General features: G+C 46.7%; 5 protein-coding genes, 1 long non-coding RNA gene and 1 pseudogene across 7 annotated transcripts in view; 1 reads left to right on the top strand and 6 right to left on the bottom strand.

The window, feature by feature from the left end:
- Positions 1-8,129, top strand: part of LOC106543914 (uncharacterized) — a gene marked incomplete in the record, with an annotated part of 54,149 nt that extends 46,020 nt beyond the window's left edge. Inside the window, 2 exon segments of the mRNA XM_087712222.1 lie at positions 5,331-5,501; positions 6,928-8,129. Coding sequence (XP_087568348.1) covers positions 5,331-5,501; positions 6,928-7,739 — 983 coding nt within the window.
- Positions 8,130-28,724: 20,595 nt separating this feature from the next.
- LOC148045739 (stonustoxin subunit alpha-like) lies at positions 28,725-61,918 on the bottom strand (annotated as a pseudogene). The gene is made up of 5 exons (XR_015696298.1): positions 61,833-61,918; positions 44,311-44,443; positions 40,719-42,562; positions 36,926-36,936; positions 28,725-29,273 (listed from the first exon to the last, which is right to left on the bottom strand). The product of XR_015696298.1 is annotated as a stonustoxin subunit alpha-like (transcript).
- Positions 29,655-31,058, bottom strand: LOC148045740 (verrucotoxin subunit beta-like). Its single transcript, XM_087712142.1, is given in 3 exon segments — positions 29,655-30,018; positions 30,020-30,619; positions 30,960-31,058. Coding segments are annotated over 3 exon segments (765 nt in total). The 3' UTR covers positions 29,655-29,952.
- On the bottom strand, positions 50,418-61,939 carry LOC148045738 (verrucotoxin subunit beta-like). Its single transcript, XM_087712335.1, has 3 exons — positions 61,833-61,939; positions 55,480-55,612; positions 50,418-53,014 (listed from the first exon to the last, which is right to left on the bottom strand). Exons 2-3 carry the CDS (start codon positions 55,568-55,570, stop codon positions 50,991-50,993), a joined length of 2,115 nt encoding a protein of 704 aa, XP_087568461.1. The 5' UTR covers positions 55,571-55,612; positions 61,833-61,939; the 3' UTR covers positions 50,418-50,990.
- Positions 61,940-74,516: 12,577 nt separating this feature from the next.
- Positions 74,517-79,504, bottom strand: LOC148045737 (uncharacterized). Its single transcript, XM_087712334.1, has 4 exons — positions 79,352-79,504; positions 77,471-77,526; positions 76,795-76,859; positions 74,517-75,039 (listed from the first exon to the last, which is right to left on the bottom strand). The coding sequence occupies exons 1-4, from the start codon at positions 79,487-79,489 to the stop codon at positions 74,978-74,980; spliced, it is 321 nt and encodes a 106-aa protein (XP_087568460.1). The 5' UTR covers positions 79,490-79,504; the 3' UTR covers positions 74,517-74,977.
- Positions 79,505-109,138: 29,634 nt separating this feature from the next.
- Positions 109,139-114,075, bottom strand: LOC148045736 (uncharacterized). The gene is made up of 4 exons (XR_015696305.1): positions 113,953-114,075; positions 112,068-112,124; positions 111,402-111,466; positions 109,139-109,690 (listed from the first exon to the last, which is right to left on the bottom strand). It is a non-coding gene; the product is annotated as an uncharacterized LOC148045736 (long non-coding RNA).
- A 13,470-nt stretch (positions 114,076-127,545) lies between these two features.
- LOC148045735 (uncharacterized) lies at positions 127,546-130,927 on the bottom strand. Its single transcript, XM_087712333.1, has 4 exons — positions 130,763-130,927; positions 129,626-129,694; positions 128,678-128,752; positions 127,546-127,790 (listed from the first exon to the last, which is right to left on the bottom strand). Exons 1-4 carry the CDS (start codon positions 130,829-130,831, stop codon positions 127,590-127,592), a joined length of 414 nt encoding a protein of 137 aa, XP_087568459.1. The 5' UTR covers positions 130,832-130,927; the 3' UTR covers positions 127,546-127,589.
- Between the last annotated feature and the right edge of the window lie 11,406 nt (positions 130,928-142,333).

Genomic DNA, 142,333 nt, shown 5'->3' with positions numbered 1-142,333 from the left:
AGCAATTTAACCGATGGAGTCTTTTCGGTAGGCAGAGCAGCAATGTGTCGGTCCCAACCTACGAGGTCTTGCTGTCTCAAGACCAGTAGACCAGGAGCCTTGACTAGGCAGAGGGGCTGACGCTCCTTTTGAGGTGAGCTTGCGGCAGTAGGAAGGCTCGGCCACTGGTGCTTCTAACACCAGAGGAACCAAATCACCAGGCATCTGTGACTCGCCAACATCCTTTGTAGGTACTGTTGTTTGTGGTGACGCTGAGCTGCGTGTCCTTAGCCGGGGTTGTCTCTGGCAGAGTCCATTCTGGCTGGCGGCAGATGGAGGTTCCAAGGTGGCGATGCAATTGGTCGATTGTGGTGGCATCACAACCTGCCATCTTCTAGCACCACCCTGGAGGAATGTGTCCCAGTAACATCCACTACCCAGGCAGGAATCCAGGAAGGGCCCCCAGCGTAGTTGTGGGCGTAGACACGGTTGCCCGGTGGGAATGACCAGAAATGGCTGTCGAGTCTATAGGGACCCCCGAGGAGTAGTCCGGGTGCAGCCGGTTCAAGTCGGTCTGCAGGCGGTGACCTATTAAGAGTTCAGCCGGACTTCTGTTGGTGGTGGAGCTTGGTGTGACGTGCTGGACCAGGAGTACTCGGCTATCCATGTTTGCCAGTCCCCCGGGCCCATCCTTGTCTGTGCTTCCTTTGCTGATCGGACCATCCACTTAGCCTTCCCATAGCTAGCAAGATGGAATGGTGCAACCAGTGCATGACGAATACTGTGACCCACCAGGAATAGCTTGAACTGGCTTGATTTGAGCTGTGGTCTGAAACGAGGACATCTGACAATCCGTGGGTCACAAGTAGCCTTTTAAGGGCCTTGATCATGGTGTCCGAGGTGGTCGATGTCATGAGTACTACCTCAAGCCATTTTAAGTAGGCATCCACAGCCACCATAAAGGTCTGTCCATGGGAAGGCCCCGCAAAGTCAATATGCACCCTTGACCAAGGTGTCTTGGGTGCTTCCCACTCATGTGCTGTAGTGGATGTGTGGGGGGTGGCCTTGACTATTGACAAGGCTGACGATGCGGCCCAATGAGCGATGGCCTTGTCTAAGTTGGGTTACCAGACATAGCCTTCATTCGCACGATGCTTGGGTGGCCTATAACGAAGAGCATCCGAAACTGGCCATAGCAGCCTCTGGGGTACCACCACATGACTCCCCCAGAGTAGGCAGCCTCATTGAGCAGACAGCTCATGTTGCCAGGTGTGGAAGGGAAGGAACTCTGTGCTGACTGGCCCTTTGGCCACCCCCTCCACACCCAGTGGAGCACTTGGGTGATGACATGGTCCTTAGTGGAGTGTGCAGCTATCTCTGACACCATAACGGGGCCAGATGACAGGTCTTCAGTTAATAAAACAGAGGAAGCTGGAGCCAGATCCTCCACAACATTGAGGAACGGACACCAGCTGAGGGTGTCAGCATGGCTAAGTGTCTTACCTGGATAATGCAGGAGGCAGTAGTTGTATGCAGCTACGAACACAATCCAGTGCAGCATTTGGGGGGACAAAACTTGTGGTGTTTTGGGGTCCCCGGCAAGCAGGCCCAGTAGCGGCTTGTGATCAGTCACAAGGTCAAATGGTTTGCCATAGAGGTATTCATGGAAACGCTTGACTCCTGCGACCGCAGCCAAAGCTTCCTTGTCTAGCTGGCTGTAGTTTTGTTCAGCTGATGACAAAGTCCATGAAAAAAAAAGCAATTGGGGCCTCTCTTCCATTAGCGAATCGGTGGCTTGAAACGGCGCCGACGCCGAATGGAGAAGTGTCGCAGGTGAGGACCAAGGGGAGATTCTCATTGTACTGCACCAGGACGCTGTTTGAAGATATTAGCTTCTTGACAGCAGAGAAGGAAGCAGCTTCTTTTCGGGACCAAGACATCTTGTCAAGCAAGCAATGAAAAGGCTCAGCTGCAGATGTTGTGTGGCAAAAGGATGCTGTAGAAATTTAGGAGTCCAAAAATGTCTGGAGTTCAAGCTTGTCATTGGGTGTGGCAACTTCCTGGATGGCTTGCACCTTTGCCCGTGTAGGGTGTAACCCAGAAGCATTGATAAGGTAGCCAAGGAACTCTACCTTTGGAATAGTGATCTTGCACTTTTCTTTTTTAACTTTGAGGCCAACTTCCTGAAAATAGGTGAGTACCGCTCATAGACGGTCAAGGAGTTTACCATTGTTGGCCGCTGACATAAAGACATCATTGAAATAGGGGACTTCCCCTGGGAAGCCTTGCAAGAGATGCTCCATCAGGCTTTGGAAAAGTTCTGGTGCCATGCTCACTCCAAATTGCAGCCGGCAACATCTAAAAGCTCCTCGATGTCTTACAATTGTCTGAGCCTTAGCTATGGCATTGTCAAATGGTAGCTGTTGATAGGCTTGGCAAGGTCCAGTTTAGTGAAGACCTTACCCTCACCCAGAGAGTGCCAGAAATGTTAGGCCACAGGGACAGGGAATGCATTTTGCTGTACCACTTTATTTAATGTACATTTATAGTCTGCGCAGATGCGGACAGAACCATCCAGTTTCACAAGGGTCACAATTGGAGCCTCCCATTTTACGTGGTCGACAGGTTCCAGGATTCCTTGGCTGATGAGCTTGTCGAGTTGCTCATCAATCTTTGAGCGCAAGGCAAACGATACTCTTTGCAGCTTCATCTGGATCGGAGCAACTTGGGGGTCAAGGTTCAGTGAGATGGGTGTGCCTGTACATCTGCCCAGGTTTCCGTCAAAGACATCTGCAAAATATAGGCCTCAATATCAGAGTCACTGATGGAGTTGATGCCAGTGATTCCCAGACCCAAGGAGGAGAACTAGTCCAGTTCTAGGAGACCTAGGTAGGGAGTCGTCCACTACGAGTAGTCGCAGTGGGCCTGAGAAGATACTCTAAAGGTGCCAGTTCTGAACAGGAATGCTGTTCCCCTGATAGTCTCGGGGATGAATATGGTGGAAGTCCAATTATCTTTTTGAGATTTTTTGGCACCAATCTCTTTAGTGTACTCCAAGAGACAATGGTCCTTGAAGATCCCATGTCCACCTCCATGCAGCAAGGGGACACCTCAGTCAGGACAGTGACATGGACCTTATTGCAATAGTAGAGGTTGGCGTGACCAATGACTGCTTCTGCCTCTGCCTTGCAGATGCCTCTTGAGATCATGAAGCAGTCCTCTCCGTCACACTGTTGTCTTTTCTGCATTAGAGCCAAGGTGGCGCAGTGGTTAAATGCAGCACTGCAGGCTACTGCTAGATCAGCAGGTCAGCGGTTCAAATCTCACCGGCTCAGGGTTGACTCAGCCTTCCATCCTTCCGAGGTGGGTAAAATGAGGATCCAGATTGTTGGGGGCAATATGCTGACTCTCTGTAAACTGCTTAGAGAGGCCTGAAAGGCCTATGAAGCGGTATATAAGTCTACTGCTATTGCTATTGCTATTCTTTTGTGGCAAGTTTCTGGGCTCGCAAAAGTAGCTGTTGGTTGGTTTGCACAACAGACTCTAGCCAAATATCCTTTCATTTCACATCTTTGACAGATGGCATTCTTGAACTTACGTGCCGTTTGTGGGTGCCGCTACAACCAACACATGCTGGTTGCCTTTTCTGTGGATTTGAGATGATAGACATCATCGTCTGCATCTGCTGATTCACCATGGTTAGCATCTTCTTGGAGCACAATGACTGTTTTCCGTGATGCTGGTGGGCTGTTTGATTTTTGAATCTCACCCATTGACTGATCGGACATCGCGGATGCTTGTGCCTTGTCGAGCGCCATCTGCAGGGGAGGTTCTGTTTTTGCAAGGAGGCGCTGTTGTATCTTGATGTCTCTCACACCATAGACCACTCTGTCCAAGAGAGCATCATCTAAGTCCTTGAACTCACAATACAGGGCTGACTGTCGAAGGGCGGCAGCGTATTTGTTGATGGATTTACCTTCAGCCTGATTCCGAGGATAGAAGAATCATCATCATTCCGATGATGATTCCAACGTCCGATTCATGAAGGTTTGGGCGCATAGTGAGTCCATAGCTTGCTCTGCACCACATCCCACGGCGCAGATTGAATGGCTAGTGGAGCGAGGAGAGCCCTGGACATCTCAAAGATCTCTGGGCTGCAGAAGTTTAGGAAAAGTGCCCTTTTCCTGTTGTCCGTGATCTCAGAAAAATCATTGGCTTTGAGGAAGCCATCAAAACGAGCAAAGTAGGGGTCCCATGTCTCAGAGTCTGGCTTGTATGGAGCAAAAGGCAGTAGTGCAGCTATTTTGCAAGTGATCGGTGTGGACTGAGGAATTTATGGTCAATGAAGTGGCAGCCACTGTGGATCAGCTCCAGTGATTTCTCTCTGAGTGGATCAGCTCACAGTGATCAGCTCTTTGCAGGCTCAGCTTCCATTCGATCCCATCCTCGTCACCAATGTTAAGTTCTAGGCGAAGAATGGAGGTGAGGCCAGAGTGATTCCTAACAGCTCTTTATTCAATATACTGCCTGTGAGGCAGCTGAACTCCCTGGCTGACACTGCTCCTTTTATAGGAAACTGATCCGCCAAACAACCAATCAGGACAGAGTATTTTCCCGCTCCAACAGGGGACCAAAATGAGGACTTCAACTGACAACTACACACTATATACAATACATAACAGAGTCCACCCCCTTAAAGCATACCAGCTGGGGGATTCTGGGAGTTGAAGTCCACCTCTCTTAAAACATGGGGAATTCTGGGAGTTGAAGTTCACCCCTCTTAAAGCATACCGGCTGGGGGATTCTGGGAGTTGAAGTCCAGTCCAGTTCAGTTCAGTTTATTGTATTTGTATGCTGCCCTTTTCCCCCGAAGGGGGACTCAGGGCGGCTCACAACTCGAACCGGGGAAGGGGGGGGATACAGACAAAAAATTTAAAAAAACAAACATAACAATATACAATTTAAAACTCACAACAGTCATACCATTCGAGATGGGGGCAACAGCTCTTTAGCCCCAGGCCTGTTGGAACAGCCAGGTTTTGAGGGCTTTGCGGAAGGCCTGGAGGGTGGTGAGGGTTCGAATCTCCACGGGGAGTTCGTTCCAGAGGGTTGGAGCAGCCACAGAGAAGGCTCTCCTCCAGGTAGTCGCCAGTCGACACAGGCCGGCGGATGGAATTCGGAGGAGGCCTAATCTGTGGGATCTAATCGGTCTAGTGGAGGTAATTGGCAGCAGGCGGTCTCTCAAGTACCCAAGTCCATCCCTCTTAAAACACGGGGGAGTCTGGGAGTTGAAGTCCACCCCTGTTAAATCCCACCATCTAACTAGACTGAGTTTCTTGGTTTCTCTATAGGTGCTGTCCCCTCCAGCTCTCCCATCTCTGACATGGAAACACAGGAGACCCAAGTGAAGAGCCACTCCTGTTCTCCGAACACCAGGACCTCTGCACATACGCAGAACGACCCTCCCAGGTGGAGTCCCTTGGTTTCATTTCGAATGGGTGCCAGAAGAGCCTCTGCGACAGGTGAGGAGGGTAGAGACTGAATAAAAACTAGGAAGCGTAGAGGGGGGGGTTTGGAGTCCCTGGCAAAGCTGAATCCCTGCCACCTGCCTGGGAGAAGTGGGGAGGGTGGGTGGGTGGGAAATTGGGAGAGAAATGGCATTTTGCACTTGTAAGATTGCCTCTTTTGGGGGGAGAAACAGAGGTTCAGGATGGGAACCCCTGGATTGTCAGGTGAGACTTCTGGGCCACTAATATGGTGGGCTGAGAGGGACGTCCAGTTGGGGGATTCCAGCTCAAATCTTGACTCCAAAACTGAAACTGCAAGAGGGACCTTGGAGTCCTAGTGGACGATCCCTTAAACATGAGCCAGCTATGTGCAGCGGCAGCCGAAAAAGCTAACACAATCCTTGGTTGAATAAACAGAGGCATAGAATCAAAATCAGGTGAAGTGTTAGCACCGCTTTATAAATCCTTAGTAAGGCCACACCTGGAATAACTGCATCCAGTTTTGGTCCCCACATTACAAAAAAGAGGTTGAGATTTTGGAAAAAAAAGTGCAGAGAAGAGCAACTGAGATGATTAAAGGCCTGGAGACCAAAACATAGGAAGAATTGTTGCAGGATTTGGGTTTGGCTAATCTAGAGAAGAGAAGGAGTAGGGGAGACAGGAGAGCAGCATCCCAGTGTTTGAGGGCTGCCCCAAAGAAGAGGGCTCCACCTATTCTTCAAGGTACCAGGAGGTAGGACAAGAAACAATGGATGGAAACTAATCCGGGAGAGGAGCAACCTGGAATTAAGAGGAAACTTCTTAAAAGTGAGAACAATTAACCAATGGAGCTGCTTGACGACAGATGTTCTGGGTGCCCCATCAGTTTTTAAAGAAAAGACTGGACAGCCGCTTGTCTGAACTGGCATAAGGTCTCTTGCTTGAGGAGGGGGTTGGACTAGAAGACCTCAAAGGTCCCTCCCAACTTTGTGATTCGGTAAGGGCTTCCTGCTTGAGCAGGGGGTTGGACTAGATGACCTTCGAGGCCCCTTCCATCCCTGTTTTAAGGGTCTCCTACTTGAGCAGGGGGTTGGGCTAGAAGACCTCCGAGGTCTCTTCCAACTCTATTGCAATTGATTGATTGATTGATTGATTGATTGATGAAGTCTCACTAGAGAGAAGGGGAGGGTCTCACACTGATTCTCTTAGCAATAGCAATAGCAGCTAGACTTATATACCGCTTCATAGGGCTTTCAGCCCTCTCTAAGCGGTTTATAGAGTCAGCATATTGCCCCCACAGTCTGGGTCCTCATTTCACCCACCTCGGAAGGTTGGAAGGCTGAGTCAACCTTGAGCTGGTGAGATTTGAACCGCTGAACTGCAGATAGCAGTCAGCTGAAGTGGCCTACAGTACTGCACCCTAACCACTGCGCCACCTCGGCTCTTCCCTTTCCTTTCGCAGCCAGAGACAAGGGAATCCTCCCGGCTCCAAATCCAGGAACAGAGGCAAAGAAGAGGCAACCTGAAGCGGCCCGACTCTGCCACTGCACCCAGGGGGCTGAGTCGGGGGTCACGCAGCCCCTCCTCTCCAAACAGCTGGGCCGCCTGGCCACTGACGTGAGTAGCCTCTGCCGGGACCTGTCCGGTCTTCAGAGCCACGTCTGGCGGCTGGAGCAGGAGGCGCGGGGCTGGGCGCTGGAGCTGGCTGCGCTACACCTGGAGAACCGGCGCCTGGCGAAGTATACACGGCGCCTGGAGAGCCGTTGCCGGGTTCTGGAGACCCGCTCCCGACGTCTCAACCTACGCCTCTTGGGTTTGCCCGAGGGAATCGAAGGAAGCGATGCAGTGTCTTTCCTCCGACGGACCCTGCCGGAGGTGTTGGGCTGGCCGCCGGGAGTGCCAGTGTTGGAGATCGAGAGCGCCCGGAGAGTCTGTGGCCAGGATTCAACCGCCAAGCCACGACCACTGCTGTTCCGCCTGCTACGCTTGGCCGACAAAGCTGCTGTGCTCGAGGCGGCTCGCGCCCGACCGCTGCGCTTTGCCGAGGCGCAACTTGCGATCCTACCTGACCTTGGTGCCCCACGGAGGAGACCCCCACCTGGCCCATTCCGGAGAAACCGTTGGGTGGTTGACCTGCTTTTTGGAGGGCAGCCCCCTTCCCCATGGGGTTTGGGTAGGGGTCCAATGTGGCAGGAGCCCCCTGCCTCTTGTGCTCCCCTGGCAGCCAAACCCCCTTCGGGGATGCCTGGGTCTCAGAAGCAACACAATCCATGAGGCACTGCCAAGGGAGGGTCCCAAAAAGTGACTTTCCTCTCTCCCACTGGGCAGGGGTGGGTGGGCTAAGTCAGGGGTCTGCAACCTTAAACACTCAAAAAGCCATTTGGACCCATTTCCCACAGAAAAAAAAAACCACTGGGAGCTCCGAAACGTGGGTGGGCATGGCCAACTCTATGTCACTCACTCCCACCCAGTCACATGATCCCTAGCCACGCCTACCCAGTCACAAAATCATTCTCTCTGTGTCTCTCTGCCCCTATCCTCTCTCCCCCTTCTCTCTGTATCTCTTTCCCCCTCTCCCCTCTTTCTGTATCTCTCTGTATCTCTCTCTGTGTCTCTCTCCCCGCCTTCTCTCCACCTCTCTCTGTATCTCTCTCCCCCTCTCTCCCCCCTTTCTGTATCTCTATATCTCTCTCTATGTCTCTCTCACCTCCTCTCTCCCCCTTTCTCTGTATCTTTCCCCCTCTCCCCTCTTTCTGTATCTCTTTGTATCTCTGTGTCTCTCTCCCTGCCTTCTCTCCACCTCTCTGTATCTCTCTCTCACCCTCTCTCCTCCCCTCTTTCTGTATCTCTCTGTATCTCTCTCTATGTCTCTCCCCCTCCTCTCTCCCCCTCTCTGTATCTCTCCCCCTCTCCCCCTCTCTCCTCCCCCTTTCTGTATCTCTCTGTCTCTCTCTCACCTCCTCTCTCCCCCTCTCTGTATCTCTCTCCCTCCCCTTTCTGTATCTCTCTGTATCTCTATCTGTGTCTCTCTTTCTGCCTTCTCTCCACCTCTCTCTGTATCTCTCTCCCCCTCTCTCCCCCCTTTCTGTATCTCTGTATTTCAGTCTGTGTCGCTCTCACCTCCTCTCTCCCCCTCTCTCTATATCTTTCTCCCTCCCCTTTCTGTATCTCTCTGTATCTCTGTCTGTGTCTCTCTCCCTGCCTTCTCTCCACCTCTCTCTGTATCTCTCTCACCTTCTCTCCTCTCCTCTTTCTGTATCTCTCTGTATCTCTCTCTGTGTCTCTCTCCCCTCCTCTCTCCCCTCTCTGTATCTCTCCCCCCTCTCCCCCTCTCTCCTCCCCCTTTCTGTATCTCTCTCTGTCTCTCTCTCACCTCCTCTCTCCCCCTCTCTGTATCTCTCTCCCTCCCCTTTCTGTATCTCTCTGTATCTCTGTCTGTGTCTCTCTCCCTGCCTTCTCTCCACCTCTCTCTGTATCTCTCTCCCCATCTCTCCTCCCCTCTTTCTGTATCTCTCTGTATCTCTCTCTGTATCTCTCTCTGTGTCTCTCTCCCCTTCTCTCTCCCCCTCTCTGTATCTCTCCCCTCCTCTCTCCCCCTCTCTGTATCTCTCTCCCTCTCTCTCCCCCTCTCTCCTCCCCCTTTTCTGTATCTCTCTGTATCTCTCTCTGGGTCTCTCTCACCTCCTCTCTCCCCCTCTCTGTATCTCTCTCCCCCTCTCCCCTCCCCTTTTTCTGTATCTCTCTGTATCTCTCTCTGTGTCTCCCTCACTTCCTCCCCCTCTCTCCCCCTCTCTCCCCCTCTCTCTATATCTCTCTCCTCTCCCCTCCCTCTTTCTGTATTTCTCTGTATCTCTCTGTGTCTCTCTCCCACTCTCTCTCTTCTTTCTATTTCTCTCCCCCCCTCTCTCCTCCCCTCTTTCTGTATCTCTTTGTATTTCTCTCTGTATCTCTCTCTGTGTCTCTCTCCCCCTCTCTGTATCTCTCCCCCTCCTCTCTCCCACTCTCTGTATCTCTCTCCCCCTCTCTCTCCCTCTCTCCTCCCCCTTTTCTGTATCTCTCTGTATCTCTCTCTGTGTCCCTCTCACCTCCTCTCTCCCCTCTCTGTATCTCTCTCCCCCTCTCCCCTCCCCTTTTTCTGTATCTCTCTCTGTGTCTCCCTCACCTCCTCCCCCTCTCTCCCCCTCTCTCTATATCTCTCTCTCCTCTCCCCTCCCCTCTTTCTGTATTTCTCTGTATCTCTCTGTGTCTCTTCCCTCTCTCTCTCTTCTTTCTATTTCTCTCTCCCCCTCTCCTCCCCTCTTTCTGTATCTCTTTTGTATTTCTCTCTGTGTCCCTCTACCCACTCTCTCTGTATCTCTCCCCCCTCTCCCTTCTCTCTATTTCTCCCTCTCCTCCCCTTTCTCTGTATGTCTCTCCTCTCCCCCTTCTCTCTCCCTATTAGCCCCCCCTCTCCCCCTTCTCTCTGTAAGTAGAGGCCACCCGCCTCTCCTTACAGAGCGCCCCCCCCTCCCCGCACATTTGCTGCACTTTGGCGTTTGTTTGAGGAGTGTCTCCCCGCATGTGTGCATCCTCCCAGCCCTGCCACAGCTGGCCAGGGGTCGTGAGAGGAGGAAAAGGAGGGTTGCCCAAAGGGCAGCTTCCACTGCAGCTGATGATTGTTCCTCAGCCAGCCCGGATTTCCAAAAAGAAGAATAAAAGGAGTGTTGAAGTGCCCCAAGGAGAGCTTGCTGGCTTGGCCCAGCCGCGGCTTTCAGAGAGACAGAGAAGAAATGCAGAGAGAGGGGGAGATTGGCTGACGGGCAAGTGTCTTTGGCAAGGGCTTTCCCAGGGTGGGCATGCGAGGGTTGGCGGGGCCAGCTTCCTTTCCCCGCTGCCCTGAACCTCTTAAAGCCGTGGTTGGGCACTGCTTGCCCATCCCCTTTTCCATTGTCCCATCCTCCTGGATCCCATTCCCATCCCACCAGCCCTCGTGGTCACGTTGGTCGCAGCTGGGCCAGGCCAATATCTTGGGGCAGAGAGCAGGTTGTGCATCTCCCCAAGCGACCGAGGCGTACCCAGCACCAACAAGGGCAGGAAGAAGCTCCATAAGAGTGAGATACCAGAGAATCAGCATTGGCCACTTTTCCATCCTCCACTGTCTTCTCAGGCCAGGCAAAGGAGGGGAGGGCAAAGGGTGGGGCCAGCCAGTGATGGGACAGGGAGCCGCAGCAGAGGGCACAAGAGCTGCATATGGCTCTGGAGCCACAGGTTGCCGACACCCAGGCTAAGTGAACCCTCTGACTGCTTTTCCATAGCTTCTTTGCAAGGGCGGGGAGGGGGGGGTTAACAATTGGGTGGAGGGCGGTTGCATCTTGTCCCACTCCCTTCCACTGCTGTGTAGGAGATCCTACAAGATATTGGCAGAATTGGAGCCTGGGTCTCCAAACTCTCCCCGACGTCCATTCCCCCCCCCATCAAGACCCTTTCCATGTGAGCAGATCAAGGGTACAGGAGAAGGAGGAGTCAAACAGGTGTTTCTCAAGGTCAGCCACTTTAAGAGAGGTGGGCTTCAACTCCCAGAATCCCCCAGCCAGCAAGCGGATTTAAAGTCCACCCCTCTTAAAACACACTGCTTGGGGGATTCTGGGAATTGAAGTCTATCCTTCTTAAATCATGCTGGCTGGGGAATTATGGACCCATCTTAAAGCAGCCAAGATTGAAAACTATTGTCTAACCCAAAATAGAAGTGTGGAACCGAGAACCTCCATAGTCACAATTTTTGTTGGGGATGGGAGGCAGCCTTTGGGGAGAATCATTTTAGCATCCCAGTGGAGATGTTTCAGGTTAGAGCAGATGAGGTTGGACTAGATGGCCTCAGGGAAGCCTTGGAATGTTAGTACTGTACGAGTTGAAACTCTTTTAGGTTGGCTGGCATTGGCTGGTCTGGGAAAATTCAGGGTCGAAGGATATTCCTGGTTTGGTTTTGGATGTTTTAATCTATTTTGCTTTCAGCTTCTAGTTGTGAGGCTAAATTGAGCTTTTTGAGATTGGGCAGCACAGAAGTCTCAAAAGAAAAAGAAATCGGAGGAGGGACTGCTGGGTGCCAAGCTAGGGCACTGGTGCATTCCACCAGTTCTTCCAAACCAGTAGTGGTTTGGTGGCCTGGGTCGCTGGAACCAGCAGTGACTCAGGCTTGCCACGCCCCTGAACCGGTTCCCCTCTCAGTGCTGTAGGTGCCGCCATCTTGTTTTTCAGTTCTGCGCATGCACAAAGCAATTTTAATAGCACTGCACACGGCATACACACAAGCAAACCAGCAGTAGTGCCTGCCGGAACCCACCCCTGATCCTAGCCTAGAATGCAGGAAGTTGGGAGTTCTAGTTCCCTGAAAGGCAGGAAAGCGATCTGCGTGACTTCGGGCCAATCACCGGGCGATGGTGAGTTCTAATCCTGCTTTAACGGTATCTTTGAACCAATCACCAGGAGATTATGAGTTCTAGTTTCACTTGAGGCATGAAAGCTGGCTGGTCACTTTGGGTCAATCACCAGGTGGCTGTGAGTTCGAGTCCTACCCCAGGCCCACAAGCCAGCTGGGGGGAGGTAACATTGGCCACTTAATCTCTCTCAGCCTAACCCACCTCACAGGGTTGTTGTTGTGAGTGAAATAGGAGGAGGAAGGAATGTTATGTATATCCACCACCTTTGAGTTCCTTGTAAAGTAATAAAGTTGAGATTAAATATATATATAAATATATATAATAAATTATCTAAGAAATTAAAGAATGTGTTTTGCAAGATGGTTTTGGGTACAATCCTGGGGCTATCATTTGCCACAAAGATTCCACCGCACCACTTCCACTTCTGTTGGGTAGACATCTATCCAGACAGACACAATCAAGTTTCTAGTCCTCAGTATGTCCCTGTGATGTTAACTGACCACATTTGAGCTGCTGTCGAATTCTTCCCTTGAACTGATAAATGCCTTGAGGGTTCCTCAAGATATAAGCATTGGGGAGGCTGTTAATTTTTCTTTTCTTTTTATTTTTTTCCAATTTTCTTTCATTTATTTTCCTAAAACAGAGCATCCCAACCCCAATTTCTTTTTTGAGGGGGGGGGCAGACTTTGATGTAATTCTTGACAGCTTTGAACAGGGGAAACTCTTTTGGGGTGACCATAGGGCCTGGAATGACTGATGCGCTAATTTTTGTAAAGAAAATCCGGTGGGAAGACATCACCCATCATCCACAGCGGAGACATGGGGAGCTGGATTTACTGGAAATGAGCCAGGAGGTTCCCAAGTTCCCTGTATCAATCATTCCCTGAAAGCCCACTCCCCAAATGGAAGAAACAGAAAACCAACGGCAAAAGACTCTAATGGTCCATCATTTTGATTCGTCGTTTTCTTTTTTAGCTTATTTCATTATTTATAATTTTTTTCCCCTTTTTGTCAGATGATCATCATTTATCCCCAGTGAGTTTTAAGCTCAGGGAGGATTGAGCCGTGACGGGCGTTAGAAGTTGGTTCTACGCTTCCGTTGTTCCGTCAGCCAATTTGTCAGTGTATAAGAGTTCATGAATTGGAATAGACATGGTAATAGGTCAGCCAATGGGAATTGTTTGGTGACATAGACAGTTCAGAGCCTGGGCGTGGCTTAGCTTGACTGATTTGTATATAAGAATTGCTTTGTCCTTGCAATATAGCCTCTGTGTATATAGCTTCTGTGATTATATTGATTCTGTGCTTCTGGATTCTGCTGCATGGGTATTGTATACATGCATCATGCTTTATATTATTGTATATAACGAAGTTTCTTATATAAATGAATCCTGCTGATTGTGTGCTGGTTGGATTGCTGCAAACTAAGAGGTTATGGGCCCAGAGCACACCAAGCACACAGTAAGACTGAACTATAATTAAGCTGAAGGACACCCCGTGTTATAAGTAAAAGAGAAGAAGGCTGAGAAAGCTTGCAGAATGGCTGTTGATTTCAAGGAGAACTCTGCCTCGATTGGGGCAGAAGAATTATATTATTTGGGCTGCAAAATTGGAATGCTTCCTGAAGGCTAAGAAGCTTTGGGATATTGTTATTAATCCACTCCAGGCAACATTAGCAGCATCAGATCAAAGGCAGCATGATAAGGCACTGGCCTGCATCATCTTAAGTTTAGAAGGTGAACAATTCTTGAATGGAGCTGATTTAAAAACTGCAAAGGAGGTTTGGGTGAAATTAAGAAGTGTGCATGTGAGTACGTCAGCATATAATATTGCAGAATTATTGAGGCAATTGTACAGAGCTAGACTGTTACCGCAAGAGAATGTGGAGAAGCATTTGCTATGAACACAAACTTTATTTATTAAGTTGGAACAGTGTGGCCTGCAGATTCCTGTGAATCTCAGAAAGTGCTATTGGTGTTAAAGAGTCTTGATGAAATCTGGGACATCGTTTCCGCTATTTTTGAGTGCAAACCAGAACCGGACTTACAAATGGAAAGCCCATAAAGCCCGCTTGATTTCAGAAGAAAGCAAACACCGTTTTAGAAAAAGCCACGAGGAAAAATTCCTGAGGTGGTGGCCCAAGGAGCAGAGAGAGAAAAGCAACAGAACAGGATGTCTGCATAGACGAGATTAACAGAAGAGACCAGATTACGGCCCATCAAAGTTTTTCTACAAAGAAAGAAACAGAAAAGAAGACAATAGCAGTGTTTCATCTGTGATGACAAGACTCATTTGAAGAAAGACAAAGAACAGATGGAAAGGCTGCTTTTTCAAAAGCTATTGTAACAGCAGAGGTAAATGATTAATAGACATTGGGGCTAGTCAAACAATTGTTAATAATTCTAAATTGTTTTTTTTAGAATGGATCCAGCTGGAGGAGATGCAGTAGCCTTAGTAAATGGCCAGAAAACTGGGAAGGGCAGTGTGGTGATTCCATGTCTGAAGAAAAAGTTTACCAATGTATTGTGTGTGCCTGAAATGGAGCACACTGTATTTTTTGGAGTGTAAGATGCACCGGAGTATAAGACGCACCAAGGTTTTGAAGAGGCAAATTAAAAAAAAAGTTTTTGCACTCTGCAAACCTCCCAAAAATGGTGGATTTTTCGTGAAAATGGGCTCATTCCCCCCCCCAAAGGGCATGAATAGCCTTTAGGAGGCTTATAGAATGCCCCTGGGGGCTGGGGAGGCAAAAAATGGTCTGTTTTTTGCTCATTTCTGCCCTCCCGAGGCTCCGGGAGCTCTTTGAAAGCCTCCTAAAAGCTATGCATGGCCATTTTGGTAAAGGGGGTAGGGTTTTGGGAGGCAAAAATACTGTATTCATTGTATAAGACGCACCCAGATTTTCAGCCTCTTTTTTGAGGCAAGAAAGTGTGTCTTATACTCTGAAAAATACGGTAATTTGCTGAGTCTCTCCAGTCTAGACCAAAAAAGGATTTGAGACTACATTTGCAAATGGGAGGTGTCTCATAAAGAGAAATGGGAATATGTGTGCATAGGGCATAAAAGATGATAATCTTTACGTGTTGCAGGGACAAAAGGTTCAATGTGCCCAAACATTTGGAAATGTGGCACAACGTGATTCACGTGTTCATCTGTTGCGCAGAAAGCTTGGCCAAGCCGGCTTCAGAGTTTTGCAAAAGATGCGGCAGTTTGGAGAAGGGTTAAATTTAAAAGGGTGTAAGGCACACTTGGACTGTGCAGTGTAAGCAAGAGTAGCACAAGGCAGACAACAAGATCACTGGAGTTGGTACGTGCAGATTTGGTTGGGACAATGCAAGTCAGTTTGAAAGGAGCAAAGTATGTGCTAGTCATTGTAGATGACTACAGTGGATTTGGGCTCTGCTATTTACTAAAGAGTAAAACAGAGGTGTTACAAAAATTTAAGCAATGGGTAAGCTTCAAAGAAAGGAGATATAAAAAACAGGTACGTCAGCTACAAACGGGTTCGGAATTCATGTCAGCAAGTTTTCAACAGTGGTTGGGAGAGTTAGGTTTAAAACACAGATGCACAAATCCATACACAGCAGCTGAGAATGGCGTGGCTGAGAGAAGGAAAGTTTGTCTTACAAACAACGAACTACTCGCTGCTGGAGGACTCTGGCCTGAGCAGATCATATTGGGGTGAAGCCACGTTGACTGCTAATTATTTAGTCAATAGGCTGAGGCATTCCTCTATTAATGATACTCCATATGCTGTGCTATATGGGAGAAAGCCTCTCTGGCACTTTTAAGGGTATTTGGAAGCAATGCAGAGGTGCATATTCCAAAAGTTGAACCAAAAAGCTAGAAAGCTCAGGTTTACGGGCTATGAGACTGGCTTAAAGAGCTGTCGCTTTAGCAATGGAATGATCCACTTAGTGACGGTGACCCACTTAGTGATGGTGTTTAGGACGTAGATACTGAAAAAGAGCAAGAAAAGGACTCGGGAGAAGACGATGATTCCGATATGAAGCAAGAGAGGGTTGAAACACAAGGGCAGTCAATGCCACGCAGGTCAGAGTGATGGAACAAGGGGATTCTACTACAGTGTTTCTCAACCTTGGCTACTTGAAGATGTCTGGACTTCAACTCCCAGAATTCCCCAGCCAGCATTCGCTGGCTGGGGAATTCTGGGAGTTGAAGTCCAGACATCTTCAAGTAGCCAAGGTTGAGGAACACTGTTCTACTAGTAAAGTAATGGTGTTAAAATGAGTGAAGAAACTATCAGGAAATGTTGGCACTACCCCAAATCAAGCAAATGAAACGGAAAGAAGCCATGGACAAAAAAAAATGCAATCCATGGGTGAACATGATAGCAATAGCAGTAGACTTATATACCGCTTCATAGGGCTTTCAGCCCTCTCTAAGCGGTTTACAGAGAGTCAGCATATTGCCCCCAACAATCTGGGTCCTCATTTTACCCACCTCGGAAGGATGGAAGGCTGAGTCAACCCTGAGCCGGTGAGATTTGAACCGCTCAACTGCTGATCTAGCAGTAGCCTGCAGTGCTGCATTTAACCACTGCGCCACCTTGACTCATGATCACATCTATGACTTTGCCACAGGGTTGCAAAGCTGTAGAAAGTAAGTGGGTATACAAAAATGCTATCCGATAATGCGGTCCAGTCTAAGGCAAGGTTAGTGGCACAAGGTTTTTCACAAAGGAAAAACGTGCACTAGGATGAGGTATTCGCACCAACTAAAGAGTATAAGTTCGGCACCAGCGCTAGCAGCAGCACGTGATCATAAAATTTAGCATTTTGATGTAACCACAGCATTCCCGGGTGCAGAATTAGAGGAAGAAATTTTACACGGTTCAAGCACCAGGGTACGAAAGCAAAAGGCCTAACACTGTGTATAAGTTGAACAAGGCCATTTATGGGCTGAAGCAGTCAGCCAGGAATTGGAATGTCTGTTTAGGCAACAGCACAGGGTCTTGGGTTCAAGAGTTGCATATACACTGGAAAGTTACAAGGTGGGGGGGAGTTGTCAATTATTCGCATTTGTAGATGGTCTTTGTTTCATGGAAAAAGATTTGTCACAGGTAAAAGAATTTGCTAACCCATTAGAGAGAGAGAAAAATTGAATTAAAAGATCTGGGAGAAATAAAAAACTATCTTGGTGAGATAGAAAAGTGGATATGTTCTCAGTCAACGAAAGAAAATTGAACAGCTGTTGGAGAGATATAACATGAAGGATTGTAATTCTTCTCCAACACCTATGAGCACAGATTTTCATAACAATTCGGGTGAGGGCAAAAGTGAAGCCTGTGATCGAGAGATATATCTGTCACAGGTGGTCCAGACCAGAACACAGCTTGTGCAGTAAGCATCTTAAGTTGGTTTACTGCTGCACCAACACAATTGCATTGGACGAGTATAAAAAGGGATCATCGGGTATTTGAAGGGAACTATGAACTTGAGTCTTCAAATACAGGTCTGTGAAGAATTGAAATGTTATGTTGACAGTGATTATGCTAAATATGTAAAAACCAGAAAGTCCAATTTTGGAATTGTTGTATTATTTGGATGGGCTTTAATTGGTTGGAAGTCCAGAAAACAAAGAACTGTAGCATATTTCTACGGCAGACACAGAATTTACTGCTCTGTCTGAATTGTGTTCAGAGGTTAACGGATTTAAACATAAAAGAAACTGAAGCTGTAACGGTGTATGAGAATAATGCCGCTTGTATTAAAATGACAACAGGTGACAGAGGAAAGAATAAAAGCAAGCATGTGGATATTAAATATTGTAATGTAAGAGAAGCCATCAAATGCAAATTAATTAGCTTGCTTCACTGTTCTTCAAAGGATAATCTGGCAGGTATAATGACCAAGCCATTGGGTGGAGTGCACCATGGGAAGAATATTAAGTTATTCGGTTTTATGTCTATTCCAGTCAGTGTATGAGAGTTCATGAATTGGAATAGACATGGTAACAGGTCAGCCAATGGGGACGGCTCAGAGCCTGGGCATGGCTTAGCTTGACTGATTTGTATATAAGAGTTGCTTTGTCATTTGCAATATAGCCTCTGTATTATACAGCTTCTGTGATTATATTGATTCTGTGCTTCTGGATTCTGTGATTTCTGATTCTGGCTTCTGCTGCATGGGTATTGTATACATGCATTATGCTTTATATTATTGTACATAAAGAAGTTTCTTATATAAATGGATCCTGCTGAATTATTTACTTGTGTGCTGGTTAGATTGCTGCCAACTCTAACAAAATTTTTAGGCAGTCCTCGATTTACGTCCATCAATGAGCCCCCAAGCTTCCATTAAGTGAGATGGTTGAGGGTTGCCTCATTTGCTACCATTCTTGGCCAGGGGGGTTAAGTGAATTGGGCTTCCCCATTGCTAGATGTTTGCAAAAGAGGATCGCATGGCCCCAGGACACCGAGACTGTCATAAATCTGATTCCTTTGCTGAGCATCGGAAATTCTATCAGGTGACCGTGGGAATGCTGCAATGGTCGTTAAGTGTGATAAATGGTCATAATAATCCAGGTCTTCATTTTAACAATCTCAGAAGGATGGAAGGCTGAGTCAACCTTGAGCCAGTCAGGATCGGACTCCTCACTGTGGGCAGAGTTAGCCTGAAATAGAGGATGTCCTTGACTTGTCACCACAATTGAGCCCAACATTTCTGTTCCTAAGTCGGACATTGGTTAAGTGAGTTTCCCCCCATTTTATTTTACTTTCTTCCCCCAGTTGTTAAGTGAATCACTGCTGTTGACTAGTTAGCAGCCCCGTTGTTAAGCTAATCTGGCTTCCCGCTTGAATTTGCTCGTCAAAAAGTGGCAAAAATGGATCATGTGAGTTTGGGACACAGCAAGTCTGAAACAGTGGCTGAGCAGTTGAGCATTTTGATCACTTGATCATAGTGATCCTACAAAGGTCATAACCATGAAAAACGGCTCTAAGTCGCTTTTTTCAGTGCTTTTGTAATGTTGAACAGTCACTAAATGGACAGTCATAAGTCAAGGACTGCCTGTAATTAAATTTAAAATTTGGAGCTGTGCGATTGGGCTGTGCACCAGAAGTGCACCATTATAGTTGATCAGTTTATGAGTGCTGGCTCCTGCCTGAGGCAATCTGCGCTCTGATTGGTCGTTTTGAGCGTGGAGGGGGAGTTCCCCTTTCCCCCCACCTTTTTTCTTCTATCTCCCCTGTGTGCTCTGTGATTTACCTCACAATGTACCTCACAATTTACCTCATGATTTACCTCACAATGCTCCTGTTTGCCTGACTATCTTGTTTGTGGTAAACATAGATGTCAAATAATTTATTTATACAAAATGGCAAGTTCATGTCAGCTTCTCTTGAGGCAGGTGGGTGCTGCTACACTCTAACTCTGTTTGGACACTGGCTGCACAATTCCTTTACACCGATGTGCCAATGATCTGCTCCTTGGCTGCCTGAATGGGAAACAGATTTCACCTTGTCCACATTCCTTTGAAAGGTATTTCTTCTCATGGGCAATATGCCTCCCCACCGCCCTATATAGTTGACCGGTTGGTGAGTGCTGGTTCCTGCCTGAGACAACCTGTGCTGTGATTGGTTGCTTTCGGGGTGGAAGGGAAGTTCCTCTTTTTTCCTGCCTTTTTTCTTCTGTTCTGCCCTGTGCACTCTGTTGTTTACCTCATGATTTACCTCATGATGCTCCTGTTTGACTGACTATCTTAGCAATAGCAGTTAGACTTATATATCGCTTCATAGGGCTTTCAGCCCTCTCTAAGCGGTTTAGCATATCGCCCCCACAGTCTGGGTCCTCATTTTACCCACCTCGGAAGGATGGAAGGCTGAGTCAACCCCCCAATCTTGCTTGCAGTAAACATAGATGTCAAATACATTTATTGATCATAAAACAATAAATTCATGCCAGCATCTCTGACTGCATTTGGACGCCGGCTGCGCAATTTCCCCACACTGATCTTCCAAATTATCCGTTCCCTAGCTGCCTCAATGGGCAATGGATTTCATCACATTCATGTTCCTTCGCAAAAATTTTCTTCACACGAGCAATATGCCTCCCAGGCGCCCTATGAAACCTGTGAAGACAGCCACACCCTCTTCAAAGATGGTGGAGATCTCTGGTGCTTCTTCCTACCCTGCATTAAGCCGTGGTTCATTTGAACCATGGGTTCTGATCTTTAATGTTCAAATGTTTTATTTCATTTTTCATTTTCATTTCATGCATTCACATATATACTGTTCATGATTGAGGCCATATAACATTGAGCAATAAACAAAACCCTCCTTGTATTCCCCAAAATACAAAACCAATATAGCGCTTCAACCTTCCACACACCCTTTCTTTCTCCCCCCTCCAACTTTCCTTTCTCCCCTCCAACATTCCCCTCTCCTACTTCCCCTCCCCCTCTAACGCTCCTTTCTCCCCCTCCCTTCCATCTCACCCTCCTTCCATTCCTCTCTCGCTCCCTCTCTGCCCCTCCCTCTTCTTTCCCTCTGCTCCTCACTTCGGTGTATTTCTACTATTCATCGATATATTCAGCTTCTAATTTTATACTAAAATTTTTTAAAAAGGCAACAGTATACAAGTGCATTCATGTTGTTTTAAAAACTGGCACAAACTATATTTCTCCCCTCCCTCCTATGACCCCACCTCCCTTCTCCCCTTCCGACTTCCCAGAGCCTGTACCCGGTATAGCTTTTTATCAAACACAGTCTAGAATGTATTAAAACCAAGTAAGTTAAGAAAAAAAAAGAAAGAAGAAGTGATAAAGAAAAAACAGGGAAAAGAAAAAAGAATAAGAAAGAAAAAGTCAGTAAAATCTCTGCATTGAATTCAGCTTCTTACCATTACACAAACTTGAGCAGTTTACATTGTTCCTAATCTTAATTAATTAATTACCTGCAGGATTTCAAAATGTATTAAAACCAAATAAATTAACCAAGTAGAACTCTTCTCTAGCTAGGGGCCTTATCCCTTTATCTAAATATCTATCTGTTTCCAAACCCTTAATTTGTCCCCTTTATGCCTCCTTCCTCTATAACACAATTTAGATACATTTCAAATTTTTCTTTTGGTTTCCTCTTCCAACTCTTTTTGTTTTTGCCTTTGTTTGTGTCTACACACACACACACACACACACACACACACACACACACACATTTTATATTCATCAGTACTCCTCTCATATATGCTTTACTTAGATCTCCTACAAATTCCCTGGATATGCCCTTATTCATGTTCCGAACAGTGTATTCAGATAACAATTTTTACAATCATTAATATGCTTTCCGTATCAAAATAAGCTCCCATTCGACCTCCAAGACCTTCTTGCCTACACTACACTTCCCAATTGCGTCCAAACTGGGTTGTGATCCAAGAGAACCCTCACCGCAATCTTTGTCTTCTTCACCCTAGAAAATAAATCATTAGTGATTTGTATAAAAATTCAAAGTTGTCCATCAAGTCTTTTTAGATCCAATGCAATATATCTTCCAAAGAGATCTGCATCAGTTCGTTCAGCCTTAATGTCTCTTCTTCAGTATACAACTATACAATTTTTCTTTTGCGTAGCAAAAGTCACAAAATATTGACCAAATTCGAGATTGAGCAAATATTTTAGATCAGCTAGTTTAATATAATTTTCTTACCGACAAGTTATATCGTTTTTGAGCTGTTTGAAATAGCAAAATATAACTCCTTAATCAATGGCCGATGATTATTGAGGTTGTTGCAATCTGCCTTGTTTTCCCATTCGTTTGGTAGTCGTACGGCTAGGTCCTTGTTCTCTGGTCTCCTGCCCTTCTGGAAGGGGAAAATGATGCTTTCTGTCTTGTAGTTGTGTGATTTGTTGTTTATCTTGTCCTTCTTGTTGTCTTTCTCCAGGTCCAGATGATTCAGGGTGTCCCACCTTCAGGGTCTTATGATAGAAATCTCGGGCTTCCCATACAGAGTTGAGACGATATTTTTGCTCACCGAATGTAATTATAATACCAAATGGCACATCCCATCTATACTGTATCTGACGGTTTTTGAGTTCTTTGACTAGAAAGGCGTAATCTCTCCTGGCTCTTAACATTTGGGGTGGTATTTTTTTGAAGACAATCAAGTCCTGTCCGCCAATTTGTAGCCTGGTATTATAAGACTCTTGTAGTATCGCATTTCTAGACTCTCTTGTAGCAAAGTATATAATTACATCTCTAGGAAGCTGTCTCTGTTTTGCCGCCCACGAGTTATGACGGTAAATTTTTTCGATCTGCCAGTCAAAGTTGATTCTCGGTCTTCCCACCAGATGACTGAAGGCCTCTGAAAAAATCTGTTTCAAGTTCTCCTGTTCGTTTTCACGCAGTCCCCTAACTCTTAATGCAAGCTCCATCTGTTTATAATTTATCATGACAATTTGTTTTTCTGCATTTTCAACTTTTTGTTGCATCACTTCAATTTTGGATGTCAGGTTGGTGTTGGCTTCCTCCAGAAGCTCAAGCTTATCTTCCATTCCAGCAACATACTCTGTCAGTACAATTACAAGTCCTACCATATCATCCTTTGTTTTAGCAATCCTGGTATCAAGCTTATCACATAAGTCTGTAATAAGTTGCTTCATCTCCTCTCTAAATTCTCTAAGAGTCTCAAAAAGAAATTCTTTCGTTAGCAAATCTCCAGTAGGGGGCGTAGAAGGTGAAATCTGCGGCTTTGTGCCAAATGCATGAGGTGTATTGCTAAAAGGACGTCTCCCCGACTTTGATTTTGGTGCCATTATTTCTTTTCTTCAAACAATTATTCAACAGTTATTCAAACTCGGCTGGCCCGTTATTTAGCTTACAAGGGAAGAAAGTATTATGTCCCCCCTAATTTGTTCATAAAAGTTTTTCAAAAGATGTCAGAAAAAAGCGTTATAACAAGGCAAGTTTCAAAAGATTAGCATTATAATGAAACAGTTCATATTCGTCTGTGTTTAGAGTGTCCCTTTATTGACAAGGAGGCTTTGGAGCTTTTAAAAATTGATAAGAGAGAAAAAGAAATTCTTGGTAGGTCTTCAAGGAAACAAATCTAATTAGTCAGAGAATGCTATCTGGCTGTTCCTTTGATCTTTCTCTCTGTCAGTCGTGCCAGGGAATTAGAGATATACCATTATAACAAATGCAGAAGCTACAAAATCGCCATCTTGAAAACAATTACACAAAGGAGCTTTTATAGTGTTGAAGCTAGGATTTTCCCTAGAAAAAGCGAATAAAGTTCTCAGGTCCGGGCTCTGCTTGTATTAATTTCGGATAAAATAGTTTCAAAAATTGTCCTAAGGGGGGGGGGTTCCCTTGCCTTGTGCTGCAAAAAACAGCTGAGATTTTCTGGCCGGAGGTATGACTCAGCTTTGGCTGTCTCTCCCCTTCTGTTCGCAGCAAAAAAAAAAAAAAAACTGCAAACTTCAAAGAAAGCTCTTACCAACTGGGTCTCTCACTGTTATCTTCTTGCCCGAAGGAACAGATATCTACTGGATATTAAGTAGATAACGAACCAGAAATCTGGGGGCAGCTCAATTGAGCTGCCGGCGACGGCAAGGTCCCTCCCCGGAAGTCCATGGGTTCTGATCTTGACTTGGAGGTCGCCTGGTTCCTATGAGCCTCCGTTTCAAACTAAGGGAGTTGGAAGATTCTAAACAGGTTCAAGAGCTGAGGTGGCACAGTGGTTAAATGCAGCACTGCAGGCTACTTCAGCTAGTTCTGCAGTTCGGCTGTTCAAATCTCACCGGCTCAGGGTTGACTCAGCCTTCCATCTTTCCGAGGTGGGTAAAATGAGGACCCGGATTGTTGTTGGGGGCAATATACTGACTCTGTAAACCGCTTAGAGAGGGCTGAAAGCCCTATGAAGCAGTATATAAGTCTAACTGCTATTGCTATTGCTATTCAATGATTTACAGTTGTGTTTCTCAGCCTTGGCAGCTTAGGAGGGGAGGGAGAAGAAAGGGAAGGGAAAGGAAGGAATCAAATCAATCACAATAGAGCTGGAAGGGACCTTGCGGGTCTTCTAATCTGTTATTCTGTATATGGGATTCCTGCTTGAGCAGAGGGTTGGACTAGATGATCCCCAGGCACTTTCAACTTGCCAAGAATGACTATCAGCTGGATGGACACCTGGATGGATGGATTGAAAAAATGGATGGATGAATGGGAGAAAGGGAGGGAGGGAGGAAAATGAAAACCCAGTGCTTTTCAACATGCTGGCTGGGGAATTCTAGGCGTTGAAGTCTACCCACCTTCAAGATACAAAGGATGAGAAACAGATAGATGGGCAGATAGACGAATGGATGGATGGAGAGAAAGAGACCACAGCTTCTCAACATCATGACTGAGGCATGCTGGGAGTTGAAGTCCACCCATCTTCAGGTTGCCAAGCTTAAGAAAACACCCTCCTGGAGACCGTGAAGATCTGGATTAGGAGCAGAGGTGGGTTCCTACCAGTTCGCACCTATTCAGTAGAACCGGTTTGTCAAATCTACCAAACCGGTTAGAAGAGGTTCCACCAATGGACCCGGAAAGCAGGCCACACCTACAAAAGAGGTTCCAAATTTTTTTTGAAACCCACCACTGATCCTTGGATATGATTATTCTACACTATCATGCTTATATTTATAAAACTCAGTGCCTCTGTGAAAGGTAAGGATGACTCCTGCGTTTGTGGTGCAATCAGAACATTCCGTGTCTTGAAGTTGTTTTAACGCAAACCAAAGATGCCTTTTAAAAAACAAGTTTACATCATATTCTTATGCATGCCAGTGCTGTGTATGAGGTAATTTAAGGTGGTTCTGACAAGTGTCGTTGGCATCTTCATATCTGGTCACATGGGTGGCAAGCCACTCCCATCCGGTCACATGGGTGGCAAGCCACTCCCACAAAGGAGGCCACACCCACAGAATAGGTTCGAACAATTTTTGAAACCCACCACTGATTGGGAGGGGGGACCATTTCCATTAAATCTTGGCTGCGGGGTGTTTGTCTTCCCCCCTGCCTCCCCCCCAAAATCTGGGTGCTCTTTCCCCCAAACACCCCAGGAGCCTCCCTCCCGCTTGATGAAAACAGAGAGCTGGTGATCAGCCAGAACGTGGAGCCGCCTTCAACCCCTCTCTGAAGTTAGATAGGGATACTCCCAATCCTGGAAGCTGAACTGAAACAAGCAGGAGACCCTTACAGAATGATAGAGTTGGAAGGGACCTTGGAGGTCTTCTAGTCCAGCTCCCTGCTCAAGCAGGAGACCCTTTGCTATTCAGAGAAGGAGAACAGTTTCCTAGTTGAGCAAGGGGTTGGACTAGAAGACCTCCAAGATCTCTTCCATTTCAGTTATTACGTAACTCCACTCAACCCCAACCCAACGATGCCTCTGCCCCACAGATCTGTCCAGAGGCCCCTTGTTTAGCCGACCTAGGGATGGGCAATTCTTCCTAGCCAGAAATGTGGTGGCCTGTGCCCATTGCATGCCCCCTGGGTGTCCTGATTCCCCCCCTTGTCTCACAGGCCTCGTAGCAGGAGTAGAGGCAGCCTACAGCCTTTACGGGGTCTGTGAGAGACACCGGATGAAGGAATCCCTTCCCTTCTTTCCCCCTTCCGTCCTTCCTTCCTTCCTTCCTTCCTTCCTTCCTTCCTTCCTTCCTTCCTTCTGTTCTTCCTTCCTTCTTTGTCACATGACCTTCTTTTCTCTTCCCTTCCCTTCCCCTCCCCTCCCATATTGTAGAGTCAGAGCTCCGAATTGTCCTTGTTGGAAAAAGAAGCGAAGAAGTTGGGGGGGGGGGGAAATCTTGGGAAATCAAGATTTTGCATATAGACTTTGTGAAAGAGGAGAGATGCTATGGGAGGGGAGGAAGATTGTCATCGTGGATACACTTTCATGTGGGATACAACCTTTATGGGTGGGCGCTGTTAGGAAACTTACGAGTGGTGTGGATGTCTGCCCGCCAGGCCCTCATGCCATTATCCATGTTTTTCGATCCAGGGTTATCAAATGGTTCGAGGACACAGAGGCCAGGGAGTTTATTGACTGTATTTCCAAGGGAAATATTTCCTAGGCCTCCTCCGGATTCCATCTGCCGGTCAATGTTGGCTGGCGACTCCCCGGGGGAGGGCCTTCTCTGTAGCTGCTCCGGCCCTATGGAACGATCTCCCCGTGCAGATCCGGACCCTTCCTACCCTCTCGGCCTTCCGAAAAGCCACTAAAACCTGGCTATTCCGGCAGGCCTGGGGCTGTTTCGGCAGGCCTGGGGCTGTTGATTTATCCAGCCCTATCCTAAGCTATGAAAGTTGTGGAATTTTTAATGTTGTTTTTTATTTTTTTGTATGTTCCCCCTTCCTTTTTATCTGTAAGCCGCCCTGAGTCTCTCGAGAGTGGGTGGCATACAAACCCTACAAATAAATAAATAAATAAATAAATAAATAAATAAATAAATAAATAAATAAAATAAGGGAAACGCCAAGCCCTACTTTATTCTCTTGTTCGCTGACAAAGAGGAGCTCAACGGGGGACCTCTTGAAAACTTCCTAGCTACCCAATCTGAAGAGGTGAAGGAATATATCGCCGAATGTGAGAACCGGTGCCTGGCTTTTGGCATCGACGCCGAAGGGGAGGAACAAGAGGCTCAGATGGAGCAGCTCATTTGGATGATCGAAGACCTGGTTGAAACAAACTATCATGTCTCCGTATTTTTCTGGGTAAACCCATGGAGAAATCCCCCGGAAGTCTTCCCGGAAGTCTGTGAACCCCAGTAAAGTCTCCGCCAATCCAAATGTCCCACTGTATTTCGTTGATTCACTTCTATCCCAAATTGATCTCGGTTCATCCTTGGCTCACAACTGCCATCTTTATTATTCAGGGAGAATTTGCGAAGGGGCGTTTGGTCCTCCTGTTTCATGACTTTTCTGGTCCCGTGGCCCGACAAAACCGCGCTCGTCAAAATAGCGGCGACAAAACCGCGTTGCTAAAACCACAACGTCATCACCGCGACATCATCAACGCGGCGACAACAGCGCGGCGACAGAAAGCCGATTTAAATTAAGGTAAGGGTTAGGATTAGGTTTAGGGGTTTGGTTTAGGGTTAGGGTTAGGGTTAGGGTTAGGGTTAGGGTTAGGGTTAGGATTAGGGTTAGGGTTAGGTTTACGGTTAGGTTAGGGTTAGGTTTAGGGTTAGGGTTAGGGTGCTGAGCGCTTCGGAAGGCGCGGATTTGCCCTCCGTGGTTATGTTGGCACGGATAGGGGCTTCGCGGTTTTGTCGGTGAACCTTCTGGTCCCTGTCGTTCCGTGAAACCCTGCAGTTCATCAAGTTAATAGCCTGGTTATTAAGTGAGTTGGGCTTCCCCATTGACTTAGTCTGTCAGAAGGTCGCAAAAGGAGATCACGTGACCCCCAACCCTTGAATGCTGCAACGGTCATCAGCATGAACCAGATGCCAAGAGTCTGAATTTTGGCCGCACAACCACGGGGATGCTGTGAAAGTTGTAACTATGAAACAGGTTCTGGACTCCCATTCTTCTACTTCAAAGTTGTAACTTTGAACGGTCACTGAGTGAACTGTTATAAGTCAAGGACTATCTGTACTTTTTCAAAATAGCTCAATATTCATTTACTTACCAATATACCAATATTTCCAATATATTTCATTTTTTCTTTCTTCTGTTCAATCGTGTCCGATTCTCAGAGACTGTCTTGACAAAAAAAAAAATGTTTTCCCTTGCCTCCTTCCAGAGAGAGAGGGACTGGCCCAGTGTCACCCAGCTGGCTTCGGGTTGTTGTATTAAAGTCAACCTTCCCTTCTTTCTCAGGTCCCAATCTCACAACTGTTTCCTGAACAAAAGAAGAGAAATAATACCACAAAGCAGCTGACAAAGGGATTGTAATAATTGGAGATTATTTAATTGGAGGAACTGGCCCATTGCATTTTCTAAGGGTTTCTAAAGGGCAGCTCGGCCACCAACAGGTACACGCAGAAAAGCAACGTTTACACATCTTTCCAAAGAGAACCAAAGCAACATAGATTTATGGAGATTCTCAATCATCCAAGTCATGGTCGTCCTAAAGTTGCTTTCTTTTTCTGAGAGGCAACTGAACTTTCTGGTTTTTCTTTTAATAAATGTTTCGCTTCTCATCCAAGAAGCTTCCTCAGCTTTTGACTGGATGATGGGGAATAGGTGAGATTCGTACTCTTTGCAGACAGCTGGTCCTTTGCATTCTTTTAGAGAGTCATTGAGGCCCCTTGGAAGTGTATCCCACCACATCCAAAAGGACCCTTCCCAGCTGCTCTCCTGAGAAGTTAAGCAAGGTGCCTGTGGCGTCTTCTCTCATTTCTAGGGAGGGAGGGAAAGGAAATGAAGGGGAAAGAAGGAATGGAGGGGAGAAGGAGAGAGAGAAAGAGGGGAAAGAAGTGGAGAGGAAGGGAGAGGGAGGGAGAAGTGGGAAGGGTGATAGGAAGGAAGAGGGAATGGGTAGGGGGAGGCATAAGAGAGACGTAGAGCAAATGGAGAAACAAGTGAGAGGGGATGGAATGGGAGGCAGAAGGAAGGGAGAGAAGAGGGAAAGTACAGGCAGAAGGGAGAGAGAAAGGAGATGAAGTGAGAGGTAGAAAGGAGCAGGAGAAGGAAGGGAGAGAGGGGGAAGGAGAGAGAGGGACAGGGATAGCAGAGGGAAAGGAGAGGGAGAAGGGAGATGGAAGGGAGAGGGAAAGGGGAGAGAGAAGGAAAGGAGAGGGAGACAGAAGATAGGGGATTTATCTATGTCCTCTGGGTCACCTGAGGTGTGCCAATGGGTGTGGGGCTCCACACCCAGTTTTACGTCTGAAGTGAAGCTGAGTCACCTCAATTAATTGTGAGAGAATAGGGAATTTGGAAACCCTTCTGATGGTTCACCACGTAGGCTATGACTTCAGACCTCCTGATTTCACTTTCGCTTCTCTGGATGGTTTCATGAATGAGTTTGAATCTGAAATTATCGTCCCACCTGACACCCAGAATATAATTGATCATCCCGTTGATCAGAGTGGTTTTCCCACACCCTGTTACTCCCATTTGTTGGGCACTTCCAGCTGCTTCATTTCAAGTTGGTACACGAGACAGAAGGTGGAGGCATCTGAGGAGACTTTTCCCAGAGGAAGGGTGAACACTAATGACTCTCTATCCTTCACCAGGGAGCTTTTCTGAAGGAACTGGTGAGTTACACTGCCTGCATTTTCTCCCTCCTGTCATGTGGAGATCTCCCCCTCGGCACTGGGGACACTCAGAACTCCATTATCACACACAGCCGTCACCGGTATGCCGTACTCCGTCTGAGGCATCAGACGTTTGATGGAATAAAATTCTGTTTTTCTCCCGGTCCTTTTTTCAGTCTACTGGTCCTTCCCAGATCCACTATTCTGTACTCCAACTTGTTACTCCTTGACCACAACTCCTGAGGCAACGATGCTGGGACTCATCCAGGCTACAGAGATGGCAGACGAAGATGCAATGACCTCTCTTAATTCCTCAGGAGGGCTGGTGGGAAGGGTCTTTATAGGTGGGCTCAGGTCACTGGTTTTACCAGGTCCAAACTTGCAACAAGCAGCGTACTTGAACTGGTACTCTGTGTTTGGAGGAAGATCTTTCAGCAGGAAAATCTCTCTGGTGTCCTCTGTCCTCACCAATTTCCAGTTTTCATCTCCTGTAATCTTGTACCATACCAGATAGCTGGAGATGGTTACTCTCCCATATTCCACTGGCTGAAACTTCATCCGAATGTTGTCGTGTCTCAGTTCACTGATCAGGAGAGGAAGAGGTTTTGAGGGCAACTCAAAGTTCTTGCTGACCAGCTCTCCATCTTCATAAAGGTATATTGAGGCTACAGGGTTGTCCACATCTTGGAGAGAGGCCACAACAAAGCGGACATTCTTGCTGGATTTATTGATACTGAGAAAGTCTTGGATGGACTTGGCAGCTTGGTGAGCATTGGGGGTCCTCTCCTTGTCCTCAAACCAGGCCATGCCTTTCTTCACCTCAGGAATAGCGCTAGAAGATTGTTGCAAGAACCGCTCCTGAAGCCAGTCCTGTAAGCTCAACAGAAATGGCTCCTCTTTGTGTAAAGAAGTGAATACAAAGGAGACCACATGTAAATTTTTAGGGTCAAGAACAATTTCTTCCAGCATGTTCTGAGATGAGATCACTTCCATATCATCTAGAATAGACAGAGAAGATTTGACAAAGTTCATTTCTCTTTTCTTGGTGTCCAGAAATTCACGGAGCCTTTGGCTATTGAAGGGCATCTGGTTGACAGACCTCAAGATGTCCACCAGGGTCCCTTCCTCCAGCTCTCCTCCCCGGATGGAAGGCAACTCTCTGGCCAGCTGTTTCTGGAAAGTCTGCCTGTGTTGCCTGCACAGATCCTTGAAGTTCTGGATCTTCCTCTCGATCTCAGGGAAGGTCTCAGCAATGGGATCATTGGCTAGATCATTGCTTTGCATCTCTATTTCACTGAGTTCCTCCAAGATCTTTTCAACATCAAAGACCAACCCTACACTGATCTCACGGACCATCTTAGCTGCTCTCGTGTCCAGCTTGATCAGCTGGTACAGCCAGACCCGCACAGGAACAGCCTTTTCCCCATGTTCCCCTAACATTTTTGGTAGACTTGTATAAATTTTGATCACATCTTGGAAAGTGACTGGATTTCTTTCCAGAGAAAAATCTCCATGGAACTTGCATCTGAACTTCTGACTCTTAAACTGTTAAAAGAAAACCCCCTGCTCAAGCAGGAGATCCTATACATTTGAGGCAAATGGCTGTCCAATCTCTTCTTTGAGACTTCCAGTATTGGAGCAGCTACAAGTTCCAGTGGCAAGCAGTTCCACTGGTTAATTGTTCTCGCTGTCAGGAACTTTCTCCTTAGTTCTAGGTTGCTTCCCTCCTTGATTAGTTTCCATCCGTTGCTTCTTGTCCAGATTAAGGTGCTTTGGAGGATAGGTTCTTCTTTCCTCCCTTGGCAATGCAATTACAGTGGGTTCTGGCACTTAGATCATTAGATATGAGTACCCCAAGGTCCTTGACAGAGTGAGGGTCGTCTACAAGGTTGTGTCCACCCAGCGTGTATTTTGTGTTCTGATTTTCTTTGCCATTTGTTGGTTGAGATTCGAAGTTGTCAATTGTTTGACCATTCTGACCCATAGTCAAGATCTTTTTGAAGGGTAGCAGCATTGTCGGTGGTGTTAAATAGTTTTACATTGTCAGCTAAGAGAACGCAGTTGCTTATAATATGATCGCAACCCCCAATCACCGTAATCAATAGATTAATCAATTACACTAATCAGTAGATCAGTAATCAGTGAATCAATGTCAGTTAACCAATTAATTAATTGTTACATTAATCAGTTAATTGATAAATCAATTGTCGTAGACAAACTATTAATTCATCTATTTATCTAGTCCAACCTCCTTCTCAAGCAGGAGACCCTTACAGAATGTCAGAGTTGGAAGGGACCTTGGAGGCCATCTAGTCCAGCCCCCTCCTCAAGCAGGAGACCCTATACCATTCCAGGCAGATGACTATCCAGGCCCTTCCAAACAATATGCTGCTCAGACGGCAAAACTCTTTGCTCCTTCTTTAGTTTGCTGTGTCCATGTTTAACTTTTCAGCAAATGTTCCAATGGGACCGAAACAGACACACCTCAAAGAGGAAGGAGCTTCAGAAAGAGTGAGAAAGCTCCCTGCAGCTTAAGGTCACCAAGGATGGGAAATCCCCCCCCCTGAATGTTACCAAAATGGGGAGGTGTCCCAAGCGAAAAGAACCCTTTCCAAAATCAACACTGAACCAATGCCAAGTTCAGGGAATCTCAAGAAACCAAGGCCATAAATCCTTCCCGCTAGTTGGAAGGATTCCCAGTCTCCAAATGCAGTTAAACACTTCCAGAAAAGAGGAAGGTCCCATTGCACCGAAGATCTTATAGTGGAATAGAGCTGGAAGGGACCTTGGAGGTCTTTTTTTTTTTTTTTTACTATTTGGCCTTATACACATTTTATTTATTTCATTTTCATTTTCATTTTATACAATCACTTATATACTGTGCGTAACAAAAAAACAAAAAAAAAAAAGGAAAAAATCCACCATAAAAAAACCCAACATAACACTTCAATCCCCCATACACCCTTTCTTCTCCCCCTCCAACTTTCATTTCTCCCCTCCAGCATTCCCCTCTTCTACTTCCCTTCCCCCTCAGACATCTCCCCCTCCCTCCATCTCACCCTCCTTACATTCCCCTCTCACTCCCTCTTTACTTCTTCCTCTTCTTTCCCTCTACTCCTCACTTTGGTGTATCCCTACAATTAATCTATTCAGTTTATTTTTTTGAAAATGAAAGAGAAAAAGAAAAAAAAGAAAAACGAGCAGCAGTATACAAGTGAATTCTTATTGTTCTAAGAATTGAAACTGTATTTCCACCCTCCCCCCTCCCCCCTATAATCCCCCCTCCCTAACCCCCTTACGGCTTCCCAGGTCCCATACCCGGCATAGTTCTTTAACAAGCACTGGAGTATAATAAAACCAACTAACTTTAAAGTTAAAAGATAAAAAAAAAAGAAAAAAAAAAGGGAATAGTAAAAAATAGAAAAAGAAAAAGACACACACAAAAAAAGAAAAACAAGAAAGATCAATAAACCCACTACATTAACACAGCTTCCCATCATCTGTAAATCTTAAACAATGTAGCTCATTCCAAATTTCGGTTATTTTACTACTTGCAGGGTTTCAAACTATATTAGAACCAGGTAAGTTAATCAATTGGGATTCCCCAACTAAAAGTCTCATTGCTTTATCTATCTATTCAAACCTTTAATTTATCTCTTTTTTATCCAAATATCCAAACCTTTCTATAAAACCATTAAACTCAAGTACTTCTTTCATTTTTCATTTCCAACACCTCCCATTCTGTCCTTACCCACATCCACGTGTAAATTTTTTACCTTCCACCCTGCCTTTACCCATGTCCAGATATATATTTTATCCGCGTCCATTGCTCCTCACATATTTACTCCACCTTCCTGGAGACTCTCTGACTAATCTTTCTTAACCTTATATTGAAATAGCAATTCATACAAACATCAGCTTGCATTCTAGCCCCAAGTAGTCTAGTTAAGCTTTCGCTACCCTTCCATCTCCCACGCACCTCCCAACTCCGTTCGTCCCAGACCACAACTCAAAAAGATCGCGATCTCCGCTCTCCTCGCCTAGGAAAATAAATTGCGCAATTTGAGTTAGAGTTCAAACAAATCTTATATACAATATGTGTCCACAATCAGCAGCGCTTCTTTCAGCCTCCATGTCTCATCATCGATATACAACTTTTCCATTTTATACCAGGCAGAAATCATGAAGTTTTAAAAGCATCGCTAAGTCTTTATTCTTTACTCTTCTGCCCTTCCGGAAGAGGAAAGCAACACCCTCCGCCTTGTAGCCACGTATCCCGCTGCTTGTCTTCTCCTTCTCCTTGTCTCTCTCCAGGTCCGGATGAATCAGGAAGTCCCGCCTTCAGAGTCTTGTAATAAAATTCTCGGGCTTCACAGACAGAATTAAAGCGATGTTTTTGATTCTCAAATGTAACTGTAATGCCAGCTGGGACTTCCCATTTGTATGGAATCTGAGAATTTCTGAGTTCTTCAGTTAAGAAAATGTAGTCTCTCCTTGCTCTTAATATTTGAGATGGTATTTCTTTAAAAACAATCAAGTCCTGTCCATCAATTCTCAGCCTCTTGTTGTAAAGCCTCTGTATTATCACATTTCTGGATTCCCTTGTGGTAAAATATATAATTATGTCCCTCGGAAGCTGTCGCTGTTTTGCTACCCACGAATTCTGGCGGTAAATTTTTTGAATCTGCCAATCAAAGTTAAGTCCCGGACTTCCCACCGAGCGGCTAAGAGCCTCAAAGAAGATCTGTTTCAAATTCTCCTGTTCGTTTTCGCGCAGTCCTCTAACTCTTATTGCAAACGCACTTATTATAATTTATCATGACAAGTTGTTTTTGAGCATTTTCAATTTCCTGTTGTAACGTTTGGATTTTGGATGTCAAATTAGAGTTGGTTTCTTCCAAAAGTTCCAATTTATCCTCCGTTTCAGCAATATAATCTGTCATGACTGTCATTACTCCGATCATATCCTCCTTTGCTTGAGCAATTTTAGCATCAAATTGATCATATAAATCCGATATCAGTTGATTAATTTCCTGTCTGAAATTATTAAGCGTTTTGAGAAGAAATTCTTGTGTTAACAAATCTCCAGTGGAGGGCGTAGGAGGCAAGGGCAGCGACTTCATAGCAATTTTTTGAGATATGTTATTAAGGAAGCGCTTCTGCTTAGATTTGGGAGCCATTCCAAAAAAAATAAAAATAAAAAACAAGCAATCAAGCAAGCCAACAATCAAAGTCTCTGCTCCCCTCAGTTAATCTTTTAACAGTTAATACGGAGAAGCCTTCAGGAGAGTAGAGCTGACTAAGTACATCACATCAAACACAAAAGCTATAAGATCGCCATCTTGTGACGCAGCTAGAAAAGGGAGCCTTTTACAAAGTTGAAGCTGGTATTTTGGATAATAATAGAAGAAATTCCTCAGGAATGGTCCCCGCCCGGATTAATTTTTAAATAGCTTAGCTTTGTCCTGGGGGGGGGGGCAATCTGCCTAGGGCTGCAAAAAAGCAGCTGCGAAGAACTGGCTGGAGTAAAAGCTCAGCTAATGTTGAACCTCTTCTCCATTCACAGCGGAAAAAAAAAAGGGGCTTCGGGGGGAGGAACCTGCCGCAGTCGGGAGCTCAACAGAGCTCCTCTCAGGGTTCTGGTCTGTATATCTTATAAGATCTATAGATATCTCCCCTTTCTGGCAGAAAGGGGCAGGGAGAAGGTCAGTCGTTAGGATCTCTGTAATTCACAGCCTTTTTTTTTTTCGACCTTGGAGGTCTTCTAGTCCAGCCCCACTCTTTTATTACTGGGCAGGAGAGATATTTCCTATTTCCCGGCCGAGGAGACCAGATTCGTCCCATGGCTGAATCTCCAGGTTCCTCAATTGGGCAAAGCCATCTGCCCTTGTTGGTCAAGCTGCTCTGTTTTCCTCTGGGAAGGTTACTTAGCAATTCTCACCCAAGTCGGGGAATAGAGGGAACATCACGAGAAGGGTTAGTATCGCTTTGTAAAGCCTTAGTAAGGCCACACCTGGAATGCTGTGCCCAGTTTTGGTCCCGCATTACAAAACATAGGTAGAGACTGGGAAAAGTGCAAAGAAGAGCAACTACTAGGATGATTAAAGGCCTTGGAGGCTAAAACATCTGAAGAACGGTTGCAGGATTTGGGGTTGTCTGGAGAAAAGAAGGACCAAGGGGGACATGATAGCAGTGTTCCAGTATTGGGGGGGGCTTCCCCAAAGATGTGGGGGTTCACTTATTTTCCAAAGTACCTGAGGGCTGGACAAGAAACAACGGATGGAAACTAATCCAGGAGAGAAGCAACTTAGCATTGAGAAGCCTCCTAACAGGAAGGACAATGAACCAGTGGAACTGACAGTTGTGGGTGCTTCATCATTGGAGGTTTTTAAGAAGAGACTGGACAGTCAATTGTCTGAACTGATACAGGATCTCCTGTTTGAGGACAGGGGTGGACTAGAAGACCTCCAAGGTCCCTGCTGGCTCTATTCTAATTCTGATTCGCACCCCGACCATCCTGCATTCTAGGTTCAGGCACCCCCACTGAGCTGCAGTTCCCCCCATTCTTTCCTGCCGGCTTCTCATAGGTAGAAGTGGCCATTTCCGGAAGAGAAGGATCTTTGGTTTATTCATAATTGGAATCTCCACCTTCCTGGAAGGAAGATTTACCTGGATGGGCTGCTACCTTTGGACAGCTTCAACCTCTTTGCCAACTTTGTTAGCTTTTTTTTGTGTGTGGCATTATTTCATGTCTTTTGTCCAGCAAATGGTTGTGAGGTTGGTACCTGGGAACAAGGGAAGTTTGAATGGCTGGGTGTTGCAGAAGATTGAGGTTTGTAATCTACTTACGAAAGACCAGGACTCGAGACCCCGAAGGTGCGAGAGAAACAGGTTTATTGGATGCATCGAGTTCAGCGTGTTCACACACCAAAACCTGAACTGCCTGGGCTCTGCCCAGGATGCTACTTTTATGCCGTGTTCCACACTGTGCGTTCTCAAGGCGTTTCCATACACGAGACAAACATGACATTTCGAAAAGGGGAAGTTCATTTTGGAATGTTACAGTGAAGTACATAGGAGAAATACAAAAAAGAGAAGTTCCTATAATGTCTTAAGCTGTCGGCAGTTTTTACCTCTGTTCTATCTCTCACCCACGCCTGGCTTCCTGTGCCCCTCCTTTACAGGGTCTTGCCACACTGTTCAGCCCTATTTTTAATACTTATGAGGAAGCTGGAGAGAAAGTTCACTCCAGCTAAAAGTCAACTTTGGGACTCCGGGGCACTAGAATGAAAAGCCAAGCTAATATGAATTTATAAGGTCCATTCTAGCAAGACCACCTAACCTGGCCAGCCACTGGTGGGTTTACCTGTGCACCCCCTCCTGCATCAGGGAAAGTTGGATTTACTTCTTGTAGCACAAAGCTTACCTGGCTGACCTTGGGTCAGTCCTCTCTCTGCCTGAGGACGACAGAGAGAAAATGGCAAACATTTTGAAAAAACAACCTTGTCAAGAAAACTACAGGGATTTGTCCCGTGCGTTACAAGGGAAATGAATATAACAAAAAGGCCAAGGAGTTTGCTTGCATTGGCAGCAAAAGCGAAAGTTGTTCGTAGTGGGAGGAGCTCGCAGCCCGGGGGCTGCTGATATCTTGCGCAGAAGGGGTGGGGGAGACGGGGGAACCCGATCCAAGCTGTCAGCCTGACAAAATGCAAAATGCAACCCCTTCTTTTTCCTTCCTCCTTCCATCCTTCCTTCTTCCTTCCTCTTGCTTATCTACCTTCACCTTATCTGTCTTTCTGCTCTTTCCCTCTCTTCCTTCCTTTCTCCTTCCATCCTCTCTTCTTTCCTCACTCACTCCCTTCCTCCTTTTCTCTTCCTTCCTCCTTCCATTCTTTCAGCTTCCTTACTTTTGCCTATCTACCTTCTCTGTCTTTCTGCTCTTTCCATCTCTCTCTTCCCCTTCGCTTCTATTCCTTCCTCCTTCCATCCTTTCACCTTCCCTCCTTCCTATTTCTTCCTTCTTCCTTCCTTCTGCCTATCTATCTTCACCTTCTCTGTCTTTCTGCTCTTTCCCTGTCTTCCCCTTTCCTCCCTCCCTCCTTCCCTTCTTTCCTTTCTAATTCCATCTTTTCTTCTTTCCTCTCTCCCTCCCTTTTTCTTCCTTCCTTCCTCCTTCCTCTTGCCTATCAACTTCATCCTCTTTGTCTTTCTGCTCTTTCCCTCTCTTCCCCTTCTCTTCCTACCTCCTTCCCTCTTTTCTCCCTCCCTTCTTTTTCTTCCTTTCTTCTTCCATCTTCCTCCTTCTCCTTCCTCCTTCTTCCTTCTATTCTTTCTCCTTCCTTCCATCTTTTCTCCTTCCATTTTCTCCCCCCTCCCTTCTTTTTTTCCTTCCCCCTCCCCCTTCCTTCCTCTACTTCCCACTCTCTCCTTGGGAGGGGGTGGGGGTGGGGGGGCAGCAGAGACCAAATAAAGTCAGAAACTTTTATTAAAACTTTCCTATTTGTTGGATCGCATTGCTGCGAACTTATAAACCAAATCAGGAGAACATTTTGCAACCGATGGTGCTGCAAGGAAAGCGGGGAGGGAGGCAAGGAATGAGAAAACGGTGCTTTAATCCGAAGTAACTACAATCGGAACCGCAGACAGGGAAAGAAAGAAAGATCCTTGTAGCACCACCTTTGCATGGTTGTGAGAACATAGGTTAAAAAAAAAGCACAGCGTCCCTCCGCCCTCTGAATGGGACTCAGCCTGACTCCGATTTGAATACAAGGACACGGAGCTGGGCGGGGAGATAAGCACCTTCATTTACATTCTCTGCGACCATGATGCTTTGCAAGGAACATTCCCCGGGCTCCCTGTGACTTTTTGCAGATTTTTCCTTTCGTGCTTAAAAAAATAGAACAGGACTTTTTAAAAACGCCACAGAATGAGCTTTCAGCCTGACAAAAATGCAACCCCTTCCTTCGTCCTCCTCCTCCTCCGTCACTAACAGCTGGGGGCTCAGAAATCGGAGTGAAAAGCCAGTCCTCCATCTCTTCCCTCTTCCTGGATTCACTCCAAAGTTTTAAATCCCCCTTCTGTGCATAAACACTCCCTCCCCAACTCTCTTTCTGTATCTGTTTGTCTCTCACTCTCTGTGTGGCTCTTTGCCTCTATCTCCCTCCCTCCCTCTGTCTCTCTCTCTCTGTCATTCTCTGTGTGTGTCTGTCTGTCTCTCTCTCTGACTCTCCTCCCTCCCTGTGTGTGTGTGTGTGTGTGTGTGTGTATCCCCCTGCCCCCGTGGATGGGCTCCGGACTAGCGGAGCCTCCTCTTCCTCCTTTTTAACCAGGCGATCTTCGGCTGCTGCACAATCCCAAGGCCACGCGCTGCCCGGTTTGCTAAATCCGGCGCGGCTTCAGAGAAAGAAGGCGTGTGAGAAAGCCCCCCCCCCATTCCCGCTGCCTGAACGTTTGAATGAAGGAGGCTGCAGGCTCCTTTGTCCTCGGCTATACGATTTTCTTTCGTTCTCTGCTGCCCGAACGAGTGAATGAGGCAGAGGGAGAATGAAAGGAGATTGCGTCCCTTCTGTCTCCCCGTTGCTTAGAAAAGCAACTCCGGGAAGGTCCTTTGGTGATGGCAGGCGTCCTACAAACTGCCTGCTAGCAAAGGACCTTCCCAGAGTTGCTTTTCTGAGCAACGGGGAGACAGAAGGGACAAAATACTGGCCGGCTGGGATGGGTATACAGGGCTGGGGGCGGGGCAGGCTTACTTCCGGGTCTGGTCATAAAAATCGGGACTTTTTAAGAACACCCTGGGACACGGGACAAATTGTGCGAAATCGTGACTGTCCCACGAAAATCGGGACGTCTGGTCACCTTACATAAAGGGAGCAGCAGCTTCAATGTGAATGGAGGGAGAAAAGTTGGGCTTCTCTCTGCCACAGCATTCACTGTGAGTCCTTCTTGTAATCATAAACACTTTTTTTTTCCTATCGGGTACTGTGGGTGTGGTTTTGTGGGGGGTCCTGTGACTGAATGGGCATGGCTGTTGGTTACATTGAGTTGGCCATGCCCACTCAATCATAGGACACCCCCCCCAAGCCACACCCACAGAACCTGAGGTGGAGGCAACTAAAGGGATTTCCTCCAGAGGAAATGGGGGGGACACTAATGGCTGTCCATTAGGGAGTTTATCTGAACCAACCGGTGGGCTACATTGCCTGCATCTTTATCAGGTTCCAACTAATGCATCCATCACAAACTGAACATTCTGATTTCTCCAATTATAAATTAATTTGGACACACCATATTGGCACTAACTGGTGAAAAGCACCGATCTGCCTCATCCACGGATCCCTCCCTCTATCTGTCCATCCATCCGGGTATTTCTCATCTTTTGTGACTTGAATACTGCAACTCCCAGAATTCTCAAGTCAGCATGTTGGGAATCCTTGATCTTTTTCTCTCCATCTCTCCCTCCATCCCTCTCTCCTTCCTGACCTCCTAACCTCCACCCATCCATCTTTCCAATCCATCCATCCATCCATCCATCCATCCATCCATCCATCCATCCATCATCCCTCCCTCCTTCTTTCTAATCCATTCATCCATCTTTCCAATCCACCCACTCATCCATCCATGATGCAACTATCCATCCCCCTTTCCAATGCATCCACCCACCCATCCATCCATCTTTCCAATCCAACCATCCATTCGAGGTCTGGATTCCTTTTTCTGAGCACACGCAGCCCCCCCTTCCCGAGAAAGATCTCAGGCTCCCCCCCCCAATCAGGGTTTTTTGTTCCTCTGGAGCCTGGCTTAGGCTCACAACTGGAAGAGGAAGGACAGTGATGATGGTGCGGGGGGGGGGAGAGGGAAGATGGCCACTTCTCTCCTCCTCTTCCTCCAGTCAGTTAGCCAATGGAATGTGTATGACTCATCAGCTGTGACTTATGCTGTGGTTGCTGGAGGTTCCTAGCTGTGTTCCTGCTACCGAAGAGGTAATGTCAGATGTGCCTCCTTCAAATCCCAGGAAAGGAAACCGCCAACTCCATGGTTTTAGAGAAAAAGTACTTTTACTGGATATGAACTGATAGCAACGAAAGTAAAGCAAGGTCTGAGGCTAAAGGTGTGCAATTTTGCATATCAAAAGTTTACCCAAATCCCTCCCCCACCAACAACCCCAAGCTGAATGTCCAATCTCCAGCGCCCAATGGTGTCACGTGGGGTGCATCTCCAGGGGGCTTCACCCATCTGGTACGCAGAGACGGTTGACCTTGACCAGGCCTAAACAAGCCCATTCAGCATGCGCAGAGAGCGAAACTCCCTTTTCATTTAGAGACATCTCCACCAGCACGTTTCCCCTCCCAAATACCGAAACCCCTCCCCCCGTTACTATGGCAGCCGATAGCAAGCTAGCGATAGAGAGGCTGACAGGAGATGAAGAAAATAGGATACCATTACCGCATCACACGATACAACAACCCGACAGCCAATGTGATGTGGAGATCGTCACCTCCTCACTGGGGACGCTCAGAACTCCATTATAACACACGGCTGACACCCGTATTCTATATGCCGTCTGGTACGTCAGACCTTTAAGCTGACACCTAAGATGATGGGCCCTTACTTCTCTCCACTGGTCCCTTTCAATATCAGCCTCCACCATTCTGTACTCCACCTTGTACTCCTTTACTAATGAAGCGATGATTCTGGGAAACCGCCAGTCCACAGAGATGGTAGAAGATGTTGCCTCAATTATTCTTAATTCCCTAGGAGGGCTGGTGGGAAGGGTCTTTATGGGTGGGCTCAGGTCACTGGGTTTACTAAGGCCTACCTTGCAACAAGCAGTGTACTTGAACTGGTACTCTGTGTTTGGAGGCAGATCTTTCAGTAGGAAAGTTTCCCTAGTGCCTTCTGCCCTCACTGATTTCCAGTTTCCTTCCCCTGTAATCTTGTACCATACCAGATAGCTGGAGATGGCAGCCCTCCCATATTCCGCTGGCTGAAACTTCAGCCGAAGGCTGTCATGTCTCCGTTCACTGATCCGGAGAGGAAGAGGTTTTGAGGGCAACTCAAAGTTCTTGCTGACCAGCTCTCCATTTTCATAAAGGTATATGGAGGCTCCTGGGTTGTCCACATCTGGGAGTGAGACCACAACAAAGCGGATATTGTCATTGGGTTGGTTGATACTGAAATATTCCTTGATGGATTTGACAGCTTGGCGAGCATTACGGGTTGTCTCCTTGTTTTCAAACCAGGTCAGGCCTTTCTTCACCTCAGGAGGGGACCTTGTGGACTTATTTGATTCTGGCAAGAATCGCTCCTGAAGCCAGTCCTGTAAGCTCAACAGAAATGGCTCCTCTTTGTGTAAAGAAGTGAATACAAAGGAGACCACATATGATTTTTTAGGGTCAAGAACAATTTCTTCCAGCATGTTCTGAGATGAGATCACTTCCATATCTTCTAGAATAGACAGATAAGATTTGACAAAGTTCATTTCTCTTTTCTTGGTGTCCAGAAATTCACGGAACCTTTGGCTGTTAAAGGGTATCTGGTTGACAGACCTCAAGATGTTCACCAGGGTCCCTTCCTCCTGCCTTCCTCCCCGGATGGAAGGCAACACTATGGCCAGCTGTTTCTGGAAAGTCTGCCTGTGTTGCCTGCACAGATCCTTGAAGTTCTGGATCTTCCTCTTGATCTCAGGGAAGGTCTCAGCAATGGGATCGTTGGCTAGATCATTGCTTTGCATCTCAATGTCATTGAGTTCCTCCAAGATCTTTTCAGCATCAGAGATCAACATTAGGCTGATCTCACGGACCATCTTAGCTGCTCTGGGGTCCAGCTTGCTCAGTGGGTAGAGCCAGACCCGCACTGGCACAGCCTTCTCTCCATCTTTCCCTAACATTTTTGGTAGAGTTGTGTAAATCTGCATGGCATCTTGGAAAGTCACTGGATTTTTGTCCAAAGAAAAGTCTCCATGGACCTTGCAGTTGAAATTGAGAACATTCTCTTTCTCCTCCTCATTTAGCTTCATATCTGCTTGTCCTGTGATTGATATTCCCTTCTTGATTGTAAGCTGGAGACTTCCTTGTATATCTTTCACCGTCTCCATTGAGGAAGCTTCTCGGTCGAACACAAAGAAGGCCTGGGCTCCATAGAGGATGGCAGTGACCACATGGGTGGCTGTGCCCTGCTCAAAGACTGCTGGGTAAGAGATATTCTGGATTCCCAGGTGGCTCATTGTCAGCTGTTCATACTTGGTGGTGGTTTTGTACTGAAGGGTGACTCTGGCCTGTTTCTTGGACTTCTTGGTGTCCTGGAGATATTCGGCTGACCCTCCCACTTCAACCAGGCCTCCCAGGAAACTGGCCTTGAGGGGGGCTGAGATGTCCAGGGCGGAGGCCTTATCCTCTATGCTGTCAGATGCAATGATTTCAGTGGCTGTCTTGGGCTGAAGCTTGATGGTCAGGTCCTTCTGAAGAGAGCTGCGGTCCCAAAGGGTGACGCCTGCATGGAACAGAAGAAAACAGAGACATGAATTGAACATCATCTTCCAAAACACCTGCAACTGGATAGAGGAGCTCCAGAGAAGTGGGACAATAAAGATCATTTCCACTGGAGGGAAATGAACAAGAGAACCTCTTGTCTGTTCTGCAAACTCTCTCAAACTCCAAAGGCTTTTGACTGAGTAGAGAGGAATGAGAATTGCTCTGCATACATTGATCTCAAGAGAGATTTCAGACTCCATGGAGAAACTATGTGTTTATTAGGGGTTAAAAAGGGACTTCTGTGTTCAGACCAGGGACGTGCAGTCAGGGGAGGCAGCGGAGGCAGGGCCTCACTACGGTCATCATGAAAAGAAAAGAAAAATTAAAAGGAAAAAGGCTGAGCTAGTTGCTGCCAGAGTCACAGTGGATGACTCTGCTTAGTGCTTAAATGTTAAATGTTCTCTACAGGAGGAGGCGAGAGAACCACATGTCTCCTTTAGTCTGACTTTATGATCACTCGAGCAGAGTTAAGCAAGGGTTAAAAGCTAAAAAATTCCTTATGTAGATGAGGCACGTGGTTCTCTTGCCTCCTCCTGTAGGGGGCATTTTTTTAAGAGGCTTTTTTAAACAGTTAAGCAGAGTCATCCATTGGGGACTCTGGCAGCAGCTAACCCAGCCTGACCTCAGCAGCTCTTGCCTTTTTCTTTTGACATTTTTTACATTTTCATCATGGCAGGCAAGAGCCTCCCAGGTGTGAGCTCATCTTTACGTTCCTGCCCTCCCTCCAAGAGAGAGCACTGCTGGGCTTTTTGGACCCACGCCCCAGTACCCGGAGGCCGTTGATGGTAGCTGGGATGTCAGCATTGCTGGCCTGCTGCCAGCTGCCCACACATTTCCGTTGGACACAGCGGCGGGGACGCTGCTTCTCGCCGCCTCCGTGCTCTGCCGCCTTGCCCCCCCGACAAACAATCCTCCGCTTTCTTCAGCTCGGACAGAGCTGGGATACCCAAGCTGCTGGCGGCAGCGGCGGGGGCCACCTAAGGGGCCATGATCCCTCCTCCCCAGCCAGCCAGCCCACCCCCCCGCGCAACCTAGTCCCCGCGTCTTGCGTCTATGGCGGACCCAGTACCGGGGTGTCCGAATGCCCTGCCCTGTGTCCGACACAGGGCGGCTTTTGACGAGGTGGTGCAGTGGTTAGAGTGCAGCACTGCAGGCTACTTCAGCTGACTACAGTTCTGCAGTTCGGCTGTTCAAATCTCACCGGCTCAGGGTTGACTCAGCCTTCCATCCTTCCGAGGTGGGTGAAATGAGGACCCGGATTGTTGTTGGGGGCGATATGCTGACTCTGTAAACCGCTTAGAGAGGGCTGAGAGCCCTATGAAGCGGTATATAAGTCTAACTGCTATTGCTATTGCTTGCCTCACCAACCATAAACTTCACCCCATGTCACTGGTTCAGACCTTCCCCCCCCCACTGGGAAGCAGCAGCCTCACAACTTCAGAATTAATGTGCCTTGCATCGCCATCTTGGCTGGGAGCTCACTTCCATTTGTAATCATTTTCCGAAACTTTTCACCGACTTGTTTGGAATGAGGAGACCTGTCTGTGCCTGTCCGGGGAGTTCCTATCCAGGTAGCTGCTACCAGCAGCCTGTAGGTCCAGGAGCCAAGCCCCAACGTGACCCTGTGCTGATCCTGTGCATCTATGGCAGGCCCATCTCCCTCCCTCCCTCCTTCCCGAGACCTATCAGCCTCTCTCCAGTTCCTACCTGGGATGAGCAAATCCTTGCGACAGTCGTACAGCATCCCCAGCTGGAATGGGCGGCCCAGGGCAGGGGTCTCAACGATGTCTTCTGCCATGACTATGCTCAGCTCCTATGCGTCGGTGATGCTTCTGCTGTCCTGCAAGAGAGAAGATTCACCTGGAGGAGGCAAAGACTGACCAATGGCTCTGCGAGATGCGTGGAGGACAGTGCATGCCCCTGACTGAACCACGGGTGTCCCCCTCTCCAACAGCTCGTAGGAAGGTGTTCCAAGAATGCACCACTGTAGACCACAGGTGGTCACCTACCTTGGCAACTTTTTGTGGACTTCAATTCCCAGAATTCCTCAACCAGCCCCACTTACCGGGGCATTCTGGGAGTTGAAGGGAAATGCTGTGGATAGAGTATAATTATATATATATTATATAAATATATATAAAAGCCGAGGTGGTGCAGTGGTTAGGGTGCAGTACTGCAGGCCACTTCAGCTGACTGCTATCTGCAATTCGGCGGTTCAAATCTCACCGGCTCAGGGTCGACTCAGCCTTCCATCCTTCCGAGGTGGGTGAAATGAGGACCCGGATTGTTGTTGGGGGCGATATGCTGACTCTGTAAACCGCTTAGAGAGGGCTGAAAGCCCTATGAAGCGGTATATAAATCTAACTGCTATTGCTATTGCTATTTATATGTGTATGTGTATGTGTGTTTGTGTGTGTGTGTATGTGTGTATGTGTGTATGTATGTATATATATATGTGTGTATGTATGTATGTATGTATGTATGTATGTATGTATGTATGTATATATATATAGATCTATTAGATTTTTACAACCCCTGGTAAGCCCCAATTATGGGAGGAAGATCACTACTTCCACAAATAAAAACAAACACACACACACACACACACACACAAACACACACACACATCAAGGGTGTGGCTAGCTGATGAGAGCTAAATAGCTTGAAATAGATCTATACTAGTCTCCCTTTATTTATTTATCAGCAGAAATATAACATATATATATATATATATATATATATGTGTGTGTGTGTGTGTGTGTGTGTGTGTGTGTGTGTGTGTGCGTGCGTGCGTGCGTGCGTGCGTGCGTGCGTACGTACGTACGTACATACATACATACATACATACATACATACATATATATATATATATATATATATATATATATATGTATGTATGTATGTGTGTGTATATATATATATTACAACCCCCGGTGTGCCCAAATATGGGAGGAAGATCACTACTTCCATTCTCTGTCCAAGAGACCATCCAGACAGAACCCTTTTTTTTTTACTGTTGCCTTTTTGTTACATTTGTTATATTTCTGCTGATAAATAAATAAAGGGAGACTAGTATAGATCTATTTCAAGCTATTTAGCTCTCATCAGCTAGCCACACCCTTGTTGGGAATCGACCCTGTGCTGTATTGCCTCTAAGGCAGATGTGTTAACCATTGAGCCACAGAGCTCGACTCCTTATCAGCCAGCCATGGTGAAAGGTATCTATTTAGATTTTACAACCCCTGGTAAGCCCCAATTATGGGAGGAAGCTAACTGCTTCCATCATCTGTCAATCAGCTCGTCACAAGAGTCCATCACGATAGAAACCCAATATTTTTACTGTTGCCTTTGTTATATTTGTGTTTTTTTATTTTTTATTTGTGCTGATAAATAAATAAAGGGAGACTAGTATAGATCTATTTCAAGCACAAATAAAAACACACACACAGACACACACACACACACACACACACATACATACACACACATACATACACACACATACATACACACACACATACAGATTATACACACACACACACACACACACACACACACACACACACACACACCACTCAGTGACGGTCCTGGGATCCTAAATAATCAATCAACATAAATCCTACGAGGAAACTAAATAAAATAATACAAATCGTAAAGACACCAGCAACCAAGGGACCGTCCTAAGGAGAAAAGGAGGCGGGGAACAGGAAAGGCGAGGAGAATAAGGGTATCACAGCTTTAATAAAGAGTTCAAGAGTGTTGTGGGAATTAGTTTTTAGCAGAGGGCGGGGGGGGGAAAGCTGTCCCTGAGTCTTCCCCCTCCTTTGTGTCTGTGGCTTCAGCTGTGCCCAGCGGTTGCCCAATTCGGCTACCCGGGGAATCTTCCTGACAGGGAGGGAGATCTTGCTCTCTTCGACTTTCACTTTCGCTCAAGGAGGAAAGGGTGGGGCATTTGAAGGAAGCTCAGACTTGCAGGAAAGGCCAGAACTACTCTTTCTTTTGGTGGGGGGGGGGAGTTGTCTTTCGATCCATAAAGAACAGAACAAAAGTCAAGCAAAGGCTAGAATAATAGTTGGAAGGAACCTTGGAGATGGAGAATCAACCTAGAAATAAGATTTCCTCTTTTAAAAGATTTTTTTAAAATTTTTTTAGTTCTCTGTGTACAATTATAGGTATACATTCACACAATTGTTATTCTTTTTTTACATTCGTCATTCTTATACCTTTGTCATTCCATTTTCAGCAGACTCTGTTAAACTATTACAAGAAAAATTGTCGGTGGTGTTAAATAGTTTTACATTGTCAGCTAAGAGAACGCAGTTGCTTATAATATGATCGCAACCCTCAATTACACTAATCAATAGATTAATCAGTTAAACTAATCAATAGATCAGTAATCAGTGAATCAATGTCAGTTAACCAATTAATTAATTGTTACGTTAATCAGTTAATTGATAAATCAATTGTCGTAGACAAACTATTAATTCATCTCTTTATCTAGTCCAACCTCCTTCTCAAGCAGGACACCCTTCGTACCCTCACCACCTCACCACCCTCACCCTCACCACCATCCAGGCCTTCCGCACAGCCCTCAAGAACTGGCTAACCAGTCAGGCCTGGGGATAATCTTATTTCGCCCCTCCCGAATGCTGAGTGAATGTTGAGTTTTATTGTCTAATTTACTTTGTGCACATTTCTTTTTTCGTATTGTCCTACACTCCCCTTCCTTTTTGATTGTAAGCCGCCCTGAGTCCCCTCAGGGAAAAGGGCGGCCTATAAATAAATAAAACAAACAAACAAACAAACCCTTGCAGAATGTCAGAGTTGGAAGGGACCTTGGAGGCCATCTAGTCCAGCCCCCTTCTCAAGCAGGAGACCGGATACCATTCCAGGCAGATGCCTATCCAGGCCCTTCCAAACAATATGCTGCTCAGACGGCAAAACTCTTTGCTCCTTCTTTAGTTTGCTGTGTCCATGTTTAACTTTTCAGCAAATGTTCCGATGGGACCGAAACAGACACACCTCAAAGAGGATGGAGCTTCAGAAAGAGTGAGAAAGCTCCCTGCAGCTTAAGGTCACCAAGGATGGGAAATTCCCTCCCCCCCTGAAGGTTACCCAAATGAGGAAGTGTCACAAGCGAAAAGAGCCCTTTCCAAAATCAACACTGAACCAATGCCAAGTTCAGGGAATCTCAAGAAACCAAAGCCACAAATCCTTCCCGCTAGTTGGAAGGATTCCCAGTCTCCAAATGCAGTTAAACACACCAAGAAAAGAGGAAGGTCCCATTGCACCGAAGATCTTATAGTGGAATAGAGCTGGAAGGGACCTTGGAGGTCTTCTAGTCCAGCCCCCACTCTTTTATTACTAGGCAGGAGAGATATTTCCTATTTCCCGGCCGAGGAGACCAGATTCGTCCCATGGCTGAATCTCCAGGTTCCTCAATTGGGCAAAGCCATCTGCCCTTGTTGGTCAAGCTGCTCTGTTTTCCTCTGGGAAGGTCACTTACCAATTCTCACCTGAGTCGGGGAAACTGCAACCTGTACAGCTCAAGAGGCTCTGATGTCAGAACTGAGAACTTCCAACCTTACAAAGGAGCAACGACACTTGGAGAGACACTTTTCTGCGACGTGACGAGCCAAGGCGTGTAATCACAAGCCAGCCCTCGCAGGAAGCCACAGAGTCGCCACACCCCTGTGCGGTCCTGACTTCCAGTCCTTCAAATATTTATCTGCCAACGAGAGAAAGGAAATCCGAATCCCCACTATTTGGAACAGGGAGAGGGGCCAGCCTGGTTGGCTGTTCTGTCCCAGGGAACAGATTTTCACATCTTTGCGACCACAGGAGTTCTGCCATGGTGGGATGAGAGCTCGACCACACAAAACTCTCCCCCCACCCTCCTGAGAAGCTGGCCTTCTTCCTCCCTCCCCACTCCCACCGGCCCCTCTCCCCCCCCCCACCTGGGTCCAGTGGTGGGATTGAAATAATTTACCAACCGGTTCTCTGCCCTAATGACCTTTAGGGTCAGCAGGGCTCGGTGGTCATGTGATCATGTGGGCGCGGCCAAGTCTATGTCACTCAGGTTGATGGGCGCTTCACCTTAGTTATTACAATGGTAATAAGGATGAACCAGAGAGGCAGTTTCTGTAAGCAGGGCAATCAAGATGAGGCTAGAAACAACACCAGAATGTTTCCTTCCTGCCTTCCTTACAGGATTAGCCCTGTAAAGTGGGAAAAAACAAAATGAGATTTCTTCCAACAACCGGTTCTCTGAACCTCTTAGAAAGTTACCAACCGGTTCTCCCAAATCGGTGCGAACCGGCTGAATCCCACCACTGCCTGGGTCCCCTTACCTTCCCCTTCTTCTGCAGCTGCCGCCACCTGTTGGCTGAATCCAGGCTGGACTAGAAAAGCTCCCTGCCAAAGACTGAACTCTCACTAACCTCCACTTTTGCTTTCACTCAAGAGGAGCCAGGCGGTGAAGGGAGCTCCAAGTTCTGTCACCAGCTCTCCATCTTCATAAAGGGGGTGGGGAGGAGGGTCCTGGTGGAAAGACGCCCACAGATGTAGGGAGGCAAGAACCCCACAGATTCACAGCCCCCAGGACAGAGTTTCTCCAGCTTGGAAGTTGGTGGACTTCAACTCCCAGTGTGCCCCAGCCGGGACGTTGAGAAGCACCGATCTGCCTCATCCACGCATCCCTCCCTCTATCTGTCCATCCATCCGGGTGTTTCTCATCTTTTGTGACTTGAAGATTGCAACTCCCAGAATTCTCCAGCCAGCATGTTGGGACTCCCTGATCTTTTTCTCTCCATCTCTCCCTCCATCCCTCTCTCCTTCCTGACCTCCACCCATCCATCTTTCCAATCCATCCATCATCCCTCCCTCCCTCCTTCTTTCTAATCCATTCATTCATCTTTCCAGTCCACCCACTCAACCATCTATCATCCCTCCCTCCCTCGTTCTTTCTAATCCATTCATCCATCTTTTCAATATACCCTCATCCATCCATCCATCATCTCTCCCTCCCTCCTTCTTTCTAATCCATTCATCCATCTTTTCAATATACCCTCATCCATCCATCCATCATCCCTCCCTCCCTCCTTCTTTCTAATCCATTCATTCATCTTTCCAATCCACCCAGCCTCTATCATCCCTCCCTCCCTTCTTCTTTCTAATCCATTCATCCATCTTTTCAATATACCCTCATCCATCCATCCATCATCTCTCCCTCCCTCCTTCTTTCTAATCCATTCATCCATCTTTTCAATATACCCTCATCCATCCATCCATCATCCCTCCCTCCCTTCTTCTTTCTAATCCATTCATCCATCTTTTCAATCTACCCTCATCCATCCATTCATCATCTCTCCCTCCCTTTCTTTCTAATCCATCCATCCATCTTTCCAATCCACCCAGCCTCTATCATCCCTCCCTCCCTTCTTCTTTCTAATCCATTCATCCATCTTTTCAATCTACCCTCATCCATCCATCATCTCTCCCTCCCTCTTTCTTTCTAATCCATTCATCCATCTTTCCAATCCACCCACTCATCCATCCATACAACTATCCATCCATCTTTCCAATCCAACCATCCATTTGAGGTCTGGATTCCTTTTTCTGAGTACACACAGCCCCCCTTCCTGAGAAAGGAGAGGTCTCAGGCTCCCCCCACCCAATCAGGGTTTTTTGTTCCTCTGGAGCCTGGCTTTGGCTCACAACTGGAAGAGGAAGGGCAGTGATGATGGTGCGGGGGGGGGGGAGAGGGAAGATGGCCACTTCTCTCCTCCTCTTCCTCCAGTCAGTTAGCCAATGGAATGTGTATGACTCATCAGCTGTGACTTATGCTGTGGTTGCTGGAGGTTCCTAGCTGTGTTCCTGCTACCGAAGCGGTAATGTCAGATGTGCCTCCTTCAAAACCCAAGAAAGGAAACCACCAACTCCATGGTTTTAGAGAAAAAAGTACTTTTACTGGATATGAACTGATAGCAACGAAAGTAAAGCAAGGTCTGAGGCTAAAGGCGTGCAATTTTACATATCAAAAGTTTACCCAAATCCCTCCCCCACCAACAACCCCAAGCTGAATGTCCAATCTCCAACGCCCAATGGTGTCACGTGGGGTGCATCTCCAGGTGGCTTCACCCATCTGGTACGCAGAGACGGTTGACCTTGACCAGGCCTAAACAAGCCCATTCAGCATGCGCAGAGAGCGAAACCCCCTTTTCATTTAGAGACATCTCCACCAGCACGTTTCCCCTCCCAAATACCGAAACCCCTCCCCCCGTTACAGCCGATAGCAAGCTAGCGATAGAGAGGCTGACAGGTACTGAAGAAAATAGGATACCGTTACCGCATCCCAGGACGCAAACAATCCCACAGCCGCTAAAAATTCAACGTGATGTGGAGACCGTCACCTCCTCACTGGGAATGCTCAGAACTCCATTATTACACACGGCTGACACCCGTATTCTATATGCCGTCTGGTACGTCAGACCTTCAAGCTGATACCTAGGAATCTGGGTCTTTACTTCACTCCACGGGCACTTTTTAATATCAGCCTCCACCGTTCTGTACTCCAACTTGTACTCCTTGACCACAACTCCTGAAGCGACGATGCTGGGACTCTTCCAGTCCACAGAGATGGTAGAAGATGTTGCCTCAATTTTTCTTAATTCCTTAGGAGGGCTGGTGGGAAGGGTCTTTATGGGTGGGCTCAGGTCACTGGTTTCACTACGGCCCACCTTGCAACAAGCACTGTACTTGAACTGGTACTCTGTGTTTGGAGCCATATTTTTCAGTAGGGAAGTTTCCCTAGTGCCTTCTACCCTCACTGATTTCCAGTTTTCTTCCCCTGTAATCTTGTACCATACCAGATAGCTGGAGATGGCAGCCCTCCCATATTCCGCTGGCTGAAACTTCAGCTGAAGGCTGTCGTGTCTCAGTTCACTGACCAGGAAAGGGAGAGGTTTTGAGGGCAACTCAAAGTTCTTGCTGACCAGCTCTCCATCTTCATAAAGGTATACTGAGGCTCCTGGGGTGTCCACATCTGGGAGTGAGGCCACAATAAAGCGGACCTTCTCATTTGGTTGATTGATACTGAAAAAGCCTCTGATGGACTTGGCAGCTTGGCGAGCATTGCGGGTCCTCTCCTTGTCCTCAAACCAGGCCAGGCCTTTCTTGACCTCGGGTGTGGACTTTGTGGACTTAATCGATACTTGTGAGAATCGCTCCTGAAGCCATTCCTGTAAACTCAAGAGAAATGGCTCCTCCTCATGTAAAGAAGTGAATACAAAGGAGACCACATATTCATTCTGTGGGTCAAGAACTAGTTTTTCCAGCTTGTTCTGAGATGAGATAACGTCCATATCATCTAGGATAGTCAGACAAGAGTTGACATGGTTAATTTCTCTTTCCTTGGTGTCCAGAAATTCACGGAGCCTTTGGCTGTTGAAGGGTGACAGTTTGACAGACGTCAAGAGGTCCACTAGGGTCCCTTCCCCCTGCCACCATTCCCGGATGGAAGGCAACTCTCTGGCCAGCTGTTTTTGGAAAGTCTGCCTGTGTTGCTTGCACAGATCGTTGAACTGCAAGATCTTCCTCTTGATCTCAGGGAAGATCTCAGCAATGGGATCATTGGCTAGATCATTGCTTTGCATCTCAATGTCATTGAGTTCCTCCAAGATCTTTTCAGCATCAGAGATCAACATTAGGCTGATCTCATGGACCATCTTAGCTGCTCTGGGGTCCAGCTTGCTCAGTGGGTAGAGCCAGACCCGCACTGGCACAGCCTTCTCTCCATCTTTCCCTAACATTTTTGGTAGAGTTGTGTAAACCTGCATGGCATCTTGGAAAGTCACTGGATTTTTGTCCAAAGAAAAGTCTCCATGGAACTTGCAATTGAAATTGAGAACATTCTCTTTCTCCTCCTCATTTAGCTTCATATCTGCTTGTCCTGTGATTGATATTTCCTTCTTGATTGTAAGCTGGAGACTTTCTTGTATATCTCTCACTGTCTCCATTGAGGAAGCTTCTCGGTCGAACACAAAGAAGGCCTGGGCTCCATAGAGGATGGCGGTGACCACATGGGTGGCTGTGCCATGCTTAAAGACTGCTGGGTAAGAGATATTCTGGATTCCCAGGTGGCTCATTGTCAGCTGTTCATACTTGGTGGTGGCTTTGTACTGAACGGTGACTCTGGCCTGTTTCTTGGACTTCTTGGTGTCCTGAAGATACTTGGCTGACCCTCCCACTTCAACCAGCCCTCCCAGGAAACTGGCCTTGAGGGATGCTGAGATTTCCAGGGCAGAGGCCTTATCCTCTATTCTGTCAGATGCAATGATTTCAGTGGCTGTCTTGGGCTGAGGCTTGATGGTCAGGTCCTTCTGAATAGAGCTGTGGTCCCAAAGGGTGACCCCTGCACGGAGCACAAGAAAACAGAGACATGAATTGAACACCATCTTCCAAAACACCTGCAACTGGATAGAGGAGCTCCAGAGAAGTGGGACAATAAAGATCATTTCCCCTGGAGGGAAATGAACAAGAGAACCTCTTGTCTGTTCTGCAAACTCTCTCAAACTCCAAAGGCTTTTGACTGAGTAGAGAGGAATGAGAATTGCTCTGCATACATTGATCTCAAGAGAGATTTCAGACTCCCTGGAGAAACTATGTTTTTATTAGGGGTTAAAAAGGGACTTCTGTGTTCAGACCAGGGACTTGCAGTCAGGGGAGGCAGGGGAGGCAGGGCCTCACCACGGTCATCATGAAAAGAAAAGAAATTGTAAAAGGAAAAAGGCTGAGATAGTTGCTGCCAGAGTCACAATGGATGACTCTGCTAAGTGCTTGACTGTTTTAAAAAGCCTCTTTAAAAACTGCCCTCTGCAGGAGGAGGCGAGAGAACCAAGGGCCTCATTTAGTCTGACTTTATGATCACTCGAGCAGAGTTAAGCAAGGGTTAAAAGCCGAAAAGTTCCTTATGTAGATGAGGCAGGTGGTTCTCTCGCCTCCTCCTGTAGAGGGCGTTTCTTTAGAGGCTTTTTTTAAACAGTTAAGCAGAGTCATCCATTGGGGGCTCTGGCAGCAGCTAACCCAGCCTGACCTCAGCAGCTCTTGCCTTTTTCCTTTTACATTTTTACATTTTCATCATGGCAGACAAGAGGAGAGTTGAAATCCTCTGTGATTGTGAAGCAGCTGGAAAAGGTATGTGGGTCGGAGGGAGGGGGAGGAGGTCAAAATTCATGTAATTTGTAAGTAATTTTTTATTGTAAGTAATTTGTGTGTGTGCATGTGTGTGTGTGTTTGTTTCTTCACTCAAACAAACTCTCTCTCAATTTGAGAGTTTGTTTGAGAAGAGAGGGGCAGCCTTGTTTGAGAAGAGAGGGGCAGCCCGCCAGCAGAGGTGGGTCTTTTACCTGCCTCTGCTGGCGGGCTGGCTCTTTCTTTCTTTTGCCCACTGTGCCCCCCCTTCCCTTTCTCCTCACCCCCCAACGGGAGCCCTGTCTTGCTCCCCTCCCCCTTTCCTCCTCCTCCTCCTCCTCTCCCCTTTTTTCGCCAGCTGCAACTTAGCGAGGAGGCACAGCGGGGCCAGCTCGCTGGACCTTGCCACGCCGGGGGAGGAATGAGACCCCATTGTCCTGCGGAGCCCACCGCCGCTTGAGCGGGGAGGACGAGGAGGAGGAGAAGAGCGGTCAGGCCTTGTGCCGGCCAGGCGGCCAGGCAGGGAGTAGATTGGGTGGGAGGTGGGTGGGCTGGCTGGCTGGGAAGGGGGGATCATGGCCGCTCAGGTGGCCCCCGCCGCCACTACCAGCAGCTTGGGTGTCCCGGCTCCGTCCGAGTGAAGAAAGCGGAAGATTGTTCACCAGAGGAGGCGGGGGGGGAGCAAGGTGGTGGAGTGCAGCGACAGCGAGAAGCAGCGTCCCCGCTGCTGTGTCCAACTATTCTAAAAAGGGAAGGGATTTTTCAGTAGCAAAATCCAGGGGCACGGGTGGCTCCCTCCCTCTACTCCCAAGAATGACAGTAACTCTTCGTCCCCCCTCCCCATGTGAGGAGACCACAGTGAGAAGTCGGTGCCTTTGCTGTTCCTCCCAGGTGTGAGCTCATCTTTACGTTCCTGCCCTCCCTCCAAGAGAGAGCACTGCTGGGATTTTTGGACCCACGCCCCAGTACCCGGAGGCCCTTGATGGTAGCTGGGATGTCAGCATTGCTGGCCTGCTGCCAGCTGCCCACACATTTCCGTTGGACACAGCGGCGGGGACACTGCTTCTCGCTGCCTCCATGCTCTGCTGCCTCGCCCCCCTCTCCGATGAACAATCCTCCGCTTTCTTCAGCTCGGACAGAGCTGGGACACACAAGCTGCTGGCGGCAGTGGCGGGGGCCACCTGAGGGGCCATGATCCCCCCTCCCCAGCCAGCCAGACCACCACCCCCGTCTAACCTACTCCCCGCGTCTCGTGTCTATGGCGGACACAGCACCGGGGTGTCCGAACGCCCTGCCCTGTGTCCGACATAGGGCAGCTTTTGCCCGCTTGCCTCACCAACCATAAACTTAACCCACGTCACTAATTCAGACCTTCCCCCAGTGGGAAGCAGCAGCCGCACAACTTCAGAATTAATGTCCCTTGCATCGCCATCTTGGCTGGGAGCTCACTTCCATTTGTAATCATTTTCCAAAACTTTTCACTGACTTGTTTGGAATGAGGAGACCTATCTGTGTGCATGGCCAAAGGTTGGATTGGCATTCTGGGCAGTTCCTATCCAAGTAGGTGCCTGTAGGTCCAGGAGCCAAGACCCAAAGTGACCCTGTGCTGATCCTGTGCATCTATGGTAGGCCCATCTCCCTCCCTCCCTCCTTCCCGAGACCTATCAGCCTCTCTCCAGTTCCTACCTGGGATGAGCAAATCCTTGCGACAGTCGTACAGCATCCCCAGCTGGAATGGGCGGCCCAGGGCAGGGATCTCAACGATGTCTTCTGCCATGACTATGCTCAGCTTCTATGCGTCGGTGATGCTTCTGCTGTCCTGCAAGAGAGAAGATTCACCTGGAGGAGGCAAAGACTGACCAATGGCTCTGCGAGATGTGTGGAGGACAGTACATGCCCCTGACTGAACCACGGGTGTCCCCCTCTCCAACAGCTCGTAGGAAGGTGTTCCAAGAATGCACCACTGGGTGCACTGCAGACCACATCGCGAAAGAGTTTGGGGTCCCAAAGGTGCCTTTTCAGGAGGCAAGTGGAATTTTTTGTCTGTTTCTTTTGAAGATGTTTCACTTTCATCCAAAAAACTTTATCAGCTCTGACTGGATGGTGGACAATGGAAGGATTTATACTCCTTGCAGACAGCTGGAGTATACGATACTTTGCAAGCCATAGACAACAAACCACACAGTGTTCGCACCCCTGTAGACCACAGGTGATCACCCACCTTGGAAACTTTTTGTGGACTTCAATTCCCAGAATTCCTCAACCAGCCCCACTTACCGGGGCATTCTGGGAGTTGAAGGGAAATGCTGTGGATAGAGTATAATTTAGACTTCATCAAGGCATTCGACAGAGTAGACCACAAACGAATTCTTGGTAAGTAGAAAACTGTGGGGTGGATTGAAGATGGATTTGTAACTGTTGGACTCAATGGTTAATGGTACTACATCTACATGGAGAGGAGTAAGCAGTGGAGTCCAACAGCAGCCAAAAGAGTTAACATATTCCTTGGTTGTATAAACCGAGGGACAGAATCAAAATCATGTGAAGTGTTAGCACTCCTTTAGAAATCCTTAGTAAGGCTACCCCTGGAATAACTGCATCTAGTTTTGGTCCCCACATTAGAAAAAAAGACGTTGAGACTTTGGAAATAGTCATCCTAGAGCAACTAAGACGATTAAAGGCCTGGAGGCTAAAATATATGAAGAACGTTGCAGGAATTGTTTATGGCTAGTCTAGAGAAAAGAAGGATTAGGGACTACATGGTAGCAGCGTTCCAGTATTTGAGGAGTTAAAATTTATTTAGATATGAAAAAATGTTAATGAATGTAAAAAATTGTTGAGAGAATATTTTGTCTTTAATATGAATAAGGGCACATCTATGGAAATGGTTTGGGATGCAAGTAAAGCGTACATGCGAGGAGTCCTAATAAATTTAAATAGGTTACATAGACGTAAACAGGGGGAAAAAGAAATGAGCTAGAGGAAGAGATTAGGAAGAGAGAACAGGAGCTAATATTAAACCCAGGAGATAAGAAGATTAAAGAAGCAATTGCCTTATTACGAGCGCAATTTAATATGCTGATGTCAGACCAGGTAGCTACTAATTTGTTATATGCAAAACATAATACTTTCTGTAATGCAAATAAACCTGGTAGATGGTTAGCATACTTGACTAGGAAGAAACAGAAATCTCACAACATATCGAAAATACATTATAAACAGAAGGAAGTGTATCAACAGGATGAGATTCAAAAGGCCTTTCGTGAATTTTTTACAGGATTGTACACAAGTGACAAAATACAAGGTTCAGATATAGATAGATACCTGGACAAAGAAAAAATACCTATAGTTAAGGACGAGCAGAGGGAAAGATTGAATCAACCAATAACCTCGGGGGAAATCCTCCAGGTAATTAAACAGCTAAACAGCTAAATGTAGGGAAAGCACCGGGTACAGATGGTTTGACAGTGGCTTATTACAAAAATCTACAATTAGAAATGGTAGAACCCCCTTAAGGAATTATTTAATAAAATCCAAATGGAATGGAAGGTACCCCCATCTTGGAAGACAGCTTTCATACTCCTGATACCTAAAGAAGACCAAGATCTTAGTCAACCAAAAAATTACAGACCTATATCATTACTTAATATAGATTATAAAATTTTTACAAAAATATTAGCGAATAGGTTAATGTTGGTTATTCTGCAATTGATTCATAATGACCAAACCGGTTTTATACAAGGGAGACAAATGAGAAGTAATGTAAGACAAATTGTTAATATACTGGAATACTTGGGAAAGAATAATCAAATCCCTGCAACACTTATATTCTTAGATGCTGAGAAAGCCTTTGATCGAGTGAATTGGCAATTTTTATTGAAAATAATGCAAAAGATGCAAATAGGAGAGTATTTTTTACAATCAATTAAAGCAATATATCAGGAACAAACAGCACAAATTATAGTCAATGGAAGTTTAACAGACCTATTTAAAATAGAGAAAGATACGAGACAGGGTTGCCCCCTATCAAGGTTCAAGGTTCAAGGTTTATTAAACTTGTATGCCACCCTATTCCTGGAAGGACTCAGGACGGCTAACAAACCAAGGGGAGGGAATAATACAAACAAAAAAGCAAAAGATAAACAAACAAAAACGGAAACAATTTAAAAGCAGTCAACAGCCACACAATTCAAGTGGGGATGGGAACTCATCAGCCCCAGGCCTGCGGGAACAGCCAGGTTTTGACGGCTTTGCAGAAAGCCTGAAGGGTGGTGAGGGTCCGGATCTCCACGGGGAGGTCATTCCAAAGGGCCGGAGCAGCCACAGAGAAGGCCCTCCTCTGGATGGTCGACAATCGGCATTGGCCGGCGGATGGAATTCGGAGGAGGCCTAGTCTGTGGGATCTAATAGGTCTTTGGGAGGTAATTGGCAGCAGGTGGTCTCTCAAGTAACCAGGTCCAATACCATGAAGGGCTTTATAAGTGACGACTAGCACCTTGAAGCGTATCCGGAGACCAATAAGCAGCCAGTGCAGCTCGTGGAGGATAGGTGTAACGTGGGTGTACCGAGGTGCACCCACAATCACTCGCGCAGCTGCATTCTGGACAAGCTGAAGTCTCCGAATGCTCTTCAGGGGCTGCCCCATGTAGAGCGCATTGCAGTAGTCCAGTCTTGAGGTCACAAGGGCGTGAGTGACTGTTGCGAGAGCCTCCCGATTCAGGTAGGGACGCAATTGGTGCACCAGGCAAACCTGGGCAAATGCCCCCCTGGTCACAGCTGACAAATGATGTTCTAAAGTCAGCTGTGGGTCCAGGAGGACTCCCAAATTGCGAACCCTGTCTGTGGGGCATAAAATTTCACCCCCCAGCCTGAGAGATGGAATACATGGCCAATTATTGGGAGGGAAAAACACAAGCCACTCGGTCTTGTCAGGATTGAGTGCAAGCTTGTTTACCCCCATCCAGACCCTAACAGCCTCCAGGCACTGACACATCACGTCAACTGCTTCACTGAGTTGGCACGGGGCGAACAGATACAGCTGTGTATCATCTGCGTACTGGTGATATTTTATCCCGTGCCGCCGAATGATCTCACCCAGCAGCTTCATGTAGATGTTAAACAGGAGGGGGGACAGGACCGAACCCTGCGGCACCCCATACTTAAGGGGCCTAGGGGTTGACCTCTTCCCTCCAACCAACACTGACTGCCACCTGTCCAAGAGGTAGGAGGAGAACCACCGAAGAACGGTGCCTCCCACCCCCACCTCTCGCAACCGTCGCAGAAGGATACCATGGTTGATGGTATCGAAGGCTGCTGAGAGGTCAAGGAGCACTAGGACGGAGGCATGACCCCCGTCCCTGGCTCTCCAGAGATCATCGGTCAGTGCGACCAAAGCAGTTTCCATGCTGCAGCCAGGCCTGAATCCAGACTGAAAGGAGTCTAGATAATTGGTTTCATCCAACGACCGCCGGAGCTGAGAGGCCACCACTTTCTCAACAACCTTCCCAACGAAGGGGAGGTTGGAGACTGGACGATAGTTATTTAGAATGGCTGGATCCAAAGACGGCCTCTTCAGGAGGGGTCCCACCACCGCCGCCTTTAAGTGGGGGGGGGGAGAGCCATTATTGTTTATTATAACCCTGGAATTATTGATGAATAAAATTCGGGGGTCAGATGATTTACAGGGAATCAAGATCAGGCATCAAGAATATAGACTATGTGCATTTGTGGACGATTTGGTTATAACATTAACCCAAACAGAGAAATCTATCAAGGTTTTAATGAAAGTGATTAATCATTATGGCCAAGTATCTGGATTTAAAATAAACCTAGGAAAAACAAAGATGCTAGTTAAAAACATGAACACTAATCAAAGGGAAGACTTAGAAAAAATGACAGGATGTGAAATAGTTAAAAAGGTTAAATATCTAGGAGTCTACATCTCAACCTCAAACGGGAAACTATATAAGTATAATTTTGAGCCATTATGGCATAGTATACAGGCAGAGATGAAAAATTGGGGAAAACTACAATTATCTTTGTTGGGAAGAATAGCAGCAGTGAAAATGAATGTCTTGCCTAAATTTCTATTTCTTTTTCAAATGATACCAATACTTAAAAAAGATGCAAACTTGCTAGAATGGGAATTGACAAATTTGTGTGGGCAGGGAAGAAGCCAAGAATAAAACTTAAAATAATGCAAGATGTATGTGAGAGATGTTTGAAATTGCCAAATCTAAAACTATATTATGAAGCAGTAGTTTTATCACTAATCAGTGATTGGATTAACTCAACAGATGATACAATACTTAATATCGAAGGGCATGATTTGGTATATGGTTGGCATGCTTACCTGCTATATGACAAAAAGGTGGATAAGAATTTTAAAAATCATATTTTAAGGAATGCTGTATTGCGGGTTTGGAAAAAATATCAACATAAACTAAACGATAAGATACCTATGTGGGCAATTCCCAGACATGCAATAGAAAATATAAATATAGTACAAAAACAGGATGTAATCACATACAGACAGCTTCTCACTTTAGAAAGAGGTGTATTACAACTGAAACCCTTGAATGTACTAAAAGAGGAAAAGGTAATTCAAACATGGTTTCAGTATGGGCAATTACACGCCAGATGGAAAAAAAGATCCAAAAATTGGTTTTACGCAAAATGAGGATAATCTACTAAAACAAATTAGGGATCAAAGTCAAATTCATATAAAAAGGTTATACAATGTATTAATAGAAATGGATTCGGAAACAGAATTAGTCAAAGACTGTATGATAAAGTGGGCACAAAATTTTGAAGAACCAATAATCCTGGATACATGGGAAAAGATATGGGTAAGAAATGTAAAATTCACACAAGCCCAAAATTTGAGAGAGAACTTTTATAAGATGTTTTATAGATGGCATTTGGATCCTAAAAAACTGGCCTGCATGTATCCGAATTTACAACCTAAATGCTGGAGATGTGATTGTGTTGATGCTGCATATTACCACATGTGGTGGACTTGTAAAAAGATTAAAAGCATTTTGGATAAAAATATGCTGGGTTATGCAAAATGTTCTTTAAAAAAGGATAAAGTTTACCCCTCAGTTATTCCTGTTAGGTATAACTACTGATTGTACTGTTATAGAGACTAACCTGATTTTGCATTTAATAACAGCAGCAAGACAGCTGGTGGCGCAATACTGGAAGAAGGAAGATTTGCCTACTATTCAAGAATGGACATTGAAAGTAACAAACTTAGCAGAGATGGCCAAAATATCAACGTATCTCAAGGATCACTCAGATGAGAAATATAAACTGGAGTGGAGAAGATGGATTGACTATACTCAAAATAAATATGGGACTAAGAAATTCCAGTTAGTTTATGACTGAAGAAGCAAGGAATGCTATAATCTGTTTAGAGCTAGCCTAACAAAAGAGGAGTTAAAGCTCAAATGAAAGATGATACTAACTTTTTTTAAAGTTTATTTTAGAACATCTTTGTTAAAAATTTATACCCTGCATTTGTTCTGGGAAGTCGGGGGGGGGGGGAGGTGGGGAGGTAAATATTTGTAAAGCCTTTTTTCCCCCCCAAAATTTTTCAATTAAAAAAAAAGGCCATAAGTGATAAACGATTGTCATCATCATGAAAGTACATTCATCATAAATCCTAAGCTACAACACTCAGTGACGGTCCCGGGATCCTAAATAATCAATCAACATAAATCCTACGAGGAAACTAAATAAAATAATACAAATCGTAAAGACACCAGCAACCAAGGGACCGTCCTAAGGAGAAAAGGAGGCGGGGAACAGGAAAGGCGAGGAGAATAAGGGTATCACAGCTTTAATAAAGAGTTCAAGAGTGTTGTGGGAATTAGTTTTTAGCAGAGGGGGGGAAACTGTCCTTGAGTCTAGTTTTCCTAGTGTGCAGAAAATCAAGTCCTCCAATCTCCCCCCCCAAATACAGAGAACCCTGGCCCTCTCCATCCCCCTTCCGTCGTTCCCTCTATCCCTCCACCACACCGCATGGTCCCCATTACCTTCCCCCTCCTTCCTCGGGTCTGTGGCTTAAGCTGTGCCCAGCGGTTGCCCAATTCGGCTACCCGGGGAATCTTCCGGCTGGCTGACAGGGAGGGAGATCTCGCTCTCTTCCACTTTCACTTTCGCTCAAGGAGGAAAGGGTGGGGCATTTGAAGGAAGCTCAGACTTGCAGGAAAGCGAAACCTAAACTTTTTTTGGGGGGGGGTGGTGGGGGAGAAAGTTGTCTTTCGATCCGTACGGAAGAGGACAAAAGTGCAGCAAAGGCTAGAATAATAGTTGGAAGGAACCTTGGAGATGGAGAAAGAAGATTTCCTCTATTAAGAGCTTTTTTTTTAAAAAATTTTTTACTTCTCTATATACAACTATAGGTATACATTCACGTAGTTATTATTCTTTTTTACATTCGTCCTTCTTATACATCTGTCATTCCATTTACAGGGTTATAACATACAGTTTGGGTTGTTTACCATCCCTCGTCTGTTTTGACACCAGCTTCTTTTCCCTTTCTTTTCTCCCTCCCTCCCTTCTCTACTTTCTTCCTCCCTCCTTTCCCTTCCTTCTTCCCTTACCTCTCCCCTCCTCCTCTCTTCCTCTTCCCCTTCTTACCATCGCTCCTTCTCTTTTTCTCCCTTCCACCTTCCTCTCCTTACCTCTATCTTCCTTCCCTCCTCTTCCTCTAATCTCCTCTCCTCCTCTCTTTTTCTATTGTTGTAGGTGTCTCTTCCAGCTTTTAATTTTTTATTTTCTTGGGGTGGTATTTCTGCAAACCCAAAAATAGTTGACTATAATTTCTTGTTCCCTTTCCTTCTCAAATCTATCCTGATTATGTCCCCCCCCCCCGTTGTATCAGTTTTGAATATATACTTATATATTATTATTTTCTTCCCTATCTCACCCCCCCCCCTTTCTACTTCATGGTGTATCATCCAGGTTCCATATCTTCCTCTTCCTTTATTTTCTGTATGTCTTTCTCTAACCATTCATAAAATCTTCCCCATGTCTTGAAGTACACCGATTCCTCTTTAGCCTTTATTTCCAAAGTCAATGAAATAAGGTTTCCCAACTGAAAGCAATCAACCCATGGAACAGAAGTTGCCTTCAGAACAGAGCTTCATCCCTGGAAGCTTTCAAGAAGAGACTGGACTGCCCTCGGTCAGAAATGGGGTAGAGTCTCCTGCTTGGGCGGAGAGGTTGGAATAGATGATCTACAAGGTCCCTTCTGACTCTGTTAAAGTGTTAAAAGAAAAGAATACAGGAGATCCTATACATTTGAGGCAAATGGCTGTCCAACCTCTTCTTGGAGACTTCCAGTATTGGAGCAGCTACAAGTTCCAATGGCAAGCAGTTCCACTGGTTAATTGTTCTCGCTGTCAGGAAATTTCTCCTTAGTTCTAGGTTGCTTCCCTCCTTGATTAGTTTCCATCCGTTGCTTCTAGTCCAGATTAAGGTGCTTTGGAGGATAGGTTCCTCTTTCCTCCCTTGGCAATGCAATTACAGTGGGTTCTGGCACTTAGATCATTAGATATGACTACCCCAAGGTCCTTGACAGAGTGAGGGTCGTCTACAAGATTTTGTCCACCCAGCGTGTATTTTGTGTTCTGATTTTCTTTGCCATTTGTTGGTTGAGATTCGAAGTTGTCAATTGTTTGACCATTCTGACCCATAGTCAAGATCTTTTTGAAGGGTAGCAGCATTGTCGGTGGTGTTAAATAGTTTTACATTGTCAGCTAAGAGAACGCAGTTGCTTATAATATGATCGCAACCCCCAATCACAGTAATCAATAGATTAATCAATTACACTAATCAGTAGATCAGTAATCAGTGAATCAATGTCAGTTAACCAATTAATTAATTGTTACGTTAATCAGTTAATTGATAAATGAATTGTCGTAGACAAACTATTAATTCATCTATTTATCTAGTCCAACCTCCTTCTCAAGCAGGAGACCCTTGCAGAATGTCAGAGTTGGAAGGGACCTTGGAGGCCATCTAGTCCAGCCCCCTTCTCAAGCAGGAGACCCTATACCATTCCAGGCAGATGCCTATCCAGGCCCTTCCAAACAATATGCTGCTCAGACGGCAAAACTCTTTGCTCTTTCTTTAGTTTTCTGTGTCCATGTTTAACTTTTCAGCAAATGTTTCAATGGGACCGAAACAGACACACCTCAAAGAGGATGGAGCTTCAGAAAGAGTGAGAAAGCTCCCTGCAGCTTAAGGTCACCAAGGATGGGAAATTCCCCCCCCCCTTCTTGTAATCATACACACTTTTTTTTCCTATCAGGTACTGTGGGTGTGGTTTGGTTGGGGGTCCCGTGACTGAGTGGGCATGGCTGTGGGTGACATTGAGTTGGCCATGCCCACTCAATCATAGGACACACACCCCCACCAAGCCACACCCACAGAACCTGAGGTGGAGGCAACTAAGGGGATTTCCTCCAGAGGAAGTGGGGGGGACACTAATGGCTGTCCATTAGGGAGTTTATCTGAACCAACCGGTGGGCTACGTTGCCTGGATCTTTATCAGGTTCCAACTAATGCATCCATCACAAACTGAACGTTCTGATTTCTCCAATTATAAATTAATTTGGACACACCATATTGGCACTAACTGGTGAAAAGCCAGTTCTAAAGTTCCCAGGCTTTTCACATTAATATAAGTTTCAGTTTCCAAAACTGACGGTCACATTGTCCAACCAAGATGGGAGCTGGTTGATTGGCAACTCCTCTCCTCCTCTTCCTCCAGTCAGTTAGCCAATGGAATGTGTATGACTCATCAGCTGTGACTTATGCTGTGGTTGCTGGAGGTCCCTAGCTGTGTTCCTGCTACCGAAGGGGTAATGTCAGATGTGCCTCCTTCAAAACCCAGGAAAGGAAACCGCCAACTCCATGGTTTTAGAGAAAAAGTACTTTTACTGGATATGAACTGATAGCAACGAAAGTAAAGCAAAGTCTGAGGCTAAAGGCGTGCAATTTTACATATCAAAAGTTTACCCAAATCCCTCCCCCACCAACAACCCCAAGCTGAATGTCCAATCTCCAACGCCCAATGGTGTCACGTGGGGTGCATCTCCAGGGGGCTTCACCCATCTGGTACGCAGAGACGGTTGACCTTGACTAGGCCTAAACAAGCCCATTCAGCATGCGCAGAGAGCGAAACCCCCTTTTCATTTAGAGACATCTCCACCAGCACGTTTCCCCTCCCAAATACCGAAACCCTCCCCCTGTTACAGCCGATACCAAGCTAGTGATAGAGAGGCTGACAGGTAGTGAAGAAAATAGGATACCATTACTGCATCACACGATACAACAACCCCACAGCAGCTGAAAATTCAGAAAATGTGATGTGGAGATCGTCACCTCCTCACTGGGAATGCTCAGAACTCCATTATTACACACGGCTGACACCCGTATTCTATATGTCGTCTTGTACGTCAGACGTTCAAGCTGATACCTAGGAATCTGGGTCTTTACTTCACTCCACGGGTACTTTTTAATATCAGCCTCCACCGTTCTGTACTGCACCTTGTACTCCTTGACCTCAACTCCTGAAGTGACGATGCTGGGACTGTTCCAGTCCACAGAGATGGTAGAAGATGTTGCCTCAATTATTCTTAATTCCTCAGGAGGGCTGGTGGGAAGGGTCTTTGTGACATTACTTTTCATCTGTCTCCCCTGTATAAAACCTGTTTGGTCAGTGTGTATCAATTGTTGAATAACCAATATTAACCTATTTGCTAATATTTTAGTAAAATTTTTATAATCTACATTAAGTAATGAGATAGGTCTATAATTTTTTGGTTGGGTAATATCTTGATCTCCTTTGGGTATCAAAGATATAAACACTGTCTTCCAAGATGGAGGCACCTTACCTTCCGTTTGAATTTTATTAAATAGTTCTCTAAGAGGTTCTACCATCTATAACTGTAAATTTTTATAGTAAACCGCTGTCAAACCATCTGTACCTGGTGCTTTCCCTAACTTTAGTTGCTTAATTACCTGCAAAATTTCCCCCGAGGTTATTGGTTGGTTCAATTTTTGCCTGTGCTCTTCTCTAACTGAGGGTATTTTCTCTTTATCTAAGTATTTGTCTATATCTAAACTCTTAATTTTATCCCCTTTATACAATTCTGTAAAAAATTCCCGAAATGCCTTTTGAATCTCCTCCTGTTGAAACACCTCCTTCCCTCTATAAATCAGTTTAGTTATATTTCGAGTTTTCCTTTTTTTCCTAATCTGATAAGCTCACCATCTGCCAGGTTTGTTTGCGTTACAAAAAGTATTGTGTTTTGCATATAATAAACTAGTGGCTACCTGGTCAGAGATCAACATGTCAAATTGAGATTTTAATATGGTAATTGCTTCCTTAACCTTTGTATCACCTGGATTCATTGTTAACTCCAACTCTTTCCTCTTAATTTCCTCTTCCAATTCTGTTCATTTTAGCCCTTGTTTATGTCTATGTATTTTATTTATATTCATCAGCACTCCTCTCATATACGCTTTGCTTGCATCCCATACAAATTCCATAGGTGTACCCTTATTCATATTCAAAACAAAGTATTCAGATAACAATTTTTTACAATCATTAATGTACTTTTCATATCTGAATAAGTTTTCATTCAGTCTCCAAGACCGTCTTGCCTGCACTGTCCTTCCCAATTCCATCCAGACTGGGTTATGATCCGAAAGGACCCTAGCTGCAATCTTTGTCCTCTTCACCCTAGAAAGTAAATCATTAGTGATTAGTATAAAATCAATCCTTGAAAGGGATTGATGTCTATCAGAAAAGAAAGTGAAATCATATTCCTCTGCGTTTCTTTCTCGCCAAATATCTCTCAATTCAAAGTCGTCCATCATGTCAAAAAAAGGTTGGGTAGCTTAGCTCACATTTTAGTATTTGGGCGAGAGGTCTTCTTATCTCTTTTAGTGTCTATCACACCGTTCCAGTCACCCAATAGTATACAAGACCTATAGTCCCACTGTACTAATTTAGCATGAAGATTTCTATAGAATCCGTCTTGCTGTTGATTAGGAGCATAAATTCCCAAAAGTAATGTTTTTTCCCCTTCTAAGATTAGATCTAGCGCGATATATCTTCCAAAGGGATCTACTTCAAGTAGTTCAGCTTTGATGTCTTTTCTTAAGTATACGACTATACCATTTTTCTTTTCCATAGCAGAAGTTACAAAATGTTGACCAAGTTTGGGGTTAAGCAAATATTTTTGATCAGTTGTTTTGATATGAGTTTCTTGCAAACAAATTATATCATTCTTAAACTGTTTAAGATAGTGAAATATTTTCTTTCTCTTCTGTAGAGAATTCAGTCCATTGACATTCCATGTTAGAATCTTAGTTGTCATTTTTGGTTACCTGAAGCTTTTTCAGAGCCTCTTGCATGGCCTGTTTAACCTTTGGCCTAGCTCCTCCCACGGCTTCTGAGCTTGTTGCTGTAACTCCTTGATCAATGGCCGGTGATTGTTGAGGTTGTTGCCTTTTAGCTTGTTTTTCCATTCGTCTGGTAGTCATACAGCTAGGTCTTTGTTCCATAACACCTTGCCCTTCCGGGGAGGGGAGATGGTACATCTTGTCTGGTAGTTGTGTAGTTTGCTGTTTATCTTGTCCTTCTTGTGGTCTTTCTCCATATCCAGATGGTGCAGAGTGTCCCACCTTCAGAATATTGTGATAAAAATCTCGAGCTTTCCATACAGAGTTAAGACGATATCTTTGCCTGTCAAATGTAAATATAATACCAAATGGTGCATCCCATCTGTACTGTATCTGACGGTTTCTGAGTTCTTCCACTAAAAAAGCATTGTCTCTCCTGGCTCTTAGCATTTGAGGTGGTATTTCTTTCAAAACAATCAAATCCTGGCCCCCAATTTGAAGCCTAGTGTTATAGGACTCTTGTAGTATCATGTTTCTGAGCTCTCTTGTGGTGAAGTATATAACTATGTCTCGGGGAAGTTGCTTCTGTTTTGCCACCCAAGAATTAACGCGATAAGCATTATCGATCTGCCAGTCAAAGTTGGACCCCGGTCTTCCCACCAGACAATCAAAAGCTTCTAAAAAAATCTGTTTCAAGTTCTCCTGTTTATCCTCACGCAACCTCCTGACTCTTAATGCCAGCTCCATCTGCCTGTACTGTATCATAATAATTTGTTTTTCAGTGTTTTCAACTTTTTGTTGCACCACCTCAGTTTTGGATGTCAAATTGGTATTAGCTTCATTAAGATCCTCTAGGTTATCTTCAATTCCAGAAACATGTTCTGTCAGTACAGTTACAAGTCCCAGCATATTATCTTTTATTTTAGCAATCCTAGTATCAAGTTTATCATATAAGTCCGCCTTAAGCTCTTTTATCTCCTCCTTTATCTCCTCTCTGAATTCTCTAAAAGTTTCTAAATTCTCCTCTCTAAATTCTCTAAAAGTTTCCAAAAAAAGTTATTTCATTAGCAAATCTCCAGTAGGGGGCATAGAGGGTGGAGGCTGCAACTTTGTGCCAGGTATTGGAGATGTACTTCTAGGAGGAGGTTTCAGCCCAGGATTTAATTTTGAGGCCATTATAAGTCTTAACTTCAAGCAATTAATCAAACTCTACTGGCCTGCTGTGCAGGTATTCAATCACCCCTTTGTTAGCTCCTTAGGACTTTTCAGAAAGTTTCAGGGAAAAAAAGCATTGTAACGAAGCAGCTCATCATATTCAGCGCCATTTTGGACTTCTCTATATCAGAAATATATATTAGCAAAGTTGACAAGAGGAAAGTCTTGTAGAATCTTCAGAGAAATGAAACTAATTAATAAGAAGCTGCTGGCCGGCTGTTCCTTCCCTTTGAAGTTTTATCGCTGTTCTTTGCAAAAAGATTAGGGAGGTGGCATTGTTACGGAGAATACACCATCGCCATTTTAGGAGCCTTTTTTTTTTTTTAGATAACCAAATTAACAAAAGAAGCTCTTGTGAAAAATGAAGCTAGGATTTAAATAAGCAGATGAGGTTCTCAGATACGGACTCTGCTTGTATTAAAATCAGATAGATAGTTCAAATATTGTTCTAAGTGGGAGGATCTTACTTTGAGCTGGAAAAAAACAACTGTAGATTTCCGGCACGGAGATGATTCAGCCTCGGCTGGCCCCCCCTCTCTTCGCAGACAAAAAATCTGCAAAGATCAAAAGAAAGCACTTGCCAGCTGGATCTCTCTCCTCCCCTTCTTGCCTGAAGGGTGAGATATCTGTCAGATGTCTGGGCAGATAACGCGACCAGGAACTCAGGAGCAGCTCTATTAAGCTGCCACCATCAGCAAGGTCCCGCCCAGGAAGTCCCTTCTTTATTGTCATGGATGCGTGGTCCAAGTGGGTTGAGCTCTTCCACATGAAGAGCACAACCTCTGGGGCCACTATCCGCATCCTTGACTCCCTATTCACCACCCATGGTCTTTTGGATGTACTGGTCTCGGATAACGGCCCCCAGTTCTCCTCCTCTCAATTCCAATTCAATTCTGGCCTCGGCATTCACCATGCTCCTGTGGCCCCGTTCCACCCTGCGGGGAATGGCTTGGCAGAGCATGCTGTGCGCTCCATCAAGGAGCCCCTCTGTTGCATGGCTCCGCTGCCCTGGTCTACCTGGCTGTCCACTTACCTATGTTCCCAACACACCACTCCTTGCCCCATCTCCAGTAAATCTCCTGCGGAGCTCCTTATGGGCCACAAACTCCGCACTACTTTAGACCGTCTCCACCTCCACTACACCCCTTCCTCTGCTTTCCTGCCTTCCCCCCCTCGGGCTTTTCTGGTGGGTGAGGGGGTGTTCGCCCAGAACTTTGTGGGCGACCCAAAGTGGATTCCTGGTGTTATCTCGGACGTAACAGGGCCCTGCTCCTACAGGGTCCTACTCGGTGATGGGAGACATTGGCAGAGGCATGTAGACCACTCAGCCGGCGAGTTGCAGAGGGGCCCATGGACCATCCAGCCATTCCAGAGACCTCCGGCCCTAACAATGCCGCCTGCTGGCTCGACCAACAAACCACAACCACCTCCGAAGCTGCACAGTCCGCCTCGTTCTCGCCGGGACATTTACCTTTGCAAACTGGCGCCATGGCCAGAGTGGGCCCTCCAGCGTTGCTTCTGCAGCCAATCCAATGTCACAGAGATGCTCACACTCCTCCTTCAGTGGCTGCCACACTCTTACTGAGACGCTCTCAGCATGTGCACAGATGCCCGGACAACTTTCATGAATATGCTTATGCAGTCCAGGGGGAAAGGGGTGTTGTGTCCTGGCCAGCAGATGGCGCTGTGCAAGGCACCTCTGATTGGCCAGGACGTGCCTGACTCTTGGCAGGAGAAACCCTGTACGCCCATTGGTTCCCTGTCTGACAGCTCGCTGTATAATTAGCTGTCAGGCGGTGGTTTTTCGTTGCCTGTTACTTGACTAAGTTTCTGTTGAATAAACCATTCCGTTGATCTCAGACCAGTCTCCTCAGTCATTATTTCAGACTACAAAAATTGGAGTCTAAGAATGCACCAGGAAGGGGGGGGTCCGTTGGCACTGGATTCTCTCGCCTGGCGGGGGCGCCTTCTTCTCCTGCGGAGGACTCTGGGAGGATCAAAGGAAGGGGGAGGAGATGCTCACAGGGTCCTACCAGGATTTGAGAGCCGGAGAGCCACCATTCCCAAACCACAGTGAGAGGACCCGAGCGGAGATATATGAAAATAAGAGCAAACCCCCTCACCCTTCTAGCACTGAGATGTTAGCTAGTTGGGTCACAAGACGTCTGCAAGAAAACCACCATGCTCAGAGCACCCCAAGGACCCCTTCAGTCCAAGAACTGCCAACTTTGGAGTCCAGCTACCCATCCCTGATGCCCTGTTCCACCCCAAAATCCACGCCCTACCAGTTCCCCAGGTTGCCACCCTCCAAAGACACGTGGGAGGAGCAGCGTTGCCCCCAAAGCGCCCAGCCCCACTCACCACAGTCTTCAAATATACTTTTTTATTTTCATTTTCATAACAAACAATCATATGTATACTATTACATAGCCAGTATCCTATTGTATTAAATAGCAATTACATCAGTTCCTCTTGTCATCAACACCCAAAAATATAAAAACCCATTATTAGCTCTTCTGCTCTCCATACATCTCTTTCTTCTACCTCTCTCCTACCTCCTTTCTTCCCTCCATCATCCTTTTCTACTCTACTTCCCCTTCCTTTCTCCTTCTCCTCTCTCTTCATTCCACTCCTCCTTATCCTCCTCATCTTCCCCCCTTACCCTCTCTCTTATCCCTCTCTTCCTGTCTTTCTTCTCTCCTCTGTTTCCCACTCTTCCTCTCATTGGTGTATTTCAGCTTCTGAGCAAACTCCATTCTATGTTGATGGTATTTATACTTCCATAACAATATACTTAACATATCCTAGTTTTAAAGAAAAAGTAAGAGAAGACAGTATACATGTGCAATCATATTACATTAAAATTTAACACCCCTGGTCCAAACTCCCTCCCTCCCCCCAACCCCCCAACCCCCCTCCCCCAGCCTTCCCTCCCCCAACTTCCCAGAACCCATACACGGTATAAATCTTTAACAAAAACAGTCTAAAATATATTTGAAAAAAGAATAGAAAATTGATAACATCTTTACATTGAGCTTAGCGCCTCCTTGCTAAGCTAACTTTAAACAATTTATATCATTCCTGATCTTAATCATAAGCTATCTGGAATTTCCTAGTCCCGTATTTATTTTGTATAGAATCAATCCATTTTTTCCCGTCTCGTTTATCCTTATTTATTTTGTATATAATCAATCCATTTTTTCCAGTCTCACTTAAATCTCTCATTTAAGTGATGTTTAAGATATGCAGATATTTTAGCCATCTCAGCTAAATTTGTGACTTTCAGTGTCCATTCTTGAAATGTAGGCAAGTCTTCCTTCCTCCAGTATTGCCCCACCAACAATCTAACTGCAGTTATTAAGTGCAAAATCAAATTAATCTCTACAGCTGTACAATCAGTAATTATACCTAACAAAAATAACTGAGGAGTAAACTCTATTATTTAAAAAAAAACCAACAACAACATTTTGCATAATCCTAATTTCATCTTCCAGTCCTGTTCACTTTCCCCCTTGTTTACGTCTATGTAATCTATTTAGATTTATCAAAGCTCCTCTCATATACGCTTTACTTGCATCCCATACAATTTCCATAGATGTACCCTTATTCATATTGAAAACAAAGTATTCTGCTAACAATCTTTTACATTCATTAGTATATTTCTCATGTCTAAATAAATTTTCATTCAATCTCCAAGACCTTCTTGCTTGTGTCACCCTCCCAACTCCATCCAAACTAGATTATGATCTGATAAAACTCTGGCAGATATCTTTATCTTCTTCACCCTAGAAAACAAATCATTGGGAATTAGTAGATTGTTGTTTTTTTAATTGTTGATCTATTCGTCTGGTAATCACACGGTTTTGTCTTTGCTCCTTGGCTCCTTGTACTTCTGAGGGAGAAAGATGACCCATCCTTGTTGATAGTTGTGTAGTTTGCTGTCTATCTTCTCCTTCTTGTTCTCTTTCTCTAGGTCCAGGTGGGGCGGGATGTCCGGCCTTCAGGATATTATGGTAAAAGTCTCGAGCTTCCCATACTGATTTAAGACAGTATCTTTGCCCCTCAAAGATGAATGTTAGCCCAACTGGTGCCTCCCATCTGAACTGTAGCTGACGATTTTTAAGCTCTTTGACTAAAAAAGCATAGTCTTTCCTGGATCTTAGCATTTGAGGTGGTATCTCTTTCAGAACAGTCACTTCCTGACCCCAAATTTGAAGCTTGGCTTTATAGGACTCTTGCAATATCATATTCCTCATGTCTCTTGTAGTAAAGTAAATCACAATGTCCTTAATGATGCCAATACTAATTTGGTATCGAAAATCGACGTGGTGCAACAAAAAGTTGGAAATGCTGAAAAAGAAATTATTATGTTACAGTATAGACAAATGGAGTCTGCACTAAGAATAAGAGGCTTGTGTGAAAACAATCAGGAGAATTTGAAACAGATTTTTTTCAGAAGCTTTCGATAGTCTGTTGGGAAGGCCAGGGGGAAATTTTGATTGGCAAATTGATAAGGTTTATCGCTCCCTGCTGGCGAAACACTCACCACTGTCTTCATCAGCCCTCGGCTCAGAGCTGAGAGGCTACCCAACCGGTAAGGTCTCCATCGCTTCCGTTGGTACTGGGTGGTCCGGATTATTCGGACAGTTACCCTGCTCCACTCACCATCGCTGCCCTGCAGGATGGAGAGGTCATAGAGAGGGCTGTTTTACAACGGCCTCCTCCCTCCACCAGGGTCAAATTCAGCCCTTTATTGTCTGGCAGACACTTCCGTCAGAACAGAACTGGAAGGGACCTTGGAAGTCTTCTAGTCCAACCCACAGCACATGCAGGAAACCCTTACAGAATTGGAAGAGCTGAAAGGGACCTTAGAGATCTTCTAGTCTGACCCCTGCTGAAGCAGGAGAATTTTACAGAATTAGAGAATAATAGATTTGAAAGGGACCTTGGAGGTCTTCCAGTCCAACCCCTGCTCGAATTACAGAATTATAGAATAACAGACTTGGAAAGAACCTTGAGGTCATCTAGTCAAACCCACAGCTTATGCAGGAAACACTTACAGAATTGGAAGAGCTGAAAGGGAACTTGGAGGTCTTCTAGTCTGACCTCTGCTCAAGCAGAAGACCCTTACAGAATGACAGAGGGACCTTGTAACAAACACCTGCAACTTCTGGTGGCAAGCTGTTCCACTGGTGAATGGTCCTCCCTGTTCGGAAATTCCTCCTTAATTCCAGGTTGCTTCTCTCCTTAATGAGTTTCCATCCATTGCTTCTTCTACCTTCTAGTGCTTTGGAGAATGACCCCCTATTCTCTGTGACAGCCCCTCGAGTGTGGGAAGATGCTACCCCTTCACCTCAAATATGGTCAACATGATCTCTTATATCTAGAAAGCGGGTTTGGTTTCTTCATTTGGTTTTATCTCCAGACCTAAAGGTGGACCATTTCAGATACCAGATGTGGAGAAACCCACAATATACTCAGAAGGCATTATGGCGAGAGGGAGAGAGAGGGAGGGGGGGAGGGAGGGGCAGGGGTGGGTTTCAACCGGTTTGCGGCGGTCCCTGCGAACCGGTTGGTCGCCAAACCAGGAAGTAAGTAACTTCCGGGAATGGCGAAGCCCCCCCCCCCACGCCCGCACGCACCCGCGCGCCCGCGCCCACTCCTTACCCGGTTTTGATGAATTCTGCGCTTCCACGCATGCGCAGGACGCATACAGCGCCTGCGCGATCCTCCAGGAGCATCGCACAGATGCTAGTATGCATGCGTGCGCCGTGTGCAGGCATGCGTGCACTGCGCACATGCGTGCGGACGCCGTGCACATGCGCGAGGACGCCACTGGCCTCGTTCCAACCGAACCGGTTGGAACGGGGCGAGAAACCCACCCCTGGGGAGGGGGGTGAGTGAGTGAGTGAGTGAGTGAGTGAGTGAGTGAGAGAGAGAGAGAGAGAGAGAAGGGGGGGGTTTCTACAGGTTTTTCTGAAAAATCTTTATGAAAGCAGAACAGGAAGTAAATTTAAACCATGTTTGTAAATGATACAAGTGAAAGGGTGAAAATTCAGAATTTCAATTCTTTATTTGCAAAATCGGTCCATTTAGTATTGTTTGATTGTAAAAAGCATAATCTTGATTTGAGATGTGGAGTCTTTTTTGTCTTCATGCTTATATCCGGAAGAGGAGACTCCGCCATACAGCTAGTCCTCGACTTATGACCCCAGTTGAGCCCCACCCACATGTTGCTAAGTGAGAAACGGGTTCAGTGAATTTCGTCCCCTTTCCCGATTTTTTTCTCACCGGGAATCCCAGCGGTGGTTAAGAAAGTCACCCAGTCGTTAAGTGAATTCCTGTTGACTTTGTTGGTCGAAAGGTTGAAAAAGGGGGGATTGCGTGACCCCGGGGTCATAAATGTGAGTCGGCTGTCCAAGCATCCAAATCACATGAGTATAGAGGTAAGCGTGAGAAAGGGGTCACAGGTCCCGTCGTTCGGGGCCATTGCTAAGTGAACTGTTGTAAGTCGAGGACTGCCTGTATGGGGAATGCGCTCAGATTATTGGGAGAAAATTCTGGAAGCAGAGTTGAATTCCTTGTCCTGATCTTTGAGCCCAGAGCCTGCAGGAAAAGGAAGGAGAGGTTGGAAGATACCAGTCAAGATCTGAGGGGGGGGGGCATCCTGAAAGCAGCCAGATCAAAGCATAGTCTATCTGTTGGGGGGGGGGTTTCCTCCTCATCCAGACCACTCACAATCTTCAAGGCTTCCTTCAAGGATCTTGGTTTAGCGTGTGACTGAGTTTATGATTAGTCTTTTACAAAATCGTGGTTACTGGGGTCTGTGGAGCACACGAGAAAGAGACTGCGCAGCCACTGCCATCCATTTTGGCCAGCAGAGGCGCCACAGGTGGTTCCTCTTGATATTTGCAGGCCAGGCCCATGGCCAGATTTAAGCACCCCATGTAGGCCTTGAGTTTGACACCCCTGGTCTGGGGTCTCCTACTTGAGCAGTGGGTTGGGCTAGATGACCTCTGACGTCCCTTCCAACTCTGTTATTCTCTAAAATTACACTTTTGCTATAATCTATATACAAAAATATCCGATCGATCGATAGATACATAGATAGGTAGGTAGATAGATAGGTAGGTAGGTAGGTAGATAGATAGATAGATAGATAGATAGATAGATAGATAGATAGATAGATAGATAGATAGATAGATATGATATGATATGATATGATATGTAGATAGGATAGAGAGAGGTAGATGATGGATAGATGGATGGATAAATATAAATATATATAGATAAATATAGATGGATATTAAATGATTGATGATAAATTACTGAAGAGATAGATGATAGATAGATAGATAGATAGATAGAGATAGATAGATAGATAGAGATAGATAGATAGATATAGATGATAGATAGATAGATAGATGATAGATAGATAGATGATAGATGATAGATGATAGATGATAGATGATAGATGATAGATGATAGATGATAGATGATAGATGATAGATGATAGATGATAGATGATAGATGATAGATGATAGATAGATAGATAGAGATAGATAGATAGATATAGATGATAGATAGATAGATAGATAGATAGATAGATAGATGATAGATAGATGATAGATGATAGATGATAGATGATAGATGATAGATGATAGATGATAGATGATAGATGATAGATGATAGATGATAGATGATAGATGATAGATAGATAGATAGATAGAGATAGATAGATATAGATGATAGATAGATAGATAGATAGATAGATAGATAGATGGATAGATAGATAGATAGATATAGATGATAGATAGATAGATAGACAGACAGACAGACTTTTAAAAATATATTTCTTTTCAATTTTCCTTACTATATTCAGTTTTTATCTTTCATTATTGTAAGCCGCCCAGGGTTTTCCTCAGGTAAGATGGTCAGCCAATATATTTTATAAATATATCAGTAAATCCGTAAATCAATAAATCATAAAATCAATAAATCATAAAATCAATAAATCATAAAATCAATAAATCATAAAATCAACAAATCATAAAATCAATAAATCAATAATTCAGCAAATCAATAAAAGCAAATATGAAAATCAATAAATCAATAGTCTTGTTTCTTTCTTTTCTATTTCCTTTCTTCCTCTCTTTCTTTCTCTATTTGTTCTTTCTTCTTCTCTGCACCTTCTGTTTTTTCCTTGTATTCTTTTCATATTTTTAAAATTTTTGTATTAGCTTTTACCTTTTCAATTTCAACGTTGAATCAAATTAGTATCTTTTAAAAAAAAGAAACTCCTTTGAATCCCCGCAAACCCATCCCGAAACCCTTCTACACCTCTTCGGCTTTTTGACGTACTTGTGTGCCGGAATCGACACGCATCAAATCGCGTCTTCGCCATCCTGAGTAGCGGCACCGTCAATCTGCAGAAGGGAAGATCAAAACGGCGGGTGTGGGGTTGGTTAGCAGGGAATGGAAGCGGACGATTCGCGGCGGCCAAGTGGGCATGACTGGGTAAGTGTGACCAGCTTGGCGCATCTGGCTGAGTGCTGCTGACTCAGCACGGTTGACTCGGCACAGCCACGCGGCCGTTGTCTGGCGGGTACGTCGTCTGGTGTGCGCAGCTGGTTTGGACCTGCTGACTCGGCGCGGTAGGGTCAGTACGGAACAAATGGTACTGGCTAACTCGATGTGGAAACAACTCGGCGCCCTACAAACTACCGACAGCCAAGCAGGCGCAAACACCCACACACCCCATTCCGAGTTTGGGGACTTTTCTGCACAGAGGAAGGAGAGGTCCTTCTAAATAGGACCACATAGAGCCAGGCAGGCCCAGCCACGATTTCCACCACCAATTTGGGTGAACCAGTCTGAACCGGCTGAATGCCACCTCTGCCCATCCCCTCCCCAGAGCCAAAGCAGGAGGCAAGGAACTTCTGGGTTCCAAGTTCTCCCCATGTCGAGTTAGGCTGTGCGACTTGTTGCGCGCCGAGTCTCCCCACCCAACCCGGAACCTCTTCAATCCCAAACATACCTTGATACGCTGTAGCCGTTCCCAAGGTCTGACGGGAATTCTTCGACACTTGGGTTCTGTGGAAGGAGAGGACACTAAGGAAATCTCCCAACCGGGAGAAAGGCTGCGACTTCACCAGATTGGAGAAAATAAGGACACTATAGCAGCATTCCAGTATTTTGGGGGGGGGGTGCCCCAAAGAAGAGGGGGGAGTCATTGTCCTAAGGACCAGAAGGCAAGATGAGAAGCGACTGATGGAAACTCAACCAGGAGAGAAGCAACCTGGAATTTGAGAAGAAACCTCTTACCGGGAGGACAATTATCCGGTGGAACCGCTTGCCACCACTGTCAGGCCTGCAGTTATATCCCTTTTAGGATCTTTGGCCTGCCACCCTCTCTCTCTTATTGCCTTATGCTGTTTCCTTAGTGTAGTAGTTGGAGGGGGGAATAGACAGGAGTAGGATTGTGGAATGTATTGTTGTCATTCTTTACTAGAAGCCCAAGGTCATCTTTTGTCTCTGCACTTTTACACCTGACCAGAACCAGCTGGGTGGAGATGCCAGCGTGGAAGAAGAAGATTGGACCATGTGATGGATTTGTGGGTGTGGGGACAAGATCACGAACTTTCAACTGGGTGGGAATCCTAGGTAACTTTCAGAATTGGGGTTCCACAGATGTGCCAAGATGTCTGACTTATTAAATTGGAACTTTAAGGGTTGTTTTGCCTTGGACTCTGATTTAATTCTGCATGATACTTGGAACGCTAACAACCAGAGGTTGTGGGTGCTCCATCAATGGGAGGTTTGGAAGAAGAGACTGGTCAGTCACTTCCCTGCAATGGTATCGGGTCTCCTGCTTGAGCAGTGGGCTAGACTAGAAGACCTCCAGGATCCCTTCCAGCTCTATTCTGATGGATGGGTTGAGAAGGCAGACGCCAATTAAGAACTGCTCTCCTGGAGAACGGAGGGGCACTTGAGCAGCCCCTGATCTATCTGTCAGCTCTCACTTTTGGGTTTCTATCCTACGCTCTCAGGCAACGACAGATGCCACCAACAATCTCTCTTTGGTCCATAGCCCAGAGGCCAGGACTATGGAGGGAGGATGAGGGCGGCATACAAATGAAATAAACAGTTAAACAGTTAAACATGAGGAGAGACACGCTTGGGGAATTGAAAGTAGAGACTGCACCTTCTCTCGATGCTGCCTCAGGGTCATCCAGCTGGGAGAAGATAGAGGGAGTTGCATACCAAGATGCTGAATAGAGCTGGAAGGGACCTTGGAGCTCATCTAGTGCGACCTCCTGCTCAAGTAGGAGACCCTGACAGAATTACAGAGTCACAGAGTTGGAAGGCACCTCAGAGGTCTTCTAGTCCAACCCCCTGCTCATGCAGGTGACCCTTACAAATGGTTGCCCAGTCTCTTCTTAAAAGCCTCCAGTGATGGAGCATCCACAAGTTCTGGTGGCAAGCAGTTCCACTGGTTAATTGTTTTGCCGGTTTGTTTGAAGCGCACTTTATGCTGTTGCAACCATTTTCGCTTCTCAACTTGCCAATGAACCGGGGGGTGGGTGGGAGGGAGAGGATGGGGGAAATGGAACGTAACCTCCAGACATTAAGAAGTCGAATCCTGAGAACCAAGGACACTTACGCAGGTCTTTCCTAAACCCCAGGGGCATTTTCTCATAACAATACCCTGACCTTTAATTGGACAGTGTGACCTGCTCTAATAGTGGGAGGGGGAATGCTATATTCGAAGTATGTGGATTGCGTGGGAATTAGCCAGAGTTGGTTTGGCTTCCGCCGTGCTGAAATGAGGTACTCAACATAATTTTGCGTTCGGAGATTGTATCATCTCGAGCGGGCTTGCTGGGTTGGGTTCTTCAGTCGGAACCTTGACACATACCTGTATAGCAGGTTGAAAAGTCGGGAATTCGGCCAAGTCAAGTATCAGTCGGCCCTCCTCCTGGGGGGAAAACCAGGCGTTAGAAGGCAGAACTTGGGGACAGCCCCTCCCAAGGTGCAAAATGTCTTTGCTCAGCATAAGAAACGCTCAGAGTGGGGAATAAGCCGGAGTTCCCCAACCTTTCTGGCCAGGTGGGGGGAGAGGATGCTTCCACGCGAGTGGCGGGCAAGTGTGCACAGCTTCATTTGTGTGAGTGATGGACACACACGCATGCCACTCGCGCACCCATGGTTGCACAAATGGAAGCATGTGCTCCCACGCTTGCTTGCAGTTCACACAATTGAGGACACACGTGCTTGCCCGCCACTTCTGCAACCCAGTTACACAGGGCTTGGGCCCCGATAGCGAGCTGCGGCCTGGGGATTGGGGAGCGTTAAGCAAAGGAGAGTTAAGGACCATGTAAGATGCAGGGGTCTCCAGAGGTTCACACAGAAGATGCAAAGACTGCCTTTTCATCATCTGCGATCCAGGAGACAAGGAGATGTGGCTGCAGAATCTGAGGGATTCCATTAGAATCTGAATTTTGTCCCAGACAAAAGGCTTCCTAGGTCAAAAAGGTCAAGCTGTTGGCCGCCGGTTACGTTTTTTAACTGCACTGCCGAGCTTTGGTTATGTCAAGCACTGGGGAAACCGAGAGATTCAGTCAGTTCAAATGAGGATCAAGATTTACTGCAAGCTTAAGCTCTCTACAAGAATCTGGCCTACTAATGGTGAAAGGAAATGAGTGGGAGATAAGAATGGAAGGAATTCAAGGCAGGCTGGAATTATCTGTGCAGGGACTCGTAACTGATGACATTTTTGACCCCTCCTTTGGGCTCACCCGGGTCATCTCCTACAGGTTGCACAACTGTTCTGACTTTCATTTTTAACCAATCACTGTAGACACCCTTGCCACAAAATCGCAGGGTTATGGGGAGAAGGGGGTGATTTTGTAAGGCAAAGTCATCCTTTCAGAATTGGGGTACCAGCCGAATTCGACGGTGTTCATCCCATGCAGATTCAATCTGCATTCAATCCCTGTGCCCTGGACTCGATCCCAGGGAATGGATCCTACGCTCCCGAGGCAAACCCCAGCCTCATCGGCGGGATCCAGATTGGTTCTGCTCAGGGGTGGGTTGCTGCTGGTCCCCGCCAGTTCTCGTGAACCGGTTGGTCACCGGACCCAGAATTAAGCCCGCCCTGCCCCCAGCCCTGTATACCCATCCCGGCTAGACGGTATTTTGTCCCTTCTTGCTCCCCGTTGCTCAAAAAAGCGACTTCAGGAAGGTCCTTTGCTAGCAGGCATGTTCTAGGATGCCTGCCGCCACCAAAGGACCTTCCCGGAGTTGCTTTTCTGAGCAACATGGGGACAGAAGGGACAAAATACCATCCGTTTTCCCCGTGCTCAAAAAAGCGATTTTGGGAAGGTCCGTTGGTGGCGGCAGGCGTCCTAGAACCTGCCTGCTAGCAAAGGACTTCACCGGGCTTCCATGCAAACTACCGCCAGTAGCCCCGTGCTCAGAAAGCAAGTCCGGGCCCAACCTCATAAAGTGGCGAGGAAAGATCCGCGTTTAAGGCCTGCCATTCGAAGAAGCGGGCGGAGGAAGCAGTCGCTCCTTGTTCCAGGTCAGTTTGGTTGCAGTGCAGGGGTGGGTTTCAGCCTGTCCTAACCGGTACGCTAGAACCCGTTCGTGAAATTGAGCGTACGTTTTAGAACCCCTTCCTCCGGTGGCGGAATGTACCGGAATGCTTGGTTCGCCTCCCCCACCCGACGCAATCTCCTTTCGTTCTCCCTCTGTCTCATTCACTCGTTCGGGCAGCAGAGAACGAAAGGAAATCGCATAGCCGAGGACAAGGGAGCCTGCAGCCTCCTTCATTCAAACATTCAGGCTGCGGGGATGGGGGGCGGCTTTCTCGCACGCTCTTTCTCTGAAGCCGCGCTGAATTCATCAAACTGGGCAACGCATGCCCTTGGGCTTGTGCAGCAGCCGAAGAACAGGAGGTGAGGATTCGACTGCTGCACAAGCCCACCGGCAGGCGCTGCCCTCTTCTCTCTGATAGCCGCCTGGTTCAAAAGGAGGAGGAGCCCATCCGGGAAGATGAGGAATGCGAGGAGGATCCAGTGGAGAGCCTCCTCCTTTTAAACCAGGTGGCTATCAGAGAGAAGAGGGCCCGTGTGCTCATGCTGCAGCTGAAGATCGCCTGGTTAAAAAGATCGCCTGGTTAAAAAGGAGGAAGAGGAGGCTCCGCTGGTCCAAAGCCCATCCGCGGGGACAGGGATCCCCCTCGCGTTCTTCGTCTTCCTAGACGGTTTAAGGTTTAAGGTTTATTAGCATTTGTATGCCGCCCACTCCCTAGAGACTCTGGGCGGCTTACAGATAAAAACGGGGGGACGTATATAAAAATTAAAAGAAACAAATATTAAAATTACACATCATGCATACCGCTTAGAGTGGGGCTGGATGCTGATCAACAGCCCCAGGCCTGCCGGAACAGCCAGGTCTTAATCGCTTTGCGGAAGGCCGGAAGAGTAGTAAGGGTCCGGATCTCTACGGGGAGATTGTTCCATAGGTCCGGAGCAGCTACAGAGAAGGCCCTCCCCCGGGGAGTCGCCAACCGACATTGACCGGCAGATGGAACCCAGAGGAGGCCTAATCTGTGTGATCTTATTGGTCTCTGGGAGGTAAATGGCAGGAGGTGGTCTCTCAGATGGGCTCCTCCTCCTTTTTAACCAGGCGGCTATCAGAGAGAGGAGGGCAGCATGAAGGAGGAGCAGAACGGCCTTAATACTGTCGAGCTGTCCAGTCAAAAAACCTTTTCCTTCTGTAGAAAAAAAAAGGGGGAACAATTTCAGAGACCCACTGAAGGAGGGAATCCTCAGCCAGGGCACCCTTTGCTCCGTCACAGCAGCCTTTTCAAGCAGGATCAGACTAGTTTGAAAGCCTCGCCTTCTACTTCGGCGGGGAAATTCCAGGCTCCCTCCCGCAGAAAAAAAATCCCCTTCACCGAAGCTCGAGAGGGGAGCGCTGCCTCCGCCCGTCAGAATCTCCAGAGAGAACTTTGCAACTAGTTGTGGAGCGGCGAGCAGCGGACTTGAGCGTTTGCACGCTTTCAGCCAAGGTCCTGCTGAGCCCCGTTACTTTGGACGACCCGATGGATTTTACGATGGATGTGCACCCCCGGGAGGTGTTGAAGAAGGACAGGCAGCTCAGCCTGTTCCAGGACGACATGTGTGACAGCGGCTTACAGACAGAGAGGGGGGGGGAGAGAGAGACAGAGACAGACGGACAGACAGACAGACAGACAGAGAGACACACACACAGTGAGAAACACACACACATACATACACAGAGGCAGGGAGGAGATACAGAGGGAGAGACAGAGAGAGACAGACACACAGACACAGAGACAGACACACAGAGAGAATGACAGAGAGAGACACAGAGGGAGGGAGATAGAGGCAAAGAGCCACACAGAGTGAGAGACAAACAGAGAGAGAGAGAGAAAGAGAGAGAGAGAGAGAGAGAGAGAGAGAGAGAGAAAAGAAAGAAAAAGAAAGTGGGAGAGGGAGATGAAAGAAAGATAAAGGGAGAGAGAGAGACACAAACAAAAGGAAGGAAGAAAGGAGAGAGAGAGACAGAGAGAGAGAGAGAGAAAGAAAGAAAGAAAGAAAGAAAGAAAGAAAGAAAGAAAGAAAGAAAGAAAAAAGGAGAGGACTTATGACCACAATTGAGTCCAAAATTTTGGTTACAAACAAAAGTGTTGTTAAGTGAGTTTCAGCACATTTTTCAAATTGGCCACGCCTACATGGTCACATGACTGCTGAGCCACTCCCACAAAACAGGCCACACCTACAGAATAGTTCTAAAAAAAATTGAAACCCACCACTGGTTCTACCTGGTCAACCGGTTTTGCATTTGCGATGGAGGAGTAACATCCGGGACGACTGCAGCGACGTCTCTGCAAAAAAGGAAAAAGACTCTCCTTACCAGCCGGCTGGAGAAACTTTTCAGGTTAAGGCAGCCTGTTCCAATCCGGCTGTCTGACTACAATACCCATCATCTCTTCAGACTGAGATTAGCAGAGCCCACTAAATCCTTTCCAGATCAGTCCAGGTAGGAAACAACCTCCCTATCTTCTAGCCCTGATGTTGTTACATAGTCGGGTCATGAAATGTCTGCAAGAAAACAACCCAGCTCAGAGAGCATCAAGGACCCCACAGTCCTCGTCCTCGTCCTCGTCCTCGTCCTCTTCCTCGTCCTCCTCGTCCTCCTCCTCCTCTCCACACACTCGACTCCTGTCTAGCACTGATGATGTTACCTAGATAGGTCATGAAATTTCTGGAAGGAAACCAGCAAGCTCAAGAGAACACCAAGGACTGCCCAGTCCTTCTTTCTTTCCTTCGTTCCATCCCCTTTCTTTTTCCTTCCTTCCTTCCTTCCTTCCTTCCTTCCTTCCTTCCTTCCTTCCTTCCTTCCTTCCTTCCTTCCTTCTTCTGCCTTGCATACTCCCTCCCTTTCTATTTCCTTCTTTCTTTCTTTCCTTCCTTCCACATTTGCCCTGTTTCCTTCCTTTTTCTTCCTTTTTCTCTTTCTTTTCTCTGGGTTCCTTCCATCGCTCCTATCCCCTTTCTTTTTACTTCCTCCTTTCTTTCTTCCATCCACCTCCACTCTTTCCTTCCTTTTTTCTTTCTTTTTCCTCTCTTCTTCCTCCCTCCCTCCCATCCTCTCTTCCTCTCTCCCTCCCTTCCTCCTTTTGCCCTCCGTCCATCCATCCATCCATCCATCCATCCATCCATCCATCCTCCTTCCTTTCCCTGTTTTCTCCTCCTCCTCTCCAAAAACCCCACTCCCTTCTAGCACTGATGATATCCCCAAGTTGGGTCGTGAAATGTCTACAAGACAACCACCAAGCTCAGAGACCCCCCAAGGATCCCACAGTCCTCCTCCCCATCCTCCTCCTTCTCCCCTTCCCTCCTAGCACTGATGATGTTCCCGAGTTGACTCATGAAAGGGAATCCCCCCCCCGCACAATCTCAGAGACCACCGAGGACCCCAAAAATCAGCAAGTAACCAGGACAACTTTGACGGAGTACCTCAGGTGTCCTGGATCGCCCCTGAAATTCACGGCAAAAGAATTCCCGTTAGTGCAACTGTAACAAAATGGCCGCCTGGCAGTAACAGCTACAGACCAGTGCTTGGGATCGAGCTGAATTAGGAAATTGGGAGCAGAAAGAAACACGGGGAGATCCCCCTCTTTGCTAAATCTACCCTTCTAACAAGTGAAAAAGGCAACAAGTTCAGATGTGTGTGGTTTCCCAAGCTCTGGGTCAGAGGGCAGCCCCATGGGCTTTGGGGCCAGGTCTCCAAGTAGCCCGCGAGGGGAGGCTAAGCGACAAAGAGTGAAGGACCTCGGAAGACACAAGTTGCGTTCCACCGAGACGGAACAGATACGGCAGGGGTGTCAAACTCAATTTATTGAGGGCTGCGATTGACCGCTGGGGAGGAGGGGGAGGAACAAGGTGGGTGTGGGTGTGGCCAGGGTGGCGTGGCAAGCTACACATCACTTGTGTCTGGGGCACCTGTGGTGTCCAGGTTAAGACAGGACTTCCCTCACACCCTCCCTAACTCTCATTATCATCTTCTTCCCTCCCTCCCTCCCTCCTTCAATCCTTCCTTCCTTTCTTCCTTCCTTTTCTTCCTTCCTGTTCTGACCTAGGCCTCCCAAGATCATTTAGTTTAAAGGGAATTCCTCTCCAGCAAAGTCTCACCCGACAGTCTTTCAAGAGATTTCATAACTACAGACCTTTATCGGGCTTGGAGAGCTGCCAGTCCGATATCTTCCAAACGCCAGGCTATAGCAGCAATTACTTGGCAAGAACTCAGGAGCAAATCTTCACCCTCATGAATTGAACTAATTGCCTCCTGGAAACTCCACGCCCCTTTCGCTCCTCTTTATTCCCTATGAGAGGGGCCATTCACCATCCCCCCGAACCTTTACTCCCGAGTCGGCCCTTGTTCCTTAACTGTTCCCTTCTCCTGGCAGCTCTGCGCATGTGCACATTGGGAACAGGCTCCAGCTGTTCTTCTACCCCACTGATCTCCGACTCCGAAGGCAGCTGATAACTGTCAGACGGCTCTAGCCCCCTCTCTGCCTCCAACACAGAGCCCTCATCTGAGCCTTCCCAAGACTCCGGGACTGGCCCATGTTCCTCCCCAACCTCCTCACTCTCCGAATCTGCTGCCAGTTCTGCTGGTTGCTGGTGGGCCACAACACTTCCTTTCTTCTCTTCTCTTCTCTTCTTTTTCATTCCCTCTCCTTTCTTCTTCCTCCCCCCACTCCTTATTTTTCCTTCCTTGCTCTCTTCCCATCTTTTTCTTTGTCTTTCTTCTCTCCCTTTCTCCTTCTTCCATACTCAAATGCAAAAGGGGAAACGTTTCTCCTTTGGTTTTGCTTTCAGATTGTTTTGCTAGCCCTCGGCCAGTTGAAAACAGAGGAAGGAAAACCAGTGTCTTTTTCCTCTTCCTCCTCCTGCTTCTCCTCTTCGCAAACCCCACTCCCTTCTAGCCCTGATGCTGTTCCCTAGTTGGGTCATGAAACATCTGCAGGGAAACCACTGAGGAAGAGCCCCCTAACCCTAAATCCTAACCCACAAGAAATGTCTTCTAACCTGACCCACCCAGCCATCCCCGTTAACCACGGGCAGTGTGGACTCACAGAAAGGCTGACCACCATCTCAACCATCAAAACCAAGAGGAAGGCCGAGGTCAACGAAAGCTTCTTCATGGCCGTCTTTGTCCTCAAGATTCAAGGCAGGAGCGCTGGAGTTGAGAACCCACCGAGTTGTGTACGCTCCGTCGCTGGACTTTGACTTCTGGTTTCCCGTTAACGGGGTATTGTGGACACATCTGGATTGTTAGCATAAGGCCGAGCAATGGCCTTCAGTCTCTGGCCAATGATTAGCCACTTGGAGGGATGTCCTGCTGGACTCCAAACCTTCAGGTGAAGAGATAATGAGATGTTTGCTTTGGATATCTGCTTCCGTACTTTCTCACTGACGCACCAAGCCTTGATTCACTTACTACTTTCCTACCTACAATGTTGCTCCTTTTGAGGACAAAGAAGAAGGATCAGAGAAATGCAAGGGAGGAGAGGAACCTTAGAGAACCATATCATAACAGCTGGAAGGGACCTCGGAGGTCCTCTAGTCCAACCCCCTGCTCGAGCAAAGAGCCTTACAGAATCATAGAAGGGGAAGGGCCCTTGGAGGTCTTCTAGTCTGGGTTGTTGAGTGAGTTGCTCACCACCATCATTCAATGAATCACCACAATTATTAAAGTTAGGCACATGGTCATTAAGTGAATCTGGCTTCCCTGTTGATTTTACTCATCGGAAGGTCGCAAAATGGGATCGTGGAACTCCGGGATGCTGCGACCGTCATAAATGTGAGTCGATTGCCAAGTATCTCAGTTTTGATCACACGACCACGGGGATGCCACAATGGTCGTAAGTGTGAAAAAAGGTCAGTTTTTTCAGAGCCGTTGTAACTTTAAATGGTCACTAAGTGAACCATCGTAAGCTGAGGGCTGCCTATATGAGGATCACAGGTAGTCCTTGACTTATGACCCCAATCGGCCGACAATTTGTGTGGCTAATTGAGACAGTTCTTAAGTGAGTTTTGCCTCCTTTTGCAACCTTTCTTGCCATGGTTTAATGCAACACAAGTGCTTGGCCAAGATTAAGCCCAGCGTTGTTGATTTATAGGTAGTCCTCGACTTACAATAATTCATTTAGTGACTGTCTGAAGTTACAAAAGCCCTGAAAAAAGGGACGTAGGACCAGTTTTCCCACTTACGACCGTTGCAGCAGTGAAAGCAAACCATGGTTTAAGGCGACACGAGAGCTTGGCCAAAATTAAGCCCTGCATTATTGATTGACAGCTGGTCCTCGAGTTATAACGGTTCATTTACTGACCATTGGAAGTTGCAATGGCACTGAAAAAAGTCCCTTATGAATGTTTTTCACACTTACAAACATTGCGAAAATCCCCCCCCTGGTGAAGTAATCAAAATTTGGATTCTTGCCAACAGACATATTTATGACGGTCATAGCTGTCATAGCCAGGGGTCGCGTGAGCCCGTTTGGCGACTGTCTGATGAGCAAAGTCCCCAGGGGAAGCCTGAAAGCTCTCACCTGTTTGCCCGCTGTGGGGTGGGTCATTGATGTTGTGTCCTGGCCAGCAGATGGCGCTGTGCAAGGCACCTCTGATTGGCCAGGACGTGCCTGCCTCTTGGTGGGAGAAACCCTGTACTCCCATTGGTTCCCCGTCTGACAGCTGGCTGTATAAATAGCTGTCAGGCGGGGTTTTTCGTTGCCTGTTACTTGACTAAGTTTCTGTTGAATAAACCATTCTGTTGTTAGTAGACCGGTCTCCTCAGTCATTACTTCAGACTACAAAAATTGGAGTCTGAGAATGCACCAGGAAGGGGGGGGGAGTCCATTGGCACCGGCTTCTCTCGCCTGGTGGTGGGCGCCTTCTTCTCCTGCGGAGGACTCTGGGGGACCAAAGGAAGGGGGAGGAGATGCTCACAGGGTCCTACCAGGATTTGAGAGCCAGAGAGCCGCCATTCCCAAACCACAGTGAGAGGACCCGAGCGGAGGTATATGAAAATAAGAGCAAACCCCCTCACCCTTCTAGCACTGAGATGTTAGCTAGTTGGGTCACAAGACGTCTGCAAGAAAACCACCATGCTCAGAGCGCCCCAAGGACCCCTTCAGTCCAAGAACTGCCAACTTTGGAGTCCAGCTACCCATCCCTGATGCCCTGTTCCACCCCAAAATCCACGCCCTACCAGTTCTCCAGGTTGCCACCCTCCGAAGACCCGTGGGAGGAGCAGCGTTGCCCCCAAAGCGCCCAACCCCACTCACCACGGTCTTCAAATATACTTTTTTATTTTCATTTTCATAACAAACAATCACATGTATACTATTACATAGCCAGTATCCTATTGTATTAAATAGCAATTACATCAGTTCCTCTTGTCATCAACACCCAAAAATATAAAAGCCCATTATTAGCTCTTCTGCTCTCCATACACCTCTTTCTTCTACCTCTCTCCTACCTCCTTTCTTCCCTCCATCATCCTTTCCTACTCTACTTCCCCTTCCTTTCTCCTTCTCCTCTCTCTACATTCCACTCCTCCTTATCCTCCTCATCTTCCCCCCTTACCCTCTCCTATCCCTCTCTTCCTGTCTTTCTTCTCTCCTCTGTTTCCCACTCTTCCTCTCATTGGTGTATTTCCGCTTCTGAGCAAACTCCAATCTATGTTGATGGTATTTATACTTCCATAACAATATACTTAACATATCCTACTTTTAAAGAAAAAATAAGAGAAGACAGTATACATGTGCAATCATATTACATTAAAATCTAACACCCCTCGTCAAAACCCCCTCTTTCACCCTCCCCCCAACCTCCACCCCAGCCTTCCCTCCCCCGACTTCCCAGAACCCATACACGGTATAAATCTTTAACAAAAACAGTCTAAAATATATTGGAAAAAAGAATAGAAAATTGATAACATCTTTACATTGAACTTAGCTCCTCCTTGCTAAGCTAACTTTAAACAATTTATATCATTCCTGATCTTAATCATAAGCTATCTGGAATTTCTTAGTTCTGTATTTATTTTGTATAGAATCAATCCATTTTTTCCAGTCTCACTTAAATCTCTCATTTAAGTGATGTTTAAGATATGCAGATATTTTAGCCATCTCGGCTGAATTTGTGACTTTCAGTGTCCATTCTTGAAATGTAGGCAAGTCTTCCTTCCTCCAGTATTGCGCCACCAACAATCTAGCTGCAGTTATTAAGTGCAAAATCAAATTAATCTCTACAGCTGCACAATCAGTAATTATACCTAACAAAAATAACTGAGGAGTAAACTTTACCCTTTTTTAAAAAAAAACATTTTGCATCATCCTAATTTCATCTTCCAGTCCTGTTCACTTTCCCCCTTGTTTACGTCTATGTAATCTATTTAGATTTATCAAAGCTCCTCTCATATACGCTTTACTTGCATCCCATACAATTTCCATAGATGTACCCTTATTCATATTGAAAACAAAGTATTCTGCTAACAATCTTTTACATTCGCTGGTATATTTCTCATGTCTAAATAAATTTTCATTCAATCTCCAAGACCTTCTTGCTTGCATCACCCCTCCCAACTCCATCCAAACTAGATTATGATCTGATAAAACTCTGGCAGATATCTTTATCTTCTTCACCCTAGAAAACAAATCATTGGGAATTAGTAGATTGTTTTTTTTTTAATTGTTGATCCATTCGTCTGGTAATCACACGGTTTTGTCTTTGTTCCTTGGCTCCTTGTACTTCTGAGGGAGAAAGATGATCCATCCTTGTTGATAGTTGTGTAGTTTGCTGTCTATCTTGTCCTTCTTGTTCTCTTTCTCTAGGTCCAAGTGGGGCGGGATGTCGGGCCTTCAGGATATTGAATTGAATTGAATTGAATTTATTGCATTTATATGCCACCCTTTTCCCCGAAGGGGACTCAGGGCGGTTCACAATCCAAGTAGGGAAGGGGGTACAGATAAGGGATAAAAAAGACGAACAAAACAATACACAATTTAAAAGCACACAACAACCATACCATTCGAGGGGGTGGGGAAAGCTCTTTAGCCCCAGGCCTGTTGGAACAACCAGGTTTTGAGGGCTTTGCGGAAGGCCTGGAGGGTGGTTAGGGTTCGAATCTCCACGAGGAGCTCGTTCCAGAGGGTCGGAGCAGCCACAGAGAAGGCTCTCCTCCAGGTAGTCGCCAGTCGGCATTGGCCGGCGGATGGAATTCGGAGGAGGCCTAATCTGTGGGATCAGATCGGTCTATTGGAGGTAATTGGCAGCAGGCAGTCTCTCAAGTACCCAGGTCCAATACCATGAAGGGCTTTATAAGTGACGACTAGCACCTTGAAGCGTATCTGAAGACCAATAGGCAGCCAGTGCAGCTCGCGGAGGATAGGTGTTACGTGGGTGAACCGAGGTGCACCCACGATCACTCGCGCGGCTGCATTCTGGACAAGCTGAAGTCTCTGAATGCTCTTCAAGGGCTGCCCCATGTAGAGCACGTTGCAGTAGTCCAGTCTAGAGGTCACAAGGGCACGAGTGACTGTTGTGAGTGCCTCCCGGTTCAGGTAGGGACGCAACTGGTGCACCAGGCGAACCTGGGCAAATGCCCTCCTGGTCACAGCTGACAAGTGGTGTTCGAAAGCCAGCTGTGGGTCCAGGAGGACTCCCAAGTTGCGAACCCTGTCAGAGGGGCGTACTGTTTGACCCCCCCAGCCTGAGAGATGGAAAACTGGCCAATTAGTAGGAGGGAAACACACCAGCCACTCGGTCTTATCCGGATGGAGTACAAGCTTGTTAACCCCCATCCAGACCCTAACAGCCTCGAGGCACTGGCACATCACATCAACCGCTTCACTGAGTTGGCACGGGGTGGACAGATACAACTGTGTATCGTCCGCATACTGATGGTATTTTATCCAGTGCCGTCAAATGATCTCACCCAGCAGCTTCATGTAGATATTAAACAGGAGGGGGGACAGGACCGAACCCTGCGGCACCCCATAATTCAGGGGCCTAGGGGGTCGATCTCTGCCCTCCGACCAACACCGACTGCGACCTGTCTGAGAGGTAAGAGGAGAACCACCGTAGAACAGTGCCTCCCACCCCCACCTCCCACAGTCGTCGCAGAAGGATGCCATGGTCGATGGTATCGAAGGCCGCTGAGAGGTCAAGGAGCACTAGGACGGAGGCATGACCTCCATCCCTGGCTCTCCAGAGATCATCGGTCCAGAGATTTTTATGGTAAAAATCTCGAGCTTCCCATACTGATTTAAGACGGTATCTTTGCCCCTCAAAGATGAATGTTAGCCCAACTGGTGCCTCCCATCTGAACTGTAACTGACGATTTTTAAGCTCTTCGACTAAAAAAGCATAGTCTTTCCTGGATCTTAGCATTTGAGGTGGTATCTCTTTCAGAACAGTCACTTCCTAACCCCCAATTTGAAGCTTGGTTTTATAGGACTCTTGCAATATCATATTCCTCATGTCTCTTGTAGTAAAGTAAATCACAATGTCCTTAATGATGCCAATACTAATTTGGTATCGAAAATCGACGTGGTGCAACAAAAAGTTGGAAATGCTGAAAAAGAAATTATTATGTTACAGTATAGACAAATGGAGTCTGCACTAAGAATAAGAGGTTTATGTGAAAACAATCAAGAGAATTTGAAACAGATTTTTTCAGAAGCTTTTGATAGTCTGTTGGGAAGGCCAGGGGGAAATTTTGATTGGCAAATTGATAAGGTTTATCGCTCCCTGCTGGCGAAACACTCACCATGGTCTTCATCAGCCCTCGGCTCAGAGCTGAGAGGCTGCCCAACTGGTAAGGTCTCCATCGCTTCTGTTAGTACTGGGTGGTTCGGATTATTCGGACGGTTGCCCTGCTGCCCTCACCATGGCTGCCCTGCAGGATGGAGAACTCATAGAGAGGACTTGGCTGTTTTACAATGGCCCCCTCCCTCCCCCAGGGTCAAATTCAGCCCTTTATTGTCTGGCAGACACTTCCGTCAGAACAGAACTGGAAGGGACCTCGGAGGTCTTCTAGTCCAACCCCTGCTCGAACAGGAGACCTTTACAGAATTAGAGAATAATAGACTTGGAAGGGACCTTGGAGGTCTTCCAGTCCAACCTCTGCTCGAGCAGGAGAATTTTACAGAATTAGAGAATAATAGATTTGAAAGGGACCTTAGAGGTCTTCTAGTTCAACCCCTGCTTGAATTACAGAATTATAGAATAATAGAGTTGGAAAGAACCTTTAGGTCATCTAGTCCAACCCACAGCTTATGCAGGAAACACTTACAGAATTGGAAGAGCTGAAAGGGACCTTGGAGGTCTTCTAGTCTGACCTCTGCTCAAGCAGAAGACCCTTACAGAATGACAGAGGGACCTTGGATGTCAAGGCGGGGGGGAATCCTGAAAGCAGCCAGATCAAAGCATAGTCTATCTGTTGGTGGGGGTTCCTCCTCATCCAGACTACTCACAACCTTCAAGGCTTCCTTCAAGGATCTTGGTTTAGCCTGTGACTGTCTTTATGATTAGTCTTTTACAAAATCGTGGTTACTGTGGTCTGTGGAGCACACGAGAAAGAGACTGCGCAGCCACCGCCATCCATTTTGGCCAGGAGAGGCACCACAGGTGGTTCCTCTTGATATTTGCAGGCCAGGCCCACGGCCAGATTTAAGCACCCCATGTAGGCCTTGAGTTTGACACCCCTGGTCTGGGGTCTCCTACTTGAGCAGTGGGTTGGGCTAGATGACCTCTGAGGTACCTTCCAATGTTATTCTCTAAAATTACACTTTTGCTATAATCTATATACAAACATATCCCGATAGATAGATGATTGATTGATTGACTGACAGACAGACAGACAGACAGGATAGATAGATAGATGATTGATAGATAGATAGATAGATAGATAGATAGATAGACAGACAGACAGACAGACAGACAGACAGACAGACAGACGGATAGAGATAGACATGGATAATGGATAGATGGATGGATAAATATAGATGGATAGATATTAAATGATTGATGATGTTATTGAGACAGACAGAAGATAGATAGATAGATAGATAGATAGATAGATAGATAGATAGATAGATAGATAGATAGATAGATAGGTAGGTAGGTAGGTAGGTAGGTAGGTAGGTAGGTAGGTAGGTAGGTAGGTAGATAGATAGATAGATAGATAGATAGATGTGATTTGTAGATATGATATGTAGATAGTACAGAGAGAGGTAGATGATGGATAGATGGATGGATAAATATAGATGGATATTAAATGGATGATAAATTACTGAAGAGATAGATGATAGATAGATAGATAGATAGATAGATAGATAGATAGATAGATAGATAGATAGGGGGGTAGATGATGTATAGATGGATGGATAAATATAGATGGATATTAAATGATTGATGATAAATTACTGAAGATATAGATGATAGATTGATAGATGTTTAGATATAGATAGATAGATAGATAGATAGATGATTGATAGATAGATAGATAGATAGATAGATAGATAGATACATAGATACATAGACAGACAGACAGACAGAGACAGACTTTTAAAAATATATTTCTTTTCAATTTTCCTTACTATCTTCAGTTTTTATCTTTCATTATTGTAAGCCGCCCAGGCTTTTTCTGAGGTAAGATGGTCAGCCAATATATTTTATAACTATATCAGTAAATCCGTAATTCAATAAATCCGTAAATCAATAAATTCGTAAATCAATAAAGCCGTAAATCAATAAAGCCGTAAATCAATAAATCCGTAAATCAATAAAGCCGTAAATCAATAAATCAGAAAATCAATAAATCAGAAAATCAATAAATCAGAAAATCAATAAATCAGAAAATCAATAAAAGCAAATATATAAATCAATAAATCAATAGTCTTGTTTCTTTCTTTTCTATTTCCTTTCTTCCTCTCTTTCTTTCTCTATTTGTTCTTTTCTCTTCTCCGCACCTTATGTTTTTTTCCTTGTATTCTTTTCATATTTTTAAAATTTTTGCATTAGCTTTTACCTTTTCAATTTCAACGTTGAATCAAATTACTATCTTTTTTTAAAAAAAGAAACTCCTTTGAATCCCCGCAAACCCATCCCGAAACCCTTCTACACCTCTTCGGCTCTTTGACGTACTTGTGTGCCGGAATCGACACGCATCAAATCGCGTCTTCGCCATCCTGAGTAGCGGCACCGTCAATCTGCAGAAGGGAAGATCAAAACGACGAGTGTGGGGTTGGTTAGCAGGGAATGGAAGGGGAAGATTCGCGGCGGCCAAGTGGGCGTGACTGGGTAAGTGTGACCAGCTTGGCGCATCTGGCTCAGTGCTGCTGACTCAGCACGGTTGACTCGGCACAGCCATGCGGCCGTTGTCTAGCGGGTGCGTCATCTGGTGGGCAAAGAGCCACACAGAGTGAGAGACATACAGAGAGAGAAAGAGAGAAAGAGAGAGAGAGAAAGAAAGAAAGAAAAAAGAAAGAAAAAGAGAATGGGAGAGGGAGATGAAAGAAAGATAAAGGGAGAGAGGGAGAGACACAAAAGGAAGGAAGAAAGGAGAGAGAGAGACAGAGAGAGAAAGAAAGAGAAAGAAAAAAGAAAGAAAAAGAAAGTTGGAGAGGGAGATGAAAGAAAGATAAAGGGAAAGAGGGAGAGACACAAAAGGAAGGAAGAAAGGAGAGAGAGAGACAGTGAGAGAAAGAAAGAGAAAGAAAAAAGAAAGAAAAAGAAAGTGGGAGAGGGAGATGAAAGAAAGATAAAGGAAGAGAGAGAGAGACACAAAAGGAAGGAAGAAAGGAGAGAGAGAGACAAAGAGAGAGAGAGAGAAAGAAAGAAAGAAAGAAGAAAGAAAGAAAGAAAGAAAGAGAGAAAGAAAGAAAGAAAGAAAAAGAGAGGACTTATGACCACAATTGAGTCCAAAATTTTGGTTACTAAGCAAAAGTGTTGTTAAGTGAGTTTCAGCACATTTTTCAAATTGGCCACGCCTACATAGTCACATGACCGCTGAGCCACTCCCACAAAACAGGCCACACCTACAGAATAGTTCTAAAAAAAATTGAAACCCACCACTGGTTCTACTTGGTCAACCGGTCTTCCAAATGCGATGGAGGAGTAACATCCGGGACGACCGCAGCGACGTACCTGCAAAAAAGGAAAAAGACCCCTCCTTACCAGCCGGCTGGAGAAACTTTTCAGGTTGACACAGCCTGTTCCAATCCGGCTGTCTGACTACAATACCCATCATCTCTTCAGACAGATTAGTAGAGCCCACTAAACCCATTCCAGATCAGTATTAGTATTTAGTATTTATTTGTCTTGTATGCCGCCCACTCCCGAAGGACTCCGGGCGGCTCACAATAGACAAGGGAAAGGGGAAGATTAGACAAAGACAACACTTTAAAAACAAAACCGCAACATTCACAGTTTCCGTGGGGCTGGATGTTTCACAGCCCCCCCGGCCTGCTGGAGCAGCCAGGACTTGGTGGCTTTGCGGAAAGCCGGGAGGGTCATAAGGGTCCGGATCTCGACAGGGAGATCATTCCAGAGGGCTGGAGCTGCAACAGAGAAGGCTCTCCCCGGGGGGTCGGCATCTGACATTGGCTGGCGGATGGAATCTGGAGGAGACCTAATGTGTGAGATCTGATCGGTCTATGGGAGGTAATCGGCAGGAGGCAGTTTCTCAGTACCCAGGTCCGATGCCATGTAGGGCTTTATAGGTAGCGACCAGCACCTTGAAGCGGATTCGGAGACTAATGGGAAGCCAGTGCAGCTCACGGAGGATAGGTGTGACGTGGGTGTACCTGAGTGCACCCACAATCGCTCGCGCGGCTGCATTCTGGACCAGCTGGAGTCTTTGAACACTCTTCAAGGGCAGCCCCATGTAAAGCGCGTTACAGTAATCCAGTCTTGAGGTCACAAGGGTTTGAGTGACTGTCTGAAGGGCCTCCTGATCCAGGTAGGGTCGCAATTGGTGCACCAGGTGAACCTGGGCAAAGGTCCCCCTGGTCACAGCGGACAAATGGTGTTCTAAAGTCAGCTGGGGATCCAGGAGGACTCCCAAATTGCGAACCCTCTCTGAGGGGCGTATAATTTCACCCCCCAGCCTGAGAGATGGAACAGTTGGACAATCTTTGGGAGGGAACATCAGAAGCCAGTCGGTCTTGTCTGGATTGAATGCCAACTTGTTTGCTCCCATCCAGACCCTAACAGCCTCCAGGCACTGGCACATCACTTCTACTGCTTCGCTGAGTTGGCATGGGGCGGACAGATACAACTGCGTGTCGTCTGCATATTGGTGGTACTTAACCCCGTGCTGGCATATGATCTCACCCAGCGGCTTCATGTAGATGTTAAATAGTAGGGGGGGGGAGGACTGAACCCTGCGGCACCCCGTAGTTGAGGGGCCTTGGGATTGACCTCTGCCCTCCGACCAACACCGACTGCAACCTGTCCGAGAGGTAGGAGAACCACCGAAGGACAGTGCCTCCCACTCCCACCTCTTGCAACCGTCGCAGAAGGATACCATGGTCAATGGTATCGAAGGCCACTGAGAGGTCAAGGAGCACAAGGATAGAGGGGTGACCCCTATCCCTGGCCCGCCAGAGATCATCGATCAGCACGACCAAAGCAGTTTCTGTGCTGTAGCCAGGCCTGAAGCCCGACTGAAAGGAGTCTAGATAATTGGCTTCATCCAAGGACCGTCGGAGTTGAGAGACCACCACTTTCTCAACAACCTTCCCAACAAAGGGAAGGTTGGAGACTGGGCGATAGTTGCTCAGAATGGCTGGGTCCAGAGATGGTTTCTTCAGGAGGGGTCTCACCACCGCATCCTTTAGGAAGGGCGGGAAGGTTCCCTCCCGAAGAGAGGTGTTAACAATTGTCTGGATCCAGCTGCGTGTCACCTCCCTGCTGGTTGAGACCAGCCAGGAGGGACACGGGTCCAGTATACAGGTGGAGGCACTCACCGCTCCCATGGCCTTGTCCACTTCCTCAGAAGAAGCACTTTGAAACGCTGTTGGGAGGAAGGTACGTTAGCAACAAACCCACTTGACCACCAAGGTCCAACTTCATCAACAGAGACTCACACCCAACAAGCTCCGGAGCAGGGATCCTACGAGGAACTAAAGACCTTCGGACGATGACAGCCACTCCCCCACCCCTTCATTGAGGTCGTGGCTGATGAAGCACCTGAAAACCCTCTGGGCACATTTCAGTGAGGGGGACTCCTCCCTCCGGGCCCAGCCAGGTTTCAGTAATACATGCCAGGTCTGCCCCCTCGTCTAAAATTAGGTCCCGGACAAGGGGAGCTTTGTGAACCACAGACCTGGCATTTAGCAACAACAGCCTGAGACCAGGGCCCTGACAGTTCTCGCCACCTGGCCCTGGAGTGGAACTAACGGGTCCGGAAGGAGGGATCTCTGTGATGTAATGAACCCTCCTTCCCCGGTAATGGCTAGCCCTGAAGTTCCCGTCGTACCTGCCCCTCCTCATAGTGACTGTAATGCTCCGGCCCACCCCCGCTACCGAAGACCCTATAACCCCTCCCACAGCCTCCACATCATCCAGCAGGCGATTTTTATCACTCATTCTGGGATGGGAGGTAGGCCTGGGCCCCCTACCACTTCTGCAACAGCACTCAGTGGAGGAGGCACCAGGCTCTACTCTCAATCCTCTCATACACACGCAGCCACTCGCCCATGCATTCCCCACGAGTATTAGTTAAACACAAAAAATACAACAGTATGAGGTTAAAAAAGTGGGTACAAACATCAACCAAGCATACCATTCACACTACATTCCTAAAAAAATGTGCACAGCATTGCGCTAGTGCGATGTCCAGGTAGGAAACAACGTCCCTATCTTCTAGCCCTGATGTTGTTACATAGTTGGGTCATGAAATGTCTGCAAAAAAACAACCCAGCTCAGAGGGCATCAAGGACCCCACAGTCCTCCTCCTCCTCCTCCTCTCCACACACTCGACTCCTTTCTAGCACTGATGATGTTACCTAGATAGGTCATGAAATTTCTGGAAGGAAACCAGCAAGCTCAAGAGAACACCAAAAACTGCCCAGTCCTTCTTTCTTTCCTTGTTCCATCCCCTTTCTTCTTCCTTCCTTCCTTCCTTCCTTCCTTCCTTCCTTCCTTCTTCTGCCTTGCATCCTCCCTCCCTTTCTATTTCCTTCTTTCTTTCCTTCCACATTTGCCCTGTTTCCTTCCTTTTTCTTCCTTTTTCTCTCTTTTCTCTGTGTTCCTTCCATCGCTCCTATCCCCTTTCTTTTTACTTCCTCCCTTCTTTCTTCCATCCACCTCCACTCTTTCCTTCCTTTTTTCTTTCTTTTTCCTCTCTTCTTCCTCCCTCCCTCCCATCCTCTCTTCCTCTCTTCCACACAAAACTCTCCCCCCATCCTCCAGAAAAGCTGGCCTTCTTCCTCCCTCCCCATTCCCACTGGCCCCTCCCCCCCCACACACCTGGATCCAGTGGTGGGATTCAAATAATTTACCAACTAGTTCTCTGCCCTAATGACCAGCCGGACTGCTTAGAAAGTTACCAACTGGTTCTCCCGAATAGGTGCGAACCGGCTGAACCCCACAGATTCACAGTCCCCAGGACAGAGTTTCTCCAGCTTGGAAGTTGGTGGACTTCAAGTCCCAGTGTGCCCCAGCCAGGAGGTTGAGAAGCACCGATCTGCCTCACTCTGTGTATCCATGCATCCCTCCCTCTATCTGTCCATCCATCTGGGTGTTTCTCATCTTTTGTGACTTGAAGATTGCAACTCCCAGAATTCTGCAGCCAGCATGTTGGGACTCCCTGATCTTTTTCTCTCCATCTCTCCCTCCATCCCTCTCTCCTTCCTGACCTCCTAACCTCCACCCATCCATCTTTCCAATCCATCCATCCATCCATTATCCCTCTCTCCCTCCTTCTTTCTAATCCATTCATCCATCTTTCCAATCCACCCACTCATCCATCTCCCTCCCTCCTTCTTTCTAATCCATTCATCCATCTTTTCAATCTACCATCATACATCCATCCATCATCCCTCCCTCCCTCCTTCTTTCTAATCCATTCATCCATCTTTTCAATCCGCCCACTCATCCATCCATCTATCATCCCTCCCTCCCTCCTTCTTTCTAATCCATTCATCCATCTTTCCAATCCACCCACCCTCTATCATCCCTCCCTCCCTCCTTCTTTCTAATCCATTCATCCATCTTTCCAATCCACCCACCCTCTATCATCCCTCCTTCCCTTCTTCTTTCTAATCCATTCATCCATCTTTTCAATCTACCCTCATCCATCCATCCATCATCCCTCCCTCCCTCTTTCTTTCTAATCCATTCATCCATCTTTCCAATCCACCCACTCATCCATCCATACAACTATCTACCCATCCATTTGAGGTCTGGATTCCTTTTTCTGAGTACACACAGCCCCCCCCTTCCCGAGAAAGGTCTCAGGCTCCCCCCACCCAATCAGGGGTTTTTGTTCCTCTGGAGCCTGGCTTAGGCTCACAACTGGAAGAGGAAGGGCAGTGATGATGGTGGGGGGGGGAGAGGGAAGATGGCCACTTCTCTCCTCCTCTTCCTCCAGTCAGTTAGCCAATGGAATGTGTATGGCTCATCAGCTGTGACTTATGCTGTGGTTGCTGGAGGTTCCTAGCTGTGTTCCTGCTACCGAAGCGGTAATGTCAGATGTGCCTCCTTCAAATCCCAGGAAAGGAAACCGCCAACTCCATGGTTTTAGAGAAAAAGTATTTTTACTGGATATGAACTGATAGCAACGAAAGTAAAGCAAGGTCTGAGGCTAAAGGCGTGCAATTTTGCATATCAAAAGTTTACCCAAATCCCTCCCCCACCAACAACCCCAAGCTGAATGTCCAATCTCCAACGCCCAATGGTGTCACGTGGGGTGCATCTCCAGGTGGCTTCATCCATCTGGTACGCAGAGACGGTTGACCTTGACCAGGCCTAAACAAGCCCATTCAGCATGCGCAGAGAGCGAAACTCCCCTTTCCTTTAGAGACATCTCCACCAGCACGTTTCCCCTCCCAAATACCGAAACCCCTCCCCCCGTTACTATGGCAGCCGATAGCAAGCTAGCGATAGAGAGGCTGACATGTAGTGAAGAAAATAGGATACCATTACCGCATCACAGGATACAACAATCCCACAGCCGCTGAAAATTCAGAAAATGTGATGTGGAGATTGTCACCTCCTCACTGGGGACACTCAGAACTCCATTATTACACACGGCTGACACCCGTATTCTATATGCCGTCTGGTACGTCAGACCTTCAAGTGGATACCTAACATGACGGGCCTTTACTTCACTCCATGGGTACTTTTCATTATCAGCCTCCACCCTTCTGTACTCCACCTTGTACTCCTTGACCTTAACTCCGGAAGCGACGATGCTGGGACGGTTCCAGGCCAGAGAGATGGTAGAAGATGTTGCCTCAATTATTCTTAATTCCTCAGGAGGGCTGGTGGGAAGGGTCTTTGTGACATTACTTTTCATCTGTCTCCCCTGTATAAAACCTGTTTGGTCAGTGTGTATCAATTGTTGAATAACTAATATTAACCCATTTGGTAATATTTTAGTAAAAAATTTATAATCTACATTAAGTAATGAGATAGGTCTATAATTTTTTGGTTGGGTAATATCTTGATCTCCTTTGGGTATCAAAGATATAAACACTGTCTTCCAAGATGGAGGCACCTTACCTTCCGTTTGAATTTTATTAAATAGTTCTCTAAGAAGTTCTACCATTTATAACTGTAAATTTTTATAGTAAACCGCTGTCAAACCATCTGTACCTGGTGCTTTCCCTAACTTTAGTTGCTTAATTACCTGCAAAATTTCCCCCGAGGTTATTGGTTGGTTCAATTTTTGCCTGTGCTCTTCTCTAACTGAGGGTATTTTCTCTTTATCTAAGTATTTGTCTATATCTAAACTCTTAATTTTATCCCCTTTATACAATTCTGTAAAAAATTCCCGAAATGCCTTTTGAATCTCCTCCTGTTGAAACACCTCCTTCCCTCTATAAATCAGTTTAGTTATATTTCGAGTTTTCCTTTTTTTCCTAATCTGATAAGCTCACCATCTGCCAGGTTTGTTTGCGTTACAAAAAGTATTGTGTTTTGCATATAATAAACTAGTGGCTACCTGGTCAGAGATCAACATGTCAAATTGAGATTTTAATATGGTAATTGCTTCCTTAACCTTTGTATCGCCTGGATTCATTGTTAACTCCAACTCTTTCCTCGTAATTTCCTCTTCCAATTCTGTTCGTTTTAGCCCTTGTTTATGTCTATGTATTTTATTTATATTCATCAGCACTCCTCTCATATACGCTTTGCTTGCATCCCATACAAATTCCATAGGTGTACCCTTATTCATATTCAAAACAAAGTATTCAGATAACAATTTTTTACAATCATTAATATACTTTTCATATCTGAATAAGTTTTCATTCAGTCTCCAAGACCGTCTTGCCTGCACTATCCTTCCCAATTCCATCCAGACTGGGTTATGAACCTATGGCCCTAGCTGCAATCTTTGTCCTCTTTACCCTAGAAAGTAAATCATTAGTGATTAGTATAAAATCATTCCTTGAAAGGGATTGATGTCTATCAGAAAAGAAAGTGAAATCATATTCCTCTGCGTTTCTTTCTCGCCAAATATCTCTCAATTCAAAGTCATCCATCCTGTCAAAAAAAGGTTTGGGTAGCTTAGCTCGCATTTTAGTATTTGGGCGAGAGGTCTTCTTATCTCTTTTAGTGTCTATCACACCGTTCCAGTCACCCAATAGTATACAAGACCTATAGTCCCACTGTACTAATTTAGCATGAAGATTTCTATAGAATCCGTCTTGCTGTTGATTAGGAGCATAAATTCCCAAAAGTAATGTTTTTTTCCCTTCTAAGATTAGATCTAGCATGATATATCTTCCAAAGGGATCTGCTTCAATTAGTTCAGCTTTGATGTCTTTTCTTAAGTATACGACTATACCATTTTTCTTTTCCATAGCAGAAGTTACAAAATGTTGACCAAGTATGGTGTTAAGCAAATATTTTTGATCAGTTGATTTGATATGAGTTTCTTGCAAACAAATTATATCATTCTTAAACTGTTTAAGATAGTGAAATATTTTCTTTCTCTTCTGTAGAGAATTCAGTCCATTGACATTCCATGTTAGGATCTTAGTTGTCATCTTTGGTTACCTGAAGCTTTTTCAGAGCCTCTTGCATGGCCTGTTTAACCTTTGGCATAGCTCCTCCCACGGCTTCTGAGCTTGTTGCTGTAACTCCTTGATCAATGGCCGGTGATTGTTGAGGTTTTTGCTTTTTAGCTTGTTTTTCCATTTGTCTGGTAGTCATACGGCTAGGTCTTTGTTCCATAACACCTTGCCCTTCCGGGGAGGGGAGATGGTACATCTTGTCTGGTAGTTGTGTAGTTTGCTGTTTATCTTGTCCTTCTTGTGGTATTTCTCCATATCCAGATGGTGCAGAGTGTCCCACCTTCAGAATATTGTGATAAAAATCTCGAGCTTTCCATACGGAGTTAAGATGATATTTTTGCCTGTCAAATGTAAATATAATACCAAATGGTGCATCCCATCTGTACTGTATCTGACGGTTTCTGAGTTCTTCCACTAAAAAAGCATTGCCTCTCCTGGCTCTTAGCATTTGAGGTGGTATTTCTTTCAAAACAATCAAATCCTGGCCCCCAATTTGAAGCCTAGTGTTACAGGACTCTTGTAGTATCATGTTTCTGACCTCTCTTGTGGTGAAATATATAACTATGTCTCGGGGAAGTTGCTTCTGTTTTGCCACCCAAGAATTAACGCGATAAGCTTTATCGATCTGCCAGCCAAAGTTGGACCCCGATCTTCCCACCAGACAATCAAAAGCTTCTGAAAAAATCTGTTTCAAGTTCTCCTGTTTATCCTCACGCAACCTCCTGACTCTTAATGCCAGCTCCATCTGCCTGTACTGTATCATAATAATTTGTTTTTCAGTGTTTTCAACTTTTTGTTGCACCACCTCAGTTTTGGATGTCAAATTGGTATTAGCTTCATTAAGATCCTCTAGGTTATCTTCAATTCCAGAAACTTGTTCTGTCAGTACATTTACAAGTCCCAGCATATCATCTTTTATTTTAGCCATCCTAGTATCAAGTTTATCATATAAGTCTGCCTTAAGCTCTTTTATCTCCTCCTTTATCTCCTCTCTGAATTCTCTAAAAGTTTCTAAATTCTCCTCTCTAAATTCTCTAAAAGTTTCCAAAAAAAGTTATTTCATTAGCAAATCTCCAGTAGGGGGCATAGAGGGTGGAGGCTGCAACTTTGTGCCAGGTATTGGAGATGTACTTCTAGGAGGAGGTTTCAGCCCAGGATTTAATTTTGAGGCCATTATAAGTCTTAACTTCAAGCAATTAATCAAACTCTACTGGCCCGCTGTGCAGGAGATGATTCAGCCTCGGCTGCCCCCCCCTCTCTTCGCAGACAAAAAAGCTGCAAAGATCAAAAGAAAGCACTTGCCAGCTGGATCTCTCTCCTCCCCTTCTTGCCTGAAGGGTGAGATATCTGTCAGATGTCTGGGCAGATAACGCGACCAGGAACTCGGGAGCAGCTGTATTAAGCTGCCACCATCAGCAAGGTCCCGCCCAGGAAGTCCCTTCTTTATTGTCATGGATGCGTGGTCCAAGTGGGTTGAGCTCTTCCACATGAAGAGCACAACCTCTGGGGCCACTATCCGCATCCTTGACTCCCTATTCACCACCCATGGTCTTTTGGATGTACTGGTCTTGGATAACGGCCCCCAGTTCTCCTCCTCTCAATTCCAATTCAATTCTGGCCTCGGCATTCACCATGCTCCTGTGGCCCCGTTCCACCCTGCAGGGAATGGCTTGGCAGAGCATGCTGTGCGCTCCATCAAGGAGCCCCTCTGTTGCATGGCTCCGCTGCCCTGGTCTACCCGGCTGTCCACTTACCTACGTTCCCAACACACCACTCCTTGCCCCATCTCCAGTAAATCTCCTGCGGAGCTCCTTATGGGCCACAAACTCCACACTACTTTAGACCGTCTCCACCCCCACTACACCCCTTCCTCTGCTTTCCTGCTTTCCCCCCCCCCTCAGGCTTTTCTAGTGGGTGAGGGGGTGTTCGCCCAGAACTTTGTGGGCGACCCAAAGTGGATTCCTGGTGTTATCTCGGACGTAACAGGGCCCTGCTCCTACAGGGTCCTACTCGGCGATGGGAGACATTGGCAGAGGCATGTAGACCACTCAGCCGGCGAGTTGCAGAGGGGCCCATGGATCATCCAGCCATTCCAGAGACCTCCGGCCCTAACAATGCCGCCTGCTGGCTCGACCAACAAACCACAACCACCTCCAAAGCTGCACAGTCCGCCTTGTTCTCGCCGGGACATTTACCTTTGCAAACTGGCACCATGGCCAGAGTGGGCCCTCCAGCGTTGCTTCTGCAGCCAATCCAACGTCACAGAGATGCTCACACTCCTCCTTCAGTGGCTGCCACACTCTTACTGAGACACTCTCAGCATGTGCACAGATGCCCGGACTATTTTCATGAATATGCTTATGCAGTCCAGGGAAAAGGGGTGTTGTGTCCTGGCCAGCAGATGGCGCTGTGCAAGGCACCTCTGATTGGCCAGGACGCACCCTGTACGCCCATTGGTTCCCCGTCTGACAGCTCGCTGTATAATTAGCTGTCAGGCGGGGGGTTTTCGTTGCCTGTTACTTGACTAAGTTTCTGTTGAATAAACCATTCTGTTGATCTCAGACCGGTCTCCTCAGTCATTATTTCAGACTACAAAAATTGGAGTCTAAGAATGCACCAGGAAGGGGGGGTCCGTTGGCACCGGCTTCTCTCACCTGGCGGGGGCGCCTTCTTCTCCTGCGGAGGACTCTGGGAGGATCAAAGGAAGGGGGAGGAGATGCTCACAGGGTCCTACCAGGATTTGAGAGTCGGAGAGCCACCATTCCCAAACCACAGTGAGAGGACCCGAGCGGAGATATATGAAAATAAGAGCAAACCCCCTCGCCCTTCTAGCACTGAGATGTTAGCTAGTTGGGTCACAAGACGTCTGCAAGAAAACCACCATGCTCAGAGTGCCCCAAGGACCCCTTCAGTCCAAGAACTGCCAACTTTGGAGTCCAGCTACCCATCCCTGATGCCCTGTTCCACCCCAAAATCCACGCCCTACCAGTTCCACGGGTTGCCACCCTCCAAAGACCCGTGGGAGGAGCAGCGTTGCCCCCAAAGCGCCCTGCCCCACTCACCACAGTCTTCAAATATACTTTTTTATTTTCATTTTCATAACAAACAATCATATGTATACTATTACATAGCCAGTATCCTATTGTATTAAATAGCAATTACATCAGTTCTTCTTGTCATCAACACCCAAAAATATAAAAACCCATTATTAGCTCTTCTGCTCTCCATACACCTCTTTCTTCTACCTCACTCCTACCTCCTTTCTTCCCTCCATCATCCTTTTCTACTCTACTTCCCCTTCCTTTCTCCTTCTCCTCTCTCTTCATTCCACTCCTCCTTATCCTCCTCATCTTCCCCCCTTACCCTCTCTCTTATCCCTCTCTTCCTGTCTTTCTTCTCTCCTCTGTTTCCCACTCTTCCTCTCATTGGTGTATTTCAGCTTCTGAGCAAACTCCATTCTATGTTGATGGTATTTATACTTCCATAACAATATACTTAACATATCCTAGTTTTAAAGAAAAAATAAGAGAAGACAGTATACATGTGCAATCATATTACATTAAAATCTAACACCCCTGGTCCAAACTCCCTCCCTCCCCCCACAACCCCACAACCCCCCTCCCCCAGCCTTCCCTTCCGCAACTTCCCAGAACCCATACACGGTATAAATCTTTAACAAAAACAGTCTAAAATATATTTGAATAAAGAATAGAAAATTGATAACATCTTTATATTGAGCTTAGCTCCTCCTTGCTAAGCTAACTTTAAACAATTTATATCATTCCTGATCTTAATCATAAGCTATTTGGAATTTCCTAGTCCTGTATTTATTTTGTATAGAATCAATCCATTTTTTCCCGTCTCGTTTATCCATATTTATTTTGTATATAATCAATCCATTTTTCCAGTCTCACTTAAATCTCTCGTTTAAGTGATGTTTAAGATATGCAGATATTTTAGCCATCTCAGCTAAATTTGTGACTTTCAGTGTCCATTCTTGAAATGTAGGCAAGTCTTCCTTCCTCCAGTATTGCCCCACCAACAATCTAACTGCAGTTATTAAGTGCAAAATCAAATTAATCTCTACAGCTGTACAATCAGTAATTATACCTAACAAAAATAACTGAGGAGTAAACTCTATTCTTTTTAAAAAAAAAAAAAAACAACATTTTGCATCATCCTAATTTCATCTTCCAGTCCTGTTCACTTTCCCCCTTGTTTACGTCTATGTAATCTATTTAGATTTATCAAAGCTCCTCTCATATACGCTTTACTTGCATCCCATACAATTTCCATAGATGTACCCTTATTCATATTGAAAACAAAGTATTCTGCTAACAATCTTTTACATTCGTTAGTATATTTCTCATGTCTAAATAAATTTTCATTCAATCTCCAAGACCTTCTTGCTTGCATCACCCCTCCCAACTCCATCCAAACTAGATTATGATCTGATAAAATTCTGGCAGATATCTTTATCTTCTTCACCCTAGAAAACAAATCATTGGGAATTAGTAGATTGTTGTTTTTTTAATTGTTGATCTATTCGTCTGGTAATCACACAGTTTTGTCTTTGCTCCTTGGCTCCTTGTACTTCTGAGGGAGAAAGATGATCCATCCTTGTTGATAGTTGTGTAGTTTGCTGTCTATCTTCTCCTTCTTGTTTTCTTTCTCTAGGTCCAGGTGGGGCGGGATGTCCGGCCTTCAGGATATTATGGTAAAAGTTTCGAGCTTCCCATACTGATTTAAGATGGTATCTTTGCCCCTCAAAGATGAATGTTAGCCCAACTGGTGCCTCCCATCTGAACTGTAGCTGACGATTTTTAAGCTCTTTGACTAAAAAAGCATAGTCTTTCTTGGATCTTAGCATTTGAGGTGGTATCTCTTTCAGAACAGTCACTTCCTGACCCCAAATTTGAAGCTTGGTTTTATAGGACTCTTGCAATATCATATTCCTCATGTCTCTTGTAGTAAAGTAAATCACAATGTCCTTAATGTTGCCAATACTAATTTGGTATCGAAAATCGACGTGGTGCAACAAAAAGTTGGAAATGCTGAAAAAGAAATTATTATGTTACAGTATAGACAAATGGAGTCTGCACTAAGAATAAGAGGTTTGTGTGAAAACAATCAGGAGAATTTGAAACAGATTTTTTTCAGAAGCTTTCGATAGTCTGTTGGGAAGGCCAGGGGGAAATTTTGATTGGCAAATTGATAAGGTTTATCGCTCCCTGCTGGCGAAACACTCACCACTGTCTTCATCAGCCATCGGCTCAGAGCTGAGAGGCTACCCAACCGGTAAGGTTTCCATCGCTTCCGTTGGTACTGGGTGGTCCGGATTATTCGGACAGTTACCCTGCTCCACTCACCATCGCTGCCCTGCAGTATGGAGAGGTCATAGAGAGGGCTGTTTTACAACGGCCTCCTCCCTCCACCAGGGTCAAATTCAGCCCTTTATTGTCTGGCAGACACTTCCGTCAGAACAGAACTGGAAGGGACCTTAGAGGTCTTCTAGTCCAACCCACAGCACATGCAGGAAACCCTTACAGAATTGGAAGAGCTGAAAGGGACCTTAGAGGTCTTCTAGTCTGACCTCTGCTGAAGCAGGAGAATTTTACAGAATTAGAGAATAATAGATTTGAAAGGGACCTTGGAGGTCTTCCAGTCCAACCCCTGCTCGAATTACAGAATTATAGAATAATAGAGTTGGAAAGAACCTTGAGGTCATCTAGTCCAACCCACAGCTCATGCAGGAAACACTTACAGAATTGGAAGAGCTGAAAGGGACCTTGGAGGTCTTCTAGTCTGACCTCTGCTCAAGCAGGAGACCCTTACAGAATGACAGAGGGACCTTGGACGTCATTTAGCTCAACCCCCCCTCCCCCGATTGAGCAGGACACCTTATACCATTCCAGACAAATGATTACTCAGTCTCTTCTTGAAAACCTTCAGTGTTGCAACACCTGCAACTTCTGGTGGCAAGCTGTTCCACTGGTGAATGGTCCTCCCTGTTCGGAAATTCCTCCTTAATTCCAGGTTGCTTCTCTCCTTAATGAGTTTCCATCCATTGCTTCCTCTACCTTCTAGTGCTTTGGAGAATGGCCCCCTATTCTCTGTGAAAGCCCCTCGAGTGTGGGAAGATGCTACCCCTTCACCTCAAATATGGTCAACATGATCTCTTATATCTAGAAAGCGGGTTTGGTTTCTTCATTTGGTTTTATTACCAGACCTAAAGGTGGACCATTTCAGATACCAGATGTGGAGAAGCCCTCAATATACTCAGAAGGGATTATGGCAAGAGGGAGAGAGAGGGAGGGAGGGGCAGGGGTGGGTTTCAACCAGTTCACGGCGGTCCCTGCGAACCGGTTGGTCGCCGAACCCGGAAGTAAGTAACTTCTGGGAACGGCGAAGCCCCCCCCCCCGCGCCCGTGCCTGCCCGCGCCCTCTCCTTACCCGGTTTTGATGAATTCTGCGCTTCCACGCATGCGCAGGACGCATACAGCGCCTGCGCGATCCTCCAGGAGCAGCTGGAGCATCGCACAGATGCTAGTACGCATGTGTGCGCCGCGCGCGGGCACACATGCGCCATGCACATGCGTGAACATGCATGCACCACGCACATGCACGAGGACGCCGCACATGTGCGCGAGGACGCCGGCAGCCTTGTTCCAACCGAACCGATTGGAACGGGTCGAGAAACCCACCTCTGGGGGGGTGAGTGAGTGAGTGAGTGAGAGAGAGAGAGAGAGAGAAGGGGGGTTTCTACAGGTTTTTCTGAAAAATCTTTATGAAAGCAGGACAGGAAGTAAATTTAAACCATGTTTGTAAATGATACAAGTGAAAGGGTGAAAATTCAGAATATCAATTCTTTATTTGCAAAATCAGTCCATTGAGTATTGTTTGATTGTAAAAAGCATAATCTTGATTTGAGATGTGGAGTCTTTTTTGTCTTCATGCTTATATCCGGAAGAGGAGACTCCGCCATACAGCTAGTCCTCGACTTATGACCCCAGTTGAGCCCCACCGACGTGTTCCTAAGTGAGAAACGGGTTCAGTGAATTTCGTCCGCTTACCCGATTTTTTTCTCACCGGGAATCCCAGCGGTGGTTAAGAAAGTCACCCAGTCGTTAAGTGAATTCCTGTTGACTTTGTTGGTCAAAAGGTTGAAAAAGGGGGGATTGCGTGACCCCGGGGTCATAAATGTGGGTCAGCTGTCCAAGCATCCAAATCACATGAGTATAGTGGTAAGCGTGAGAAAGGGGTCACAGGTCCCGTCGTTCGGGGACATTGCTAAGCGAACTGTTGTAAGTCGAGGACTGCCTGTATGGGGAATGCGCTCAGATTATTGGGAGAAAATTCTGGAAGCAGAGTTGAATTCCTTGTCCTGATCTTTGAGCCCAGAGCCTGCAGGAAAAGGAAGGAGAGGTTGGAAGATACCAGTCAAGATCTGGGGGGGGGGGGCATCCTGAAAGCAGCCAGATCAAAGCATAGTCTATCTGTTGGGGGGGGGTTTCCTCCTCATCCAGACCACTCACAACCTTCAAGGCTTCCTTCAAGGATCTTGGTTTAGCCTGTGACTGTCTTTATGATTAGTCTTTTACAAAATCGTGGTTACTGTGGTCTGTGGAGCACACGAGAAAGAGACTGCGCAGCCACCGCCATCCATTTTGGCCAGGAGAGGCACCACAGGTGGTTCCTCTTGATATTTGCAGGCCAGGCCCACGGCCAGATTTAAGCACCCCATGTAGGCCTTGAGTTTGACACCCCTGGTCTGGGGTCTCCTACTTGAGCAGTGGGTTGGGCTAGATGACCTCTGACGTCCCTTCCAACTCTGTTATTCTCTAAAATTACACTTTTGCTATAATCTATATACAAAAATATCTATCGATAGATAGATACATAGATACATAGATACATAGGTAGGTAGGTAGGTAGGTAGGTAGGTAGGTAGGTAGGTAGGTAGGTAGGTAGATAGATAGATATGATATGATATGATATGTAGATAGGATAGAGAGAGGTAGATGATGGATAGATGGATGGATAAATATAGATGGATATTAAATGATTGATGATAAATTACTGAAGAGATAGATGATGATAGATAGATAGATAGATGATAGATGATAGATGATAGATGATAGATGATAGATGATAGATGATAGATGATAGATGATAGATGATAGATGATAGATGATAGATGATAGATAGATAGATGATAGATAGATAGATAGATAGATAGATAGATAGATAGATAGATAGATAGATAGATGATAGATGATAGATAGATAGATAGATAGATAGATAGATAGATATAGGTAGATAGATATAGATGATAGATAGATAGATAGATAGAGAGAGAGAGAGAGATAGATAGATGATAGATAGATAGATAGATCGAGATAGATGATAGACAGAGAGATAGATAGATAGATAGATAGATAGATAGATAGATAGATAGATAGATAGATAGATAGATAGATAGATATAGATGATAGATGATAGATGATAGATGATAGATGATAGATGATAGATGATAGATGATAGATGATAGATGATAGATGATAGATGATAGATGATAGATGATAGATGATAGATAGACAGACAGACAGACAGACAGACAGACAGACAGACAGACTTTTAAAAATATATTTCTTTTCAATTTTCCTTACTATCTTCAGTTTTTATCTTTCATTATTGTAAGCCGCCCAGGGTTTTTCTGAGGTAAGATGGTCAGCCAATATATTTTATAAATATATCAGTAAATCCGTAAATCAATAAATCCGTAAATCAATAAATCAGAAAATCAATAAATCAATAATTCAGCAAATCAATAAAAGCAAATATATAAATCAATAAATCAATAGTCTTGTTTCTTTCTTTTCTATTTCCTTTCTTCCTCTCTTTCTTTCTCTATTTGTTCTTTCTTCTTCTCTGCACCTTCTCTTTTTTCTTTGTATTCTTTTCATATTTTTAAAAATTTTGCATTAGCTTTTACCTTTTCAATTTCAACGTTGACTCAAATTAGTATCTTTTTTTTTTAAAAAAAAGAAATTCCTTTGAATCCCCGCAAACCCATCCCGAAACCCTTCTACACCTCTTCGGCTCTTTGACGTACTTGTGTGCCGGAATCGACACGCATCAAATCGCGTCTTCGCCATCCTCAGTAGCGGCACCACCAATCTGCAGAAGGGGAGATCAAAACGGCGGGTGTGGGGTTGGTTAGCAGGGAATGGAAGCGGACGATTCGCAGCGGCCAAGTGGGCGTGACTGGGTAAGTGTGACCAGCTTGGCGCATCTGGCTGAGTGCTGCTGACTCAGCACGGTTGACTCGGCACAGCCACGCGGCCGTCATCTGGCGGGTGCATCGTCTGGTGGGCGCAGCTGGTTTGGACCTGCTGACTCGGCGCGGCAGGGTCAGTACGGAACAAATCGTACTGGCTAACTCGATGTGGAAACAACTCGGCGCCCTACAAACTACCGACAGCCAAGCAGGCGCAAACACCCACACACCCCATTCCGAGTTTGGGGACTTTTCTGCACAGAGGAAGGAGAGGCCCTTCTAAATAGGACCACATAGAGCCCAGCCACGATTTCCACCACCAATTTGGGTGAACCAGTCTGAACCGGCTGAATACCACCTCTACACCACCCTCCCCAGAGCCAAAGCAGGAGGCAAGGAACTTCTGGGTTCCAAGTTCTCCCCATGTCGAGTTAGGCTGTGCGACTTGTTGCGCGCCGAGTCTCCCCACCCAACCCGGAACCTCTTCAATCCCAAACATACCTTGATACGCTGTAGCCGTTCCCAAAGGTCTGACGGGAATTCTTCGACACTTGGGTTCTGTGGAAGGAGAGGACACTAAGGAAGTCTCCCAACCGGGAGAAAGGCTGCGACTTCACCAGATTGGAGAAAAGAAGGACACTATAGCAGCATTCCAGTATTTTGGGGGGGGGGTTGCCCCAAAGAAGAGGGGGGGGTCATTGTCCTAAGGACCAGAAGGCAAGATGAGAAGCGACAGATGGAAACTTATCCAGGAGAGAAGCAACCTGGAATTGAGAAGAAACCTCTTACCGGGAGGACAATTATCCGGTGGAACCACTTGCCACCACTGTCAGGCCTGCAGTTATATCCCCTTTAGGATCTTTGGCCTTCCACCCTCTCTCTCTTATTGCCTTATGCTGTTTCAATAGTGTAGTAATTGGGAGGGGGGAATAGGAAGGAGTAGGATTGTAGAATGTCATTTTTGTCATTCTTTCCTAGAAGCCCAAGGTCATCTTTTGTCTCTGCACTTTTACACCTGACCGGAACCAGCTGGGTGGAGATGCCAGCGTGGAAGAAGAAGATTGGACCATGTGATGGATTTGTGGGTGTGGGGGACAAGATCACGAACTTTCAACTGGGTAGGAATCCTAGGTAACTTTCAGAATTGGGATTCCACAGATGTGCCAAGATGTCTGACTTATTAAATTGGAACTTTAAGGGTTGTTTTGCCTTGGACCCTGATTTAATTCTGCATGATACTTGGAACGCTAACAACCAGAGGTTGTGGGTGCTCCATCAACGGGAGGTTTGGAAGAAGAGACTGGTCAGTCACTTGCCTGCAATGGTATCGGGTCTCCTGCTTGGGCAGTGGGCTGGACTAGAAGACCTCCAAGATCCCTTCCAGCTCTATTCTGATGGATGGATTGAGAGGGCAGACGCCAATTAAGAACTGCTCTCCTGGAGAACGGAGGGGCACTTGAGCAGCCCCTGATCTATCTGTCAGCTCTCACTTTTGGGTTTCTATCCTACGCTCTCAGGCAACGACAGATGCCACCAACACTCTCTCTTTGGTCCATAGCCCAGAGGCCAGGACTATGGAGGGAGGATGAGGGCGGCATACAAATGAAATAAACAGTTAAACAGTTAAACATGAGGAGAGACACGCTTGGGGAATTGAAAGTAGAGACTGCACCTTCTCTCGATGCTGCCTCAGGGTCATCCAGCTGGGAGAAGATAGAGGGAGTTGCATACCAAGATGCTGAATAGAGCTGGAAGGGACCTTGGAGCTCATCTAGTGCGACCTCCTGCTCAAGTAGGAGACCCTGACAGAATTACAGAGTCACAGAGTTGGAAGGCACCTCAGAGGTCTTCTAGTCCAACCCCCTGCTCATGCAGGTGACCCTTACAAATGGTTGCCCAGTCTCTTCTTAAAAGCCTCCAGTGATGGAGCATCCACAAGTTCTGGTGGCAAGCAGTTCCACTGGTTAATTGTTTTGCCGGTTTGTTTGAAGCGCACTTTATGCTGTTGCAACCATTTTCGCTTCTCAACTTGCCAATGAACTGGGGGGTGGGTGGGAGGGAGAGGATGGGGGAAATGGAACGTAACCTCCAGACATTAAGAAGTCGAATCCTGAGAACCAAGGACACTTACGAAGGTCTTTCCCAAACCCCAGGGGCATTTTCTCATAACAATACCCTGACCTTTAATTGGACAGTGTGACCTGCTCTAATAGTGGGAGGGGGAATGCTATATTTGAAGTATGTGGATTGCGTGGGAATTAGCCAGAGTTGGTTTGGCTTCCGCCGTGCTGAAATGAGGTACTCAACATAATTTTGCGTTCGGAGATTGTATCATCTCGAGCGGGCTTGCTGGGTTGGGTTCGTCAGTCGGAACCTTGACACATACCTGTATAGCAGGTTGACGAGTCGGGAATTCAGCCAAGTCAAGTATCAGTCGGTCCTCCAACTGGGGGTGAAACCAGGCGTTAGAAGGCAAAAATTGGGGACAGCCCTTCCCAAGGTGCAAAATGTCTTTGCTCAGCATAAGAAACGCTCAGAGTGGGGAATAATCCAGAGTTCCCCAACCTTTCTGGCCAGGTGGGGGGAGAGGATGCTTCCACGCGAGTGGCGGGCAAGCGTGCACAGCTTCATTTGTGTGAGTGATGGACACACACGCATGCCACTCGCGCACCCATGGTTGCACAAATGGAAGCATGTGCTCCCATGCTTGCTTGCAGTTCACACAATTGAGGACACACGTGCTTGCCCGCCACTTCTGCAACCCAGTTACACAGGACTTGGGGCCCGATAGCGAGCTGCGGCCTGGGGATTGGGGAGCGTTAAGCAAAGGAGAGCTAAGGACCATGTAAGATGCAGGGGTCTCCAGAGGGGTCACACAGAAGATGCAAAGACTGCCTTTTCGCCATCTGCGATCCAGGAGACAAGGAGATGTGGCTGCAGAATCTGAGGGATTCCGTTAGAATCTGAATTTTGTCCCAGACAAAAGGCTTCCTAGGTCAAAAAGGTCAAGCTGTTGGCCGCCGTTACTTTTTTTAACTGCACTGCCGAGCTTTGGTTATGTCAAGCACTGGGGAAACCGAGAGATTCAGTCAGTTCAAATGAGGATCAAGATTTACTGCAAGCTTAGGCTCTCTACAAGAATCTGGCCTACTAATGGTGAAAGGAAATGAGTGGGAGATAAGAATAGAAGGAATTCAAGGCAGGCTGGAATTATCTGTGCAGGGACTCGTAACTGATGACATTTTTGACCCCTCCTTTGGGCTCACCCGGGTCATCTCCTACAGGTTGCACAACTGTTGTGACTTTCATTTTTAACCAATCACTGTAGACACCCTTGCCACAAAATCGCAGGGTTATGGGGAGAAGGGGGTGATTTTGTAAGGCAAAGTCATCCTTTCAGAATTGGGGTACCAGCCGAATTCGACGGTGTTCATCCCATGCAGATTCAATCTGCATTCCATCCCTGTGCCCTGGACTCGATCCCAGGGAATGGATCCTATGCTCCCGAGGCAAACCCCAGCCTCATTGGTGAGATCCAAAATGGTTCTGCTCTATATTCTACCTGGTCAATCTTTCTGCTTCCGATGGCGGAGAAACATCCGTAATGACCACAGCGTAGCTGCAAAAAAGAAAAAACACCCCTCTTTACCAGCCGGCTGGAGAAACTTTTCAGGTTAAGGCAGCCTGTTCCAATCCGGCTGTCTGACTACAATACCCATCATCTCTTCAGACTGAGATTAGCAGAGCCCACTAAACCCATTCCAGATCAGTCCAGGTAGGAAACAACCTCCCTGTCTTCTAGCCCTGATGTTGTTACATAGTTGGGTCATGAAATGTCTGCAAGAAAACAACCCAGCTCAGAGAGCATCAAGGACCCCACACTCCTCCTCCTCCTCCTCCTCCTCCTCCTCCTCCTCCTCCTCTCCACACACTCGACTCCTGTCTAGCACTGATGATGTTACCTAGATAGGTCATGAAATTTCTGGAAGGAAACCAGCAAGCTCAAGAGAACACCAAGGACTGCCCAGTCCTTCTTTCTTTCCTTCATTCCGTCCCCTTTCTTTTTCCTTCCTTCCTTCCTTCCTTCCTTCCTTCCTTCCTTCCTTCCTTCCTTCTTCTGCCTTGCATACTCCCTCCCTTTCTATTTCCCTCCTTCTTTCTTTCCTTCCACATTTGCCCTGTTTCCTTCCTTTTTCTTCCTTTTTCTCTTTCTTTTCTGTGTTCCTTCCATCGCTCCTATCTCCATTCTTTTTACTTCCTCCTTTCATTCTTCCATCCACCTCCACTGTTTCCTTCCCTTTTCTTTCTTTTTCCTCTCTTCTTCCTCCCTCCCTCCCATCCTCTCTTCCTCTCTCCCTCCGTTCCTCCTTTTGCCCTCCATCCATCCATCCATCCTTCCTCCTCCTCTTCCTTTCCTTGTTTTCTCCTCCTTCTCTCCAAAAACCCCACTCCCTTCTAGCGCTGATGATATCCCCAAGTTGGGTCGTGAAATGTCTACAAGACAACCACCAAGCTCAGAGACCCCCAAGGATCCCACATCCCTCCTCCCCATCCTCCTCCTTCTCCCCTTCCCTCCAAGCACTGATGATGTTCCCTAGTTGGCTTATGAAACGTCTGCAGGGAAACCACTGAGGAAGAGCCCCCTAACCCTTAATCCTAACCCACAAGAAACGTCTTCTAAGCTGACCCACCCAGCCGTCCCCGTTAACCACGGGCAGTGTGGACTCACTGGAATGCTGACCGCCATCTCAACCACCAAAGCCAAGAGGAAGGCCGAGATCAACCAAAGCTTCTTCATGGCCGTCTTTGTCCACAAGATTCAAGGCAGGATCGCTGGAGTTGAGAACCCGCCGAGTTGTCTACGCTCCGTCGCTGGACTTTGACTTCTGGTTTCCCGTTAACGGGGTATTGTGGACACATCTGGATTGTTAGCATAAGGCCGAGCAACGGCCTTCAGTCTCTGGCCAATGATTAGCCACTTGGAGGGATGTCCTGCTGGACTCCAAACCTTCAGGTGAAGAGATAATGAGATGTTTGCTTTGGGTATCTGCTTCCGTACTTTCTCTGTGACGCACCAAGCCTTGATTCACTTACTACTTTCCTACCTACAATGTTGCTCCTTTTGAGGACAAAGAAGAAGGATCAGAGAAATGCAAGGGAGGAGAGGAACCTTAGAGAACCACATCATAACAGCTGGAAGGGACCTCGGAGGTCCTCTAGTCCAACCCCCTGCTCGAGCAGAGACCCTTACAGAATCATAGAAGGACAGAGTGGTAAGGGACCTTGGAGGTCTTCTAGTCTGCAAGTCCTCCAAGGTCCCTTTCAACTCTGTGAATTCTATGATTTTCTAAGGATCTCCTCCTTGAGCAGGGGGCTGGGCTAGAAGACCTCTGAGGTCCCTTCCAACTCTACCCTGAAGTTTGAATTCGATTAAGGCTTCTGACTTTATGGCCATGCCACTCAGTTGCACTTCTGGCAAACCATGCCACATCTACAGGACCTCTTCGTAAACTGCGTTATGTTCTTGAAAGTCCTTTTTTTTTTTTTTGAGGTTCTCCTGAACTTGATCCGATCCTAACCTTCTGGTTTTTACCACCTTCTCAAGGAAGTCGTGGCTTCTTCAAATATTGGTTTGGCCTTTTGGTTCTCATTCCTGACGAAGATAAGAGTCAACCAAGTTTATTCCTCCGTTCGATGTGTGGCCGCTTCCTTGTCCATCAAACTTCCTTCATTCTCGTTTTATAAAACGTGCATCTTCTTAAACCTCCAGTTCCCACAGCTTCCAGAAAAGCTTTCCCCAGTGAGCCCATATACAATGGTTCATTTAGTGACTGTATTCCAACGCGCCTGCGCAGGGAAAATGGCTGCCTGAGCTTTTCGCTCCAGCTGGAAGAGAGCTGGAATCACTCAGAATTGAGCCCCCGCTGAACGCTCGACCTCTGGCAGAGCGGGATTGCAGGAGGAGATCTTGAGACGAACCTGGAGAGTTGACTATTTGGGGAAACGCTGCCCTGGAGGCTCGGGGACGGGCTTCAGCGTTCTTGGACGGTCTTGAGCGGCCTTCGGCATTGTCGGGCGGCGCCCTCCCCCCCTCCCCTCACACGGACGGCACCTTCCCAGCGGGTAACGAGCTGGGGACGGCGCTGGCTGAGTACGGGACGACGCTTTGCTTGTTACCTCAGAAAATGCTTGGAAAGTCCTTGGAAAGTGTTGCTGCCACTTTGAATTGCCGCTGCTGCCGCTGCTGCTGCAGACTGCCACTGCCGCTTTGAACAATCTTGCGGCTTGAACGCTATTACGGTGTGGGCAAGCGGCATTGAGCGGCCTGTGGGACAGGCTCCCCCCTCCCCATGAACAGCGATTGAGAGCGCCGTGGCTTGAGATAGCCGCAGCCGTAGGGAACTGCATGGCCTTTGCTGCGGTCGCTGGGAGCACCGGGGCTAAATTAAGAGTACCGCGGTCCGAATGCTGAGGACACCGAGGACGCCTCTGAGTGTTGCGGCTGGAGATCGGCCAGAGATCGGCTAGAGACCGCCGAGACTATCAGGAACTGCTCGGCCCACCCGTGGGAGACATCGAGGCTGCGTGAATTGTGTGGCCCACCCACGGGAGAACGCCGAAGCTGACTGAGGCCACCCGAGAGCCACGTGACTACCGAGGCTGTGGAGCCTGGAAGAGCCTGCTGAGGGGGCCCGATCCTACTGGGACCACCACTGACCATTGTGGTGTCAGCTGCTGGAGGCCTGTCTTGGGGGGGGGGCGACCCCTGTGTTGGTTGCCTGACTCTTCAACCGCTGGTGTGCTGTTGCGGGGTTAGGGCTAGGGACAGAGTTAGGGCTAGGGTTAGGATTAGGGTCAGGGTTAGATCTGATTAGAGTTAGGGTTAGCATTAGGGTTAGGGTTAGGGTTAGAGTTGGTTAGGTTTAGGGTTAGGGCTAGGGTTATGGTGAGGCGTGGGGGTGGGGTTGCTACCATGATGGCCTGCTGGCTCGCTGTCGCCGCTTGACAGCATCACGGCTCAGCTGTGAGAGGGGTCCCCCCTCCTCTCCCCCCCTCCTCCATCGTGGTTGCAGTCTTTTTGTCCAATGTGGAGGAAGTCCTTTGGCTTCTCCTGTCTGCTGTGGAGGCTGTGCTCTGATTATTGTCATACCGGCTAGCCGTCAACCATGACTGGCTTTGTGACTCTCGCTCTTATATCTGCTGCCACCTACGGCTTGCTAGCCTTCCAGTCATCCCTCCCCCTGCCTTTGTCCTCCGGATCATCATCAGGGAGTGAACCGAGACTTTTGATCCTATCTCCGGCCCCTTTGGGACCCCCGTTTGTGCCCCTGCCGATCATTCTGCATTTCCATCCCGGCAGAAAGAGAGGGCAAGGGACATAGAGGACGTGGTCTGGGAGTGTGCTTTCCCCCTCCCTCCAGCTGTTGCTATCATACTGTTTATCTCAGACTCTTGGACCTTGCGCCCCCTGTGGGAGAGGATTCGGACATTAACTTTCCTCTTCCATACTAGGACAATTCTGAACAATTTCCATTTTGTACTATTGCGCAGCTTTTAAATGGCATGGTGAGTGTATGTGGCATGAATATGGTTGATTGATTGTACCCACTTTTATTACCATTTTGTTGTATTGTGTTTTTAAATTGTTCTGTGGGGATTGCTTGATAGTATGGCTGTGTGTGTCTGAGAAGGCTGGGACCATAATCTGACGCCTCCAGCACTGAGTGCTTCTGCGGAAGTGTTAAGGGGGCCCAGGCTTAATCCCAGCCTTAGAATGTCTGAATTAAATGGCCTGCCGAAGGATGCGGTAGCTATGGGGGGGGCTACGGACACAGGAGTGGGCCGGAACATTACAGTCATGACAGGGAGGGGCAGGTATGGCGGGAACTTCAGGGCGAGCCATAACCGGGGAAGAAAGGTCCACTACATTACAGTGATCCCACCTTCCGGCCCTATTAGTTCCACTCCGAGGCCAGATGGCGTGAGTAGTCAGGGCCCTGGTCTCGGTTCCACCACAAATGCACGAACAACAAAAGTGCACCTGACTAAACCGCGGTGACAAAACCGCGCCGACAAAACCACGCGACGAATGAGCGACGAATTAGCCCTAAAGCGCGCCGACAAAAGCGCTCCGACAGAAGCACGCTGTAACGTAATTCTAAACCTAACCCTAACCCTAACCCTAAACCTAACCCTAAACCTAAACCTAACCCTAACCCTAACCCTAACCCTAAACCTACCCTAAACCTAACCCTAAACCTTACCTTAACTTAAATCACGCTTCTGTCGGCGCGCTGTTGTCGGCGCGCTGTTGTCGGCGCGCTGTTGTCGGCGCGCTTTTGAAATCGCGGTTTTAGCACCGCGGTTTTGTCGGCACGCTTATGATGTTCTCGTTTTTGTCGGGTCACACTGGTCTCAGGCTGCTGTTGCTAAATGCCAGGTCTGTGGTTCATACGGCTCCCCTCGTCCAGGACCTAATATGAAAAACGCTTGGCAACTGACTTGTACTTATGACGGTCGTAGTGCCCCGGAGTCACAGGATCAAAATTCATATGCTTGGCAACTGACTCATACTTATGACGGTTGAAATGTCCCCGGGTCACTCAATCCTTCCGGCAAACAAACTCAATGAGGAAACCAGATTTTCTTAAGAACTGTGTTTCAGCTTAACAGCAGCAATGATTTGTTTAACAACGGGGGCAAGAAAGGTGGACTATGGTAAAGCAAAGCCGGAACTGAAGTTCGCAGGCAGCAAATCACTGGGTGGAACATTCCCGTTTTAGGCACATCCCATCATTGCTCCCTCCACCCCACTCCATTGTCCAATCATGTTCAAAGAAGATGTTTTTTGGAATGGCTGTTCTGAGTGCAGGCTGTGTTGTGCCTCCATTCCTTTCCTGGGGAAAACGGCCTTGAAGCGCAGTCTCTGAGAGGCAGACTTAGGTTGATTACTTTCAGTTTCCCCCACTAAGCATTCTCTCTCTTTTTCATTCCCTCCTCCTTTCTTCTTCCTTCCCCCTCTCCTTCTTTTTCCTTCCTTGTTCTCTTCCCATCTTTTTCTTTGTCCTTCTTCTTTCCCTTTCTCCTTCTTGCATGCTCAAATGCAAAAGGGGAAACGTTTCTCCTTTGGTTTCGCTTTCAGATTGTTTTGCTAGCCCTCGGGCAGTTGAAAACAGAAGAAGGAAAACCCAGCGTCTTTTTCCTCTTCTTCCTACTCCTGCTCCTCCTCCTCCTCCTCCTCTCCGCAAACCCCACTCCCTTCTAGCCCTGATGCTGTTCCCTAGTTGGGTTATGAAACGTCTGCAGGGAAACCACTGAGGAAATGTTGTAATATAGTTATATTACACCTTGCGTAGGTGTGGGTCACCCATAGCCCAGTGCATAACAGGGCATGCGCAGCCACGCTGAACCACATAGGAAGAAACAAACTCCTAAAGAACATAACATCCTGATAGTTCATAACATAATATCCTGATAGTTCACTCTAAATGTGCCTTACCCAACGACGCCCAGGATTTGACCATATATAGACAGAACTGCCCTGAGCAATAGATTAGCAATTGTAGTTTGACAGGCTGTCTTAAATCACATGCTGACTGCTCCTCCTGCCTTTGTCCTATCTCAATAAAAGGGGCTCCCAGACCCCCAATCTGGGTCGCTCCATCCCGAGAAAGCTCGTGTCCATGTCTTTTCTCAACATTGGCCTCATGGACGAACCACGGGTACTTCACAAGGAAGAGCTCCCTAACCCTTAATCCTAACAAGATTCGGGGCAGGATCGCTTGGGTCGAGAACTCGCCGAGTTGTCTACGCTCCGTCGCTGGACTTTGACTTCTGGTTTCCCGTTAACGGGGTATTGTGGACACATCTGGATTGTTAGCATAAGGCCGAGCAACGGCCTTCAGTCTCTGGCCAATGATTAGCCACTTGGAGGGATGTCCTGCTGGACTCCAAACCTTCAGGTGAAGAGATAATGAGATGTTTGCTTTGGATATCTGCTTCCGTACTTTCTCACTGATGCACCAAGCTTTGATTCACTTACTACTTTCCTACCTACAATGTTGCTCCTTTTGAGGACAAAGAAGAAGGATCAAAGAAATGCAAGGAGGAGAGGAATCTTACAGAACCATATAATAACAGCCGGAAGGGACCTCGGAGGTCCTCTAGTCCAACCCCCTGCTCAAGCAGAGACCCTTACAGAATCATAGAAGGACAGAGTGGGAAGGGACCTTGGAGGTCTTCTAGTCTGCAAGACCTCCAAGCTCCCTTTCAACTCTGTGAATTCTATGATTTAAGATAAAATAAGGCTGAGAGCGTTTCTTATCCGCTTGTTTCTTATGGGCCTTATGTGCAGCGTCCAAAGTGGAGAGGGTCAACGGCCAAACATGACTGAGATGCTCACTCCAGTCCGCAACCGAAGGAACCTGCGGTTGGTCCGGAGGCAATTCAGGAATAGGAACAAAATCCTGACCGTAAACGACCCGGAAAGGGGTGAAACCCGTGCTGGAATGAACAGAATTGTTGTAGGCCACCTCAGCATGTGGTAACAAGTCCACTCAATCATCCTGCTGATAATTGATGAAACAACGTAAATATTGCTCAAGAACGGAATTAGTTCGTTCACATCCGCCATTAGTCTGAGGATGGTAGGCGGAGCTAAGACCCTGGGTGGAGCCAATGCGTTTGAGAAATTCCTTCCAGAAATTAGATGTGAATTGGACACCACGATCGGAGATAATGCGATCGGGCACTCCATGCAAACGGTAAATGTGGGAAATGAAAAGTTTAGCCAACGCCTTAGCGGAAGGAATTTTGTGGCAAGGCACGAAATGAACTTGCTTGGAAAACAAGTCGGTGACCACCCATATGACCGTATGCCCCTGGCTCTCGGGGAGCTCAACAATAAAGTCCATAGAAATCTCCTTCCAAGGGGCAACCGGGCGAGCGACAGGCTGGAGCAGCCCTTGTGGTTTCCCCGGCGGTCTTTTAGCGGTTGCACAAACTGGGCAACTGGCCACATAAAGTTCAATGTCCTTTTTTAAAGAGGGCCACCAGAATTGCCTCTTCACTAGATGCAAAGTTTTCACGAATCCAAAATGACCCGCTAATCTGGAATCATGTGCGCGACGAAGGACCACGAGGCGTAGGGAGGCGGGGATGTACAATTTGGCGCCGATCCACGGCAGATCATCCCTCATAGTGCACTCGTCTCGATGGTTCAGGAACCAGTCGTCGTGAGGAAGCGCTAGCTTGAGGTCAGAAAGAAGATCTTGAGGCACATCCTTTTTGGCGCGGGTCTGCTGGCGCGTGACTACTGGAGCTGCTAGGAGCGGTTGGACGATGCTCAGTTTAGAGCAATTATATTGAGGCAGTCTGGACAAGGCGTCTGCCATGAAATTCCCCCCCCCCCGGGATATACTTAAGTGTGAAATTGAAATGGTTGAAATATTGGGCCCAACGCATTTGTTTAGGGGAGAGACGGCGTGGCGTTCTTAAAGCCTCCAAATTCTTGTGGTCAGTCCACACCTCAAACGGGTGCTTAGTGCCCTCCAGGAAATGGCACCACATGGTCAGGGCCCAACGGACCGTGAAAGCCTCTTTCTCCCAAACTGCCCAACGTCTCTTCGTGTCCGTGAGCTTCCGGGAGGTGTACGCGCAAGGTTGTAGGTTACCTTGGTTGTTGGCTTGCAACAAGATGGCCCCAACGGTGACGTCGCTGGCGTCAGCCTGGACGATGAAAGGCCTGTCCATGTCAGGATGCTTTAGCACTGGCTCAGCGGCAAACAGACGTTTAAGTTTTTCGAAAGCCGCCTGGCATTCCATGGTCCAGTCCAGAGGCTTATTAGGTTTAGGTTTCGGCTCCCCCTTTGACTTGAGCAAATTAGTTATAGGAAGTGCAATTTTAGCAAAAGAAGGAATGAGTTGACGGTAGAAATTAGCAAAGCCCAAAAATTTTTGTAACTGTTTACGAGTTTTGGGCGCGTCGCATTCAGTGACCACCCTCACCTTCTCAGGGTCCATCTCAATGCCGGCAGGGGAGATGCGATATCCAAGGTAGTCAATTTTAGTTTGGTGAAATTCACACTTAGACAATTTGGCATAAAGATCAGCGGCTCGGAGTTTTTTCAAAACAGTGCGCACAAGAGCGATGTGTTGGTCATAAGTGCGAGTATAGATAAGGATATCGTCCAAATATATGATAACTCCTTTGTAGAGATGGTCATGCAAGATCTCATTGATTAATTGCATGAAGACTGCAGGAGCCCCCTGCAGGCCAAAAGGCATGACCCGGAACTGGAAGCAACCAAGAGGGCAGTTGAAAGCAGTCTTCCATTCGTCTCCCTCCTTTATGCGGACCCTATAATAAGCTTCCCTGAGGTCCAATTTAGTAAAAATGCGGCCCTTCCCCAGCTGGGCCAACATGTCCTTCATCAACGGGAGTGGGTAGAGATTCTGAGTTGATATCGCGTTCAAGTTTTTAAAATTACAACATAATCTAAGAGAGCCATCTTTCTTTTCATGGAAAAGTACAGGGGCAGCCACTTTGGGGCGAGCCAGTTCAATGAATCCACGTTTCAAATTTTTATCAATGAAAGTCCGCATTTCCTCCATCTCCCTGGGTGACATGGAATAAATTTGGGGTTTTGGTAGTTTAACCCCGGGTAAGATGTCTATGGAGCAGTCAGTAGGCCTGTGGGGAGGCAGTTTGTCGGAAGACTTTTCACTGAAAACCTCCTTAAGGTCCCAATACTCTTTAGGAATTTTCTCCTCACCTTCAATCCTCTCCTGCCCTCTAGCGGCCACTTCAGGAGTGTCAGTCATAGGTTGCCCAGGAGTGCCCTCCCCCTCTGGAGGCTCCTTTGTGCGAATGCGCAAGCGTCCTGTCCGCCAATTAATGTGAGGGTTCCACTTCCAGAGCCAAGGGAGACCTAAAATTAGTGGCCTGTCCATGCCAGGCACAACTACAAAAGAAATCAGTTCAGTGTGGGAACCCATCTTCATCTCCAAGGGCTCCGTAAAAAAATGGGCGGGTCCCCCCCCTGCAATGGATCCATCTATCTGGCAAAACACAATCGGGGTTTTCAAAGTACGCAATTTGAGACCCAATTTTTCCACCATGGACGGGTTGATCATGGATCGGGAGCAACCCGAATCGAGCAAGGCGTGAAAGGTTGCTGGTTGCCCCTCAGGGGGAACTTTTAACTCTATGGGGATTAGCAGGGGCCCTTTGTTTGAACTCACCCAGTGAGGTGATGTGTCATCATCGGAGTCCTCAGAAGAGGAGGAGTTGGCGTCCGCGTCTCCCTCCAACGCCTGGCCGAAACAGGGGGGCCTGGAGTCCACAGCGAAGGCAGCTTCCTTCTTCTTCTTGTCGGAGGCTCTGCCAGACTTCTCCTCTCGCTTGGGCGGGGGTTGGGTGGTGATGGGTAATTTAGCACGACAGTCAGGGGCGGTGTGCCCCAATTTCCCGCAACGGAAGCATGTTATGGGTCTGGAGAGCACCGAAGGAGCCCCCCTCCCCTCGCCTCTTCGTCTGAACTGCGATTTGCCGCCTGGAGGGGGAGTGCTCTTAGAAGCTTTCTCCTTCTTCTTCTTTCTTTCCTCTTTGGCACAACGGAGCCTGTTTAAGTTGAGTTCAGCATCAGCTGCGTGTTCAAACCAAGTGGTCAAACGTCTGGGCAGATTGCGATTGACACACTGCTGATAAATGTCTTCATCTAAGCCCAAAGCAAATTTGTCTAAAAGGGCGTCCTCGCCCCACCCTCTCATGTATTGGGACAGGCACTGAAAGTCCTGGATGTATTGGGCGACAGGCTATCGTCCTGCTCGAGGGTTATAAATTTCAATTTGCTTCGCTTCTCAGTCAAGGGGTCATCAAAGCGTCGTCGGAAAGCCTCCATAAATCGATTGAAATCCCCCAGGAGGGGGGAGGCAGACATATGTAAAGCCGTGGACCAGGTAGCCGCTTCGCCGTCTAAGGATAGGAGAACCATTCTCACCCTCATACCATCTGTCTCAAAATCACGGCCATAAATCTCCATGTAATTAAAAACCTGCATAATAAAAGAGGCCAGGCTGGCAGAATCTCCATTGTATCGCACAGGCAGGGGAGGGATTTTGGCCATCCTGTGCCTTCGGGGAGGTGGGGCCCCCGGTCCAGCAAAACCTCTAGCCGCAGGGGGTGAAGCAGGTCGAGGGGGGGTGAAGCTGCGCGTGGGTACTGTCGCTCCCAGCCCCTCCAGTCTTTCTCATCTTCCCCACTTCTTTCCCCAAAATACCTTTGTCCCCAGTAATCAGGTAATTCACTCCTCTGGGGTTTTCTTACGGCTCCCATCTCCAGCATTCGTTGTCGGGGTTGCCTTTGGGTGACCCCTGCATTCCAGCTTGCCTCTTCCTCTCTTTGTCCTACCGAAGTGGACCATCGTGGGGGGGGGGTGGATCAGGCTGGCTGGATATTTGTAGTTGAAACAAATCTTCATGAAGCGAGAGGGCGGGAGGTCCGGCCTCGTGAAGCGAAAGTTCGGGGGGGGGGCGGCCTCGCTGGGATCCACATCACAAGTGGCCCCCTCGTCTTCTCTGACCGGTGAAGACATTCCTCCCTTCACGGTAGACGTAGGTCTCCTGGAAAGGGTTTTAAAGAGACTTCGCTTCTTGTCAGCATCCCTCCATTATATAATTAGGAAAGAAAGACCAAGAGATTCCATGTGTTGGAAATCAAAAGTACTTTTACTAATTACAAATGGTTAGCGAGCAGTTGCGAAGCGAAGTCTGTTTAATTAGGCGCGAAAGCAATTGATATATAGAATAGTCCATTCCCCACCCCTTGGGATCATAGCCTCAGGCCAATCATAAGTCCTTCAAGTGTCAGGTGTGAGATAACTTCAAAAGACATCACGAAGATGGAATGTCGAGGCCGTTGGTCCAGGCGGGAAGCACTCACGCATGCGTAATCCAACCATCTGGTAAATACTAGAACATTCCTCCAGCACATCGAATAACCCCTCCCAAATACCAACCCTCCCTCCCCGTTTCATGACAGCTGAAGCAACAGCAAGGCAGAAGCTGACAGTGGGCCTTCTCCGGGTGCCATCCGCCAGACAATGTCGGCTGGTGGCTCCCCAGGGGAGGGTCTTCTCTGTAGCCGCTCCGACCCTATGGAATGAACTACCCGCAGAGATCCGGACCCTACCCACTCTCATGGCCTTCCGGAAGGCTATCAAAACCTGGCTATTCCGGCAGGCCTGGGGCTGTTGACCTCTTGACCGAGGTTCAGCCCCGATTAGACTGGGTGCATGATGTGCTTCTTTTAATCTGTTTTCCTCTGTTTGTTTTTAATTCTTTTTTTAAAAAATTATTTCTGTAAGCCGCCCGGAGTCCTTCGGGATTGGGCGGCCTATAAATTTAATAAATCCAATCCAATCCAATCCAACTGAAGTTCGCAGGCAGCAAATCCCTGGGTGGAACATTCCCGTCTTAGGCACATCCTATCATTGCTCCCTCCACCCGACTCCATTGTCCAATCATGTTCAAAGAAGATGCTTTTTGGAACGGCCGTTCTGAGTGAAGGCTGTCTTGTGCCTCCATTCCTTTCCTGGGGAAAACGGCCTTGAAGCGCAGTCTCTGAGAGGCAGACTTAGGTTGGTTACTTTCAGTTTCTCCCACTAAGCATTTTCTCTTCCATTTTCCCTCTCTCTCCCGTGCTTCATGGCAGACCAGTGCCGAACAAGGCACTTCTGGTGCCAGATCCATGGGAGATGTGAAAATGGTGACCCCCCTCCCCTCCATCCAGATTGTGGTCCGATCCACTTTTTCAATGCACACGGCGCACACATGCTCATCTAATACAGAGAGAGAGAGAGAGAGTTTTTCCTTTTCCAACCTTTTCCTTTTATTGCATTTTCTTGGGGGGGATAATTTCACACATTCGATGGGTCAGGGAGCTCTTGGGGGGGTCCAGTTTTCCCAGATTTTTTTTGGGGGGGAGTACAGGAAAACAAGCCACCCCATGAGGTGAGATGGGGGCTAATCCTCTTCACTGGACCATTCCTCTGATTCTGAGAGGCTCTGGTTTGAAGTCTCGTTGTGAATCCCCTGTCCAGGTGGAGCCACAATGGTCAACCAGGAATAGCAACCTCGGCAGGGGGGCCTGGGCCCAGTTCGCTTCCTTCCTCGGCGCGGGGTCAAGGATTCCCTTTTGGTTCTCCGGTCCAGTCTTGGCTCAACCTATAAAATGAAAACGAGAGAAGGGAGTGGATTATAGGTCGAGTCGAGGAATCCCTTCAAAGAGACCAGGGGATTCTGGGAGTTGAAGTCCTCCCATCTTCAAGTAGCCAAGGTGGAGACACACTAGCATAGACGCCTTAAATTAGGTGGGCTCTGGGTCCTAGAATGGTGTTTCTCGACCTCCGAGAGGTTAAGATGGGTCAACTCCAACTCCCAGAATTCCCTGCAGGAAGTGAAAATGGTCAAGAAGGTGGCTTGGATGGGGCAATTGAAGCTTTATCCCTTGTTTACCCATGTTAACAGAATTGAAAACAGAGTAAGAAGGGACCTTGGAGGTCTTCTAGTCCAACCCCCTGCTCAAACAGGAGACCCTTACAGAATTACAGAGTTGGAAGACATCTCGCAGGTCATCTAGACCAACCCTCTGCTCAAGCACGAGACCTTGTATCATTCCAGACAAATGGCTGTCCAGTCTTTTCTTTAAAACCTCCAGTGATGGTTCGAGGTTCGAAGTTCATTTTATTTATATGCCGCCCTATTCCCAGCGGGACTCAGGGCGGCGCACAAACCCAAGGAGGGGAAGGGAAACACAAAAACTACAGCAAAAAGTACAGGGCATTTAAAAATGACCAACAGCCACACGATTCGAGAGGGGAAGGGAACTCATTGACCCCAGGCCTGCCGACACAGCCAGGTTTTAACGGCTCTTCGGAAGGCCTGGAGAGAGGTGAGGGTCCGAATCTCTGCGGGGAGCTCGTTCCAAAGTTGTGGGTGATGGAGTACCCACAACTTCTGAAGGCAATAGGCCGCCCATCCTGTCGAGGCAGGAAGAGGGTCCCTTCTAATTCTCCCCCTCCCCCTCCCAGCTTCTCCACCAGTCAACGTACCAACTTGCCAGATTCCAGGATTGGCAGGGGGGAAACATCTGTTTCATTGAAAATGGCTGCCTCTGGATCACCACGCTGCGGAAAGCAAAAAGAACAGGAGAGAACTGGGAGGCATCGTGAAAATCAATTCTGTTCTATTTTCTGTAATATTCTATTCTGTCCTTCATATTCTCTTCTATTATCTTACCCAGAGGTGGCATTCAGCAGGTTCTGACCAGTTCTGGAGAACCGGTAAATACCACCAGTGACTGGCCCCACCCCCATCTATTCACTGCCCCCCCCCCCCCGAGTCCCAGCTGATCGGGAGGAAATGGGGATTTTGCAGTATCCTTCCCCTGCCACGCCCACCAAGCCACGCCATGCCCACCAAGCCACGCCCACAGAACCAGTATTAAAAAAATGTAAATCCCACCACTGATCTCATCTATCCTTCCCTCTCTCCATCAAATCATCACTTCCTTCATCTACTCTATATCCATTCATCCATCTCTCTCTCCTATCTCTCTCTCATCTATCTATCTATCTATCTATCTATCTATCTATCTATCTATCTATCTATCTATCATCTATCTATCTATCTATCATCTATCTATCTATCTATCATTTATCATCTGTCTGTCTGTCTGTCTGTCTAATCCAGGTGTGGGTTCTGGCTGGCAGTACTGCCAGCTCACTCATGTGCATTCTCTGCACGAATACTCAGTACAATTAGCAGAACCAAAAACCAAATTGTGGCACCTACAGTGCCGCCTGGAGAACCAGTTTGGGGGCATGGCAGGCCTGGGTCACTGCCGGTTCCAAGCCGCCAAACCACTACTGGTTCGGCCAAAGCGGGCCGAATCGGGAGGAACCCACTACTGATCTAATGTAATCTAATCTAATTCCTTTGCTGCCTATCTCAGGTTCAGGCCGCTTCTGCACTTCCGTTCAATTCCCCCAAGTACATACCGATCTCAGAACTGAGAAACTCCCAGGAGGAGAATAAATGCCATTGACACACAGCTTGCATTTTCGCTTCTGCGTGTAGAGAGGAGGAGAAAGTTGCCTTAAAATGCCTCTGTAGCAAAAGGAGGATTAACCATGTTGCTGAAATGGGAGAGGATCTCCTGCCTGAGAAGGAGGCAGGACTAGAAGACCTTTTCCAATCCAGCTGTCTGACTACAACTCCCATCATCTCTTCAGGCTGAGGTTAGTAGATCCAAGTAAACCCTTTCCAGATCAGTACAGGTAGGAAACAACCTCCCAGCCTTCTAGCACTGATGATGTTACCAAGCTGGGTCATGAAACGTCCGCAAGAAAACCACCCAGCTCATAGAGAACCAAGAACCCCACAGTCCTTCCTCCTCCTCCTCCTCCTCCTCCCCTCCTCCTCTTCCTCCCTTCTAGCACTGATGATGTTCTCTAGTTGGGTCATGAAATGTCTGCAAGAATATAACTGAATTCAGAGAGCAACAAAGATCCCAGAATCCTTTTCCTCCTCCTCCTCCTCCTCCTCCTCCTCCTCCTCCTCCTCCTCCTCCTCCTCCTCCTCCCCTCCCTCCCTCCCTCCTTCCTTCCTTCCTTCTAGCACTGATGATGTTACCAAGCTGGGTCACGAAATGTCTGCAAGAAAACCACCCAGCTCATAGAGAACCAAGAACCCCACAGTCCTTCCTCCTCCTCCTCCTCCTCCTCCTCCTCCTCCTCCCCCTCCTCCTCCCCACAAACATTGATGACATTCCCTAGCTGGGTCCCGAAACATCTGCAAGAAAACCACCTGCCTTAGAGAGCACCAAGGTCCCCTCATTTCAATCCCGAGATACAGATTTTTCTCCTTTAATAATATAATAATCACAGTAGCAGATGGCAAGCTGAGTTTGGGGGCAAAAGTCCCAAACTCAGCTTGCCATCTGAGCTGAAACTTGGGTTTAGTGAAGGAAGGGTTTGAAATATGGATGGAACATCTGTTGATGAACGTTTCCCTCGACTTACAGGAGCTGGGGATCCGTTCCAGATTCGGAGCTGAGCTCAGATTTCCTGCTCTCCCTCTCTTATCTATTGCTCAAACCTTCTCATTCCCCCTTTCCATCACTCCAAAAGAGCTACCTTCTTCCCTTGTGGAGCACTTGCCACCAAAGCTAGGAGGACACCCAAGATCAACCAGACGTTCTTCATCCTCGATGTTTGTTTCTCTGCTCTTTGTCCTCCGAAGCGAGAGAGGTGGGACGGAGAGGACCCGTGACTTTGTCCCTCCCCTGGTTTGAATCCAATCTCTTCCTCCCATCGATGGGAGTCCTGCCCGAGGAAGAGCTGTTTACTTTCGGGAGTAAACCGAGGGACCGGTGCCCACTCGGTCAAAGCGAAGTGACTCAAATGTAACCAAAACAGACCTCTCATGGTGTAGGTGTTATTCACGTTTCCCTGTGATCGTTTGTTCTTCCGCAAATGCTTACCGAGCAAAACCACATAACTTGTGGGAATGTATTTTTAATGCAACAGCTACAGTAACATTCAGCCAGTAGATGGCAGTGTTTACAAGTTTGGATCTCTTCTAAACTAAGTTGTACTAAGTCAGTGTTTCTCAACCTTGGCAACTTGAAGTCCTGTGGACTTCAACTCCTAGAATTCCCCAGCCAGCTATGCTGGCTGGGGGATTCTGGGAGTTGAAGTCCACAGGACTTCAAGTTGCCAAGGTTGAGAAACACTGTACTAAGTAGAGTTTCCTGTTACAATCGAGCAGTTAAACAATAAGGCACATGGGGGCTGTTCTATTTGTTCGGTCTGTGGTGCTATACACCATATAAACAGAATTTCTAACAAGAACAGAGTTGGAAGGGACCTTGGAGGCCTTCTAGTCCAGCCCCCTTCTCAGGCAGGAGACCCTTACAGAATCGAATCGTTGCAGAAAATGACAGGCTTTAGACTTCTCGGGATACAGGAAAAGTTTATTTGGCAGCCAGGTTCAGAAAGCTAGCCCATGGCTTAGCATTGCAAGTTCTGAACCACCTTCATTATCGAAGCACGCGTTCTTTATACATTCTCAAAGGCAGCGTAACATGGAAACACTTAACTCATTTCTTAGTGGTTACCTTGAGGAGAGAAGCCTTATAAGGAGATGAGGGTCTTACTTCTCCTTTTGTTTCAGATATGGCTTACGTGTTATTAACGAACTTTAATTGAACTTTGTGGTTTGGACTTTTGGCATAGGGACGTTGGCTGGAACATCTTGTGGTTAGGCACTTGCTTTTGCAAGCTGCAACTCTGCCTATGTGGCTTTTTAATATAGAAGTAAAGGGGCCCCCGAGAGGCTGTCCAGCCTGACCCAGTAGGTTTCACACTTAATGTCCAAATCTCACTTTACGTCCTACTTTAACAGAGTTGGAAGAGATCTTGGAGGTCTTGCTCAAGCAGGAGACTCTTGCAAGCAACTTCTGGTGGCGAGCAGTTCCACTGGCTAATTTTCCTCACTGTTGGGAAAGGTCCAGGTTTTCTGCCACTTACCAGCAGTTGTATACCAACTATACAAAGTTGCTGAAAAAGTGACCTATGACTAGTCCTCACAATTTCATTGCAGCCTCCTCACGGTTCAGTATATCCTCAAAAAGCAGTCTTCCGGTATTTGAGCGGTTGCCCCAAAGAAGAGGGGGGGAATCCCCTTATTTTACAAAGCACCAGAAGTAACCAGTGACGTGCAGGCAGGGGAGGAAGGGGAGGCACAGCCTCACCACTGTCAATCATGAAAAGGAAAAAAAAATGTAAGCGGGAAAAGTGCTGAGGTGAGGCTAAGCTAGCTGCTGCCACACCGTGAATGGCTGCCTGTTTTAAAAAGCCTCTAAAAAAGCGCCCTCTACTGTGAGGCAGGAGAACTGCGTGCCTCATCTAGTCTGACTCTTTAGGCGCTCGAGCAGAGTTAAGCGAGGGTTAAAAGCCTAAAAAATCCAGAGGTAGTTGAGGCACGCAGTTCTCCCGCCTCATAGTAGAGGGCGCATTTTTTAGAGGCTTCAACTCTGTCATTCTGTTTAAAGCTGCAGCGTCACACTCACTCTTCCTCCTCTCTTTCTCCGTTTCTTTTTTTTTTCTATTTTATTTTATTTTATTTTCAAAACAAACACATCACATAAAATCTTCCTTTTTTACATACTGTAGAAAGTGTATCAGTTGGCTTCAAAAGACTTTCGTGCATCTCTTCCTCAGTCATCAAGCATAATTTATATTAACTCAAGTATTTTAACTCAGATATTTATACATATTACCATCATTATACCTCCATTTAACTACAATTGTTTAATTGTTATCCCTCCTTCCTTCCTTCCTTCCCTCCTTCCTTCCTTCCCTCCTTTCTTTTCTCCTTCTCTCCTTCGTTTCCCCCTTCTTTTCCTCCTTCCTTCCCCCCTTCCTTCTCTCCTACATTCCCTCCTTCCTTCCCTCCTTTCTTCTCTCCTTCTCTCCTTCCTTCCCTCCTTCCTTCCCTCCTTGCTTCCCTCCTCTTTCTCCGTTTCTGATGCCCCCCACGCCCACACCCACCCCACACTCCCTCTATTCCTTCAAATTTCCCTTTTTTTTCCTTTAATAAATGCAATGCTCAGGCATTCTCTCCTCTCCCATGACACCCCACTGACCTAAAGCACTTTCTTTCGCCCGCCTGTGCTTGTGGCAGAGCTCAGGTGGGCAAAAGAAAGTGTTTTACTTAGTGGGGTGTCGGGGGAGAGGACTGCCTCACCAGCCATAAACCTCACCGCACATCACTGGATGTAACCAATAGAAACTCATCAAGGAGAGGAGTTAAGGAGAAACTTCCTAACAGGGGGGGGACAATTAACCAAAGGAACAGTTTCCCACCAGATATTGTGGCTGATCCATCAATGGAAGTTTAAGAGGAAACTGGACTGCCACGTGTGAAATGGCATAAGGCAGTCATGGCGAAACCTTTTCGGCTGCCGTGGCAAAAGCAGGGGGAGCACAGTGGGGGGTTATGTGCCAGTGTGCCACACCCATAATGCTATGCGCGCAACACCCCCCGCATGTATGCGTGCAACCAGCAACCCCACCCCTGCTTTTGCCATGGTTTTTTCACCCTCCCCAGGCTCCAGAGGCTTTCTAGGAGCCTGGGGAGAGCAAAAAACAGCCTCCTCCGCCTCTCCACAGTGCCCTCCGGAGGCCTCTGGAGGGTGAAAATCGGACCTACAGGGAACGCGGAAGTTCAAGAATGGTGACTTCCAGTTTGTTTGTAGGGCCGATTTTTGACCTCTGGAAACCTCCTGAAGGCCCCCGAAGGCTCCGGAGGTCGAAAATCGGCCTTACGGACAAATTCGAAATCACCATTCCTGAACTTCCGGTTTGTCCCTAGGGTCATTTTTTTCACCCTCTGGAGCCTTCCGGGAAGCCTCCTGAAGGCTCTGGAAGGTGAAAAACGGTCCTATGAGCAAACCAGAAGACCATTCCTGAATTTCTGGTTTGCCCATAGGGCCGGTTTTTCACGCTTTTTTTTTTTTTTGCGGTTTTTCATGCTTTTTTCACGGGTCTCCCTGAAGCCTCCGGAGGGCAAAAAACGGCCTCAAAAGAACGCCAAAGTCAGCTGACAGGGCAATGCCTCGTGTGCCCTGACAAACGGCTCTGTGTGCCATAGATTCACCATCACAGGCATAGGGTCTATCACTTGAGCAGGGAGCTGGACTAGAAGACCTCCATGATCCCGTCTAGCTTCTCTTCTCTTCTCTTTTTCCGTTCTTCTCCTCTCTTCTCCTCTTCCCATTATACAGCCGGAGCTCAGAATTCTCCTTGTGGGAAACTCCAGAGTTGGGAAAAGTGAAACCAGAAATACAGTCTTGGGATGAGAATGTTTTGTGTGGGATACAAAGCCCCAGATAGTAGAAGTTACCATATACTGTACAATGAAAGTGAGATATTTAGTTATACTAGATGGAAAATCTGTGATGGTAAATGTTATTCGAGAACGTGGATGTAACAATACTTGTAACCAAACGACATGCTGTATGTGATGATGGGGGGTTTTGGTGTGTGTTTTGTTTTTCTTTTGTTATGTGTGTGTTGTTTGTTTAATAAAAATAAAAATTTATAATTTAAAAAAAAAGAAATTGCCAGGAAAAAATTCTAAGTGCTAAGGAAAAAATTCCTAGCACTGAGAACCATTAACCAGTGCCACCAGGAGTTGCAAATGCTCCAACACTGGAGGTTTTAAAAAAGAGATTAAACAGCCATTTTTTTGAAAAGATAGAGAATCTCCTATTTCAGCAGGGGTTGGGCTAGAAGATCTCCAAGGGTCGTTCTAACTCTGTTATGACTTTTGTCCTGTTTCTTAGCTGCTGAAATATTTTTTTTTTCTAAAACGAATTGACGTTTCCTCTAAGTCTGGGTTCCCTTCAAACCACCCTCTCTCCCCACTTCCTGTTCAGTAAAGGAGATGTCAGCGAGATCTCAGTTCCTTCACCAGATGCAGAAAGATTTCCTGAACTTGGCACAGTTTAGGCACAGTTTAGGCAGCAGCTGCAAAGGAAAAGGAAGGTAAGAGGAGAGGGGGAAGATAAGGAAGGGGGGAAATAGGAAGGACAGATTTCTCTGGATGGGTGGAGGGATTGGCGGCTCGAGCAATCAAGGCTTCTGCGTCGGATGAGCACAGCACCTCTCCTTCTGTCCTGGCTACTTTTTACAGAGGCACAAGTGTTTTAACAAACTGCATCCCTGTTTGGTTTGGTGGCAGTAGTGCCTCAGATAGAAAGTCCATACTGAGTGTGGTGAGGACAGTGGAAAAAATTATAAGAAGCTTGCTTCCGGTTATTCAGGATACCGCTTATAAGCGCTGTGTGCTTAGAGCTCAAAGCATCATCGTTAGAGACTTCACACGCACCCCACCCCACGGCCTGTTTCTCTTGCTGCCCTCTCGGAGGAGGTTTCGAAGGATTTCTAACAGAACTAGTAGATTCTGCAACGGATTTGTTCCCTAGGCCATTGACCTGGCAAACTCGCAAGATTAGTTTTTCTCACCACGTACAAGTATACATCCAAACTAGGGTTGTTTCTCTGTGTCATAGAATATAGGTGAGTAGATGCTAATTTTTGCATTTATTTATTTATTCATTTATTTATTTTGACATGTTTATGTAGAGTATATTTGAGGTGGTGACCCTTTGAGAGCTGCATGCAACAAAATTTCATTTTAATGTATGTTGATTAGTTTACATTCAAAGCGATGATAAAGATATTTTTAGTTACTATTTTTCCTTCCCATTAACCTTCTGACCCCTGTTTTATTGGCAAGATGATGATGATTATTATTATTATACAATTGTAACACAGCGGCCAGTTGTTTCACCGGATTTGGCATTGGTTACTAGTCGGGCCCCACCCAGGGGCCTAGGAACGTCGTAACGTATTTTCGTAATATGCGTGCAGATCCAAGCAGTGCGGCATTTTGCATTTGACTGATGGTGATTTTGTCAATTTTTAACTTTTAAATGTAATTCCAGTGCTTTTGGTATAGCACCCAGTGTGCCAATTACCACTGGAATTATCACTGCTGGTTTGTGCCATAGTCATTGAATTTCGATTTTTAAGTCCTGGTATCTTGCAATTTTTTCATGTTCCTTCTCGGCGACCCTGCTATCACCTGGTATTGCGATGTCTATGATTGTGACCTTATTTTTCTCAACCAGTGTGATGTCTGGTGTATTATGCACCAGTATTTTGTCAGTTTGTATACGGAAATCCCACAAGATCTTGACCATCTGATTTTTGGTGACTTTTTCAGGCTGATGGTCCCACCAGTTTGTTGCTGTTTTACTATTATAATTTTTGCACAAATTCCAATGGATCATTTGTGCTACTGAATTGTGCCGCAATTTATAATCAGTCTGCGCGATTTTTTTACAGCAGCTGAGTATGTGATCAACAGTTTCATCAGCTTCTTTGCAAAGTCTGCATTTGGCATCATCAGAGGATTTTTCGATTTTGGCCTTAATGGCATTTGTGCGGATAGCTTGTTCTTGCGCAGCCAGGATTAGTGACTCTGTTTCTTTCTTGAATGTACCTGTTGTTAACCATAACCAAGTTTGTTCACTGTCCACTTTATCTTTTATTTTTTCCAGAAATTGGCCATGCAGTGCTTTGTTCTGCCAACTCTCCATTCTTGATTTTATCACATCTTTTCTGTATTCTTGTTTCGTCTGTTGGGCCTTCAGTAGATTTTTGTTCTTTACTTCGATTAATAGATGTTCTTGACTTTCTTTTAAATAATCAGCCAGTGCATGTTTTTCTTCTTCAACTGTTTGCTTCACTTGTAATAATCCTCTGCCACCTGATTTTCGGGGCAGATATAGTCTATCAGTATCACCACGTGGATGTAAACTGTAGTGCATTGTCATTAGTTTCTGGTTTTTCAGTCCAAAAGGTCCAAATCAGCTTGTGTCCAGTTAACTATACCAGCTGTGTATCTTATAACTGGTACTGCCCAGGCATTTATGGCCTTGATTGTATTTCCACCATTCAATTTAGATTTCAAAATTTTCCTAACTCTGTTGGTGTACTCTCGCCTGACAATAGTTTTTACTTCTCGGAGCCATAACACAACAGTTGAACAATGATGAGCTAACATGAATTGCGATGAAAAAGTGTGAACAGCCTAGAACCAAGAACCTGATGATGATTCGTGCACAAGTGTGGCATGCAGGAGAGAGCAGCTCTGTGTCTGTACACGAGACATCACAGTGCTGGCCACGCCCCCTGCACTGACCGGAGATGCTGCTATCTGCCCTGTGTCTCCCTCCCACTGGCTTCTTCAGAAAAGAATAACCCCTTCTACCATTAGAAGCATAGGCTTAAAACTTGCTTAGCTTATGTATATATTGCTGACCATCAGATTTACAGTGCTATTTTTTTTTATATCTCGGACAAACCCTTTAAGGGTTTTTTGGCATTTTATATCTTAAATGCACTTATATGAATTAATTAATAGTAATTTGGACTTTAAATTTGGTTAAAAACCCATAATATATAAAAATACCAAAAATTATTTTTTTTGATAAATTTGAAGACAATTTTGCATGTTGTGGCAAATCATGACATCTAGGAGTTTTTTCAATATTTTATTTGTTTTCAGCACAGCAAAATACATGGAAATTAGATGAAAATAATCAAACAGCTTTTAGTCGCAGACCTGTGTTAGAGTTTGACTTTATTGGTATAGATTATACTGGCAGAATCTTGAAAGCATCTCCCCTTCGCTCCTTCTGACACCAAAGAGCATCAAGGCAGGGCAGCCTTGAAGTTCTTTCCCACCCTTACCTGTTTTCCTGGGATGGGACTGTGGTTTCCTATCAGCTGCCACATATTTTCTGCAAGGCCCTCTCTGTAATCCTCTACACTAGGAGTCCCCAACTCACAGGCCGTGGACTGGCAGAGGGCCGTGGCCCACCAGGGACCAGGCTGCACAAGTGAGCAAAGCTCCATCCATTTACGTGCAGGATCCAGGAAGTGTGTGGAACCATGGCCACCTTGTCTGTGGAAAAAATGCCCTCCATGGAGTCGGTCCCTGGTGCCCAAAATGTTGGGGATTGTTGCTGTGCATCACCTTCCAGGGGATTCAGTAGCGGGGGAGCATTTCTTTTGCAATCTTATTAAATCTCCTCCTGTTTTACAAAAGAGGCCGTGTCTTTTGGGGGGGGAGATCAGGGGGACTTGTGAGACTCAGCATAACCAGCTCTGTGCTGCAATGTACTGAAAAGCCAGAGGAGAAGAGAAATGATGTCTTATCATCCAGAGGAGGGAGATATGGAATTCAGTAGCTTATACTCCAAGGGTGGGTCAGAATGCAGGGTCTCCCCCAAAGACTTTCACTCTGGGTCCAGAAAGGGGGTCCTTCTGGGTGAAAATCGGGCTCCCGCTGGGTCCTTCCCATCTCTTAGCATCCTTCAACTCCACTCCAGATGCTTCTCTCCACTGACTCTCTTCGGGTCTCCTGGTCAGTCAAGAGGAAGAAGGAAATGTGTCCAGCAACCATATTTGCTGTCAAGGATGATGCTCCACATGGTTCCCATTGGGGATGATGGACCACATCTTCTTTGCCCATGCCTCCCTCAATGTGGACACCTCCCCCTTTGTGTCATTAGGAGCTGTGTCCTCTCCACCCTCCTAGATACCTAAGGGTAATGGCCAGTGAGACCGGGCAGTCAGCTCACAACAGAACCCACCATCACCTGGCCAGAAATGCAGCATCACCCAATGACTGGTAGAGTGACAGTGCCCATTCTCCATGACCTGGTCATTGGGGTAGCTTCAGATGGTACCCACATGGCCATAGCTGACCTCTGAAAGTCTTTGCTGGCCACAGCTCTGGGATTCTCCAATTCTACCATCAGGGGGTCTTCTGCTCCCCAGCCTGTCCCCTCCCATCTCGGACCCTTCCCCTCCTCTCTCGCCCATAACTGGATCCCTGCCCCCCTCGTCTCGCTCTGAATCCCAGGGATGGAGGAAGCTGCTGCATCTCCAAACAGCAAAATGAAAGTGAAAGTACTCGGGGCACCTCTGCTGCCTGGAAAATCCAATGATTGAGAAAAGAGGGTCGTCCACCCAGCCCAGATAAAAAGGCAGGGCTTGGACAGTAAAGAGGCTGTTACTCTCCTTATATTGCGTCTTCTCATTCCCACCACCTGCAAAAGCCAGCCTCACTTCATCTGCTCCTTGCAAGCCAATTTGCAGAACGCCTCCCCTCCCTCCCCCAAGCAGCCCAAGTCCAAAGGCAGGTGCTTACAATGGGGGGGGGGGGGAGAAGCAGCCACTCACCTCACCTCACCTCCCAGTAGTAGCAGTTCTCCCTGCAATCCTTTGGGGGTGGTCCCTCTGATCAGAGAACACCAGTAATTTCAAGTGTGTTTTCTTTAGGACTGAGGACAGTTCTCCTTTAAAATGAGCTTTCCTGTTGAATTTAGTTTTGAAATTTATATTGAATCTGTTTTCTAAGATAACATTTGGGCAATTAACATTGTTTTTGTCTGGAAGGCATAAATGATATAAAATGAAATCTTTATATTGGCCTTTGGGCCAGAAAGAATATCAGCATTTGGATTGTGACATTTTTTCAGCAAATGACTGCATGCAAATTTTTGAGTCAGCTCAGAAAGAACATTTAAAGAGATTCTTTGGGTAAACAGAGACTCCCAAACAACTTTTGTAACTGTAAACATTGTGAGTCATTGTGAGTCCAGGCAGAAGTGTAAGTGTGCCATTACAAAATCATTTGTTACTACCACAATCTCTATAAAGCTTTGAATCTTTTATTTACGTTATAGAAGGAGTCACCTTATTTTATTTTGCTCAACTCCTTGTCCGGGCAGAATTATGCAAGTATGTACTTGAATTATACCTCACCCTTTTTCAAATGAATAACAAAGATTGCCAGCCAAAGTAAATGGTAGGTTTTTATTGAAAGCATCTCTGCATTTGCCTCATGGAGATTCTGACGCCTTTGCAAGTGACTTTTAAGGAAAGGAGTTAATCGTGATCACACGGAGCAAAGAGACTCCACAGAAATCCCGGAGACGATAGATGGGTGGATGGTTGCACATTCATGGAAACGTAGAGATTGCCTCTCCTCAAAGAAGCGTAATTAAAGCTTCGTATTGGAACACAGTGGAAACCAAATGAACCAGGGGTGGGTTCCAGCAGCCACTCCTCCTGCAAGTTTGCTTGTGGCTGCACCACCTGTGCACATGCGCAGAAGCAAAAAGCAAGATTGCGGTGGCTATGACAACACCCAGAGAACTGGTTCAGGGGCGTGGCAGGCCTGGGTCACTGCCGGTTCCAGCAACCCAGGCTGCCTAATCACCACCAGTTTGGCCAAACCGGTCCGAACCAGTAGGAACCCCCCACTGAAATGAACCATTAAAAATTGGATTTCAGTTGAATGATAAAATCTCCTTCAAAAGGAATCAGCTCCATCCCATTTGTTGCTTCTTTACTGGGGTTGGTTATGTTCAAGTGGAGAAATGTTACTGTCAATTCACCCTGGAGGAATTGGCCCCACATTGCCACATGCTCACATGTGAGGCTGATCACCAGTTATAGGGAGCATTTCAGTCCATTTATGTCACTAAAGGGGGTTTAATGCATTGCTGGATCTGAGAGGATTATGGTGGGGCAGAGTCCATTCTATATGACTTTCTGGATGGAACAAATGGAAGAAGCACCAAACTTTGATTCATTTGTTTAGTCCAAATCCTTATGCAGATAATAAAGTCGGAAAAAGGGGAACAACATTTGTACAGAACCATAGACACGTGGAGGCTTTTCAAGGAAGCTCAGCTGCTGGGCTGGGAGAGGAGATTCCCCCCAATGAGGCCGGCATTACAAGGAGGGTCTGGGAGGGGGAGGGGCATGGCTGGGCGTGGTGAGAAGAAACCGGGTGAGGTCAGGCGCCCATCGACGTGAGCGACGTCAAGTTGGCCACACCCACCCAGTCACATGACCACCCAGCCACGCCTACCCAGCTGGTTATTAAAGGAGAGAACCGGTTATTAAATTATTTGAATCCCATCGCTCAGCAGGGGATCTCTTAAGGTGGTAACTTTGAAGGCTTGTGGACTTCAATTCCCAGAATTCCTCAGGTAGCATGGCTGGCAGGGAATGCTGGGAGTTGAAATCCACAAGTCTTAAAGTTCTGGAGTTTGGGAACATCTTGCCTGGAGGAATGAAGGACCAAGAGAGGCTGTCATCGTCCGAGGGTCTTTAGTTCCTCGTAGGATCCCTGGTCCGGAGTTTGTCGAGTGTGAGTCCCTGTTGATGAAGCTGGACCTTGGTGGTCAAGTGGGTCTGTTGCTAACGTACCTACCTCCCAACAGCGTTGCAATAGCCCTCCCCTCACTCCTCGAGACAGTAGCCGAGTTGGCGGTTGAGTTCCCCAGGCTTATGGTTCTGGGGGATTTCAACCTGCCAACACTTGGTGAACGCTCTGATGGGGCGCAGGAGTTCATGGCTTCCATGACAGCCATGGACTTGACCCAAGTAATTCGAGTTCGACTCATTCAGCGGGTCACACACTTAACCTTGTATTTCTGTCGGAGCAGTGGAGATGTGATCTAGAGTTGAAGGTCATTAAAACCTTGCCCCTGTCGTGGTCTGATCACTTCCTGCTGAGGCTTGACTTTCGGAGGCCAATCCCCCACTGTAGGGAGGAGGAACCGATTAGGTGGTTCCGCCCCAGGCGCCTGATGGACCCAATGGGGTTTCAGACGGCACTTGGAGAAATACCTGACACTATCGTCCACAATCTGGTGGAGTCCTTAGTCGCTGCTTGGAATACGGGGGCTCTAAACCGGATTGCGCCTTTGCGACCTCTCCAGGATCCAGGAGGGCTCCTTGGTTCACCGAAGAACTCCGGGAGATGAAGCACCAAAAGAGACACCTAGAGCGCCGCTGGAGGGCCAGTAAATCTGAGTCAGACCGAGCACTGATGAGAGCCTTTATTAGAGCCTATCTCGTGGCAATACGGGCGGCGAAATGTTCACATTTTGCTGCCCTTATTGCATCCACCGAATTGCACCCAGCCGCCTTGTTTAGAATAACCCGCTCCCTCTTGAAAGGGAGGGATGCGGGTGACCCTCTACAGGGTAGAGCTGAGGAATTTTTTCAGTATTTGACGGATAAAGTCGCTCGGATTCGGACAGAGCT

The sequence above is a fragment of the Thamnophis sirtalis genome, unplaced genomic scaffold (assembly GCF_051295495.1).
Source record: "Thamnophis sirtalis isolate CommonGarterSnake01/CBP01778 unplaced genomic scaffold, rThaSir2_p1.2 scaffold_4, whole genome shotgun sequence".
Lineage (NCBI taxonomy): Eukaryota > Metazoa > Chordata > Lepidosauria > Squamata > Natricidae > Thamnophis > Thamnophis sirtalis.
Note: the sequence above shows the minus strand (reverse complement) of the source record. Positions and strands in the feature narration are given on the sequence as shown.

Excerpts from the sequence above, each read along its gene's own strand:
- LOC148045738 (XM_087712335.1), bottom strand. The coding sequence starts at position 55,570 with ATGGCAGAAGACATCGTTGAGATCCCTGCCCTGGGCCGCCCATTCCAG. Across the intron at positions 53,015-55,479 it reads CAAGGATTTGCTCATCCCAG|GGGTCACCCTTTGGGACCAC; the intron begins GTAGGAACTGGA and ends TGCTCCGTGCAG.
- LOC148045735 (XM_087712333.1), bottom strand. The coding sequence starts at position 130,831 with ATGAAGAACGTCTGGTTGATCTTGGGTGTCCTCCTAGCTTTGGTGGCA. Across the intron at positions 129,695-130,762 it reads GTGCTCCACAAGGGAAGAAG|AAGCGAAAATGCAAGCTGTG; the intron begins GTAGCTCTTTTG and ends CTCTACACGCAG. Across the intron at positions 128,753-129,625 it reads GTTTCTCAGTTCTGAGATCG|CGTGGTGATCCAGAGGCAGC; the intron begins GTATGTACTTGG and ends TGCTTTCCGCAG.
- LOC148045737 (XM_087712334.1), bottom strand. The coding sequence starts at position 79,489 with ATGCTGAGCAAAGACATTTTGCACCTTGGGAGGGGCTGTCCCCAAGTT. Across the intron at positions 77,527-79,351 it reads CTTTTCAACCTGCTATACAG|AACCCAAGTGTCGAAGAATT; the intron begins GTATGTGTCAAG and ends CTCCTTCCACAG. Across the intron at positions 76,860-77,470 it reads AACGGCTACAGCGTATCAAG|ATTGACGGTGCCGCTACTCA; the intron begins GTATGTTTGGGA and ends TCCCTTCTGCAG.